This window comes from Scyliorhinus torazame, chromosome 1, assembly GCF_047496885.1.
Source record: "Scyliorhinus torazame isolate Kashiwa2021f chromosome 1, sScyTor2.1, whole genome shotgun sequence".
In the NCBI taxonomy this organism is placed as follows: Eukaryota; Metazoa; Chordata; class Chondrichthyes; order Carcharhiniformes; family Scyliorhinidae; genus Scyliorhinus; species Scyliorhinus torazame.
The window spans coordinates 86,005,054-86,148,869 of record NC_092707.1 but is presented as its reverse complement, the minus strand read 5'-3'; the positions used below and the strand labels follow the sequence as shown (position 1 = coordinate 86,148,869).

Below are 143,816 nucleotides of genomic sequence, written 5' to 3'. Positions count from 1 at the left end.
CATCGGATGAAGCATACACGGTGTAGTGTTAATGAGGTCAGTACGTAAAAAGGGTCATTTAGGAGTCTGGTAACAGAGGGGAAGAAGCGGTTTTTTGAGTCTGTTTGTGCGTGTTCTCAGACTTCCGTATCTCCTGCCCGATGGAAGAAGTTGGAAGAGTTAGTAAGCCAGGTGGGAGGGATCTTTGATTATGCTGCCGCTTTCCCCAGGCAGCGGAAGGTGTAGATGGAGTCAATAGATGGGAGGCAGGTTTGTGTGATGGACTGGGCGGTGTTCACGACTCTCTGAAGTTTTCTTGCGGTCCTGGGCCGAGCAGTTGCCATACCAGGCTGTGATGCAGCCTGATAGGATGCTTTCTATGTGCATCTGCAAAAGTTGATATGGGTTAATGTGGACATGCGGAATTTACTTAGCTTCTTGCGCTATTGTGCTTTCTTGGTGATAGCGTCGACGTGGTGGACCAGGACAGATTTTGAGACGTGCAACCCTAGGAATTTGAAACTGCTAACCATCTCCACCTCAGCCCCGTTGATGCTGACAAGGGTGTGTACAGTACTTTGCTTCTTGAAGTCAATGACCAGCTCTTTAGTTTTGCTGGCATTGAGGGAGAGATTGTTGTCGCTGCACCACTCCACTAGGTTCGCTATCTCCCTCCTGTATTCGGACTCGTCGTTATTCGAGATCCCTGCCCACTATGGTCGTATCGTCAGCAAACTTGTAGATGGAGTTGGAACCAAATTTTGCCACGCAGTCCGTGTGTGTCCAGGAAGTAGAGTAGGGGGCTAAGTACGCAGCCTTGCGGGGCCCCGGTATTGAGGACTATTGTGGAGGAGGTGTTGTTGTTCATTCTTACCGATTGTGGTCTGTTGGTCAGAAAATCGGAGGATCCAGTTGCAGAGTCAAGTCCTAGGTTTTGAAGCTTTGATATGAGCTTGGCTGGGATTATGGTTTTGAAGGCAGAGCTGTAGTCAATAAATAGGAGTCTGATGTAGGAGTCCTTGTTGTCGAGATGCTCTGAGGGATGAGTGTAGGGGCCAGGGAAATGGCATCTGCTGTGGAGGTTGCGACGGTATGAAAATTGCAGTGGATCAGGGCGTTCTGGGAGTATGGAGGTGATGCGCTTCATGATCAACATCTCGAAGCACTTCATTACGACTGACGTCAGGGCCACCGGATGGTAGTCATAGAGGCACGTTGCCTAGTTCTTCTTTGGCATCGGTATGATGGTGATCTTCTTGAAGCAGGGTGGGGACCCTCGGAGTGGAGTCGGGACAGGTTAAAGATGTCTGTGAACACCTCTGCCAGCTGGTCCGCGCAGGCTCCGAGTGCACGGCCAGGGATCCCGCCCTGGCCCGTCGCCTTCCGAGGGTTCACTCTTCAGGAATCTGACTTCGGAAGCTGTGATGGTGGGTATGGGCGAGTTATGGGCTGCTGCGGCACTCGACAGCGGATTGTTGGTTACCTGCTCGAACCGAGCATAGAATGCATTGAGTTCATCGGGGAGGGGTGCACTGTTGCCGGAGATACAGCTCGGCTTCGCTTTGTAGCCCGTTATGTTGTTTAGGGAATGATTGAGGCCATGGAGGAATTGAAAAAACAGGATGTGAACTTTAATTTGTAGGCACTGGCGGATGGAACCCAGTAAATATCAGCAAGTGATTTTTTTGCTACATGAAAATTGGTAGTTTTCTTAAAAAGGTTTTTAGATTTATGCTTGATATGGACATATTTGTGGACTGTGGGCTAAGAGGAGGGAAAAGGACTAATTTGGCAAGGTGGCAAATGGCCTCCTCCTGTGTTGTATCATTCCAAGGCGTTTGTTGAGCAGAACGTCACCTGTATCTTTTGACACAGGAACAAAATGACAAATCGAAATGCAGCACAAACACAGTAGACACTCTCAAGCTGTGGACAAACCGGAGGTCAGCTTTTATTTTTGTAATAAATTTCGTGGACCCAATTCATTTTTCCAATTATGGGGCAAATTAGCGTGGCAAATTCACCTAACCTGCACATCTTCTGGGCTCTGTGTGTGTGTGTGTGTGTGTGTGTGTGTGGTGGTGGTGGTCGGGGGGGGGGGGGGGGGGGGGGGGGGGGGAGAGAAAGAACCCATGCAAACACGGGGAGAATGTGCAAACTTTTCACAGACAATGACCCAGGGCCGGGATCGAACCTGGGACCTCAGTGCCGTGAGGCAGCAATGCTAATCATTGCGCCACCGTGCTGCCCCAGAGGTCAACTTTTATTAGAGATTGGCTCAGTAGCCATTTTACTGCCTTTATTTAGACAAATAACTTTTTTTTTTTTTCAAGATGCTATTTTCATGCCAAACGTTTAATTTCCCATCAAAATGTGACAAAACTTTGCCAAAAACCCAAATTTGTCAAATCTCAGAAGACTGCTTCAAATAGGAAAGGCCATTTTTGCAGCTGTCTTGTACTCCAGGATAGAATGCAAAGAAAATTCTCAGTCTCCTACTCCAGCCTATTCGGTTCTAAGATTTCAATTGCAGAATTCCTTACTTCACTCAGTAAACCTTTCATTCATGTTGCAACCATGCTTAACACATCTCCAAATAATTAGCTACAGATTTCTCAAGTTTTAGTCCTTTAACCCTGTCATGCACTACCAATTGGGCCTTCCAATTCCAGATTTGACAAGAAATCTCTTAGAGGCTTTAAAAGAACAGCTGAACAGACTGAAAAAAGCAGAATCCTTCAACAATTATCAGTTTAATCTTAACCTTTCGATCACTTTTCAAATACACCAGCAACAGCAGAGCTGTTGTGGAGGTCCCCATTCACTTTTCACATCACATCCAACATGGAGGAAAATATCACATTGTTTAAGTACCACCTACCTTCAGTATAGTTCAATTGTTCTGCCTTTTGCTTCCCAACTTTTAACATTTCTTTATTGATGTCACAGATGACTGCCTTTGATCCCAAATCAGAATCAGATTTATTCTGCTGTTCATAAAAGTCACTGATTTGTTGCCACGATGGGCTCTGGCAAGATTTCATCGCTTGTCGACTCTGTCTTTCGTGTTGCAATCTTAAATAATCCATAAACCTGAAGGCTATATCCCCTACAGAAATTCAGACCAATTTTAGTTCTTTCACATTATTTTAGCTGTAAAGAACAATCCCAACCATGGAAAGAACCACACTAACCAACAAAGTACTTGTTTCAAACACCAGCTTGTGCAGATGAATCATCCCATCAAGTTTGCACCTTCTAAGGACCACCCTCCTTAGGCGCAATCTCCCCCCCCCCCCCTTCCCCCCCCCCCCTCCTCAACCCCCACAAGGGACAATTTAGCATGGCCAATCCACCTAACCTGCACATCTTTGGATTGTGGGAGGAATCCGGAGCACCCGGAGGAAACCCAGACACTGGGAGAATGTGCAACCTCCACACAGACAGTCACCCAAAGAAGGAATTGAACCTTTCAAAGCAGTTGAGGATGTTGGTCAAGCAAGAATATTCACATCTGGATCAATCCTGACTGCTTTTAACCAAGTTAATCAATTCCAGCATTTTACATGGGACACGAGGTTGTCCACTGGCAGGAAGAATAGAAAAGCACAACATTATTGAAATGGAGATCCTTTTGTGAGTGAATCAAGAACGAGGGGAGGCAGTTTCAAAATAAGGGGTTTCCCATTTAAGATGGAGAGGAGAAGGAATTTCTTGTTGCAGAGGGATGTTAGTCTTCAGAATTCTCGACCCAATCATAAGGATTCTAGGGGAATTTGGCCGGTTTACGGGGTACAAGCAAAATATGGGGGAAAGTGAGATGTTTGCGGTCCAGGCGAGGGGACAGGAGAGGCGATTGGGAGAGCTGCCGTTTAGATTAGTAGGGAGAAGCTTTAGGTACCTAGGCATTCAAGTGGCGTGGGAATGGGACCGGCTGCACAAATTAAATCTGGCCCGACTAGTAGACCAAATGAAGGACGATTTTCGGAGATGGGACGTGCTCCCGTTACCATTAGCTGGGAGGGTGCAGACGGTGAAGATGACAGTGCTCCCGTGATTCCTGTTTGTATTTCAGTGTCTCCCCATCTTCATTCCGCGGTCCTTTTTTAAACGGGTCAACACAGTGATCACTGGCTTTGTTTGGGAGGGCAAGACCCCGCGAGTAAGGAAGGTAATGCTTGAGTGGAGTCGGGGAGAGGGCGGGCTGCGCTGCCAAATTTTAGTAACTATTACTGGGCAGCGAATATAGCCATGATCAGGAAGTGGGTGGTGGGGGAGGGGTCGGCATGGGAGCATATGGAGGCGGCTTCATGCAAGGGCACCAGTCTGGGGGATTTGGTAATTGCGCCTCTGTCGTTCCCGCCGGCACGGTACTCCACCAGCCCAGTGGTGGTGGTGGTCCTGAGAGTCTGGGGGCAATGGAGGAGACATGTGGGAGCAGAGTGAGCATCGGTCTGGTCCCCAATCTGTAATAATCACCGGTTTGCCCCGGGAAGTATGGATGGGGTGTTCTGGAGATGGCGGAGTGCAGCGATTGAGAGGATGGGGGATATGTTTATAGAGGGGAGCTTTCAGAGTATGAGGGAGTTGGAGGAATAGTTTGGGTTGGCGAGGGGAAACAAATTCAGGTATCTGCAGGTGCGGGACTTCCTACGTAAACAGGTGTCAACCTTGCCGCTCCTACCGCTCTGGGGGATTCAGGACAGGGTAGTTTCCAGAGGGTGGGTAGGAGAAGGGAGCGTCTCTGATATTTACAAGGAACTTATGGGGTTAGAGGAGATGCAGACTGAGGAGTTGAAGCGCAAGTGGGAGGAGGAGCTGGGAGGAGAGATGGAGGATGGTCTATGGGCGGAAGCGTTGAGCAGAGTCAACATGTGCCAGGCTCAGCCTGATACAATTCAAGGTTGTTCATTAGGCTCACATGACAGTGGCCCAGATGAGCAGATTCTTTGGGGTGGAAGATAGGTGTGCAAAATGTGCAGGAGGACCAGCGAACCATGTCCACATGTTCTGGACATGTCCGAAGCTTAGGGGATTTTGGCAGGGGTTTGCAGATGTCATGTCCACGGTGTTAAAAACAAGTGTGGCACTGAGTCCAGAGGTGGCGATTTTCAGGGTGTCGGAAGACCCGGGGATCCAGGAGGAGAGAGGCAGACGTTCTAGCCTTTGCTTCCCTGGTAGCCCGGAGACGGATACTATTAGCTTGGAGGGACTCAAAGCCCCCGAAGTCGGAGACTTGGCTATCGGACATGGCTAGCTTTCTCTGTTTGGAGAAAATCAAGGTCGCCTTGTGAGGGTCACTGTTAGGGTTCGCCCGGAGGTGGCAACCGTTCGTCGACTTCTTCGCGGAAAATTAATCGTCAGCAGAAGGGGGGGGGGGGTTTAGTTTAGCTTAGAGTAGGGGGTTAATAAAGATGGGGCCTGTAAGGAAGGGAGGCGGCTTTTGCACTATGTTTATAGTTTCATGTACCAAAAATACCTCAATAAAATGTTTTATGTAAAAAAAAAAAGAATTCTCTACCCCAGAGAGCAGTGCAGGATGGGTCATTCAACATATTCAAGGCTGAGTTTGACATGCTATTAATGTACAAGAGAATCAAGGGTTATGGGGTGTCATGTGAGAGTACCTTTCAGAAATGGGTGTTTATCAAATAGCTGTAGTGGATGTACCTTTAAGAAATGGGTGTTTATCAAATAGCTGCAGTGATGTCAGAGTGTGGGTGGAGCTGGGCTGTCTGTCTGTTTTTACTTTCGTTTGTGAGCTGGTAGCTACAGTGTGTGTTTGGTTTCGTTTTCAGAGTTGGAGCAGCATCCAGCCAAACAAGGTGTAATTTTGATCTCGCTCTGCATGAAGAGAATGTATTCAGATCACTTGCTAATTTAAAAGTGATAACTGCTCTCAGTAGAGAATTTAAATCTGCTGTCTTTGTTAAAGAGGGTATTTGTCTTATGGATGTTGCTTGGAAAGATTAAGGGTTACTTATAGAGTACTGTATTCTTTGGGGAGAGTATTTGAGTTGATAGTTGCTAAGATGTTTACTGTGTGTTTATAAAATGTTAACTGGATTCATATAATAAACATTGTTTTGTTTTTAAAGTTTAGATCTCTGTTGCATCACACCTGTAGAGTGGGCCCATGTGCTCCCCATACCCAAAATCTATTAAAAGTTGTGGGTCAGGTGAACTCCATGATACACTTTGGGCTTCTCTAAACCTTGGTCCATAATAGGAGGCAGGCAGGAAAGTGGAGTTCAGGCCACAATCAGGTCAGCTATGATCTAACTGAATGGGGAACATATTTCTTATGTTCTGTGTACAAATTTCACTTTCTTTTATTGATAAGGCTCTTCAGTGCCATGTTTGATGGCAAGGTAAAACACTCCTGGGGACAGAGAGATGATCTCAACCCGGTCAACTAGTGCAGAAAAAGTGGCCCTTTCAACCTTGTTTATAATATAAAAAAAACGCAAGAGTATTTGGAATCAGGCAAAGGGGGATGAGCGATCAGGAACATAAGGTCCACAACGTTTTCTCATATCCCGAGCAGCTGTAGAGCATAGGAATAGATCAGAGTAATTATTGTACCTGTCCCTCCAGCCACATCAAGCAGTTTTGTTCCTGGCAGTGGGTTCATCATACGAATAAGAGCATCTTTCCATAATCTGTGGATGCCAAGGCTCATCGCATCGTTCATTATATCATAGTTTTTGGCAACATTTTTAAAAACTCTGTAAACTATAATTAAAAAGTTATAAATTATTCTGCAATAAACATCATATGCATACATTCTCGAGTCCCATGAGGACTGAAAGGAAAACTTACATTCATATCAGGGAAATGTTACAAACTGCTTCAAGCTCAATCACACGCTATTATTTTGTTTTCTGTCCCACATGAAATTTTACATCCTCATGGCCAATATCCCTTTAATACCATGGGTTTTAATTTTGCAAGCAAGCTTATTACGTGGTAGTGTGTCAAATTCCTTTTGAAAGTCCACATTTACATCAACTGCACAACCTCATCAACTTTTTCAGTTATTTCAGCAACAAACTCAATCGTGTTAGTCAGACATGATCTGCCTTTAACCACACTGTGTTGGCTGTTTATTAACCCATGTTTATTCAAGTGACAATTACATTGTGTTATTGGCTCCAGAAGTTTCCCTGCCATCAATGTTAGGCTAACTTGCCTTTCGTTATCTGTTTCAACTGTCTCCCCCCTTTTGAACAGTAGTGTAACATTTGCTATCCTCCAGTCCCCTGGCGCCAGAATTGAATGATTGCACAGAAACTCCTGTCTATTTCTATCTTCAGTATCCAAAGATGCCTCCCATTCATACTGGGTGATTTATTTTCTACTTTTGGGCACTGCCAACCATTTTGTAACTGGCCTCGATCACTTCATCTTATCCAATTCATTTACCACCACCTCCTTTATTGTAACAGTGGCATCTTTTTCAGTGACGACAGATGCAAAGTACTCACACAGAATGTCAGCCATAGGGTCTCACCCCACAACCCAAAGATGTGATGTGCAGGGTAGGTGGATTGGCCATGCTAAATTGCCCCTTAATTAGAAAAAAAAATAATTGGGCACTTTAAATTGATTTTTTAAAAACCATACATGTTTTATTAAGTGGCAATTTAGCGTGGCCAATCCACCTACTCTGAACATCTTTGGGTTGTGGGTAGAGACCTACACAGACACGGGGAGAATGTGCAAACTCCACACGGACAGTGACCCAGGCTGGGATCGAACCCGGGTTCTCAGCGCCGTGAAGCAGCAGTGCTAACCACTGCACCACCCATGTCAGCCATACTCTCTGGCTCCACAAGATTTCCTTTTCTGGTGCATAATCTTCCCTGCCATTCCTTTGACTATCCTTTCACTCATGTTTATTAAATAATGTAATATTCGCAAAGTTTTTTCTCAGACATTTGCTTTGTCAATTATTTATTTTCACCATCCCTGCATTCAGATCGACAATGAATGGTAAAAGAGTAGCATGGGGCAGATTGGGGCTGATTAGGGAGACATTTTTAAATGAATACTTTGCATCTGTCTTTAATAAGGAAGAAGCCAAAATCAGTATCTAAGGGGTGGCATCCGAGACCCACAAATTGAAAAAGAGGAGGTTGATAAGTCACCAGGACTGGATCAGAAGCTCCTGAGGATATGGAGAGAAGCAAGGCTGGAAGTTGTAGAGGCACTGGCCGTAATCTTCCAAACCTTCTTCAAAAGTAAGGGTGGTGCCAGAAGACTGGAGAATTGCAAATGTTGTTCCCTTGTTCAGAAAAGGTTGCAAGAATAAGCCAGATTTTCAGCAACAGCTGATGGAAACGACAGGCGATCCCTTCTCCTCGAAGTCTGAAAACCACCACTCTGATCCCATCCACTCCTGCAGCTTTTCAATTCTTTCTGTTTAATGGCAGCTTTGACTTGGTCCATGCTTTTTTTTTAAACTGCTAAATCTCCCTGAATCCCATGCTTCATATTTTCTGCAGTAGCCTACCGTGGGGAATCTTTAACGCTTTGCTGAAATCCATATACACCACATCAACTGCTTTACCCTCATCCACCTGTTTGGTTACCTTCTCAAAGAACTCAATAAGGTTTGTGAGGCACGACCTACCCTTCACAAAACCGTGTTGACTATCTCTAATTAAATTATTCCTTTCCAGATGATTATACATCCTATCTCTTATAAACCTTTCCAAGATTTTGCCCACAACAGAAGTAAGGCTCACTGGTCTATAGTTACCGGGGTTGTCTCTACTCCCCTTCTTGAACAAGGGGACAACATTTGCTATTCTCCAGTCTCCTGGCACTATTCCTGTAGACAAAGATGACTTAAAGATCAAAGCCAAAGGCTCAGCAATCTCCTCCCTAGCTTCCCAGAGAATCCTAGGATAAATCCCATCCGGCCCAGGGGACTTATCTATTTTCACCCTTTCCAGAATTGTTAACACCTCCTCCTTATGAACCTCAAGCCCTTCTAGTCTAGTAGCCTGAATCTCAGTATTCTTGGTCCATGCTTGGTGGGAGTCCAACATCATCTGATGGGGAGTTGAGGGATTTACTCAAACACATCCTCATCTATGATTGTATCACAGTTTAGGAGTTCTCTCCATCTAAGGCTGATGGACTCTTTGTCCCTCAAGAGGGTTTGATCCTTACTCTGCACCGGTTTGAGGCCTAGGGTATTGGGTCCATATATTGCCTTGGTAGCACTGAAGACCGCCCGGGTGTCATGCTGGTCAGCGAGGAGTTGCAGCTCCTTAGTTTTCTAGTCCACCATCGGTTTTTGATTTCCCTAGCTCTCCTCTTTGTTTTGCTGGTTATGTTGTTTTGCCAGGCATGAAGAGCTTTCCTTTTTTTGTCAATGTGGTTATTCTCATTGAACCAGTCTTGGTGTGGTCGTCCTTGTCAAACCAATCCTGGTGTTTCCTGGTCTTGTAGCTAATGGTTTCTTCACAGCTTGAAATGAGAACAGCTAGGCTCTTGAGGCTACTCTACATTGATTTTTGTTCTGAGCTGTTTCTTCATCTTCTGGGAGAGTTTGATGGAAATAGAGGAGCGGAAGTGCCGGTTGTCTGTCCAGCAGTCTTCTGCACTGGTCATTTGCACTTGGCAACGAGGGCATTCTTTTGATCTTGGGATCAGATAACGATGAATCGATCATGTGCCAGTGCTTTGAACGTGAATGTCTCCAGGAAGCTGCAAATGTCTTTTTGGCAGAACAGCGTGTTACTGATGAAAGGCTGGTGTTCCAAACCTTAGGTGAGTAGGAGAATCCGGTTGGAGGTGCAATCCCCAACTCCTTCCTTTCCAATGGTTCCTCCCCAGATTTGGGAGTTATTTCCAACTCTGGCGTTGCAGTCCCCAAGGAGGATGATCTCATCTTCCTAAGGAATATATGGTGTCCAGGGTGGATTATAAGCCTTCAATGGACTCATCATTGGCATCAAGGGTTGGGGCATAGGCACTCACGACCGTTGCCTGCTGGTTCTTGATAAGCTCGTTGAGGCTGACAGGAAGGTCAAGGAGTCGGTTGAGGAGTTTGTTCTTGATGGCGAAACAAATTAAATGGGGGGGGGGGGGGGGGGCGTGCGTGTGAGTGCTGGTTTCCTCTATGTAGACGCCTGGTGCAGGACATATTTTGACATGGGTATGTTTTTGCACATCACGAGAACCTCTAGAGGGTAGATCCAGTTCCAGTGGCAAGAGAACCTCGACGACTGAGAATCTCCCGACTTCTGTAGCCTTCATCCGCCATCGCAGCTGTTGATACCATACAAGTATCTTCAGCCTGATCCATCATTGATGGACTTGTTTTAGATTGTGCTTTGTCTGATTCTTCCCCTCTGACCTTATTACAGTGGTTTGCACTGCTGCCTCCCAGTGCCAGGGACCCGGGTTCAATTCCAACCTCAGTGCCTATGTGGAATTTGCTTTCTCCCCATGTCTATGTGGGTTTCCTCCCAAAGTCCAAAGATATACAGGTTAGGTGTGTTGGACATGCTAAATTGTCCCAAGTGTCCAAATGTTGGATGGGGTTATAGGGATAGAGTAGGGCGAGTGGGCCTAGGTAGGGTGCTCTTTCAAAAGGGTCGGTGCACACCCCAGGGGCCGAATGCCCTCCCCTGCACTGTAGAGATTCTTTGACTACATTGCTCTCAGGATCAATGGAATGTTCAAGCCTCCACCACGGCATGGCAACAATCAGAGGAAAGGTGTTCAGAGGTAACTAGTGTGTAGACAAAGGCTTCTGCAAATGAGCTGAGGCCAGGGCAAAGTCAGGTGACAGTACCCTGGTGGAAATAGGCTGCCTTAGTGATGGAGCAGATGGGTGGTCAGAAACACCTCACAGGGCGAGACATGACACCAAGGTTGGAAAACGGTCAGATAGTTGCCAGGGAGACAGAAGTAGTGAGTTGTTAAGGATAGGAATTCAGAGCAGGGACAAAGGACAGTGGTTTCAGTTTTCCCACTATATAAAACTTCTCCTAATCCACTATAGGACATCAAATAAGCAGCGTGACAATTTAGCAACAGTGGAGTCATCAAGGCCTGGTGATAAGGTAGAGCGGAATGTTGTGCTTTCAGATGCCAAATTAAAATCCACCACTTCCTCCACGAGTAATCATAAAGTGCAAGGCTCCATCTGAACAGGAAAAGGAAAAACAGATCATAGGACAACAGATCATAGGACAACAGACAGCATGGTAGCACACGTGGCTAGCACTGTGGCTTCACAGCCCAGGTTTGATTCCCCACTGGGTCACGGTCTGTGCGTAGTCGGCACGTTCTCCCCGTGTCTGCGTGGGTTTCCTCTGGGTGCTCCGGTTTCCTCCCACAGTCCAAAGACGTGCAAGGTTAGGTGGATTGGCTATGCTAAATTGCCCTCGCAAGTGTCCAAAAAAAGGTTGGGAGGGGTTAGTTAGTGGGTTATGGGGATAGGGTGGAAGTGAGGGGTTAAGTGGGTTGGTGCAGACTCGATGGGCCAAATGGCCTCCTTCTGCACTGTATGTTCTATGTATAGGACTTAATGTGCTCTTCACCAACCTTCAGGCACTGAGGTCAATTGCATGAACCTGGTTACCACCAACTTTAGCAGACCCTCACCCCATATCAGCCCGTTGGAGCTTGGGACCTTCCCGGTTTCTATGGTTCAGTGTTCACAATTATTAAACCAGTCAGGTAACATCACAGACTCAGCAAGCTGCCGCCCAAACCCAAGCACCGCCCGAGCGCTCCCTGGGCCCTGACACTCGCACCTTTCTCTGCCTTCTCCGACTCGGGCACGCTCTCGAAGCCGAAATGAGTATGTTTGTCCTCGGCCCGGCCGGAATGAACTCGGACAGAAATGCAGACTGCAAATTTCCGCCTACAAGTGAAGAGCCCGCTCCAAGGACCAGCTCCAAACGACCCCAGTAACCGACAGGCAGCCATCTTTATCCTGACCCGCCAGTCTCCTGGTTTCCGCTTCCGGGGCAGCCCGCCTGTGTCACATGAGAGAGCTGGAATTGGTTGTTTTTATCTAGCGTTGCCCTTGTATACCAATAGCTTTAATATTCCAACATACCTCAGTATTAAATAACTTTAGGATTGATATCTTAAAGCACAGGCCAGATTGTAAACCCATTTACACACTTGGAGCTGTGCTTACTTTTTTTATTAGTGAGTGAAATACAGCAATATGTATAAACCAAAATTATTATAAATCTCCGTGTTTGCATTAGTCAGATGTCTCGGTTTTTGTTAGGTTCAAAAAAAAAATCTTGGAGCGGCCCCTTTTAATTTATCCCTTAATTAGTGTCAGTTCTTCTAATTAGTTGATTGGCCCTATAAAACAAAAGAAATACCAGGCAGGCGAAAAACAGAAAATGCTATAATTACTTGCCACGTCTGGCAGCAACAGTCTCCTGAGAGAAACAGAATTAACATTTCAGGTCAACAGCCTTTGAAAGGTCGTAACCTAAAATGTTTTAAAATGTTTTTTGATGTACCATCAATGAGGACAGACGAGAGTCGGAAGAGTAAACTGCGGCTTTAATCAGCTAAAAGATACCTGCTGGCAGCCGGTCCCAGAATGAGGGCAGGGCTGGAGGTTAGCCACCTTTATACTTGAGCCCGAGGGGCAGAGCCAGCAGGGACAAACCCAGACATGTAACAAACAGTACGTACAATAAGTAAGAACATTGATGCGCAATCAATTACTCTCAAGACAAGGTGATTCATAACTGAAGCATTTATTCTGCTAGAACTCTTCCCCAGCAGCTTCGATACAGAAAGTGAAGGCTGCTGGGACAGCATCGGTTCTTATACTCCACCTCTCAGGGCGGAGCTATGTACATCAGCCAATGGTAGATTCCTGGGTCTAACCAATGGTCATCCACCTCTCAGGTACCGCACTACCTGGTATTACTACTTTCACCCCCTGTTAAAAAAGAGCCCGGCGGGGTGATGGCCAGCGTTAATAGTCGCCTTTCGCATGGTATGACCAGGTATGGAGGTACCGTGATGTCGAGGGTAATAACAAAGTGTTCATAGTGCAGCAATCAGTCGATTGGGTGGCCTGGTCGTCCTTCTGGAGCATCTGGGCTTCGGCGGTGATTCTGATGGGGGTCCCGGCGGTTGCGACTCCGGGAGCGTGATGTCGTCCTCCCAGGCAGCTTCGTCACCTCTAGGCGGCGCTGTTTGGGCAAAAGGTGGACGGGGGGAAGGCACCTGTAGGGAGAGTCGGTGTGTGTTCGGGCCTAGGCAGGAGCGGCGGCAGTACTGACCCTCCAGTTAGGTGCTGTGGGGAGGGTGAGGGTGGGGGTGGGGGCAATGGTGCGGGTGCGCGTGGGGTTCCGGCGGGCGCCAGGTCCCGAAGGGAGACCGTGTCTTGGCGGCCGTCAGGGAACGCTACGTAGGCGTACTGGGGGTTGGCGTGCAGCAGGTGGACCCACTCGACCGACTTGTGCACCCTCACATGTTTCCGAAGCAGGATGGGTCCGGGTGTCGCTAGCCAGGTTGGGAGCAAGGTCCCGGAGGAGGACTTCCTGGGGAAAACAAGGAGACGTTCGTGAGGTGTCTGATTCGTGGTTGTACAGAGCAGTGACCGGATGGAGTGGAGGGCCACCGGGAGGACATCCTGCCAGCGGGAGACTGGGAGATTCCTGGACCGTAGGGCCAGCAGGACGGTCTTCCAGACCGTGCCGTTCTCCCTCTCGACCTGCCCATTTCCCCGGGGGTTGTAACTTGTCGTCCTGCTCGAGGCAATGCCCTTGCTGAGCAGGAATCGACACAGTTCGTCACTCATAAAGGAGGACCCCCTATTACTGTGAATGTATGCGGAGAAACCGAAGTGTAAAGATACCCTGGAGGGCCTTGATGACGGTGTTTGTGGTCATGTCTGGGCAGGGGATGGCGAATGGGAAACGGGAGTACTCGTCAATCACGTTAAGGAAGTACGTGTTGCGGTCAGTGGAGGGGAGGGGGCCTTTGAAATCCATGCTGAGGCGTTCAAAGGGAAGGGGAGCCTTTATCAGGTGCGCCCTCTCTGGCCGGTAGAAGTGCGGTTTGCACTCCGTGCAGATTTGGCAGTCCCTGGTGACGGTCCTGACCTCTTCGATGGAGTAGGGCAGGTTGCGGGTCTTGATAAAATGAAAAAAACGAGTGATCCCCGGGTGGCAGAGGTCCTCGTGGAGGGATCGGAGGCGGTCCACTTGTGCGGTGGCACAAGTTCCACGGGACAGGGCATCAGGAGGCTCGTTCAGCTTCCCCGGACCGTACAAGATCTCGTAATTGTAGGTGGAGAGTTCTATCCTTCACCGCACGATCTTGTCGTTCTTAATCTTGCCCCGTTGTGCATTATCGAACATGAAGGCAACCGACCGCTGGTCCGTGAGGAGAGTGAATCTCCTGCCAGCCAGGTAATGCCTCCAGTGTCGCATAGCTTCTACTATGGCCTGGGCCTCCTTTTCGACCGAGGAGTGGCGAATTTTGGAAGCATGGAGAGTACGGGAGAAGAAAGCCACAGGAATGCCCGCTTGCTTGAGGGTGGCCGCCAGAGCTACGTTGGACGCATCGCTCTCGACCTGGAAGGGGAGGGACTCGTCGATGGCGCTCATCGTGGCTTTTGCAATGTCTGCTTTGATGCGGCTGAACGCCTGGCGGGCCTCCGTCGACAGGGGGAAGGTTGTGGACTGGATCTGGGGTCGGGCCTTGTCTGCGTAATTGGGGACCCACTGTGCATAATAGCTGAAGAACCCAAGGCAGCGCTTTAGGGCCTTGGGGCAGTGAGGGAGGGGGAACTCCATGAGGAGGCGCATGCGCTCAGGGTCGGGGCCTATGACACCACTTCGCACTACATAGCCTAGAATGGCTAGACGGTCGGTGCTAAACACGCATTTATCCTTATTGTATGTTAGGTTAAGGATTTTCGCGGTCTGGAGAAATTTGCAGAGGTTGGTGTCGTGGTCCTGCTGGTCATGGCCGCAGGTGGTTACGTTATCCAGATACGGGAACGTTGCGCGTAAGCCGTACCGGTCAACCATTCGGTCCATCTCTCGCTGGAAGACCGAGACCCCGTTCGTGACACCGAAGGGAACCCTTAAAAAGTGATAGAGCCACCCGTCTGCTTCGAAGGCAGTGTACTGGCGGTCACCATTACGGAGGGGTAGCTGGTGGTAGGCAGACTTGAGATCCACCATGGAGAAAACCTTGTATTGCGCGATCCTGTTCACCAGGTCGGCTATACGGGGGAGAGGGTACGCGTCCAGCTGTGTAAACCTGTTGATGGTCTGACTGTAGTCAATGACCATCCTTTGTTTCTCCCCAGTCTTTACCACCACTACTTGAGCTCTCCGGGGACTGTTGCTCGCTTCGATGACCCCTTCGCTCAGCAGCCTCTGGACCTCCGCCCGGATAAAGGACCGGTCCTGGGCACTGTACCGTCTGCTCCTGGTGGCGACGGGTTTGCAATCCGGGGTGAGGTTCGCAAGCAGGGAAGGCGGGTCGACCTTAAGGGTCGCGAGGCAGTCGACAGTAAGGGGGGTTATAGGGCCGCCGAATTTAAAAGTCAGGCTTTGCAGATGGCACTGGAAATCCAGCCCAAGGAGGGTGGCTGCGCAGAGGTGCGGCAGGACGTACAGGCGGAAATTGTGGAATTCCCTGCCTTGGACAGTGAGGTTCGCTAGGCAGAACCCCTTTATCTCCACCGCGTGTGACCCGGAGGCCAGGGAGATCCTTTGATTTACGGGATGGGTGACGAGAACAGCGCCTTACTGTGTCAGGGTGAACAAAGCTTTCCGTGCTCCCAGAGGCAATCAGGCACGACATCTCGTGGCCATTGATGGAGATCGTCGTTGTAGCTTTCGCAAGCGTCCGGGGCCTATTCTGGTCCAGAGTCACCGAGGCCAGCTGAAGTAATGGAGAGTTCTGGTCGGTCAGCATGTAGTCGGCTGTGCTGGGGGCCCATCCAAGATGGCGTCACACATGGGTCGCACATGGTGTCCAGGGATGAAGAAGATGGCGGCGGCGAGGGACAAAATGGCGGCGCCCACTCGTCCAGCGTGGTGTCCGGGGGCAAAATGGCCGTGCCCGCGGGTCGCACGTGGCCTTAGGATAGGGGGGTGAGGGTGAGCGCTGGGCGGTCGGGGCCTGAAAGGGGGGTTGCCGATAGTCGCTGGAGACCGCGGCCACGGCGCGTGCCTGGCAGACCCCCACATATTGTCCTTCTTGCCGCTCCCTTTGCAGGTGGCGGTGCGGGCCGGGCAGCGCGGGTGGGGATGATTCGCCTGCCCGCAGAAGAAACAGCGGTGTCCGGCGGCGTTAGCGGGCCGTCTCGCCGCGCAGGCTTGCGGGGTCAGGGGAAAGGTCGGGGGGCTGCCGCTATGGGGTGCCACGCAGCCCAGGGGGCCGCCACGCGATCGGGAGCAAAGGACAGCGCGTTTTTATAGGTAACGTCCATGGACCCCGCCAGGGCCCATGCCTCTGTAAGTCCCAGAGTGTGCATTTCTAGGAGCCTTCGGCGGATATCGGGGGAGGTCATACCTGCCACGAAAGCATCCCTGATCAAAAGTTCCGTGTGCTCGTTCCCCGAAACTGGCGGGCAGCCACAGTTTCGGCCCAGCACCAGCAGCGCCCGGTAGAAGTCCTCCAACGTTTCCTCGGGGCTTTGCCTCCTAGTCGCCAGCAGGTGACGAGCGTAGACTTGGTTCACAGGGCGGATATAATGTCCTTCTAGCAGCTCGATCGCGGCAGCATAATTCGCCGCCTCCTCGATAAGAGGGGAAATCCCAGGGCTGACCCGTGAGCGTAGGAGATGCATCTTTTGTCCTTCCGTGGGGGTGTCGGCGGCCGTGTTGAGGTAGCCCTTAAAGCACGCCAGCCAATGTTTGAAAATAGCAGCAGAGTTGTCCGCGTGGGGGCTGAGCTGAAGACACTCCGGTTTGATACGGAGATCCATCCTTTCAACTGAAGTTGTAGCAGATTAAATTAATGCGCAATCAATTACTCTCAAGACAAGGTGATTCATAACTGAAGCATTTAATTTGCTAGAACTCTTCCCCAGCAGCTTTGATACAGAAAGTGAAGGCTGCTGGGACGGCATCGGTTCTTATACTCCGCCTCTCAGGGCGGAGCTATGTACGTCAGCCAATGGTAGACTCCTGGGTCTAACCAATGGTCATCCACCTCTCAGGTGCTGCAATATCTGGTATTACCACAAACAGTACGTACAATATAATACAGTGGTTCACCACATTTTTCCAATTCAGGGACAATTTTAGCTGTGAGGTAGCAGTGCGCCTCTGTGCTGCTCCATAACCTAAAATGTTAAATCTGCTTCTCCTGTGCCTCCAGACCTGCTGCATATATTTTCTATTTTTATTTCATATTTACAGCATCTGCCAAATTGTGCTCCTGGCTCTTGATAGAGATGGCCCAGGAAAATCAGGTTCTAATATGTGTTGTCCTTGTAAAAGGCTACATACACTGCATAGTGCTGACCTCTGGGTCTGCTATTGGTGCCACATTAAAGCTCTGTAACATTTCCACCAAAGACAGCTGAGATCCATCACAAAAATTTGATGGCAAGGCAAAATCGCAGACAGCATTATGCTGGGCTCAAACAATATGGGGATTGCCCTCCAGAAATGTCAACTTTGATGGGCAGACTATGTCTCCTGCATGGATCACTACAAAACCCCCAAGCAGATATTTTAAAGGTAATTGTCTCAGGGCAAATTAAATTAAGATGGTCAGTACAAACAATCATAGAATCATAGAATTTACAGTGCAGAAGGAGGCCATTCGGCCCATCAAGTCTGCACCGGCCCTTGGAAAGAGCACCCCATTTAAACCTTCCAAACTATCCCTGTAATCCACCCCACCTAACCTTTTTGGACACTAAGGGCAATTTAGCATAGCCAATCCAACTAACCTGCACATCTTTGAATTGCGGGAGGAAATCGGAGCACCTGGAGAAAAACCCATGCAGACACAGGACAACATACAGACTCCGCACAGACAGTGACCCAAGCCGGGAATCGAACCTGGAACCCTGGTGCTGTGAAGTCATTGTGCTAACCACTATGCTACCGTGCTGCAATGCTATACCATACCAATGCAAGGGCATTCTAAAAAAGAACCTTACAAACTTCTTCATTTCAGTCCACCACTCTTGAGAAATGACTTTAGCCAACTGGCCCATCCATATACATAGAAGCACTGAAATTAGTTTTGGCATGTTTCAAAGCCCATCTCCGCAAACTCATAACATCTGATGTGGGCAGAGGAAGGTTAGAGGCGGCCCACACAGATTCAGAAGTTTCTTCAAGCACCAACAATGGCAACACAAACTGCAAATTGTGTGGCTGTCCACGCCGATCTTGCAACGTACTCGTTAGTTGAGAGGACACACGGAAGGCAATTAAATCACTTACAGCTTGGACAAATTCAAACACGAGGATTCTATACAACTCCAACATGACCTTCCTGCTTTTGTAACTTATGCCTCGATTGATAAAGGCAAGTGTCCCATATGCTTTTTTCACCACCCTATTAACCTGCCCTTCTGCCTTCAGAGATCTATGGACAAACATGTCAAGGTCCCTTTGTTCCTCGGAACTTCATTTCTCTTTACCAGTGGAAATCCGGTAATATTCAGGTGACCACTAAAATGTTTAAACTTATATTGCCATTGATGATTCACTTTTTTTGGAGTCTTATGAACTACCATTGGATTCAATAGCTCTATTTCTGACCTCATCTGATGGAGAAAAGCATTGGGTGACAAAGCAAATAATGGGCAATGATGCCAGGAAGCTACTGTCGACTTCTCTCACTGAATCATAGCTATTATATTGAATGTGTTAATTAATTCTGCTTACCATTTATGATGTAAATATCAGTAATGCAGCCTCATATTATTTCAATAAGTAATTCTAAAGACTTGCTCTAATAAATGTTTTTATTGGTTCTCACGTTTTTATGTAACACATTTCAGTTCGTACGTTAAATTACAAGTGGCATACTCGCGCATAATATCAAACAAAAGCAACCAAGGCAAAATTAAAATGACAAAAGAGAGTTAGACCAAAGAGCGAGAAAAAGAAAACACACACAAATAAGGATCACTGTACATATTTACGTCTACATATTCTGCCCCCCTCTGTGATTGTGGGCCCCATTTGGCCGATCTGCCTCAGTTGTCCTGCTTGGTGTTGGCCCTAGCATGCATTTCCCTGCATATTGCTGCTCAATCTGGTTCTTCGATTGCCCTTGGGCCTGTCCCCTTCAGCTATGCCCCTTGTGTCCCGCGGTCTTTTTTATGGGCTTTTGCCCCCCTCCCCTTCCCAACTCCCTTCTCCCCCTTCCCTTTCCTTTTTGATCTGTGGCTCATCTGTGCCCCACTTTACCCCCTGCTCGCCCCCGCTCTATTGCCTGTTGGCTACAAACAGCTCCTGGAACAAGTTGGTGAATGACTTCCACATGTTGGGGAAGCCCTCTTCTGACCTATGGATGTCAAATTTGATTTTCTCCAGTTGGAGAAATTCTGACAGGTCGGACAGCCAGTCTGCAACTTTGGGTGGTGCTGCTGATCACCGGCTGAGCAGGATTGTTCAGCAGGCGATTAGGGAGGCAAAGGCTAGGGCATCGGCTCCCCTCCCCATAAAGTGTTCTGGCTGGTCTGATACAACAATGAATGCCACTTTTGGGCGTGACCCCACCCTCATCCCCACAACCTTGGACGTTGCCTTGAAGAAGGTTGTCCAAAACCCGACATGTCTGGGGCATGATCAGTGGTCAGCATTGTTGCTTCACAGCGCCAGGGACCCGGGTTTGATTCCCGGCTTGGGTCACTGTCTGTGCGGACCCTGCACATTTTTAAAAAATCTTCACTGTCACAAGCAGGCTTACATTAACACTGCAATGACGTTACTGTGAAAAGCCCCTAGTCGCCACATTCCGGTACCTGTTCAGGTACACGGAGGGAGAATTCAGAATGTCCATAGCATCCAACAACACGTCTTTCGGCACCTGTGCGAGGAAACCGGAGCACCTGGAGGAAACCCACGCAGACAAAGGGAGAATGTTCAGACTCCGCACAGACAGTGACCCAAGACGGGAATCAAACCTGAGACCCTGGTGCTGTGAAGCAACAGTGTGTTATGGGCCAGGGTTTAGATAACCCCAAAGTGTATCATGGAGTTCACCTGACCCACAACTTTTAACAGATTGTGGTATGGGGAGCACACGGCCCACTCTACAGGTGTGGTACAGCAGAAATGGAAAAGTATTTTTTAAAGCAAAACAGTGTTTATTCTATGAACTCAAGTTAACCTTTTTAAAACATACAGTGAACATCTTAGCAACCATCAATTTAAATATAACCCCCAAAGAATACAACACTAAGTAATCCTTAAGCTGTCCTTTTAACATCCATAAGAGTTTTTAAAAACCTTTAAACAGAAACACATCAGAGAGACTCATACACCTTCTGGCTGTAACTGCAGCTATCCAGCTCTGAAAACGAAACTAAAACACACCCTGCAGCAAACAGCCTAAAACAAAAGTAAAAAGCTGACAGACAGCCCAGCTCCACACACTCTCTGATATCACTGATAAACACCCATTTCTTAAAGGTACATTTCTTAAACACCCATTTCTTAAAGGTACTCTCACATGACACCTCTCCCCAAGAAAAAAACAAAAAACCATCAACTTCAAGATGGTTTCGGAGCAGGGCGGCCGCAGCAACAAGAGCTCCCGCCGGTGGCTGCGATTCGTGGCGATTTTGGGGAAATCCCCGAGTCTTCACGTACCCCCCTGACTATCGTCGGCCTTTGAGGCCGTCACGAGCAGTCAGCGGCGCCGGTTTAAAAACCGGCGAAGAACCCCGCGCGGTGGTGGGCGGCGGGGGCTGAGGCGTTGGGCCCAGCGCGGCGTCGAGGTCAGAGCAGCAGGGGCGGAGCTACGAGGAGGCCGAGGCGGCAGGCCCGAGGCCAGGGTACTATGTAGGGAGGGTGCTCCACGTCGGATGGCTCCCACCTAGGAGGAAGAAAGAAGGCTGAAGCCTGGTCCCAGGGGAGCTCAGGGTGAATGCAGAGGAGAAAGAAAGAAGGTTTAAGGAAGTTCGGTAAAAGTTTGTTTTTCTCTCCCCTTTTTTTTCCAAAAAAAGAATAAGTCTGATTGTGAAAGACAGGAGGGTGAAGGGAGGGAGAGGAGAAAAGAAAGAAGATAAAAAACAATAAGCCGCTAAAGGATGCGAAGAGCAGCGTCGAAGAAAGGAGGAAACGCGGGTTCGCCGCTGAAGGAGAAGACGAGCAAAAATGTTGACAGGATGGCGGAAGCTGAACTGCAAGGCGGGGCCGCACTACGTACGGTGGAGAAGATGACTGAGGTGATGGCGGTGGAGCTGGAAAATCAGTTTGCGAGGCACATGGAGGCCTTGAGGAAAGAGACGGCGGTCGTGTTGAGGTCATTGGTGGAGGAGGCAATCGGCCCGATGAGGGTGGTGGTGGCAAAGACATTGGCCGAGGTGAGAGAGCAGGGCGAGAAGATGAAGGAAGTGGAGGAGGCCGTGACACGACACAGCGACCAGGTCACCTCGATGGGGGACAAGTTGCGGAGGGTGGTGGAGGTTAACAGAGGACTCCGAGCAAAGCTGGAAGACTTGGAAAACCGCTCATGGTGGCACAATTTGAGAATTGTGGGCTTGCCCGAAGGGACAGAGGGCCCAAGGCCAACGCAATACTTCGCTAAGAAGCTGGCGGAGCTGATGGGGGTGAGAGCCCCACCCTGTACGAGCTAGACCGAGCTCATCGGTCATTAAGGCCGAAGCCCAAAGTGAACGAGCCGCCAAGGGCAGTAATTATCTGCTTCCATAAGTTTTGCATGAAGGAGAAGGTATTCAGCTGGGCGAAACAGAAACGTGAGGTGCTGTGGGATGGTACTGCGTTCGGATCTACCAGGACTTGGCGGTGGAGTTGGCAAAAAGACGAGCAGTGTTTGGGTGAGTGAAGGCGGCTTTGTACAAGAAGGGGGTGCGATTTGGTATGGTGTACCCTGTTGCTAACTTTTGGTTGGTTCAATTTGCTCTGTTTTATAACCTTTGCTCTAGAGTCGCCAGGTATCTTTATGATACCGCCACGAGGTTCAACTTCAAGTACTGATCAATAACTCAACACACCAATTAGTAAGATTCAAATCAAAACACATTTATTCATAGATTATCATATAATTTACAGTGCAGAAGGAGGCCATTCGGCCCATCGAGTCTGCACCGTCTCTTGGAAAGAGCACCCTTCCCAAGGTCAACACCTCCACCCTATCCCCAGTAACCCCACCCAACACTAAGGGCAATTTTGGACACTAAGGGCAATTTATCATGGCCAATCCACCTAACCTGCACATCTTTGGACTGTGGGAGGAAACCGGAGCACCCGGAGGAAACCCACGCACACACGGGGAGAACGTGCAAACTCCGCACAGACAGTGACCCAAGCCAGAATCGAACCTGGGACCCTGGAGCTGTGAAGCAATTGTGCTATCCACAATGCTACCGTGCTGCTATTATTATACACAGTAAATCACTACTCATGCATAAACTCTACTTTCTAGACTATTCTCTATCACTAAAAGGCCTATACTTAGCTTCGGAATTGGCCCACCAGGTCAGGGGAACAAATGGCCTTTTGTTCGGTTTGAGTCTGCAGGATTCAAAAGCTGGTATGGACTGGTAGCTAGGAGCGCCTATCTCGTAGCGTGTATTGACTGGAGACTTACTTGGTTGATGCGGCAGCTTGGGGAGTTCACTCTCAAGGGTTGATTCGCTGCTGAGTGACCCTGCCAAGAAGGACGATTTGAACTTGGGGACTCTATTTTATAGTCCCCAGGGGCTTCCCGCCCGTTTGGGCGCACCCCGTACCTGGTTCCAAGTGATTGGACTACGTTCCGATCACTTGGATCGATTTCTCCAATACTGGAGTTGTTCCCTGATCGCTGGCCGGTCCCGGAGTGTCCATTGGCCTTCCTTTTTCTTGGCTCCTGCTGGCGCCGAGGAGTCTGGCTTGGCCTTATTCACCTTAAATGTTTTGATTGTTCCCGGGGATCGCTCATTAGTATGCAGATGGCTGTGAGTTTCAGTGCTGTCTGGGCTTTTGCAAGTTCTAATACACAGGATTTCTGCACTTGCTAGTTTTTGCCTGTGTTGGCTGAATTTCCCTGTAGTCTTTGCGGACCTCCATTTTAAATCGGGAAGTGGCCAACCCAGGTGGCTACAACCCGGCAAAGTTGTGAGTAACATATAACGCCAAAGACTTTTATTTTGAGACAGCGGAGGTGGCTGAGACGTTCGTGAGGGCAGAAGGCTTGGGACAGACGTGAAGAGCGTAACTGGAAGAGAGACTGTGGACTGTGTTTGGGCAGCTGGAAAATGTATAAATGTTAGAACTTTCTTTTTACTGATTTGTATTGCAATTTACTTCTCTTTGCATTGTTACAGAGTTCAAGTTAATGGCGTTCTGTGTGCGACGGTTAAATGTTATGTTAGTGAATTGTAGGGGTTGGATTGTTGGGTTTGTTTTGGTGTTTCTTTCTCTGGGACTGGGTGGAAGGGGGCGAGAGGTCTTGGTGGGGGGAGCGACCCGCGCTAGCTAACTAAAGTCAGTTAGTGAACGGGGGGGTGAGGTGAGAGGAGGGCTGCGGACGTTGGAGACTGGATAGCAGGCTTCAATGGGCCTACGAGGCGAGCGAGACGGGGGGAAGGGATTGGATTGGATTGGATTTGTTTATTGTCACGTGTACTGAGGTACAGTGAAAAGTATTTTTCTGCGAGCTGCTCAACAGATCATTAAGTACATGAGAAGAAAAGGGAATAAAAGAAAATACATAATAGGGCAACACAACATATACAATGTAACTACATAAGCACTGATGGATGTTGGGGGATGTTTTTGTAGGGGGGGTTCTTGGGAGGGGGGGAAGGGGTTCGATGTTAACAATGGACAGGGGCGGGTCAGGCTTATGGGGCAGGGCCCGGTGGTATGGTGATGGTGGATAAGAAAGGTGGGGGGGGGGGGGGGGGGTGAGAGACCCCCAGTAAGGATAGTCACGTGGAACGTGAGAGGGCTAGGAGGTCCGGTCACGAGGTCAAGGGTGCTTGCGCATCTTAAACGTTTGAAAGCCGATGAGGCAATGCTGCAGGAGACTCACTTGAGGGTGAAGGATCAGGTGAGACTTAAAAAGGGCTCGGTTAGCCAAGTGTTTCACTCCGGATTTGATGGAAGGGCTCGAGGGGTAGCGGTGTTGGTCAGCAAAAGGGTACGCTTCCAGATGGAGAAGGTGGTGGCAGATCAGGGGGGTAAATATGTGATTGTGGCAGGGGCGCTGGAGGGGAGATTAGTGGCGCTGTTTTTTTTTTTTTTTAAATAATATTTTATTGAAAATTTTTGGTCAACCAACACAGTACATTGTGCATCCTTTACACAACATTATAACAATACAGATAATAATGACCTTTTTTATTTAAACAAGAACAAAAGAAAACAACAACAAATAAATAAATATTAAATAACAAAAATAAAAACTAGCCCTAATTGGCAACTGCCTTGTCTCAGGCCACACCCCCCCCCCCCCCCCCCCCACCCCCCCACACCCCAAGTTCTGGGCTGCTGCTGCTGCCTTCTTTGTTCTCCCCTATCTATCTTTCCGCAAGATATTCGACGAACGGTTGCCACCGCCTTGTAAACCCTTGAGCTGACCCCCTTAGGACGAACTTAATCCGCTCTAACTTTATGAACCCCGCCATATCATTTATCCAGGTCTCCACCCCCGGGGGCTTGGCTTCTTTCCACATTAGCAATATTCTGCGCCGGGCTACTAGGGACGCAAAGGCCAAAACATCGGCCTCTTTCGCCTCCTGCACTCCCGGCTCTTGTGCAACCCCAAATATAGCCAACCCCCAGCTTGGTTCGACCCGGACTCCTACTACTTTCGAAAGCACCTTTGTCAGCCCCATCCAAAACCCCTGTAGTGCCGAGCATGACCAAAACATATGGGTATGATTCGCTGGGCTTCTCGAGCACCTCGCACACCTATCCTCCACCCCAAAAAATTTACTGAGCCGTGTTCCAGTCATATGTGCCCTGTGTAATACCTTAAACTGAATCAGGCTTAGCCTGGCGCACGAGGACGACGAGTTTACCCTGTTTAGGGCATCTGCCCACATCCCCTCCTCAATCTCCTCCCCTAGCTCTTCTTCCCATTTCCCTTTTAGTTCGTCCATCATAGTCTCCCCTTCGTCTCTCAATTCCCTATATATATCCGACACCTTACCGTCCCCCACCCATTTCTTTGAGATGACTCTGTCCTGCACCTCTTGTGTCGGGAGCTGCGGGAATTCCCTCACCTGCTGCCTCGCAAAAGCCCTCAATTGCATGTACCTGAATGCATTCCCTTGGGGCAACCCATATTTCTCGGTCAGCGCTCCCAGACTCGCAAACTTCCCATCCACAAATAGATCTTTCAATTGCGTTATACCTGCTCTTTGCCACATTCCATATCCCCCATCCATTCCCCCCGGGGCAAACCTATGGTTGTTTCTTATCGGGGACCCCCCCAGTGCTCCGGTCTTTCCCCTATGTCGTCTCCACTGTCCCCAAATCTTCAGTGTAGCTACCACCACCGGACTCGTGGTATAGTTCCTTGGTGAGAACGGCAATGGGGCTGTCACCATAGCCTGCAGGCTGGTCCCCCTACAGGACGCCCTCTCTAATCTCTTCCACGCCGCTCCTTCCTCCTCTCCCATCCACTTACTCACCATTGAAATATTAGCGGCCCAATAATACTCACTTAGGCTCGGTAGTGCCAGCCCCCCCCTATCCCTACTACGCTGTAAGAATCCCTTCCTCACTCTCGGAGTCTTCCCGGCCCAAACAAAACCCATAATACTCTTTTCTATCCTTTTGAAAAAAGCCTTCGTGATCACCACCGGGAGACACTGAAACACAAAAAGGAATCTCGGGAGGACCACCATCTTAACTGCCTGCACCCTCCCTGCCATTGACAATGCTACCATGTCCCATCTCTTGAAATCTTCCTCCATCTGTTCCACCAACCGCGTCAAATTTAGCCTGTGCAATGTGCCCCAATTCTTAGCTATCTGGATCCCCAGGTAACGAAAGTCTCTTGTTACCTTCCTCAACGGTAGGTCTTCTATTTCTCTACTCTGCTCCCCTGGATGCACCACAAACAGCTCACTCTTTCCCATGTTCAATTTATACCCTGAAAAATCCCCAAACTCCCCAAGTATCCGCATTATTTCTGGCATCCCCTCCGCTGGATCCGCCACATATAGTAGCAGATCATCCGCATATAAAGATACCCGGTGTTCTTCTCCTCCCCTAAGTATTCCCCTCCATCCCTTGGAACCTCTCAGCGCTATCGCCAGGGGCTCAATCGCCAGTGCAAACAGTAATGGGGACAGAGGACATCCCTGCCTTGTCCCTCTGTGGAGCCGAAAATATGCCGATCCCCGTCCATTCGTGACCACACTCGCCACTGGGGCCCTATACAACAGCTGCACCCATCTAACATACCCCTCTCCGAACCCAAATCTCCTCAACACCTCCCACAGATAATCCCACTCCACTCTATCAAATGCTTTCTCGGCATCCATCGCCACTACTATCTCCGTTTCACCCTCTGGTGGGGCCATCATCATTACGCCTAACAACCTCCGTATGTTCGTGTTCAGCTGTCTCCCCTTCACAAACCCAGTTTGGTCTTCATGAACCACCCCCGGGACACATTCCTCTATTCTCATTGCCATTACCTTGGCCAAGACCTTGGCATCTACATTGAGGAGGGAGATTGGTCTGTAGGACCCGCATTGTAGCGGATCCTTTTCCTTCTTTAAAAGAAGCGATATCGTTGCTTCTGACATAGTCGGGGGCAGTTGTCCCCTTTCCTTTGCCTCGTTGAAGGTCCTCGTCAGTAGCGGGGCGAGCAAGTCCAAATATTTTCTGTAAAATTCAACTGGGAATCCGTCCGGTCCCGGGGCCTTTCCCGTCTGCATGTTCCTAATTCCTTTCACCACTTCTTCTACCGTGATCTGTGCTCCCAATCCCATCCTTTCCTGCTCTTCCACATTGGGAATTTCCAGCCGATCCAAAAACTCCATCATTCTCTCCCTCCCATCCGGGGGTTGAGCTTCATACAATTTTTTATAAAATGTCTTGAACACTTCATTCACTCTCTCCGCTCCCCGCTCCGTCTCTCCATCTTCGTCTCTCACCCCCCCTATTTCCCTCGCTGCTCCCCTTTTCCTCAATTGGTGTGCCAGCAATCTGCTCGCCTTCTCTCCATATTCATACTGTACACCCTGCGCCTTCCTCCATTGTGCCTCTGCAGTGCCTGTGGTCAGCAAGTCAAATTCCACATGCAGCCTTTGCCTTTCCCTATACAGTCCCTCCTCCGGTGCTTCCGCATACTGTCTGTCCACCCTCAAAAGTTCTTGCAACAACCGCTCCCGTTCCTTACTCTCCTGCTTCCCTTTATGTGTCCTTATTGATATCAGCTCCCCCCTAACCACCGCCTTCAACGCCTCCCAGACCACTCCCACCTGAACCTCCCCATTGTCATTGAGTTCCAAGTACTTTTCAATGCATCCCCTCACCCTTAAGCACACCCCCTCATCCGCCATTAGTCCCATATCCATTCTCCAGGGTGGACGCCCTCTTGTTTCCTCCCCTATCTCCAAGTCTACCCAGTGTGGGGCATGATCCGAAATGGCTATAGCCGTATATTCCGTTCCCCTCACCCTCGGGATCAATGCCCTACCCAACACAAAAAAGTCTATGCGTGAATAGACTTTATGGACATAGGAGAAAAACGAGAACTCCTTACTCCTAGGTCTACTGAATCTCCACGGGTCCACCCCTCCCATCTGCTCCATAAAATCCTTAAGCACCTTGGCTGCTGCCGGCCTCCTACCAGTCCTGGACTTCGACCTATCCAGCCTTGGTTCCAACACCGTGTTAAAGTCTCCCCCCATTATCAGCTTTCCGGTCTCTAGGTCTGGGATGCGTCCTAGCATTCGCCTCATAAAATTGGCATCGTCCCAATTCGGGGCATACACGTTTACCAACACCACCATCTCTCCCTGTAATTTGCCACTCACCATCACGTATCTGCCCCCGTTATCCGCCACTATAGTCTTTGCCTCGAACATTACCCGCTTCCCCACTAATATAGCCACCCCCCTGTTTTTCGCATCCAGCCCCGAATGGAACACCTGCCCTACCCATCCTTTGCGCAACCTAACCTGATCTATCAGTTTCAGGTGCGTTTCCTGTAACATGACCACATCTGCTTTAAGTTTCTTAAGGTGTGCGAGTACTCGTGCCCTCTTTATCGGCCCGTTAAGCCCCCTCACGTTCCACGTGATCAGCCGAGTTGGGGGGCTTCCCCCCCCCCCCCCCCTTGCCGGTTAGCCATCATCTTTTTCCAGCTTCTCGCCCAGTTCCCACGCGGCTGTATTTCTCCCAGACGGTGCCCCCCCGCCCATCCTTTCCCGCACCCACTCCCCCCTTTCCCCAGCAGCAGCAACCCAGTAATTCCCCCCTCCCCCCCCCCCCCGCTAGACCCCCCGCTAGCGTAATTACTCCCCCCATGTTGCTCCCAGAAGTCAGCAAACTCTGGCTGACCTCGGCTTCCCCCCGTGATCACGGCTCGCCCCGTGCGGTGCCCCCTCCTTCCTGCTTCTCTATTCCCGCCATAATTATCATAGCGCGGGAACCAAGCCCGCGCCTCTCCCTCGGCCCCGCCTCCCATGGCCAACGCCCCATCTCCTCTCCCTCCCCACCTCCCCCCATCACCACCTGTGGGAGAAAGAAAAGTTACCATACCGCAGGATTAATCATACAATACAATCCCTCTTCGCCCCCCCCCCCCCCCCCACTCGTCCCACCACTTTGTCCAAACGTTCATTTTCGTAGTCCAATCATTCCAATTTTTCTTCTACAATAAAAGTCCACGCTTCATCCGCCGTCTCAAAGTAGTGGTGCCTCCCTTGATATGTGACCCACAGTCTTGCCGGTTGCAGCATTCCAAACTTTATCTTTTTTTTGTGAAGTACCGCTTTGGCCCGATTAAAGCTCGCCCTCCTTCTCGCCACCTCCGCACTCCAATCTTGATAGACGCGGATCACCGCGTTCTCCCATTTACTACACCGAGTTTTCTTCGCCCATCTAAGGACCATTTCTCTATCCTTAAAACGGAGAAATCTCACCACTATGGCTCTGGGAGCTTCTCCTGCTCTCGGTCCTCGCACCATAACTCGGTATGCTCCCTCCACCTCCAACGGACCCGTCGGGGCCTCCACTCCCATTAACGAGTGCAGCATCGTGCTCACATATGCCCCGACGTCCGCCCCCTCCACACCTTCAGGAAGGCCAAGAATCCTCAAGTTGTTCCTCCTTGCGTTATTTTCCAGTGCCTCCAACCTCTCCACAGATCGTTTCTGGTGTGCCTCCTGTATCTCCGACTTCACCACTAGGCCCTGTATATCGTTTTCATTCTCAGCTGCTTTCGCCTTCACGACCCGAAGCTCCTGCTCCTGGGTCTTTTGTTCCTCTTTCAGCCCTTCAATCGCCTGTAATATCGGGGCCAACAACTCTTTCTTCATTTCCTTTTTTATCTCCTCCACGCAGCGTTTCAAAAACTCTTGTTGTTCAGGGCCCCATATGAAACTGCCACCTTCCGACGCCATCTTGGTTTCTGCTTGCCTTCCTTGCCGTTGTTCCAAAGGATCCGCTGCAATCCGGCCACTTTCCTCTCCTTTTTCCATCCGTGTCCAGGGGGAACACCCTTCTGGTTTACCGCACGGTGTTTTCAGCCGTTAAAATTGCCGTTGGGGCTCCTATCAAGAGCCCAAAAGTCCGTTTCACAGGGAGCTGCCGAAACGTGCGACTCAGCTGGTCATCGCCGCACCCGGAAGTCGGCATTAGTGGCGCTGTTAAGTGTATACGGTCCCAATTGGGATGATGTGGGATTCGCGAGGAAGGTGTTTGGGGCCATTCCCGACTTGGACACGCATGAGCTGATTGTGGGGGGGGGGACTGGAACTTGGTGCAGGAGCCAAGGTTGGACAGATCACGGCCGCGCTCGCTGGTCCCATCAGGGGGGGCGAAGGCGCTGGCTGGGCTAATGGTGGAAATGGGAGGGGTGGAACCTTGGAGGTTCCTGCACCCAAGGGAACGGGAGTACTCGTTTTTCTCAGCGGTCCATAAGATATACTCGCGGATCGACTTTTTTGTTGTGGGGAAGGCTTTGCTGGCTGGAGTCAAGGGGTCGGAATATTCTGCAATTGCAGTGTCAGATCACACTCCACATTGGGTGGATATGGTGCTGGAGAAGGGGGTAGCGCAGAGACCGGGGTGGAAACTGGATGTGGGGCTTTTGGGGAACCAAGTGTTCTGTGAGAAAATTGAAACGCTGATTAAGGAACATGTAGGTTTCAATTGTACGGGTGAGGTGTCGAAGGCAGTTGTCTGGGGGGCTCTAAAGGCGGTGGTGAGGGGGGAGGTCATTTTGTTTAAGGCCAGGGTGGATAAAGAGGAGAGGTTGGAGTGGCAGAGGGTAATAGATGAGATGTTGGAGGTAGATAGGAGGTATGCAGAAGATGGGGACCCAGCAAAGCTGGAAAAGAGGAAGGAACTACAGGCGAGCTTCGACCGACTGTCCACCAGGAAGGTGGTGCGCCAACTGAGACGAGCAAGGGGTGCAGTTTATGAACATGGAGATAAGGCAGGTCAGCTCTGGAGGGAGGCAGCGACAAGGGAAATTCTTCAGGTGAGGGATAGGGCAGGGAAGTTGGCGGTGGCCCCAGTGCTGATTAACAAGGTATTTGAGGAGTTTTATGAGAGGTTGTACAAGTCAGAGCCACCCGGGGGAGACCGTGAGATGCAGGAATTTCTAGATGGGTTGGAGTACCCGAGGCTAGGGGAGGGGGACAGGGCTACATTAGAAGGAGCAATAGTGGAGCAGGAGATAAAGGATGCGAGTGGGAGGATGCAGTCGGGGAAGGTGGCAGGGCCGGATGGGTTTCCGGTGGAATATTATAAAAAATTCAAGGATAGGTTGGCACCCCTGATGGTGGGGATGTTTGAGGAGGCCATAGGGAAGGGGGTGTTGCCGCAAACCTTGGGGCAGGCATCGATTTCACTGTTGCTAAAAAAAGATAAGGATCCGACGGAGTGTGGGTCGTATCGGCCCATATCACTTCTAAATGTGGACGCAAAAGTGTTGGCGAAGGTACTGGCGGGTAGGCTGGAGGAGTGCCTTCCGAAGGTAATAGGGGAGGATCAGACGGGTTCGTGAAAGGGAGGCAGCTGTTTTCGAACATTAGGAGGGTTTTGAACATCGTTATGGTATCGGCGGAAGGGAAGGAAACAGAGGTGGCTGTAGCATTGGACGCCAAGAAGACGTTTGATCGGGTGAATAGGGGTACCTGATGGCAGTGCTGGAGCGGTTTGGGATTGGACCAAGATTTGTGAACTGGGTAAAGCTACTATATAAGGAGCCGAGGGCGAGTGTCCGCACAAACAATATCAGTTCGAGATACTTTTCTCTCCACCGTGGGACGAGACAGGGATGTCCTATGTCCCCCCTGCTGTTTGCACTTGCGATTGAGCCGTTGGCCATCGCATTGAGAAGTTCGGGAGTACGGAAAGGAATAGTGCGGGGGGGGATAGAGCATAGGGTGTCCTTATGTGCCGACGACTTGCTGCTGTATGTGTCGGAACCGAATGCGTCGATAGGAGGAATATTGGAGCTACTGCGGGTATTTGGGTCTTTCTCGGGATGCAAGCTGAACCTGGACAAGAGTGAGTACTTTGTGGTGTCTCAGCCGGGGGTGGGGGCAGGGGTGGGGGGCTGCCATTCCGTAGAGCATGGACTCATTTTAGGTATCTGGGGGTGCAGGTTGCCCGGGGGTGGGGGAGGCTTCGCAGGTACAACATCACTAGTTTGGTGGGGAGTGAAAGCCGATCTGGCAAGGTGGGATGGCCTTCCTCTGTCACTGGCGGGTCGGGTGCAGGCGGTTAAAATGAATGTGTTGCCGCGATTTCTGTTTATTTTTCAATGCCTACCGATTTTCCTGCCAAAATATTTTTCAGGGAGATTGAGGGAAAGATTACCTCATTCATATGGGGAGGGAAGGGGGCCAGAGTGCTGCTACAGAGGGGAAGGCAGGCAGGGGGTTTGGATCTCCCGAACCGGTTGTACTACTACTGGGCGGCGAATGTGGAGAAGGTGCGGAGCTGGGTCAGAGGGGTTGATTCTCAGTGGGTCAGAATGGAGGAGAGTTTGTGCAGGGGGTCGGGGCTGAATGCACTAGCAAAGGCGCCGCTCCCGAGAGCTCCGGGGAAATACTCAGGGAGTCCGGTAATAATAGCTTCATTGAAAATCTGGAGGCAGTTTCGGCAGAAATTCGGGGTTGGGGGTAGGGTCAAGGGAAATGCCGATTTGGTGGAACCACAGATTTGAGCCAGGGAGGTGGGATGGAAGTTTTCGGAAATGGGAAGAGAGGGGGATTAAGACACGAAAAGATTTGTTTCTTTGGGGTCGGCTTGCAGGATTGAGGGAGCTGGAAGCGAAGAATGGGCTGGAGCAGGGAGAAGTGTTTAGGTACATGCAGGTTCGGGATTTTGCCAGTAAGGAGATACAGAGATTCCTAGAGGAACCAGCCTCCACATTGCTGGAGGAGGTGCTGACGACAAGGGGACTGGAGAAGGGGGCAGTGTCAGCGGTGTACGGAGCTATTTTGGAAGAGGATAAGGCACCACTGGAAGGGATCAAAGCAAAGTGGGAGGAAGAGCTGGGAGAGGTTATAGAGGAGGGGGTCTGGTGTGAGGTGCTCCGGAGAGTGAATGCCTCCACCTCATGTGCGAGGTTGGGGCTGATACAGCTGAAGGTGGTGTATAGAGCGCACCTCATGAGGGCGAGGATGAGACAATTTTTTGAAGGAGTAGAGGATGTGTGTGAGCGTTGCGGGGGGGAGGGGGGGGCGCTAATCACGTTCATATGTTTTGGTCCTGTCCAAAGCTAGGGGAATATTGGAAGGAGGTGTTTAGGGTAGTTTCCAAGGTCGTGCGTGTGAAACTGGACCCGGGTCCCTGGGAGGCCACATTCGGGGTGTCGGACTCGCCAGGGTTGGAAATGGGTGCAGAGGCAGATATCATAGCCTTCGCCTCGTTGTTGGCCCGAAGGCGGATCCTGCAGGGATGGAGAGCAGCCTCTCCACCCAGTGCCCTGGCGTGGCGGGGGGACCTGTTGGAATACTTGACCCTTGAGAAGGTTAAATTCGAACTGAGGGGAAGCTCGGAGGGGCTCTACAAGTCATGGGCACTATTTATTATGCACTTTCAAGAACTGGATAACATCGAACATTAGTTGGGGGGGGGGGATGGGTGGGAGGGTTGGGGGGGTAGGGGGGCTGTGTATATTAAGGGTGACTATGGGTAATCCCTGATTCCTTTTTGTCATTTGTTTATGTAAACATGTGGGCTGATGTTTGGGGGTTGGTGGGAGAATGGGATTGTTGTTATTGTTATGGGGATTGACATATTTGCTGATTATTGTTTATTGTTGATGGGTGTAAATGCAGGAGAAAATGTGAAAAAGGAGAATAAAAATATATATTTTTTTAAACTTCAAGATGGTTTCATTTTTCACTTTTCACTATCCTTTAAGAAATGCACACAGTAAATATACTTTATTGTTTCAAAAAACACACGCAAACAGGTATAATAATATAGTCCATTTTTGTTCTTCCTCCAACTGGAATCCCTCTAGATTGACAGTCTCTTTGAACAAGGAGGTCTCTGCACGATCCATCCATTTCTCTACGCCTCGGCATTTCTCTTTAAAGTCAGATACTTTAGTTCAATCTGATCACAGAGCCCCTTGTAATTCTCCAACACAGGAGCATTGGTTATCACAGCTTTCAGGCAGTCAAATGCCTGTTGAAACTCCACTGTCCACTGGAATTTTTGACGTTTCTTCAGCAAGTCCATCAGTGGAGCAATCACGCTACAAACCTTTTGCACAAATGTTCGATCAAATCCACTCATGCCAAGAAATCGCATTATTTCCCTACGTGTAGAGGGTGTTGGAAACTCCTCAAGGAAAGTGACTTGGGCTTTTCCAAATTCACTTTTGGCTAGGTTTATCACCAAACCCGCCTCCTGAAGTCGATCGAATAACTCCATCAGATGTTTTAAATGTTCTTTCCATGTCTGGCTGAAAATTACCAGATCGTCGATGTCTACCGCACAATTGGGTAATCCTGAAACGACTTAGTTAGTTAACGATTGAAATGTGGCTGAGGCGTTTTTCATGCCAAAATGGCATAACTATGAATTGGTATATACCATCTGGAGTCACAAAAGCTGAAATCTCCTTCGCCCTTTCGGATAAAGGTACCTGCCAGTAACCTTTAAGTAAATCCAGTTTGGAAATAAAAGCTGATTGGCCTACTTTCTCAATGCAATTCTCCAAATGTGGGATAGGATAAGAGTCCGTTCTTGTAACTGCATTAACCTTTCTATAGTCCACACACAACTGTTGGGGACCGTCTGGTTTAGGTAACATCACTATGGGTGAGCTCCATTGGCTGCAACCCACTTCAATTATGCCATTTTTAAGCATGCTCTCAATCTCTTTGTTAACCTGTGCCAATTTTAAAGGGTTAAGTCTGTATGGATGTTGTTTGATTGGAACAGCATTTCCCACATCTACATCATGTATAGCCATTTTAGTACTTCCCAATGTATCTCCACAAACTTGCCCATGTGATATCAATAACTCTTTCAGGTCAGTTCATTTTTCCTCTGGAAGGTATCTCAACAATTTATCCCAATTTTTAAGAACATCCTCATTTTCCAATTTAATTTGAGGTATGTCAAATTCACAGTCACCTGGATTTGGTTCGTCACTTTGAGTTAGAATCATTAAAACCTCCTCTTTTTTCTCTCCTTCCCTTGCAAAGTACCTTTTAAGCATATTCACATGACACACTTGGTGAGTCTTCCTTCTATTTGGTGTTTTTACCACATAATTCACCTCACTTAATTTCCTTTCAATCTGATAAGGTCCACAAAACCTTGCTTTTAAAGGTTCACCTACCACTGGTAACAATACTAAAACTTTATCTCCACTGGCAAAACTACAAACTTTGGATTTCTTGTCCGCTACCCGTTTCATCACATTTTGTGCAACTTTTAAACGTTGTCTAGCCAATTCACCTGCTCTATTTAATTGTTCCCTAAAATTTGACGCGTAATCCAATAATGTAATTTCCGATTTCTCACTCATCAATTTAAGTGGTCCTCTTACCTCATGACCAAACATTAGTTCAAAAGAACTGAATTTGGTTGATTCATTAGGTGCATCCCGAATTGCAAACAGTACGAATGGAATTCCTTTATCCCAATCCTCCAATCTTTTGAGCTGTAATTTTACGTACTGGAATGGCCTCTGGAAACCTAGTAGACACATCCATTATAGTCAAAAGATATTGATTCCCACTTTTTGTTTTAGGAAGCGGTCCTACACAATCAATTAGGACCCTTGTAAAAGGTTCCTCAAATGCTGGAATGGGTATTAAGGGCGCTAGTTTTATCACTGCTTGAGGTTTCCCTAACACTTGACATGTGTGATATGATTGACAATATTTAACTACATCTTTACATAGTCCAGGCCAATAAAATGTTTTTGTATTTTACCTTGAGTTTTCCTTACTCCCAAATGACCTCCCACTAGTACCTCATGTGCAACTCGCACCACCTCCTTTCTATACCCTACCGGCAATACTACTTGATGAACTTCTGCCCACTTTTCATCCGCCTGCATATGTAAAGGTCTCCATTTTCTCATCAAGACATCACTTTTACGATAATAACACTCTGGTATACACTCAGATTCCTCTTCCGTATATGCTTTCTGATACATCCGTTTTATTTCTACATCTTTCTGTTGTAACTCCGCCAATTTTCCTGAACTAAAAATATCCACCTCATCCTCCACCTGTTCTTGTTCTTTTTCAACCATCTGATTAAAAATCGTTTCTGATAATTGCACTTCCACTTCATCTTCACTCTTTGATTTCTCTTCCTGTCTTAACGTGTGACTTTGCGACCTTGTTACTACACAATCCGGAAAAATCCCAGGATATTCGTCCTTCAACACTTCAATTGTCTAATTTTCCACTGGCTTATCAACCACAGTAGGCATCACTCCCACCTGCGATCCAGTTATATCATTACCCAAGATAAACTGTATTTCTGGACAAGATGGTTTCTTTATTACTCCTACTACCACTCTTCACTGGACTTTGAAACCTTACCTTATATAATGGAACACAACTCCTCTCACCCTGAATTCCACATATTACCATCTTTTCCAGCAACATTCTTCCCAAACTACATAACTCCTCATCTCTTACCATTAAAGATTGACTAGCTCCCGTATCTCTTATAATTGTGACTTCTTTACCTGCTCCTCCTGACACACTTGAGTAAACTTTACCCACACAAGTAAATTCTTTAAAGAGATCTGGCACCTCTTGATCAGGCTGTACAATCTTTTGCCCCTCATTCGCTTCACTTGGGCTTTCCTTTACCACTTTAATAAACCCCACTGTCATATCCTGTTTCACCACATCAGTCTTCCCAGGGCTTTTCTTCAACCACCAACACTGTGACTTTACATGGCCTAGTTTATTACAGTCAAAACATTTGAAACTTTTCATTTATTTTCCGCCCTCCTGGATTTCTTTTTTAATCTGAGGTACACTCTCCTTATTATCTCCCATCAGATCACCTTTACCTTCACCACTTGAGTACTTCTCATTCCCCAGTTTCTATCCCTCACAGGCTGAAACTGATGTCGGAAACCAAGCTTTGATGTATGAACTAATTCATAATCATCTGCCATTTCTGATGCTAACCTCGCAGTTTTAACCCTCTGCTCTTCCACATGAGTTCTCCCTACATCAGGAATTGAATTTTTAAACTGCTCCAAAACTATAATTCCTCTGAGAGCTTCATACGTTTGGTTTATTTTCAAAGCCCTTATCCACCTATCAAAATTACTCTGTTTGAGCCTTTCAAACTCCATGTACGTTTTGACCAAATTCTTTCCTTAAATTTCTAAACCGTTGTCTGTAGGCTTCAGGCACTAGTTCATATGCACCTAAGATGGGTTTTTTCACCTCCTCATATGACCCAGATACCTCCTCCGGTAGTGATGCAAACACTTCACTAGCCCGACCTACCAGCTTTGTTTGAATCAGTAATACCCACATGTCCTGTGGCCATTTCATTTGTTTAGCTACCTTCTCAAATGAAATGAAAAAGGCTTCCACCTCCTTCTCATCAAACCTTGGCAATGCTTGGGCATATTTAAATAGATCCCCACCAAGCCTTCCACTTTGACTCTCTTTCTCACTATCCTCAGCACTATCATCCAACTTTACGTTTCCCTTTACGTCTGCCAATTTTAACTGGCTGTCATGTTTCATGGCCATTTTCTGAAGTTCAAACTCTCTCTCTTTATCTTTTTCCCTGATCTGTATCTCCCTTTCTCTTTCTTTTTGTTCTGCTTGGGCTATTCTTTCTTTTTCCCTTTCTTCTCTCTCTCTTTATTTTCTCTCTCTCTTGCTTTCTTTTTCTTTTTCCGCCCTCTCTCTTTCTTTTTCCTCTCTTTCGTATTCAAGCTGCTTTAGTTCTTTCTCATGTTCCATTCTTTTAATTTAAATGCTTAGCCACCGCCATAATTCCCTCATCTTTTCGCATTTTGTCAGGTAATGTTAACTGCAATGTTTTTTGCCAAATCTAACAGTCTGCTTTTAGTGTCTGTCCATAAGGTACTGCGTGTGACCATCTCCACACCCAAAAACATCAGAGCCTCTGAAAGAGCCATTGTTCACAACACACTCCCCACTTAAACTAGAATACCACACCTGAAAAGCAACCACAATATGCTCACCCCTCACTGTCTTTAAGTTCACTTAGCCAATCCAATAGATAGACTTTTATCCTGGACGAGCCCCCAATTTGTTATGGGCCAGGGTTTAGAGAACCCCAAAGTGTATCATGGAGTTCACCTGATCCACAACTTTTAATAGATTGTGCTATGGGGAGCACATGGCCCACTCTACAGGTGTGGTACAGCAGAAATGGAAAAGTATTTTTTTAAGCAAAACAATGTTTATTCTATGAACTCAAGTTCACCTTTTTGAAACATACAGTGAACATCTTAGCAACCATCAATTCAAATATAACCCCCAAAGAATACAACACTAAGTAATCCTTTAAGCTTTCCTTTTAACATCCATAAGAGTTTAAAAAAAACCTTCCAACAAAAGCACATCAGGTTAAAGTCACTACTGAGAGCAGTTATTAGTTTTAAATCACCAAAGGATCGATTTACAGGCTTTAGATTACAGAGAGAGAGACTCATACACCATCTGGCTGTGACTGCAGCTATCCAGCTCTGAAAACGAAACTAAAACACACCCTGCAGCAAACAGCCTAATACGAAAGTAAAAAGCTGACAGACAGTCCAGCTCCACCCACTCTCTGACATCACTGATAACACCCATTTTTTAAAGATACATTTCTTAAAAACCCATTTCTTAAAGGTACTCTCACATGACAAGTGCTAACCAGTGTGCTACTTTGCCGCCCTTTCCCGTGTCTGCATGGGTTTCTTCCATGTACTCCAGTTTCCTCCCACAAGCCCCGAAAGACATGGGGCGTGATTCTCTGCTCCCACGACTAAGTGCCCACGCCGTCGTGAATGCCGTTGACGTTCACAACGGCGCGAAACGGCCCCGATCTCGACCGATTCAGGGCCCGAAGATGGGCTAGGATCGGGGCCGCGAGAAACTCGGGGGGGGGGGGGGCGTGTTGCTAAAGCAGCGTCGTCAGCGCTTGCCGGGCATTGGCGCCGCATGAAAGCGGCGCCGCGTCATCCGCCGCCTAACTGGCGTCACCCACGCATGCGTGGTTGCCGTCCTCCCCGAGGCCGCCCCGCAAGAAGATGTCGGATGGATCTTGCAGGACGCGGAGGAAAGGAGGTCCTCCTTCAGAGAGGCCGGCCCGCCAATCGGTGGGCACCGATCGCGGGCCAGACCCCTTTTGAGTCCTACCTCGGTGAAAGAACCCCCCTCGCCCCCCCACAGGCCGCCCCCCCCAGCGTTCCCGCGCTGTTCCCGCCAGCAGCGACCAGGTGTGGATGGCGCTGGCGGGAAGCCGTCGTTTTGGGCAGGCTGCTCGACCCATCCGGGCCTGAGAATAGCGGGGGTGGCAGCGAATCCCCATTTTGGGTATCTCGGGCGATTCACCGTACTGTGCCGCACAGAGCTAGATAGTGCCGATCTCGCCGCTTGAGTGCATCATGGGAGGGCGTTGGACCGGTGTCGTGTGAAAAAATGGCGCCCCAGGCGATTCTCCCAAATGGCGCGGCATCGGAGAATCGCGCCCATGCTGTTAGATGATTTGGACATTCTTAATTCCCTCTCGGTGTACCCAAAAGGCGCCAGAGTGTGGCGACTTGGGGATTTTCACAGTAACTTAATTGCAGTGTTAATGTAAGTCTACTTGTGACACTTTTAAAAAAAATGTTTTTTCAAATTTAGGGGACCCAATTCTTCTTTTCCAAATTAAGGTGCAATTTAGCATGACCAATTCACCCACCCTGCACATCTTTTTTTTTAGGTTGAGTGAGTGAGACCCACACAGACACGGGAGAATCTGCAAACTCCGCACGGACAGTGACCCGGGGCTGGGATCGGACCCGAGTCCTTGGCGCCGTGATGCAACAGTACTAACCACCGTGACGCCCCATCCTACTTGTGACACTAATTTGTTTTAATTATTTTTTAAATTTAGAGTACCCAATTCATTTTTTCAAATTAAGGGGCAATTTACTGTGGCCAATCCACCTAGCCTGCACATCTTTGGGTTGTGGGGTTGAAACCCACACAAACACGGGGAGAATGTGCAAACTCCACATGGACAGAGAGCCAGAGCTGGGACTGAACCTGGGACCTTGGCGCCGTGAGGCAGCAATGCCAACCACTGTGCCACCATGCTGCCCTTACTTTAAAAAAAAAATTTATTAAAGGTTTTCATAAAATATCAATAACAAAATGAAAAAGAAACCCAACAGGGTTAAGTACAAAACACAGTCCAGAAAAACAACCCTCCATACCCCCCTTCCCCCTGTACATAAATAATAAATTAACATTAACACCCCGACTTAATACAACAAGTACATACACCCCCTCAGACCCTCCAGTGTAAATCACAAAAAAAAAAATAAAGTGAACCCCCCCCCCTCCCGAGTTGCTGCTGCCATTGACCAATGTCTACCGCTCTGCCAGGAAGTCTAAGAACGGTTGCCACCGCCTAAAGAACCCTTGTACCGACCCTCTCAAGGCGAATTTCATCCTCTCCAACTTAATGAACCCTGCCATATCGTTGATCCAGGATTCCACGCTTGGGGGCCTCGCTTCCTTCCACTGAAGAAGAATTGTTCGCTGGGATACCAGGGACGCAAAGGCCAGAAATCCGGCCTCTTTCGCCTCCTGCACTCCCGGCTCCTCTGCCACCTCAAATATTGCGAGCCCCCAGCCTGGCTTGACCCTGGATCCTACCACCCTCGACACCGTCCTCGCTACGCCCTTCCAAAATTCCTCCAGCGCTGCATGCCCAGAACATATGGGTGTGGTTTGCTGGGCTCCCTGAGCACCTAACACACCTGTCCTCACCCCCAAAAAACCGACTCATCCTTGTCTCGGTCATGTGTGCCCTGTGCAGCATCTTAAACTGTATGAGGCTGAGCCTCGCGCACGATGAGGAAGAGTTCATCCTCCCCAGTGCATCTGCCCACGTCCCTTCCTCAATTTCCTTTCCCAACTCCTCCTCCCACTTACCTTTTACATCCACCACCGAGGCCTCCTCCTCCTCCTGCATCACCTGGTAAGTTTCCGAGATCTTCCCCACTCCCACCCACCCCCCCCGAGAGCACCCTGTCCTGTACTGTGTGTGGCCATAGCCGCGGGAATTCCACCACCTGCCGTCTGGCGAACGCCCTTACCTGTAAGTACCTGAAGATGTTCCCGGGGGGGAGCCCGTACTTCTCCTCCAGCTCACCCTGGCTCGCGAACTTCCCGTCCACAAACAGGTCCCCCAGCTTTCGTATCCCTGCCCTGTGCCACCCCACAAACCCTCCACCTGTTCTTCCTGGGGCGAACCGGTGATTCCCCCGTAATGGGGTCCCCGCCGAGGCCCTAACTTCCCCCTGTGGTGCCTGCACTGCCCCCAAATTTTGAGGGCAGCCACCACCACCGGGCTCGTGGTATACCTCCTTGGAGGGAGCGGCAGCGGCACCGTTGCCAGCGCCCCCAGACTCGTACCCACACAAGACGCCGTCTCCAGCCTCTTCCATGCAGCCCCCTCCCCCTCCATCACCCACTTGCGCACCATCGTCGCATTGGTGGCCCAGAGGTATCCACCAGAGTTTGGGCAGCGCCAGCCCCCCCCTATCTCTACTCTGCTCCAGGAACACCCTTCTCACCCTCGGAGTCCCTCGCGCCCACACAAACCCCATTATACTCCTGTTAACCCACCTGAAAAAAGCCTTCGGGATAAACACGGCAGGCACTGGAACAGGAACAAAAACCTTGGGAGCACCGTCATTTTGATTGACTGCACCCTACCCGCCAAGGACAGCGGCAACGCGTCCCACCTCTTGAACTCCTCCTCCATTTGCTCCACCAGCCTTGTAAAATTAAGCCTATGCAGGGCCCCCCCCCAGCTCCTGGCCACCTGGACTCCCAGATACCTGAAGCTCCTCTCCACCTTTTTTAGTGGGAGCTCACCAATCCCCCTCTCCTGGTCCCCGGGATGAACTACGAACAGCACGCTCTTCCCCATGTTGAGCTTGTACCCTGAAAAGTCCCCGAATTCCCTAAGAATCCTCATTACCTCCGGCATTCCTCCCACCGGGTCTGCCACATACAGCAGCAGGTCGTCCACATAAAGTGACACCCTATGCTCCTCCCCACCACGCACCAACCCCCTCCAGTTCCTTGACTCCCTCAGTGCCACAGCCAGGGGTTCAATCGCCAGTGCGAAGAGCACTCGTCCCTCGGTGCAACTGAAAGTACTCGGACCTCCTCCTGTTTGTGGCCACACTCGCCATTGGGACCTCATACAACAGCCTAACCCACCTGACAAACCCCTCCCCAAACCCGAACCTCTTCAGCACCTCCCACAAGTACCCCCACTCTACCCTATCGAAGGCTTTCTCAGCGTCCATAGCCACCACTATCTCCGCCTCCCCCTCCCTCACCGGCATCATGATAACGTTCAAAAGCCTCCGCACATTCGCGTTCAACTGCCTCCCCTTCACAAGCCCCGTCTGGTCTTCATGGATGATCTGCGGCACACAATCCTCATGGCTAAGACCTTCGCCAGCACCTTGGCATCTACATTTAGCAAGGAAATCGGTCTGTAAGACCCACACTGCAGGGCATCCTTGTCCCGCTTCAGGATCAAGGAGATCAGTGCCGGGACATCGTCGCGGGCAAAGCCCCCCCCCCCCCCCCCCCCGTGCCTCATTGAAGGTCCTAACTAACAGCGGGCCCAACAGGTCCATGTATTTTTTATAGAATTCGACCGGGAAACCGTCCGGCCCCGGTGCCTTCCCCGCCTGCATGCTTCCTATCCCTTTGATCAGCTCCTCCAGCCCAATCGGGGCCCCCAGTCCTGCCACCAGTCCCTCTTCCACCTTTGGAAACCTCAATTGGTCCAGGAAGCGGCCCATCCCTCCCTCCTCCCGTGGGGGCTCGGATCGGTACAATTCCTCGTAGAAGTCACTGAAGACCCCATTGATGCCAGCTCCACTCCGCACCACACTCCCTCCCCTGTCCTTAACTCCCCCGATCTCCCTAGCTGCGCCCCGTTTCTGAAGCTGATGAGCCAGCATCCGGCTTGCCTTTTCCCAATACTCGTAAATCGCCCCCTGGGCCTTCCTCCACTGCACCTCTGCCTTCCTGGTGGTCACCAGGTCGAAGTCGGCCTGGAGGCTACGTCTCTTCCTCAACAATCCTTCCTCGGGCTCCTCCGCATACCTCCTGTCTACTCTCACCATCTCCCCCACCAGCCTCTCCCTCTCCCCCCGCTCCCTCCGCTTCTTGTGGGCCCTAATGGAGATCAGCTCTCCCCTCACCACTGCCTTCAGTGCCTCCCATACCATCCCCACTCAGACATCCCCATTGTCGTTGGTCTCCAGGTACCTCTCTATACTTCCTCGGACCCGCTCGCTCACCTCCTCGTCCGCCAACAGCCCCACCTCCAAGCGCCAGAGCGGGCACTGGTCCCTCTCCTCCCCATCTCCAAGTCCACCCAATGTGGGGCGTGGTACAAAATGGCTATTGCCGAATACTCAGTATCCTCTACTCTCGCTATCAACGCCCTACTCAAAATGAAAAAGTCGATTCGAGAATAAGCCTTATGGGCATGTGAGAAGAATGAAAATTCCCTAGCCCCCGGCCTTGCAAATCTCCAAATCTCCACCCCCCCCATCTGGTCCATAAACCCCCTCAGCACTCTAGCCGCCGCCGGCTTCCTACCCGTCCTAGACCTGGAGCGATCCAGTGCCGGATCCAGCACCGTGTTAAAGTCTCACCCCATTATCAGGCCCCCCACATCCAAGTCTGGGATCCGACCCAACATACGCCGCATAAAACCCGCATCGTCCCAGTTCGGGGCGTACATATTGACCAGTACCACCATCTCCCTGCAACTTACCACTTACCATTATGTACTTGCCGCCATTATCTGCCAAGCTCGACGCCTCAAACGACACCTTCTTTCACACCAAGATCGCCACCCCTCGATTTTTGGCATCCAGCCCCGAGTGAAACACCTGACCTACCCACCCTTTCCTCAATCTTACCTGGTCTGCCACCTTCAGGTGTGTCTCCTGGAGCATAACCACATCCGCCTTGAGCCCCTTCAGGTGCGCGGGCCCGCTTAACCGGCCCATTCTGTCCCCTTACATTCCAGGTTATCAGCCGGATCAGGGGGCTACCATACCCGCCCCCCTCCCCGCCGACTAGCCATGACCCCTCCTCGGCCAGCCACGCGCCCGCACCCCACACCTGGCCCGTTCGCCACAGCGGTATACCCCCGTCTCGAACCCCCTCCCCACTTGCTCCAGCTCCTCCTTGACCATAGCAGCAGCAACTCGATCCCCCCCCCCCGGCTAGGACCCATCCTAGCTGATTTACTCCCCCCATTGCACTTCCGCAAGTCAGCTGACTCCTGCTGACCCCGGCCATTCCCGCCTCTCCCTCGACTCCTCCCATTGTGTGGCACACCCTCCTCTCCCGTACCCATCCATAGGCTCTCCCCCTCCCCCTTCTGTTCTAAGTGTGGGAAACAACCCTCGCTTCACCGCCCCGGCCCCTCCCCCTCCAGTCTTCAGCGTGGGAAAAATCCCGCGCTTTCCACCTACCAGGCCCCGCCACCCCTGACTCGGGCCTCCCCCTCCCCCACGGGGCCCCATCTCACCTCCAAGAGCCCCCCCGACCAACCCAACCAAAACAGTGCCCAACCCGCCCCAGCCACCCTCACCGACCCAAAAGAGAAAAAAACACAAAGAAAAAGAAACCCGGAGCAATACAAAGGCCCCCCACCTCGAAACAAAAATAAACATAGCATATCAACCGCAGTCCCCAATCGCACGTCCCAACCTTCAATCTGTGTCCAACTTCTCGGCCTGAACAAAGGCCCACGCCTCCTCCGGAGACTCAAAATAATGGTGCCGATCCTTGTAGGTCACCCACAGTCGCGCCGGCTGCAACATGCCAAACTTCACCCCCTTCCTGTGCAGCACCGCCATCGCTCGATTGTACCCGGCCCGCCTCTTCGCCACCTCCGCACTCCAGTCCTGATATATCCGAACCTCCGCGTTCTCCCACCTGCTGCTCCTCTCCTTCTTGGCCCACCTGAGCACACACTCCCGATCGACGAACTGATGGAACCGCACCAGAACCGCCCACGGAGGCTCGTTAGCCTTGGGCCTCCTCGCCAACACTCTATGGGCCCCTTCCAGCTCCAGGGGCCACTGGAAGGACCCCGCTCCCATCAGCGAGTTCAACATGGTGACCACATAGGCCCCCACGTCCGGCCCCTCCAGCCCCTCCGGAAGGCCCAGAATCCGCAGATTCTTCCGCCTAGACCAATTCTCCATCTCCTCGAACCGCTCCTGCCATTTCTTGTGGAACGCCTCGTACGCCTCCACCTTTACTGCCAGGCCTAAGATCTCGTCCTCATTGACAGAGATCTTTTGTCGAGCTTCGCGGATCGCCACTCCCTGGGCCGTCTGTGTCTCCAGCAGCTTATCAATAGACGCCTTCATCGGCTCTAGCAGGTCCGTTTTAATCTCCCTGAAGCAGCGCTGGATACCCTCCTGCTGCTCTTCCGCCCACTGCATCCACGCTGCCTGGTCTCCGCCCGCCGCCATTTTGACCTTCTTCCCTCGCACCTTCTTCGGGTCCACCACGACCTTTTTTGTCGCCCCGCTCCTAGTCGAAGCCATATACTGACGGGGAGCTGTTGTAGACTCCTTCCCACACCGGGAAACGTCGAAAAAGTGCCGTTGGGGGTCCTGAAAAGAGCCCAAAAGTCCGTTTTTGCGGGAGCCGCCGAATGTGCGACTTAGCTCCGCATAGCCGCAACCGGAAGTCCCATGCTGCCCTTACTTATGACACGAATAAAGATTATTATTTGGACATGTGGGTGTGGGTGTCCGGAGCTCCCTGGCACCGTTCACATTTATCCTCACCTCAGGGAAGAACCTGCTCATTCGAGTTGTGGCTAGGTGCGCTCTGTGTACCACCTTTAGCTGCATTAGGCTTAGCCTTGCGCATGTGGAGGTGGAGTTAGCCCAGTTCAGTTTTCACTCCAGAGACCCCACCCTATTTCTAGCCCTAGTTCTTCCTCCTATTGTAGTGATCTGCACATCTATATATACACAAGGGGTTAATGTAAATACACTACAACTAAGTAATCACTAGAGCGAGCACCCGAGATGTATAAATAAGCAGATCACTACATCTATTTTGCCCTTGTTTCATCATGCGGGGAGTGTGCCTCCCTAATAGTCGCCCAAACAGGTCCCCGCAGTTCCTCTTCCCTAAGCCGCCTTTGACCAACTGCTCCTCTATCAGTGAGTGTCCTGCCTGGCCTCCGTGGGTATGATGTTGTTTCCTTACGGAGAACGTTTTTGATTTGTATGTGCCATAATTTGTTTCTTTTGGGCAGTTGAAACCTTCCCGCATATAGCGTCGCTAGTCTATTGTCCATGTAGAAGTAACTAACTGTCAATATCCCCTGGTCCTGTCTCCACCTTTTAAAGATGGCACCCATTGTGGCTGGCACAAACCTGTGATTGTTGAAAATGGGGGCCATGGTGGACATTTCGGTCAGGCTGAACTGCTGCCTTAGCTGGTTCCATGAGGCTATTACCACTGGGCTTGCTGAGTGCTTGGCTGGCAGGGATGGGAGCGCTGTTGTGACAAGAGCTCAGTGGAATGTCCCTAAGCAGGAGCTCTCCTCCATCCTTACCCATTCTGCTTCTGGCTCCCTTACCCATCCCTTCACTCTACAGAGGTTCAAGATGGCAACCCAGCACCACCTTCTGAAGGGCAACTAGGATGGGCAATAAATGCTGGCCTAACCCACAATGCCCACATCCCTTAAATAAAATTTTTAAAAATAAATAAATTTAGAGTATCCAATTCATTTTTTTTTTCCAATTTAGGGGCAATTTAGTGTGGCCAATCCACCTTACCTGCACATCTTTGGGTTATGGGGGCGAAACCCACGCAAACACGGGGAGCATGTGCAAACTCCACACGGACAGTGACCTAGAGCCGGGATCGAACCTGGGACCTCGGCGCCATGAGGCATCAGGGCTAACCCACTGCGCCACCGTGCTGCCCTCCGTAAGTAAATTTTAATAAAAGTATTTCTGCTGTGGCCGGCCAGTGGTAGTATTACAAATTTGGGAGGGCCAGGCCTCCCATGTTTCATTTTCTTTGCAGGACTTTTTTGGGGATCCTTGGATTCTCTCCCCCCCCCCCCCCCCCCCCCCCCCCCCCCCCCACCGCCATGATAATTATCTCTACTGTGTTAAAATAGGTCTTGGGGCTGTAGATTGGTATGGATCTGAACAGGACGAGAAACTTGGGCAGTATGTTCATCTTGATCGTCTTAATGTGGGTCGGTGCATACTCGATGGGCCGAATGGTATCCTTCTGCACTGTATGTTCTATGTTCTATGTCTGCACCCGCCCCACCAGCGAATGTGGTAGTTTGTCCCACATCTGCAGGTCCTTCTTTACTTCCTGCACCAGACCTGCCATGTTCCATTTGTGGATCCGTGTTTAGTTGTGGGTAATTTGTCTGACTCTATGCGCTCTATAAGTGATAATCTCGCCCCAGACCCGAGCCTTCAGCGCCTTCCAGAATGTGGAGGGTGAGACCTCCCCATTCTGGTTATTGGTAATATACCCATCTATGACCTGTGTTAGTTTCTCGTAAAAGGCCTTGTTGGCAAGGAGGGCCATGTCTAATCCCCATGGGGGGGCGTTGGATCCAGCCCGTCTCCAACCTAAAGTCCATGTAGTGTGGTTGGTGATTACGATCACGTAGTATCGCACTCTTAGTATCCCGGAAGCCCTGCTTTCCCCACCACAAAGAAGTCAATGCGTGTATATACCTTGTGTACCTTGTGGGAGAAGAAGGAAAACTCCTTCTCCCCTGGGTGTGTGAACCTTCATGGTATGTTCCATAAACACGCTTAGTTCTTTCGCCATATTTGAGGTCTTCCCTGATTTAGGGTTTGATCTGTCCATCCGTGGGTCCTGTACACAGTTAAAGACCACCTCTTACGGGCGGCACAATGTCACAGTGGTTAGCACTGCTGCCTCACAGCGCTGAGGACCCGTGTTCGGTCCCGGCCCCGGTTCACTGTCCGTGTGGAGTTTGCACATTCTCCCCATGTCTGCGTGGGTCTCACCCCCACAACCCAAAGATGTGCAGGCTAGGTGGACTGGCCATGCTAAATTGACCCTTAATTGGAAAAATTAAAAACAAAGACCACTGGTGCCCCTTCCAGTTCACCGCTGACCATGATGTACTGTCCGGTAAATGCTGCCCTCTTACTAAGCAGTATGGCTACTCCCGGTCTCTCATTCCGTAGCAAGAATGGCACGTCTGACCCACCCACCCCTTTCTTACCTGCAGTCGATCCTTCTCCCTCAGCTGTGCCTATTGGAGGAAGATTATGTCGGCCCTCATTCTTTTCAGGTGGGTGAAGACTCTGGATCTTTTCACTGGGCTGTTAAGTCCCCTGACATTTCAGGTGACTATCCTGATGGGGAGGGGGTATCTGTTTTCCCTTCCCCCTCTCCCTGCGGGATCAACCATACTTATCTTGTGGATGTGCCCCTGAACTCCGAGGTTTACCTTTATTAGGGGGCAGTCCGAAATAGCCACGGTCACCGTATTCACCATGTGGCTGAGCTCCTGCACTCTTTGTTTGGGGACCCTCCAAAGTGGCTGCGGTGCCATTTTGTTTCTTGTTGCGACATGCAACCTGTTGTAGCCATCCTGGAGCCCTTACCCCCCTTTTTCCCCCTATGGTTTTGATTCTACCCCTTCCTACTCCCCTCTTCCTGTTGTTCTCTCCCTCCTGTTCTTCCCCCCCCTCCATTTATCCCCCTAATTATCCCCCTGTTGGTGGTGTATACCACCCCCACCGTCACCAGGCGCTCTTTCCCCGGCGAGAGATGCGCCGTGGCCCCCCCATTCATACCTCCTGGCACTAGCTTTCCTGCCAGTGTGGTAGCCCCCACCTGGGGTTGGTCGAAGTCTTCCTGTCGCCCACTACTTTTCTTCCCCCTCTTCCTCACCCTCTCCTGTGCTCTGCTGCCTTCGCCCCCTCCTTTCTCCATTTTAGCTCTCAGGTTCAGAGCAAGGCAGTACATTCCCACGCAAATTGCCTTTTAGTGTTTTAGGTTCTCCGGGTGACCTTTTTACCATTGCCTCTGTTGCTGCCTTCCCAGCCCGTTCTCAGCTGAATTTGTCCACTTTCTCAGGGACCATAAAGTAATGCTCCCTTTCTTGGAAAGCGACCCATAATTTGGCTGGGTGCAGCATCCCAAACAACATCCCACTTTTGTATAGGGCTGCCTTTGCTCTGTTAAACTCCGCCCGGTGCTTGGCCAGGTCTGCCCCAATGTCTTGGTATACCTGAATCTGGTGTCCATCCCAGTTGCAAGTTTTTGACTGCCTGAGCCACCGCAGGATTCTTCCCCAGTCCTGGTGCCGGTGCATCTTGGTGATTATGGCCCTAGGCTGCACATCGGCCCTGGGTTTTGGCCGGATTGACCTGTGGGCTCTTGTTTATCTCTGGCAGGTTGGGGAAGCTGTCCCTTTTCATCAGATGTACCAGCATCGAGGGGTGGCATGGTTGTGCCGTGGTTAGCACTGCTGCCTCACGGCGCTGAGGACCTGGGTTCGATCCTGTCGCTGGGTCACTGTCCGTGTGGAGTTTTCACATTCTCCTCGTGTTCTGTGGGTCTCAGCCCCACAACCCAAAGATGTGCACAGTAGGTGGATTCGCCACGCTAAATTGTTCCTTAATTGAAAAAAAAATTGAGTATTAGAAATTTATATTAAAAAAAAAGGATTCCCAGCATCTGGGCCATGTTCTATGGTTCCTACCTTTGGTTCCCTCCGGCAGGCCCATTATTCTCAGATTTTTGCACTGCGACCGGTTTTCTGGTCCTCTATCTTCCCCTTTAGGCTCCCCATGTCATATCCAACCTCGCACTCTCTGTCTCCAAGGTGACAATTCGGTCACTCTGGTCTGTTGAGGCCTTTTCCAGCTCTTTTATGGTATTCCCCTGGGCCTCTAGTTGTCTCCCTCCTTGCCCAGGGCCACCTGCATGTTGGCCAGAGCTTCTGTGACATCCACCCTGAACGCTGCTTTAATGACAGCCATTGTGTCCTCTTTGAGCTTCCTGGTGAGGAACTTCTTCCATTCGCCCTACGGCGAGGGGAAGCTCCGTGTGTGGCTTGTTTGTCCCTCTCTTTCGCATGTAGCTGGAGATTCTTCACCTCATGTGTCCGCTGTCCCGTTCGCTTGCTTCTCCTGGCTTCAGCTGGTTTCTGACCCTTTTTGGTCTCTGGAGCTGCTATTGTTTGGCATCACTGTGTTTCGATTGGAAGGGGTGAGGAGATGCTTTTTTCCCCCAAATTTTATATTTGACTAAAATAACCCAGTTTTGAGTTCTTCAGAGGAGAGCCACCTTTCATGCTTCTGCTCAGCACATCCCCATCACTGGAAGTCATCAAGGTTTGCTGTTTTGACCATGACCATGATCGCAAAGTCAAAGAGTTGTCATCCTATTACCTTCCCTAAATCGAGATAGGAAAAATGATGCTGGGATGCTCGATGTCACATGGTTAGCACTGCTGCCTCATAACAGGGTCTTGGATCCAGTGGGGGTGAATAGGGTGTTTGGGGATTTTTATAGGAGGCTGTATGAGTCAGAGCCCCCAGCCGGGGTGGAGGGAATGAGGCAATTTTTGGAGCGGTTGGAGTTCCCGAGAGCGGAGGAAGACCTGTTGGAGGGACTGAGAGCCCCCATTGGGCTGTGGAGGGTCTTGGGGCGATGCAGGCGAGGAAGGCCCCAGGCCCGGACGGGTTTCCAGTGGAATTTTTTGAAAGGTTTTCGGGGGGTCCTGGGGCCTCTGCTGGTCAAGGCGTTTAATGAGGCGAGGGAGCAGGGGGTGCTCCCCCCGACTTTATCACAGGCCTCAATCTCTTTAATTTTAAAGAAAGACAAGCATCCAGAGCAGTGTGGGTCCTACAGGCCAATTTTGTTGTTAAATGTGGATGCCAAGCTACTGGGCAAAACTTTGTCCTCAAGGCTTGAGGACTGTGTGCCGGGGGTGACAGAGGAGGACCAGGCGGGGTTTGTTAAGGGGAGGCATCTGTCAGCCAACATCAAGAGGTTACTAAATGTTATAATGATGCCCCCGGAAGGATGAAGTGTGGAGGTGGTGGTCGCCATGGACGCGGAGAAGGCCTTCGATCGGGTGGAGTAGGATTATTTGTGGGAGGTACTAGGGTGGTTTGGGTTCGGACAGGGGTTTGTGGACTGGGTCCGGTTACTGTACCAGGCACTGGTAGCGAGTGTGCGGACAAACCGGATGAGCTTGGAATATTTCAGGTTGCACTGTTGGATGAGGCAGGAATGTCCACTCTCCCCATTGCTTTTTGCCTTGGCAATAGCTCTGAGAGTGTCAAGGGATTGGCAGGGGATAGTATGGGGGGGGAAACATAGGGTCTCGCTATATGCGGGTGACTTGCTGCTGTATACTTCAGACCCGTTGGAAGGTATTGGGGGGGATTATGAGGATTTTGGAGGAATTCATCCGGTTCTCGGGGTATAAATTGAATATGGGGAAGAGCGAGGTCTTTCCGATCCAGAAGAGGCTGGGTGAGTTGTCATTTAGATTGGTGGGGGGGGGAGTTTTTGGTACTTGGGCATTCAGGTGGCGTGGGGGTGGGAGCAGTTACACAAGCTGAATTTGGCTCGGCTGGTGGAACAGATGAAGGGGAATTTAGGAGATGGGATATGCTCCCGCTGTCATTGGCGGGACGAGTGAACATAGAACATAGAACATACAGCACAGAACAGGCCCTTCGGCCCACGATGTTGTGCCGAACCTTTGTCCTAGATTAATCATAGATTATCATTGAATTTACAGTGCAGAAGGAGGCCATTCGGCCCTTTGAGTCTGCACCGGCTCCTGGAAAGAGCACCCTACACAAACTCAACACCTCCACCCAACACCAAGGGCAATTTTGGACATTAAGGGCAATTTATCATTGGCCAATTCACCTAACCTGCACATCTTTGGACTGTGGGAGGAAACCGGAGCACCCGGAGGAAACCCACGCAGACACGGGGAGGACGTGCAGACTCCGCACAGACAGTGACCCAAGCCGGAATCGAACCTGGGACCCTGGAGCTGTGAAGCAATTGTGCTATCCACAATGCTACCGTGCTGCCCAAACAGAGTGCAATCGGTGAAGATGATGGTCCTCCCAAGGTCTTGTTGTATTCCAGAACCTCCCAATTTATAATCCTAAGGCTTTCTTTAGGAGGGTGAATGTGATAATTTCAGGGTTTGTTTGGGCGGGTAAAGCCCCGTGGGTGAAGAAGGTGCTGCTGGAGCAGGGTCGAGGTAGGGGGTTAGCTCTCCTGAACTTCATGAATTATTACTGGGTGGCGATCATAGCTATGGTTATGAAGTGGGTAGTGGGGGAGGGGTCGGTGTGGGAGTGGATGGAGACGGTCTCTTGCAGGGATACGAGTTTGGGGGCATTGTTGATGGCGCCTCTGCCGTTCTCGCCGGCCAGGTACGTGGTGTCGGCCCTTAGGGTGTGGGGACAGTGGCGGCAGCATCTGGGGCTGGAGGGGGCCTCAGTTTGGGCACCGATTTGTGGAAATCCCCGGTTTGTTCCAGGGGGGGCTGGATCGGGGGTTTGAGGGGTGGCATCGGGTGGGGATTGAGCAGTTTGGGGATCTGTTCATTGACAGCGGCTTTCCAAGCTTGGAGGAGAAATTTGAGCTGCCTGTCGGGAATGAGATCCGGTATCTACAGGTGAGGCAGGTATCATCCTTTCCTCACCTGCCGCTCTAGGGGCTACAGGACAAGATGGTGTCGAGAACAGGGGTTGGGGAGTGGAAGGTCTCGGAAATATATAAAGGAACTGATGAAGTGGGAAAGGGTTCTAATTGGGGAGGTGAAGCTGGGAGGGGAGTTGGAAGTCTGGTTATGGGAGAAAGCCCTGAGGAGAGTCAATGCATCCTCATCGTGTGCCAGGCTCAGCCTGATCCAATTCAAGGAGGTCCACAGGGCTTATATGACTGTGGCCCGGATGAGCAGGTTTTTTGAGGAGGTGGAGGACAGGGGTCAGCGCTGTGGGGGAGGTCCTGCGAATCATGTGCATATGTTCTGGGCATATCCGAGGCTGAGGGGATTTTGGCAGGGATTTTCGGATGTCATGTCAGAGGTCCTGGAAGGGAGGGTGACTCCAAGTCCAGAGGTGGCAATATTTGGAATGTCAGAAGATCCGGGAGCCCAGGCAGGGAGAGAGGCCGACGTTTTGCTCTTTGCCTCCCTGGTGGCCTGGAGATGGATTTTGTTGGGATGGAGGAACTCGGAGCCTCCAAAGTCGGGTTTTTGGGTCAGTGATGTGGCAGGGTTTCTTAGGCTAGAGAAAATTAAGTTTGCCTTAAGGGGTTCGCTCAGAGGTGGCAGCTGTTCATCGACTTCTTTAAGGAAAATTGACCATCAGCAGGAGAGGGGGGGGGGGGGGGGGGGAGGGAAAGGAAGGGGAGACATGGAAGTGACGAATAAGGGTAGTGAATCTAATGTATGGGTAGTTAGGGTTTAGGGCTGGGGGGAGTTGGTATGTTATTGTGGTTTTTTTTGTGTGTGTTGGATCTCTTTGTTGTTTATAGTTATAAATTATAAATGCTTCAATAAAATATTTTCTAAAAAAAAAGAACCGGGATAGGGGTGGGGAAGGTGTCGGAAATTTACAAGGATCTGATGGATTGGGAAGGAGCCCCGATAGGGGTAGTGAAGCGTAAGTGGGAGGAAGAGTTGAGTCGGGAGTTGGAGGCTGGGCTGTGAGAGGAGGCTCTGAGGAGGATTAATGTATCCACATCGTGTGCTAGGCTTAGTCTTATCCAGTTTAAGGTGGTCCACAGGGCACATATGAATGTGGCCAGGATGAGCAGGTCTTTTGATGGGGTGGGAGACAGGTGTGGGCGGTGTGTGGGTGGGCCCACGAATCACGCCCACATGTTTTGGGCATGTCTGAAGCTTGGGGGATTCTGGCAAGGGTGCAGACATTATGTCGGAGGTCGTGAAGGTGAAGGTGGTCCCGAGTTCACACGTGGCGATTTTCGAATGTCAGAAGACCCGGGAGCCCAGGGGGCGAGAGAGGCCGATGTCTTGGCCTTTGCCTCACTGGTAGCCTGGAGACGGATATTGTTGGGATGGAGGGACTTGGGGCCCCCAAAACCGGTGGTGTGGGTGAGTGATCTGGCAGAGTTTCTCAGGTTAGAAGAAATAAAGTTCGCCTTGAGGGTTTCTGTAGAGGGGTTTGCCCGGAGGTGGCAGCCGTTTATCGACTTCTTCGAGAAGAGTTAAGATGTCAGCAGTGTGGGGTAATTGGGGGGGGGGGGGCTGTTGGTTTGTTTTGATTTGTGATTATGTTTGTTGTGTGAAAATATAAACGCTTCAGTAAAATATTTTTCAAAAAAAAGTACTGCTGCCTCACAATGTGAGGGACCCGGGTTCAATTCTGTGTGAAGTTTTCACCTTCTCCCCGTGTCTGCGTTGGTTTCCTCTGGGAGCTCCTGTTTCCTCGCACAGTCCAAAGATGTGCAGGTTAGGTTGATTGGCTGTGCTAAATTGCTCCTTAGTGTCCAGGGATGTGCAGGTGGGGTTATGGGGATAGGGTCGGGTGGGCAGGGAGTGGACCTAGGTAGAGTGCTCTTTTGGAGGGTCGGTGCAGACTTGAGGGGCCTAATGGCCTCCTTCTGCACTGCAGGGGTTATGATATATCTTCTGGAGGAAATAGCTTTCAAATTAACTCTGTTTCTTTTGATAATGTAATAATTTCAGGATGCTGTCAATCACAATACATTGGAAAAAGCAAAGAGTGCATTTACATTGTGCCTTTCTGAGCTCAGGACCTTGCACAGCACTTAACATTCAAAAATACTTTGATATGAAGTCACAGCTGTAATGAGAACTGCAGTAGATTATTTGTGCATAGCAGTATCCCACAAATTTATAAGATAAATGACCAGATAATTTAGTTTGTTAAGGTTCATTGCGGAATAATCTTTGGCCAGGATACTAGGTAAACTCTAATGTAAAAGCAAAATACTGCGGCAATCTGAATTCTAAACAGAAAATGCTCGAAATACTTGACAGGTCAGGCAGTATCTGTGGAGAGATAAACAGAGTTAATGCTTCAGGTTAACAATCTATCATCAGGTTCTGATGTCAGATTAATGACCTGAAACGTTAGCTAGGTTACTCTAGGGGCAGCACGGTAGCACAAGTGGCTAGCACTGTGGCTTCACAGCGCCAGGGTCCCAGGTTCAAATCCCCACTGGTCACTGTCTGTGTGGAGTCTGCATGTTCTCACTGTGTCTGTGTGGGTTTCCTCCGGGTGCTCTGGTTTCCTCCCACAGTCCAAAGACGTGCAGCTTAGGTGGATTGGCCATGCTAAATTGCCCTTAGTGTCCAAAAAGGCTAGGAGGGGCTATTGGGTTACGGGGATAGGGTGGAAGTGAGGGCTTAAGTGGGTCGGTGTAGACTTGATGGGCCATATGGCCTCCTTCTGCACTGTATGTTCTATGTAATACTAACTCTCTTCATTTTAATTAAATTAATGCCATGGGTCTTTTACATCCACCGGAGGGGTCATTATGGGGGCTTGGTTTAATGTCCTATCTGACTCAGAGGTAAAGTCATAGAGTAACTAAGGCAGAATGAAAAAAAAAGTGAGCAAAACTATTGGATTACTAACTTTGACAATATACTAGTTCTTAAAGGATTTGAAAATTAATGGATTTTTTTTGGAAACTCTAAAACCTTGAAACCAATAGTTTTAGCACCAGTGGGAATTCAGAGAAGGAATTCTGAATTAATTCCTATGAATTATGCAGTCTTTTGGATAGGCGAGCTGAAAGGAATTTGGTTATGCTTGGTTTAGCTCAGTGGGCTAGACAGCTGGCTTGTAATGCAGTACAAGGCCAGCAGCGCGGGTTAAATTCCCGTACCAGCTTACCCGAACAGGCGGCAGAATGTGGCGACTAGGGGCTTTTCACAGTAACTTCATACTTGTGACAATAAAAGCTTATTATCATTAATTGTTACCTTGTGTTAACAATCCTTAAAGGGTAACTACATGTGGAGTTGTTGGTGGTACGTCACTGAGCTGAGACCATATGTTTATATGGAGATAGTGTGTATCAACATACAAAAGATGTAGCGTAGCCCGATGCACAGTGGTTAGCACTGCTGCCTCACGCCACTGAGGTCCCAGGTTTTGGGTCACTGACCATACAAAAAAAATACGAAAGATGCAAAAAATATACACTAGGTCACTCAGCATATGCAAAGAGAAAACACAAGCTAACTTTAAGGTGAACTCCCCTACTTTTCACTTCAATTTGTGAGGTTCTTCATGAAGGCCCGCCTTCTGAACCTTGCCTCTTGCCTGAGGTGTGGTGATCCTCAGGTTAAACCACCACCAGTCAGCTCACCCCTTCAAAGGGGAAAGCAGCCTATGGTCATCTGGGACTATGGCGACTTTAATATGTAATTGACTTATTTTAAGTGGAAAAAATCCCAACATAAATTATCGATAAAAGTCACTGCATACATAGAGGCAATCCCCTCTGATGTTTCTCTACTCCAGTCCTTGATCACTCCCATAACTGGCAAATAACTGCCTTGGTTCAGCAAGCAGCGTCAGAAGCGGAGCGGCTGTGACCCGGAGTCACGTGAACAGCGAAACCGACTTACCATTGGCTGTCCAGAGGGAGCCTCACTCTGGTCTCGGTGCAACAAAACTACATTTCCCGGCGTGCCTCGGCGCAGGTGCGCACGCACCGCATTCCCAGCCTCTATAAAAGCGCCTCGATCCGGGTCCCTCGGTTACTTTCTGGCGACTCGTCGCCATTGCTGTGCGGAGTGGGAAGGGGGCTGGAAGAGGCAGACTCGGCCGTACAGACCTTCGGGAGCGCGGGGTGGGGGCCAAAAGAAAGAGCTGGACCCTCTCCAACTCGATCTGAAAGGGCTTGTTTGGAGCCGGCTTCGTCCCCCACCCCCACTCTCTCTCCGCTACTCTCTCCTCGACTCCGCTCCCTCTTCGTTTTCGCCATCTTTAGATTGGTCACGATGCAGAGGTCGCCATGATGAAGATTAAAATTAGGCCCACTTACGCGATGCCCTGTGGACAATCGGTTGGCACAACCAGCCACGTCGTTCCCACTGAGCTGCTGGAAGCTGATGTTGGAAGACCCAGACATGGAAAAGAAGTCTGCACGTTCCGCTTCGGCAGGACCCACCAAGGCGCCACCCTCCGACAGTAAAACCAAGCAAGGTAGGGCTCGGCCCGCACTCACTGTTTACATTCATTTAGTGTTTACATGCCGATTCCGAACTCTCCTTTCTTTCCACCCCTCCCCCCCCCCGAGTAGGTAGAACATCGGTGCTTTGTCGTACGTTGCCAGATGAATCACATGCTAATCTTGTGTTTGTAGTTTTTAAAAATTCACCTGATTTGCTTTGTAAACTCCATTTGGTAACAATTTGCCAGTGCCATACCTTATCAAAAGCTGCCATGATGTCAAGGGCAGCCACTCTCGCCTTGCCTCTGGCATTCTTTTATAATCTTTATTGTCACAAGTAGGTAGACTTACATTAACACAGCAATTAAGTTACTGTAAAGAGCCTCTAGTCGCCACATTCCGGCACTTATTTGGGTACACGGAAAATTCAGAATGTCCAAATTGTCGAACAGCACATCTTGGGGGGAGGAAACCCACGCAGACACTGGAGAACGTGCAGACTCCACACACTGACCCAAGCTGGGAATCAAACCTGGGATCCTGGAGCTGTGAAGCAACAGTGTTACCCACTGTGCGACTGTGATGCCCCGGTTAGCTCTTTTGTCCATGTTTGAACCATGTCCTGTGGTCTGTCCTGTTCCCACTGAACTGTTGGATCACCCAAATTTCCTGGCTAAGTTTGTAAACTGTTCTCTCAAGTTGTTGTTGTCATCTTTAAACCTGCCGTTATCAATGCTTTTTCTTCCCTACCCCACAAAAAAATCACGATCCATCCATCTTTACTAGCTGGGGCAGCACGGTAGCCTTGTGGATAGCACAATTGCTTCACATCTCCAGGGTCCCAGGTTCAATTCCGGCTTGGGTCACTGTCTGTGCGGAGTCTGCACATCCTCCCCGTGGGTTTCCTCCGGGTGCTCTGGTTTCCTCCCACAGTCCAAAGATGTGTAGGTTAGGTGGGTTGGCCATGATAAATTGCCCTTAGTGTCCAAAATTGCCCATAGTGTTGGGTGCTGTTACTGGGTTATAGGGATAGGGTGGCGGTGTTGACCTTGGGTAGGGTGCTCTTTCCAAGAGCTGGTGCAGACTCGATGGGCCGAATGGCCTCCTTCTGGACTGTGAATTCTATGATCCCATCACCAACCTCCCTTTTCCCTCCCACGCCCTTGAGCGTGTTGTCGCCTGCTAAATCTGTTCCCATCTTTCTTGGATCTCGTGATTGAACCCTGCTATCAAGCTTCTGTCCCAGCTAAAGTCCAAAAGTGCTCTTATCAAACTTTCAAATGAAACTTGACCAGTTGACCAGCATCATCCTCCGACATGTCTTCATTATTGTCTAGTTGGTTAGGCTGCTCTCATGTGGTTCCATTTGTCTTGTACTAATCCTAGCCAGAGAATAATTTGCAGTAGCTCCTCCTGCACTGCTATCCCTGAGGATGTACCTTCGGCCCCCTTCTATTTCTCACCTAATTACTTCCCCTTAGTGACATCTTCTGAAATCAGTGTTAGTTTTCACATGTATGCAGATGACACCCAGCTCTCATGCACCACCACTTCTCTCTACTTCATTCTCACTAAATTATCAAGCTGCTTAGTTAAAAGCAATACTGGGTGAGCATGAATTTCCTCCGATTAAATATTGGGAAGACTGAAGCCATTGTTTTCGGACCCTGCTGCAAAGCCTGCTCCCAGCAACTGGCTGCATCCCTCTCCCTGGAGATGGTATGAAATTAAGCCAGTCTGTTCATAACCTTGTCACGTTTGGGTTTGCTTTATTGTCGTTTACTGAGGTGTAGTGAAAAGTACTGTTCTGTGTACAGTCCAGACAGATCATTCCATACATAGAACAATACAGCGCAGTACAGGCCCTTCGGCCCATGATGTTGCACCGACATGGGAAGTCAAAAAACAAAAGCCATCTAACCTACACTATGCCATTAGCATCCATATGCTTGACCATTAAACTTTTAAATGCCCTCAATGTTGGCGAGTTCACTACTGTTGCAGGTAGGGCATTCCACGGCCTCACCACTCTTTGCGTAAAGAACCTACCTCTGTCCTATATCTATTACCTCTCAGTTTAAGGCTATGTCCCCTCATGCTAGCCATTTCCATCTGCGGGAGAAGGCTCTCACTGTCCACCCTATCTAACACCCTGATCATTTTGTATGCCTCTATTAAGTCTCCTCTTAACCTTCTCTCTAACGAAAACAACCTCCAGTCCATCAGCCTTTCCTCATAAGATTTTCCCTCCATACCAGGCAACATCCTGGTAAATCTCCTCTGCACCCGCTCCAAAGCTTCCACGTCCTTCCTATAATGCGGTGACCAGAACTGTACGCAATACTCCAAATGCGGCCGTACCAGAGTTTTGTACAGCTGCAACATGACCTCCTGACTCCGGAACTCAATCCCTCTACCAATAAAGGCCAACACTCCATAGGCCTTCTTCACAACCCTATCAACCTGGGTGGTAACTTTCAGGGATCTATGTACATGGACACCTAGATCCCTCTGCTCATCCACACTTCCAATAATTTTACCATTAGCCAAATAATCCGCATTCCTGTTATTCCTTCCAAAGTGAATCACCTCACACTTCTCGACATTAAACTCCATTTGCCACCTCTCAGCCCAGCTCTGCAGCTTATCTATGTCCCTCTGTAACCTGCTACATCCTTCTGCACTGTCGACAACACCACCGACTTTAGTGTCGTCTGCAAATTTACTCACCCACCCTTCTGCGCCCTGATGAATAAAAAAAAAATAGGACATGCACAAATAGTGTACATACATAGACACAGGCATTGGATGAAGTATGTGGAGTACAACTCGGTAGAGAAGATATGTGAAGAGACTAGATCAGTCCATAAGAGGGTCATTCAGGAGTCTGGCAACAGTTGGTGTCTGTTCTCAGACGTTTGTATCTCCTGCCCGATGGGATAACTTGGAAGAGTGAATAACCTGGGTGGGAGGGGGTAAGCAGGAGGTGTAGACCGAGTCGATGGCTGGGAGGCGGGTTCATGTGATGGACTGGACTATGTGATTAGTTTCTTGTCGTCTTGGGCAGAGCAGTTGCCATACCAGGCTTTGCTGCAGCCTGATAAGATGTTTTCTATGGCGCATCTGTAAAAATTGATGAGTCGGTGTGGACATGCCGAATTCCCTTAGTTTCCTGAGGACATAATAGGCGCTGTTGTCGGACGTGGATGGACCAGGGTAGATTCTTGATGTGCACACCTAGGAATCTGAAGCGGTCAACTATCTCCATTGTGGCAATTAATCCTGTGGTGAACTTGCACCTCTTATTTGTGCCATCGCTACGATTGTCTTATTTATACATTGGCAGCAATGTCTGACTTTATTTGCGTCTCAGTTTATATGCTGTGGAAGCCCTCATCCATGCCTCCCTTTCGGTTAGACATATTCCAATGCTCTCCCACATTCTACTCTCCATACGCTTGTGGTCAGCAATCCTCTGCTAGTGTTTTGACTTGCAGCAAGCTATTCCACACTTGCCCCTGTGCTTGCTTAACCCGCATTGTCCTGGGTGAAGCACTATTTTGCTTCAGCATGGAAGCATAGTGGTTAGCACAGTTGCTTCACAGCTCCAGGGTCCTAGGTTTGAATCCTGGCTTGGGTCACTGTCTGTGCGGAGTCTGCATGTTCTCCCCGTGTCGTGGGTTTCCTCAGTGTGCTCCGATTTCCTCCCACAGTCCAAAGATGTGTGGGTTAGGTGGATTGGCCATGCTAAATTGCCCGTGTCCAAAAAGGTTAAGTGGGGGTTACTGTGGGCTTGAGTAGGGTGCTCTTTGTAAGGACTGGTGCAGGCTCAATGGGCTGAATGGCCTCCTTCTGCACTGTAGATTCTATGATTTCGATTTTCCATCTTATTTTTGAATCCCTCATTAACACTGTCCTCCTCTCGGTAATCATTGTCAAACCCCACAACACTCAGACATCTGCACTCTTCTTATTGTGGCCTTTTGTGCTTCTGCAATTATAATTGCCCTACTATTGGTGGCCTTCAGTTGCCTTGGCTTCAAACTCTTGAAGTTCTCTATCTACACACCTCTGTCTCAATTTCTGCCTTCAACGGGCAGCACGGTAGCCTTGTGGATAGCACAATTGCTTCACAGCTCCAGGGTCCCAGGTTCGATTCCGTCTTGGGTCACTGTCTGTGCGGAGTCTGCACATCCTCCCCGTGTGTAGGTGGGTTTCCTCCGGGTGCTCCGGTTTCCTCCCACAGTCCAAAGATGTGCGGGTTAGGTGGATTGGCTGTGATAAATTGCCCTTAGTGTCCAAAATTGCCCTTAGTGTTGGGTGGGGTTACTGGGTTATGGGGATAGGGCAGAGGTGTTGACCTTGGGTAGGGTGCTCTTTCCAAGAGCCGGTGCAGACTCGATGGGCCAAATGGCCTCCTTCTGCACTGTAAATTCTATGAAAAAAACCTCTGTTTCTGCCAACTCTCTCTTTGACCAAGCTTTTGGTATTTTGACCTGACGTGGCTTAGTGTCAGTTTGTATTATAATGCTCCCATGTAGCTTTTGGGACATTGGATTACATTTAATGCACTCTGTAAAGAAAGCTGTTTTGTTTTAACTTGCTGTGTTCTGCAGATTGTCCTGTTTAATCCATATTTCGGCAGTGTTCCAACATGTTGAAATGCTTTGAGACATGTTTTGGAGTGATAAGAATTGGTTACTTAAATGAGCAGTTATGACCGATTAAGCAGGTGAATATTGATAATACATATCAGGTTGCTAAATATGTGGGTGGTTAATGGTTAAAAAAAATTTTCCTTGAATGTTCTGCTCTATTGATTAAATTTCATGCTTATTTTGGATTTATTTGTCAATACAAGACTGCTGTAGTTTAGTTTCATGATAAGTGCGGAGAAAGCTGGTGGAAGTTTCTTTGCCCAATCCTGAAAATTCAATACTATATAAGAACTAGGAGCAGGAGTAGGCCATCTGGCCCCTCGAGCCTGCTCCGCCATTCAATGAGATCATGGCTGATCTTTTGTGGACTCAGCTCCACTTTCCGGCCCGAACACCACAACCCTTAATCCCTTTATTCTTCAAAAAACTATCTATCTTTATCTTAAAAACATTTAATGAAGGAGCCTCTACTGCTTCACTGGGCAAGGAATTCCATAGATTCACAACCCTTTGGGTGAAGAAGTTCCTCCTAAACTCAGTCCTAAATCTACTTCCCCTTATTTTGAGGCTATGCCCCCTAGTTCTGCTTTCACCCGCCAGTGGAAACAACCTGCCCGCATCTATCCTATCTATTCCCTTCATAATCTTATATGTTTCTATAAGATCCCCCCTCATCCTTCTAAATTCCAACGAGTACAGTCTCAGTCTACTCAACCTCTCCTCGTAATCCAACCCCTTCAGCTCTGGGATTAACCTAGTGAATCTCCTCTGCACACCCTCCAGTGCCAGTACGTCCTTTCTCAAGTAAGGAGACCAAAACTGAACACAATACTCCAGGTGTGGCCTCACTAACACCTTATACAATTGCAGCAGAACCTCCCTAGTCTTAAACTCCATCCCTCTAGCAATGAAGGACAAAATTCCATTTGCCTTCTTAATCACATGTTGCACCTGAAAACCAACTTTCTGCGACTCATGCACTAGCACACCCAGATCTCTGCACAGCAGCATGTTTTAATTTTTTATCATTTAAATAATAATCCCTTTTGCCGTTATTCTTACCAAAATGGATAACCTCACATTTGTCAACATGTCAATGTTTTGTATGGCCCTGTCTACCCTTTTCTGTTGGTGTTAAAATGAGCAACTTTTTGTTCAAACTAACACATTTAAATTACATGGTGCAAATTTATTTTTTTATTCCTCACCTGGTTACAATTCATCGACATTCATGCAGATACGCTTGGGTTTGGGTGTGACCCACTTCGATGTTAATAAGTGCTGTTGACCTGATAGCTGGAGATGCAGGCGAATGGCTGTTTGATTAATCTGCTTGGTGTTTTCCAAACATTTAAACAGTTGATGTGAGCTCCATTGTGAAGTAATTTGTTTTCAAATTTGACCAGTTTTCCCTTGAGGTGAATGTTTTAAGCTGTGCACTCAAAATACCAAGGAATTTTCAACCTGCGTCGCTGTGAGATCTCAGTCTAATGCGGCTTCTCGATGCAGTACACTACATAGAGGCATTAAGCTTGTGAATCTTGAATCTCAAGTCATTGACATGTGACCTATCAATATTAACTTTTGGAACAGTATTAATGAGGATGACAGTAAATGGAGTTTGAGAAGCTTATTTCTGTTGATCTAATCCTGGTTCACCTTGCATTATTGGTGAAAATTATATGTTCTGATAAACTGTTCTTGTACAAGTTTAATTTTTTACCATTGAAATTTATTCTATATTGCAAATATAGGAGAGACAGGAGTAGGCCATTTAAGCCACTTGAACTTTTTCTGCTATTCAATGAGATGGCTGATTTGCAATCCAACTCTACATACGTGCATTTGCTTGATATACCTTGATACCTTAGTCTACTGAAAAGCTGTCGATCTCCGTGTTAAGATTAACAACTGAACTAGCATCTGCCACTTGTCAGAGTTCTGAAAGCTTGTTCCTCACTCTTTAAAAGTCTGTCTCTAAATCTATGAATATCCTCTAATCCTGCATTCTCTTACTAGCTGGAGTAGGGTGGTTTGGGAGAGAATATCTGTTCTGCTAAATATCTCACATTACAATAAAATCGCTGTTTATGCATTTAGCTTCCAGCAAAAAAACAATCATTCCTTGCAGCTTGAACACGAGTCCAGGTATAATTCTATTAAATCTATGCTGCACCCGTTCCAAAGCCCTTCTAAGTTCAATGCTTCGAAGTGTAGCGTGCAACTACTTTCCCATCTAATAAAGAACCTAAATTCATCATTAAAACCATTGAATAGAATGATCCAATTCTCTACTGCTCTTTCTGTAATTGTTTTAATGGCTGCTTATTTCTAGTAGAGGAGAATAAAGAGAACAGTGGCCTTTATTTAGAATTTGCCAAAGTGATGCATTACTGCTCCTTGTACTTTAATACACTGCCTGCAAGCTCTAATTAAAAAAGCATTTGTCGGAGCAGCATGGTGACGCAGTGGTTTGCATTGCTGCCTCACGGCGCCGGCATCCCAGGTTTGTTCCCAGCTCTGTCACTGTCCGTGTGGAGTTTGCACATTCTCCCTGGGTTTGTGGGGGTTTCACCCCCACAACCCAAAGATGTGCAGGGTAGGTGGATTGGCCATGCTAAAGTGCCCCTTAATTGGAAAAAATGATTTGGGTGCTTGAAATTTATTTTTAAAAAAGCATTTGACTACTAGGTCACTGAAGGAATCCCTGCTTTACATTTTGATTTACACAATGATTGGATTTGTATCCTGGGTCAAATTTATTTTGATTATGGCAGGGAACGTTTTGTATCTAAATTCGGGGCGTGATTGAAAGGAAGGCTTATTTACAGGTGTGAATTTGCCTACATTCTCATATGTATTTGAGATTCAAGCATCCAACATTGGGTTGTCATAATTCCCAGGGAGCAGCTTATGTAGTATTATCCTTGGATTTCCTATTCAAGTTGAAAGTTCTACTTGTGTGGACTAAAAATGAATGTTTTAAAAAATATTTCTGCAGATGGTAAAGGTGGAACTGGATCAAGACGTTACAACAGGAAACGAGACCCAGCTTTTCCCAAAAGCGAAAATGTATCTAGCCAGACCCGCCGCACCAATCCACAGAAAAGCAAAGCTTTTGACAAGAGACCCCCTGCACGTGGCGGCAACAAATCCTTTAGCACTTTTGGTAATGGTGGTAGACGGGAAGAGGTGAGATTGAGCATTTTTACAGTGGTGATTTAATAGACGTCTGGTGCAATTCGACGACCTTTTGATTTTTGGGGTCATTGGAAGGGGGAAAAGATTAAAATGTTAAGTTTGGAGCATGTTCAAAGCTGCAAGTCTGTTCCTTCCCAACAGATGTCTGGCCATCAGCTGTTGTTCAGGCTGCAAGGTTCTGGGTTCAACCCCTGTGTGCAGAGTTAGCCATTTTTAATCAAGGTGTAATTCTTAATGCTGGAACTTGGGGATCAGAAGAATTTGATGCGTTGGTTTTCTAGGGCGGTGTTAACGTCAGTTGTGTGAAAGGATGAAATTGTTCAGACTCTGCTGTGATAGCCCAGTGTCAAATATCCTGTTATACTGTGCACAAGTAGCTACTTTGTATGCCACCGAGCCTACCCTAGAGTCTGTTCCACCATTCAATAAGGCCATGGCACATCTGAGGCTCAAACTATGTACATAACATATCCCTCTGGTTAACAAAAATCTGTCAATCTCAGTTTAACATTTATAGTTGATTTAGCATCAATTGCTGTTTATGTAAGCGTTCTGAACTTCTGTTATTTTGGTGTGTAGAAAGTATCTCCCAGTGCTTACCTCCCTAGCCAGTGGTAATAGTTTCTTTGTCTACCCTATCTGTTCCCATTAAGTCTTGAAAATCACCTCATTAACCTTCAATTCCAGCAAATATAACCCTAGTTTGAGTGATTCAGGGTTAACTGTCCTTCTGGTAAGTCTTTGCTGCGTTCCCTCTACGGTCAATTTATACGACGGCTGTGCTCAGAACTGCTCATAGTACTCCTGGTGTTTCTAGCCAAGACTTTTGCTCCTTGTATTCTGGTTGCCTAAAGTCCAGCATTCCATTAGCCTTTTTGATCATCTTCAGTTCCTGTATGTGACATTCATTTGCCACAGCTTTGTTCATTCATCAATGTTTCTTTGATTCCATCTGCGTGCTTACAGTTCCATATATTGTTGTCATTGGCAAATTTGAATATGCAGATTTCCATCCCATCATCCAAGTTAATGAATACGGTGAATATGTAAGATTCTAACACCAATTCTTGTAGGATGCCACTAGTCGCGTCCTGCCAGTAGAGTACATGTTCATTATTCATCATCTACTGCCCAATCAATTTTCTGACCAATTTGTTTTCAATCCATGACCTTCAATTTTAGCTAACATATGAGATACTTTATCCACTGTCTGAAAGTGCATTTAAATCGCAGAATTGTTATGGCGCAGAAAAAGCCATTTAGTCCATGTCTGCACTGGTTTCCAAATGAGCATTATGATTTCGTGACTGCATTTTCCACATACCCCTGAATTTTTGTTTCTATTAAAATAAATCTGATGTCCTCTTGAACCTCAATTGAACCTGCCTCCCAGATTTCTAGGCAGCACATTCCAGATCCAAACCACTCGTTTGAAAAATTTTCCTCCTCACATTTGCTTCTTTTGCTATTCACTTTGAGTGGGAACAGTTTCTTTCTTTCTGCTCTATTCAGCCCTCATGATTTTGAGCATCAAAATTTCTCTTGGCCTTCTTCTCTCCAAGGAGAACAGTCCCAATCTCTCCAATCTATCCTTATAACTGAAATTCTCATCCTTGGTACCTTTCTTGTAAACCTCCTCTGCACCCCTCAATGTATTCACATCCTTCCTATAGGGTGTTGTGCAGAACTGTACACTATACTCCAGCTGAGGTCCAACTCGTGTCTTGTATAAGTTCAGCATATCTTCCTTGCTCTAGTATTCTATGCCCCTGTTAAAGCCCAGGATACTACATGCTTTTTAAAAATATATATGTTTATTCAAAGGTTTTCCAACAAAAATTTTCCACCAATTAAACCCCCCCCCCCCCGTAACAGAGAAAAGAACAGAACAAAGCATAAACATATCAATCAAATATACTATAGAGCTTATACAATGGGTTTCTCCTGCACATAATAACCGCCCCATATGCTTTTTACAAGTACCCCTAGGAGAAAAAAAAACCCTCCCCTGTCTGCCCAACTACCCCCCCCCTCCCATCTTCCATTCTCCCCCCCCCCCCCCCCCCCTCTCCCTGGGTTGCTGCTACTGCTGACCGACCTCATTCTAACGCTCCGCGAGATAGTCTAGGAACGGTTGCCACTGCCTGAAGAACCCCTGCGCAGACCCTCTCAAGGCAAACTTTATCCTCTCCAGCTTAATGAACCCTGCCATGTCATTTTTCCAGGCTTCCACACTTCACGTCCTTCCACATGAACAAGATCCTCCGCCGGGCTACCAGGGATGCAAAGGCCAGAATACCAGCCTCTTTCGCCTCCTGCACTGCCGGCTCGTCCGCCATCTAAATAATGCCAGTGCCCAACTTGGCTTGACCTGGACTTTCACCACCTTGGACATAGTCTTTGCGAAACCCCTCCAGAACCCATCCAGTGCCGGGCACGACCAGAACATGTGGGCGTGATTCGCCGGGCTTCCCGAGCACCTCGCGCATCTGTCCTCCATCCCAAAGAACCTACTCAGCCTCTCCCCTGTCATATGCGTTCTGTGAATAACCTTGAACTGTATCAGGCTGAGCCGGGCGCATGAGGAAGAGGAATTAACCCTACTCAGGGCATCAGCCCAGAGACCCTCTTCGATCTCCTCCCCCAACTCATCCTCCCACTTGCCCTTCAGCTCCTCTACCGAAGCCTCCTCCTCTTCCTTCATCTCCTGATATATCGCCGAAACCTTGCCTTCTCCGACCCATACACCCGAACTCACCCTGTCCTGAATCTCCTGTGTCGGGAGCAATGGGAATCCCCTCACCTGCCGCCTCACAAACGCCCTCACTTGCATATACCTGAACGCATTTCCCGGGGTAAAGCCAAACTTCTCCCCCAGCGCCCCTAAGCTCGCAAATGTCCCGTCTATAAACCGGTAGCCCATCCTTCTGATGCCAGCTCCGAAACCCCCCGTCCATCCTTCCTGGGACGAACCGATGGTTCTCCCGGATCGGGGACCACACCGAGGCTCCCATCTCACCCCATGTCGTCTCCACTGCCCCCAGATCTTTAGCGTTGCCGCCACCACCGGATTTGTGGTGTACCTTGTCGGCGAGAGCGGCAGCGGTGCCGTCACCATCGCCCTCAGGACGCCTCCTCCAACCTCTTCCATGCCGCCCCATCTCCCTCTTTTACCCACTTACAGATCATCGCCACGTTGGCTGCCCAATAATAGTCGCCCAGATTCGGCAACCTACTACGCTCCAGAAACCCCCTCCTTACCCTCGGGGGCTTGTTTGCCCACACAAAACCCATGATGCTCCGACCTACCCGCTTAAAAAGGCCTTGGTAATCATAATAGGAAGGCACTGGACCACAAAAAGAAACCTCTGGAGGACCATCATTTTAATCGGCTGTACCCTGCCCGCTAGTGAGAGTGGCAACACATCCCATCTTTTGAAGTCCTCCTCCATCTGCTCCACCAGCCGCGTCAAATTAAGTTTGTGCAGGGCCCCCCAGCTCCTAGCTACCTGGATCCCCAAGTACCGAAAGCTCCTTTCCGCCCTCCTCGACGGTAGGTCGTCTATCCCTCTTCCCTGGTCCCCTGGATGCACCACAAAGAGCTCACTTTTTCCTACATTGAGCTTATAGGCCGAGAAGTTCCCAAACTCCCTTCGGATCCGCATGACCTCCACCATCCCCTCCACTGGATCTGCCACGTGCGGCAACAGGTCGTCCGCATACAGCGACACCCGATGCTCCTCTCCCCCTCGGACCACCCCCCTCCATTTCCTGGACTGCCTTAATGCCATGGCCAAAGGATCAATTGCTAATGCAAACAACAAGGGGGACAGGGGGCACCCCTGCCTTGTCCCTCGATACAGCCGAAAATACTCCGATCTCCGCCGATTCGTAGCCACACTCGCCACCGGGGCTCTATATAGGAGCTTAACCCATCTGATAAACCCCTCCCCAAACCCAAACCTCCGCAACACTTCCCAGAGATACTCCCACTCCACCCGGTCAAATGCCTTCTCTGCGTCCATAGCTGCCACTATCTCCGCTGGATTCGGGGGCTCCCCCCCCCCCCCCTCCATAACACTCCCGTAAGTCAGCTGACCCCGGCCTCCCCTGCCATCCCATTGACCCCCACCGTGTGGGAATCTCCCATCTCAGCAATCCGTGTGCGCTCCTCCTTAGTGCGGCGCCCACATTCTCTCAGTCTCCCCATCAGATCTCTTCCCTCACCCAACTCGTGGAACATTCCCTATGCATAGTTAAAACCCTGTATACAACCGACATCTCTCGCCCCACCCCCCTCCCCTCCCTGGCATTTCGAAGTAGTGGTGTCGATCCTGAAACGTGGCCCACAATCGCGCTGGCTGCAGCATTCCAAACCTCACCCCCTTCCGATGGAGCACCGCCTTGGCCCGATTAAAACCAGCTCTCTTTGCCACCTCTGCACTCCAGTCCTGATAGATTCGGATCTCTGTATTCTCCCACCTGCTGCTCCGCTCTTTCTTGGCCCATCTCAAGACACATTCTCTATCCACGAAACGGTGAAACCTCACCACTACTGGCCTTGACGGCTCGTTGGCCTTGGATCTCCTCGCCAGGACCCGATGAGCCCCTTCTGGCTCCAGGGGACTCGGAAAGGCCCCCGCACCCATCAGCGAGTTGAGCATCGTGCTCTCGTGTGCCCCAGCATAGTCCCCTTCCACTCCTTCAGGGAGACCCAGAATCCGAAGATTCTTCCTCGACCTGTTCTCCAGGTCTTCGAATCTTTCCGCCCACCTCGTGTGCAGCGCCTTGTGTGGCTCCATCTTCACCGCCAGGCCCAAGATCTCATCCTCGTTCTCCGTGGTATTTTCCCGCACCTCCCGGATCGCCGCCCCTTGGGCCTTCTGGGTCTCCACTAACCCCTCGATCGCCGTCAGCATTGGCGCCAGCACCTTTCTTCAGCTCCTCAAAGCAGCGCTTGAGAAACTCCTGCTGCTCCTGCACCCATGCCGCTTGATCTCCGCCCGCCGCCATCTTGAGTTTCTCCCTCGCACTTTTCGATGCTCCAAAAACTCTTTTTTGACCGCTCTGCTCCTGGTCCAATCCATATACTATGGGGGGTGGACCTTGCTGTCACCTTCCCACACTGGAAGTCGTCGAAAAATTTCCGTTGGGGCTCCTCTGGAGAGCCCACTAGTCCGTTTTAGCGGGAGCCACCGAATGTGCGGCTTAGCTCCGCATAGCCGCAACCGGACACTATATGCTTTATTAATTGCTCTCTCCACCTCCCCTGACATCTGTGCATAAATATATCTGGGTGCATTTATGTCCACACCATGGACATTCCCCTTTCTGCTACTTTAGTCACCGCTTAAAAAAAAAATGGTACCAGGTTTGTCAAGCATGGCTTACCCTTAACAACAGGATAGTCTGGTCCATTGAACCATTTCTATCCTTGAGTTCTAGACTCACCTGACAATAGGTGGCAGCTATAACATAACTGGTCTCTAATTCACTGATAACAATGACGTAGAATTTTCCAAATTAAGCTGGTAATAGAATTTAGAAAAACTTCACAGTATAGTTGAGATGCCTGCAATGTTTATACCTACTGACTTTAAAACCCTGAGATGAAAGTTATCTGTACCTGGGGTTTTGTTGCTCTTTGGTGTCATTGTTTTTCTGTTACTTTGCTTAGATTATTCTGTGAGCTTCCCTTGTTCACTATTTGTTTTCTTGAGATTTCTGGCATGCTAAGCTCTTCCTCCACTGTAAATATTGATGCCAAGTAATTATTCAACATGTGTACCATTTCCCTAGTTGCACTGATGAGATTGCTGTTATGTCACCATTTCTTCTCACCAACCTCTTTCCTAATAGTTGTGGAGCTTTTTGACATACTCTACAGATCTTTTCTTTTGCACTTTGTGGCATTTACTATGTTTTGTAACTTTGAGATAGGAATTTAGCATGATCCTGACCTTGTGTGGTGGAGTACGGGGAAAAATATAGTGAGGACATCATAGTGGACATGCTATTGAAATGTGAACTGCTACACAAAATACGACCGTTTCCTCTATCTACAGGTAGCAGAGGTGCGGAGGGCAGAATTCAGTCCTGCCCAGTTTACCGGTCCCAAGAAGATAAGCCTAAACCACTTGTTAAACTTTACATTTGAACCTCGTGGACAGTCGGGCTTTCATTATGATGGCAATTGCCACGGCGGCTGGGGAAGAAGGAACAAATGGGGACATAAACACAAGCCATTCAACAAGGAGCAGTTTTTGCAGGCCAAGTAAGTGAAAGACACAACATGAATCCAGTGATCTGGACTTTTGTTTATCTTATTTGGCAAGGAAGAATCGTGATTATGCCCTGACACCAACTCGGCTCCTTTCCAGCATATTTGGCATGTGATGTGAGAATTGTTCCTCCTATATAGTTCAGAAGTTTAAATGCTGCTTGGGCCAGCAATTGAAAACTTCTCTTGCTTGATGCTAAAGTGTCTGAATCATTATAGGTCAAATTTAGCATGACGTGATCTACAGTAAAACTACGTTAGACTCTGCCAAAGGTCAATGACACCAATATGATTTACTTGCTGCACAAAATGCTTTTCGAGCAAAGTGCTGTTGAAAGGACGGCACAATGGTGCAGTGGTTGGCACTGCTCCCTCACGGCCCCGAGGTCCTGGGTTTGAGCCCGGCCCCGAGGTCCTGGGTTTGAGCCCGGCCCCGAGGTCCTGGGTTTGAGCCCGGCCCCCAGGTCCTGGGTTTGAGCCCGGCCCCCAGGTCCTGGGTTTGAGCCCGGCCCCCAGGTCCTGGGTTTGAGCCCGGCCCCCAGGTCCTGGGTTTGAGCCCGGCCCCCAGGTCCTGGGTTTGAGCCCGGCCCCCAGGTCCTGGGTTTGAGCCCGGCCCCCAGGTCCTGGGTTTGAGCCCGGCCCCCAGGTCCTGGGTTTGATCCCGGCCCCGGATCATTGTCCGTGTAGAGTTTGCACATTCTACCCGTGTCTGTGCGAGTCTCACCCCCACAACCCCAAAGATGTGTAGGGTAGGTGGTTTGGCCATGCTAAATTGCCCCTTGGAGAAAAAAATTAATTGGGTACCCTAAATTTGTATTTTTTAAAAAAAGTGTGCTGTTGAGTATTGTTCATCAGAAAGATGTGGGGGAGAAGGAGGAGGGTGAAGTTCATATTTTCTGGATATGGTTTTCGCTAGAATGCCACTTCGAGGGAGAATTTATTATTTTCCCCTTTTTGTGAAATTTGTTCCCAAAGGTTCAACTGTTGGTTGCTCTCTATAGACTGCCGCTGTAAAATGCATATGATCATTTCACTGTCTTCTCAAGACAGTACTGCTGAAATTCTGGTCACTGTTCATGCACCTAATTGTTTTGTAGCCCATAAAAGAGATAGGACCAAAGGAAAGATAGTAGCATCACAAAACTGTAAATAGCTTTCTGTGAAGGCTAATTTAAGCATCCGTTTTAAGTGACTAATTTTCCATTTTCTTTTCAAGCTGTCAGTTTGTGGTCTCCGAGGAACAGGACTACACTGTTCACTTTGTTGACCCCGATATGTTGGTGAACTGGAACTTTGTCCAACAGGTGGTGAGTATCATACATGTGTAGTTAGGATGTAGTTTGATTTCACTAGCAATATTAGTGAATTGGGGATGTTGCCTTTTCTGTGGATCTGCTGTAAATATAGCAGTCAGTGAGGTTGCCCTCCTTCCTTTGAATATCTATATTCTAATGCTCAGTCACCAGGCATCAAATGATACCACCACAAGGTTCAACCGGCTATTGATCATAGAGTCAAACACCAGTTAGTAAGGTCAAGGGTACTTTATTTACACACACAATTAGTCATGCAACATAAACACTACTAGCTAAACTACACCTATCGAATAAGACAACCCGTACTTAACTTCAGGCACCTGGCTTAGGTCAGAGGAACAGTGGCCGTTGTTCGATTCTGGATCTATCAAGTCTGTATAAGTAACTGCTGCTCAGCTAGGCTCATCCGTCTGGTAGTGGACGTTGAACTTGGACTTGCTTCTGGTGGTGCTGCGATTGTAGATGATCGTTGCCGGGGCACCAGGTCCAAAAGAGGGCGAACACATGGTGGACTCTCTTCTTATGCTTGGGGTTTTTCGCGCTCTTTTGGGCGGTCCTTCAGTTTGGACCCCACTAATTGGGTGATCCCTGATCACTATGTTCGATTCGAACCAATAAATGGCCGTGTGCCTGGATGGTTGAGCGTGTCCCAAGCGGTCACTGACCCTGTTGTTTACGCTTCCCTAGTACAGGGATTGGCGCCGAAATGTCTGGGACTGTACCGGTCGCTCAAGTACCAGTCCTTTGTCTTGGTGGAGATGGGCCATGAAATGCTAATCGGCCCATCAAATGCTAATTGGTCGGTGATTCGATACCGTCTGGATTCCTCACTCGCAAATGTACATTTCAGGCTCTGAGCCTGCCTGAATCTCGCATTGTCCATTTTACCCGCTATGCTTTGCGAGCTTCTTTGTTCCTGGTTGTAAGTGGCCATCCCAGATGGCTACAGAGAGCAGAAAACACAACAGGCGTTTAAAATTGAAATTCTTATTGAACCCTTTATAACCATTTAAGAATATACTTTGAGGAAGCAATTCTCTGTTTCAGTAAACCTGCTTTCTGCATTGCCCATGATCCATAAAGATCTTCCATTGCCCATGATTCAGAAATTTCTGTGTCGAGTTAAATCATATTTGCCTGCATTCCTCTGGATTTGGATGTTAATTAGAGGTTCTAAATTACTATTGTGTTAGTGATTTAATCCTAATCCATCTGATACTTCACTGCATATCTGTTGCTCTCCCCCATTACATTTTCTTGTACTCCCACCATATGTGTCAGTTGCAAGTGCAAGGGGCTGGTTTAGCACAGTGGGCTAAACAGTTGGCTTTTAATGCAGCAGCGCGTGTTCAATTCTCATTCTGACCTCCCCGAACAGGTGCCGGAATGTGGCGACTAGGGGCTTTTCACAGTAACTTGATTGAAGTCTACTTGTGACAATAAGTGATTATTATTCTAAGTTCAGATAAAAGCTAAGCAATTGATTGAATTTACTTGAAGAGGGCAGATTAGGTTTATCAAAGCTTCTCGCTTTGGAGACGGTCTTGAATTAGCTGGATCTAGAACCTAATGTACAACGCAGAATTTGAGCAGCTTTGTGATAGAGAAAATAGCAGCAATATTGGCACCTCAGAAAACAAACTAAATGGAGTAAAGCAGCAAAGGAATTCTAGGGATACAGGTGAGCAAATAATTAAAAACTGCAAAAGTGAAATAATTAAAAATTATAACCTCACTGATTATTTCTATGGATTCGATGTAGTGAAATTAACATCTTATAGGAACCTGCTCAGATCACACTGAGTATTGTGCATAGTTCTAAGCTTCATACTACAAAAAGACTTTGGCACTGGAGAGTGTAAACAGGATTTAAAACAACTGAGCAAGTACAGCTATTTGGCAAGCTTAAACAAATTGGGGCTTTTCAGTTTATAGACTGAAAGGGTTGGATAGGAGTGAATGCAAAGAGAATGTTTCCACTTGTAGTTAATAAATAGGCAAGTGGAACTTGCTACACAGGAAGTGATTGGATGCTTTGAAAAGTGAAATGAGCTAGTACACGAGAGAAAAGAGAATACAAGATATACTGAAGAATATAAGATGTCCATTACCCTTTGTTGAAGTGTTTTCTGACATTACCAGGCTTTGTTTCTTTGTAGGGTCAAAATTGATCTGTTCTTGATCTGTTCTCTGATTAAGATTACTGAAGTGTTTTTATTTTCTAGCGCATTTGTAGTCATGAAGTTCCTTCGTGTCCAATCTGCTTGTATCCTCCCTCTGCTGCAAAGATAACTCGCTGTGGGCACATCTACTGTTGGGCTTGTATTCTCCACTATCTCTCCCTCAGTGAGAAAACGTGGGGGAAATGCCCCATCTGTTATGAGGCTGTACATAAAATAGACCTCAAGAGGTGAGAATTAGAAATGCTTTCAAGCAATATAGTTTTGGTTCTCTTCTATTTGCAAACAAATCTTGTATTAGGAAAATGTGCCTTGTCAAAATATTTGTTAGAATTGTTTGTGTAATATGGCAGCACGGTGGCACAGTGGTTAGCACTATTGCCTCACGGCGCCAAGAAACTGGTTCGATCCCAACCCCGGGTCACTGTCCATGTGGAGTTTACACATTCTCCCCGTGTTTGCGTGGGTTTTGCCCCCACAACCCAAAGATGTGCAGGGTAGGTGAATTGGTCGTGCTAAATTGCCCCTTAATTGGAAAAAATTAATTGGGTACTCTAAATTTTTAATAAAAGAATTGTTTGTGTAATGTTTGCAAAGTAGTTTTAAGTCTAAGAATTTGTCTTTTCAGAATAACCAGTAGTGCAATATAATGCTAAATGAACTGTTAAACCCTACTTAGATGTGATGATTTTCTTCCCTCCAGCATTATGAAAAAAGATATGGTTTCACAGGTCGGCGCAACATCGAGGGCCGTAGGGCCTGTACTGCGCTGTAATGTTCTATGCTAATTGAAAATTGTTCTAAAGATCAAATGGGAATTTACTTGGTTAGAGCTACTTAAATCTGAAATTCTAACTTTTGACCAGTAAAATTGGTAGATAGTTTCAATATGATGCAGTTTAAAACAACTCACTAATTGCTTGCTTAGTTCACACAAGTCATAGATCATTACAATGTGATTTGAGTAAACATCTTGATGCAAGAGCGGGTTTTTTCAATCTCTGGAAATTAATATTGTTGTGTGGGGAAGAGTGAATGGGGACCATGCATGAAGCAATTCGTGTAGCAGACTTCATTGAAACAGCGGTTGTAATCTCTGTTCATCTTGTGCTATTATGAATAACAATAGTGAGCTAGTGAAATATGCTGTTAGTAAGCACTCTTTGCTAATCTATGGTTCATTTATAATGTCAGAACCATAGCATTGGATTGTAATCTCTTGAGGCTGATTGGATTTGTTTATTGTCACATGTACCAAGGTACAGTGAAAAGTATTTCTGTGTGCAGCAGATCATTTAGTCATGAACAGAAAGTACGTAATAGGGTAACACCAGGTACACAATGTAAATACATAGACACATGAATTGCGTGAAGCATACAGGAGTGTGGTATTAATCAGATCAACCCATAAGAGGGTCATTTAGGAGTCTGGTAACAGCGGGGAAGAAGCTGTTTTTGAACCTGCTCGAGCATGTTCTCAGAATCTTGTATCTCCTGCCCAATGGAAGAAGTTGGAAGAGTGAGTAAGCTGGGTGGGAGGGGTCTTTGATTGTGTTGCCCGCTTTCCCAAGGCAGCGGGAGGTGTAGATGGAGTCAATGGATGGGTGGTGGGTTCATGTGATGGACTGGGTGGTGTTTACGACTCTGAAGCTCCTTACGGTCTTGGGCCGAGCAGTTGCCATACTAGGCTGAGATGCAGCCAGATAGGATGCTTTCTATGGTTCACCTGTAGTAAGAGTCAATGTGGACATGCAGAATTTCCTTAGTTTCCGAGGAAGTATGGGCGCTGTTGTGCTTTCTTGGTCGTAGCTATTGATGCAGATGGGTGTGCACAATACTTTGCTTCTTGAAGTCAATGACCAGCTCTTTAGTTTTACTGGCATTAAGGGAGAGATTGTTGTCGTTACACCACTCCACTATGTTCTCTATCTTCCTCCTGTATCCTGACTCGACGTTCTTCGAGATCCAACCCACTACGGTTGTGTCGTCAGCAAACCTATAAATGGAAATGGAGCCAAATTTTGACACGCAGTCGTGTGTGTATAGGGAACATAGTAGGGGGCTAAGTACTCAGCCTTGTGTTGAGAACTATCGTGGAGGAGGTGTTTATTCTTACCGATTGTGGCCTATGGGTCAGAAAGTCAAGGATCCAGTTGCAGAGTGAGGAGCCAAGTCCTAGGTTTTAGAGCTTTGATGTGAATTTGATTTGAAATGTTTCTGTGCATTTTCCACACTGCACTTTTCAAGTTGTGATATTTGAGTTATATTTTTATTATTGCCATATCTGTCCCAAGGACTCTACGTACAGCATTAACGGTTGAAAGTACACGAGTGGTTAGAGACGGCCTCATGCAAAGGCACCAGCTTAGGGGCACTTGTAACGGCACCTCTGCCATTCTCGCCGGCGTGCTACTCCTCAAGTGCGGTGGTGGCGGCGGCATTAAGGATCTGGGGTCAGTAGAGAAGACACGGGAGTGGAGGGAGCCTCAGTTTGGACCCAGATACGCAACAATCACAGATTTGTCCCGGGCAAGATAGACGGAGGGTTTCAAAGCTGCAACAATCACTGATTTGTCCCGGGCAAGATAGACGGAGGGTTTCAAAGCTGGAGGGTTTCAAAGCTGGCATAGGGCAGGTATTAAAAGGATGGGGGACCTGTTCCACCATCGGGAACATCCTTCTTGCATCTCCCCTGTCTACTGCTATTAGAATTTTCTGAGCGGGTACAAAGCATCCTAAGATGAGGGAAATCAGACAGGTCATTGTGCACATTGGCACAAATAATTTAGGTAGAAAGAGTAGTGAGGTCTTGCAGTGACAATTTAGGGAGTTGGTAGAAGAACAAAAAGCAGGATCTACAGGGTGGTAATTTCAGGATTACACTCCTTGCCACATGCTAGTGAGGCTAGGAACATGGATAGTACAGCTGAATATGTGGCTAAAGAACTGGGATGTCTTCCAGGGAAGATGTGGGGCCTGTATTATTATAATCTTTATTATTGTCACAAGTAGGCTTGCATTAACACTGCAGTGAAGTTACTGTGAAAAGGATGAGTTACATCTGTACTGGAGGGGCACCAATATTCTTGCTGGGAGGTTTGCTAGTATGGTTCGGGTGGGTTTAAACAAATGTGGCTGTGGGGTGGGGGTGTGGTAGGTACCCGGGTCAGGCTGGCTAGGAGGAGGGGCAGGCACGGGGAGGTCTAACTCGGTGGACAGCTAAATATCCCGGAATAAAGGTGTTTTAGACGAGATGGAGGGGAAGGTAAGAGGTGGGAGAGTGGAAATGCTGGTTAGAGAACATATTACAGCTGTAAGGAAGGAGGACACCTTGGAAGAATCAAGTAACGAGACACTGGATAGAACAGAAACAGGAAGGGGGTGGTCACTATGATGGGAGTGTACTACAGGTCTCCCGGCAGCCCATGGGACAGTTGAAGAGATATGTAAGCAGATTCTGGATAGATGTAGAAATAATATGATTGTTATAGGTGGAGACTTTAATTTTCCTTATATTGACTGGAAATCCTTTAGGGCTACGTGTCCGGATGGTGAGGAATTTAAGTGCGCCTAGGAAGGTTTTTTGGAACAACATGTGGGTAGACCGACTAGAGAGGGGGCTATACTAGTACTAGGGAACGGGCCCGGCCAGGTCATCAAAGTTGCAGTGGTGAAACATGTGTTGGACAGTAATCACAATTCCGTAAGCTTTCAGATATTCATGGAAAAGGATGAGTGTTGCCCTAGGGTTAACGTGCTAAAATTGGGGGAAGGCTAACTACGACCAGATTAGGCCGGATCTAGACATTGTTGTTTGGGAGAGACAGTTTGCGGGTAAATCCACATTTGGCACGTGGGAGTCTCAAGTAGTTGACGGGAGTGCAGGATGGGCGTGTGCCGATGAAAAGGAAAGGCAGGATTCTGGAACCGTGGATGTCCAGGGAAATTGAGAATCTAGTCAAAAAGAAAAGGGATGCATACATGAGGTCTAGACAACTAAAAACCAGATGAAGCACTTGAAGAATACAGGGAAAGTAGAAAAGAGCTCACTCAAACGGGGAGTTAGGAGGGCAAAAAGGAGTCATGAAATGTCCTTGGCAGACAGGATTAAGGAGAATCCCAAGGCATTTTATATGTATATTAGCAACAAGAGGGTAGCTGGAGAAAGAGTTGGTCCACTTAAGGGCGAAGGAGGGCAATTATGCGTAGAACCAAAGGAAGTAGGTGAGATCCTTAATAAGTACTTTGCATCGGTATTCATAAAGGGGGACACAGGCGGTGGTCTGGATAGGACATGTGATCGGTGCAGGCCTGGAGGGCCGAGGGGCCTGTTCCTGTGCTGTACTGTTCTTTTATTTCTATGAGATCTCTTAATTCTTCTGAACACCAGCAAATATAATCCTAACTGACTATTCTCCTTGTATGTCAGTCCCACCACCCCAGGAATCAGTCTGGTAAACCTTTGATGGGCTCCCTCTATAGCAAGGACATCCTTCCACTAATAAGGAGACCAAAAATGCACAATTCCTGCAGTACCCCACTAGTCACTGCCTGTTCCTGTCTGCCAACCAGTTTTCGCTCCATCTCAATACATTACCCCCAATCCCATGTGCTTTAATTTGACATGGTAGTCTCATGTGTGGGACCTTGTAGAAAACCTGCTGAAAGTCCAAATAAATCACATTCGCTGGCACCCTCTCACCAACTCTACTAGTTACATCCTCTAAGAATTCCAGTAGATTTGTCAAGCATGATTTCCCTTTGTAATTCCATGCTGACTGATTCAGCCACTGTTTTCCAAGTGCTCTGCCATTAAATCTTTTGTAATGGGCGGTAGAATTTCCCCCATCACTGATGTCAGGCTGACAGGCCTATAGTTCCCCGTTTCTCTCTCTGCCTCCTTACATGGAGGTGAAATGAAAATCGCTTATTGTCACAAGTAGGCTTCAAATGAAGTTACTATGAAAAGCCCCTAGTCGCCACATTCCGGCGCCTGTTCGGGGAGGCTGTTACGGGAATTGAACCGTGCTGCTGGCCTGCCTGGGTCTGCTTTCAAAGCCAGCGATTTAGCCCTGTGCTAAACAGCCCCTAACATAGTGTATTATATTAGCTACCCTCCAATCTGTTCCAGAGTTTTTCTGGAAGGTGACCACCAATGCATCCACTATTTCCAGGGCCACTTTCTGAAGTACTCTGGGATGGACATTATCAGACCCTGGGGATTTATTGGCTTTCAATCCCACCAATTTCCCCAACACAATTTCCCTACTAATACATTTGTTGCAGTCACCCGTTGAATGTTTGCCATTGCCTATCCACTGTCATCCCTTTAATATTTCTCAATTCAGCATAGCCAACTCGTGCCTCATACCATTGTAGTTTCCTTTATTAAGATTCAGGATCCCAGTTTCCATCAACGACATCACTCTCCATCTTGACACCCATCCCCAAGGGGCCTTGCACAGCTAGATCCCCAATTATCTTTTTCTCATTACACAGTACCCAGTCTAGGATGGCCTGGTCTCTGGTTGGTTCCTCAATGTATTGGCCCAGAAAACCATCATGTGTACACTCCAGAAATTCCTCCTCTAGCATTGTTGCTAATTTGATTCCCCAATCTATATGCAGATTAAAGTCACCCATAATTACAAATGTACCTTTATTGTATGCATTTCCTGTTTAATGCCAATCTCAACATCACTAGGTTTGGGAGTATATATAACCCCCGCTCATGTTTTTTGCCCCATGGTGTTCCTCAGCTCTACCCATACAGATTTCCCATCGCCTGAACTAACATCCTTGCTCACTATTGTGTTAACTTCCTCTTTAACCAACAATGCTTCCCCACTGCCTTTTCCTTTTTGCTTGTCCTTCCTAAATACTGAATACCCCAGGATCTACAGTTCCCATCCCTGGTCACCCTGCAGCATATCATACTTGTTTACATCTATTTGCATGATTAATTAATCCACGTTATTCACAGTAAGGGACAAAGCTGTGAAGCTTGTCTTTATAATGTGACTTGTCCCTTTCCCATTATTTTTCACGAGGCCCTGTTTGATTCTGGCCCTTCTCTGCCTATCACTTTTCTTATTCCCCTTCTGTCTTTTGTTCTAATCAGTTTCCTCCCCTCTGACTTCTTGCATAGGTTCCCACTCCCCTGCCATTTTCATTTGCCCACCCACTCTAGCAATACCTTCCCCCAAGGACACCAGTGCTGGTTCTGCCCAGATATAAACTGTCCGGTCTGTTGTAGTCCCACCTCTCCCAGAACCCGTCCCCATGCCCCAGGAATCTGAAACCCTCCCTGTCACACACACTTCCGCCATGTATTCATCTGATAGATCCTGCTATTTCTGCCCTGACTAGCACATGGCACTGGTAGTAATCCAGAGATCACAACCTTGAGGTCCTACTTTTCAACTTTTTTTACTTGTGTCGTTTGTACCAGTGTGTACCATAACCACTGGCCATTCACCTGGCCCCTTCAGAATGTCCTGCAGCCACTCTTGAGATATCACTGGCCCTAGCATCAGGGTGGCAACATACTATTGTTTGTGGCTGCAGAAGCTCCTGTCCTCCTTAAAATTGCATCCCTTGTAACTATTGTGTGCCCACTTTTACTCCTCCCCTGTGCAGGAGAGCCAACTATGGTGCAGTGAATTTGGCTGTTGCTGCTTTCACCAAAACATTGGTGTCTGAGAAAAGGAAGTGTGTTCTATTTATTTATAAGTTGTTGGCCAGTACTAGGATAAAACATTTTTTTTAGTATCTTTTCCTTTTCAGTATTTCTGTTATGGCTTCTTCAGTTCTTGGTATTGTCATCAGTTGATTTAAGGCCATGCTTGCAGATGTTTGGCTACCCAGTCAACCATAAGGTGGCCTGGGCAGTTGTATTATTGAGGCTCTGCAAGAGCTGACCTCAATATGTTATAATGCTAAAATTGTGGATGCGAGTCTCGTCTCCTGCCACTCATCTTAAATCCTTGCCGTTCCAAATTAGTTCAATTTTACACCCCAGAAAGATCCCTGTAAATGTGATGTTTGGAAGACTTCATTGATCGTGGAGAGTTTAATCAAAGTATTTTTTTTCAGCGTTGTTGCCATGGAGACTCATCAGTACAGTGTGGAGGATATTATCACCATGCAGCTGATGCGTAGGGAGAAGGGTGTCCTGATGGCTTTACCCAAATCCATGTGGACGAAAGTTGAACCAATTTACTTGGGAGGTGAGTGGAAATATTGATTCTCTTGGCTCATTGTTTGTTAATTCAGCACCCTCTTTGGAAAAGTGTATTGCACAGTAGGGCAGGTCATCCAAATTGTTTACAGAATTGATGGTTGGGAAGGAGCAGAAAGGTTTTTCTGTGCATCCTCCACCTCCAATGTGTGCCAGACATGTAGGTCTGTACAAACTATCATTTGACTAAATGTTGAAAATCCTTCATTCTAAAGTATTGCAGTGCCTACATAAAGATTACTGTATTTCAAAGTAATTCGTATGAAGTGTTTGAATGGCAGATGTAATGTAGGTTTTAATCGCCATTGCCAGAACTATTTTGTAGTTCAAAAGTGGAATTCAAAGCAAAAGGTTCTGACGAACTTTGAGTTGGCCTATTTTTGGACTAGAAAATTATCTTTTAATCAGCATTTTACCATAGGTTTGTTACTGTGCTGAAATTTCTGTAACTTTAGATGTGCTTGTGTCCTACGGTGGAACCTCATTTGTCTTAACATTTAGTGATAATTTGGTGATGTGGGAGACAATTGAGAGTTGTGCCTGCTTTTGCATGTTACTTCTATTCATGTGATTTGAGCTGGTTGCTGCACTGTCTGCATTGATATTGTCCAACATTCCTGTAGAATTGCAAAATCATCTTCTATTCTTGTACTCAATCGAATTTTACAACACAGCATGAGGCCCAGTGTCTGCACCTATCTATACTGATCCCATTTTCCAGTACGAACATAAGAACTAGGAACAGGAGTAGGCCATCTGGCCCCTCGAGCCTGCTCCGCCATTTAATGAGATCATGGCTGATCTTTGTGGACTCAGCTCCACTCTCCGGCCCGTACACCATATCCCCGAATCCCTTTATTCTTTAGAAAGGCATCTATCTTTTTCTTAAAAACGTTTAAAGAAGGAGCCTCAGCTGCTTCACTGGGCAAGGAATTCCAGAGATTCACAACCCTTTGGGTGAAGAAGTTCCTCCTACACTCCGTCCTAAATCTACCTCCCCTTATTTTGAGGCTATGCCCCCTAGTTCTGCTTTCCCCGACCAGTGGAAACAACCTGCCCGCATCTATCCTATCTATTCCCTTCATAATTTTATATGTCTCAATAAGATCCCCCCGCATCCTTCTAAACTCCAATTAAAGTACAGTCCCAGTCTACTCAACCTCTCGTCATAATCTAATCCCCTCAACTCTGGGATCAACCTAGTGAATCTCCTCTGCACTCCCTCCAGTGCCAATATGTCCTTTCTCGGGTAAGGAGACCAAAACTGAACACAATACTCCAGATGTGGCCTCACCAACACCCTATACAATTGCAGCATAACCTCACTAGTCTTGAACTCTAGCAATGAAAGACAAAAACTCGATTAGCCTTCTTAATCACCTGTTGCACCTGCACACCAACTTTTTGCAACTCGTGCACCAGCACAGCCAGGTCCCTCTGCACAGCAGCATGTTTTAACATCTTGCCATTTAAATAATAATCCATTCTGCTGTTATTCCTCCCAAAATGGATAGCCTCACACTTGGCAACATTGAATTCCATCTGCCAGACTCTAGCCCATTCACCTAACCTATCCAAATCCTTCTGCAGACTTCCGGTATCCTCTGCACTTTTTGCTTTACCACTCATCTTAGTGTCGTCTGCAAACTTTGACACATTGCACTTGGTCCCTAACTCCAAATCATCTATGTAAATTGTGAACAACTGCGGGCCCAACACTGATCCTTGAGGGACCCCACTAGTTACAGGTTGCCAACCAGAGAAACACCCATTTATCCCCACTCTCTGCTTTCTGTTAGTTAACCAATCCTCTACCCATGCTACCACTTTACCCTCAATGCCATGCATCTTTAGTTTATGCAGCAACCTTTTGTGTGGCACCTTGTCAAAAGCTTTCTGGAAATCCAGATATACCACATCCATTGGCTCCCCGCTTTCTACTGCACTGGTAACGTCCTCAAAAAATTCTACCAAATTAGTCAGACACGACCTACCCTTTGTGAACCCATGCTGCGTCTGCCCAATGGGACAATTTCCCTCCAGGTGCCCCGCTATTTCCTCCTGAATGATAGATTCCAGCATTTTCCCTACAACCGAAGTTAAGCTTACCGGCCTATAATTACCTGTTTTCTGCCGACCTTTTTTAAACAGTCGTGTCACGTTTGCTACTTTCCAATCCTCTGGGACCACCCCAGAGTCTAGTGAATTTTGATAAATTATCACTCGTGCGTTTACAATTTCCCTAGCCATCTCTTTTAAAACTCTGCAATGCATCCCATCAGGGCCAGGAGACTTGTCTACCTTTAGCCCCATTAGCTTGCCCAATACTGCCTCCTTAGTGATTACAATCATCTCAAGGTCCTCGCCTATCATATCCTTATTTCCATCAGTCACTGGCATGTTATTTGTGTCTTCCACTGTGAAGACTGACCCAAAAAACCTGTTCAGCTCCTCAGCCATTTTCCCGTCTCCTATTATTAAATTTCCCTTCTCATCTTCCAAAGGACCAATATTTACCTTAGCCACTCTTTTGTCTTATATATTTGTAGAAGCTTTTACTATCTGCTTTTATGTTCTGAGCCAGTTTACTTTCATAGTCTACCTTACTCTTCTTTATGGCTTTTTTAGTAGCTTTCTGTTGTCTCCTAAAGACTTCCTAGTCCTCTAGTCTCCCACTAATTTTTGCCACTTTGTATGTTTTTTCCTTCAATTTGATACACTCCCTCACCTCCTTAGATACCCACGGTTGATTTTTCCCCTTTCTACCGTCTTTCTTTCTTTGTCGGTATGAACCTTTTCTGAACACTGAAAGATCGCTCGGAAGGTTCTCCACTGTTCCTCAACTGCTTCACCATGAAGTCTATCTTAGCTAGTTCTTCTCTCATCCCATTGTAATCGCCTTTGTTTAAGCACAAAACACTAGTGTTTGATTTTACCTTGTCATCCTCCAACTGTATTTTAAATTCCACCATATTGTGGTCGCTCCTTCCAAGAGGATCCCGAACTATGAGATCATTAATCAATCCTGCCTCATTACACAGGCCAGATCTAGGACCGCTTGTTCCCTTGTAGGTTCCATTACATACTGTTCCAGGAAATTATCCTGGGCACATTCTATAAACTCCTCCTCAAGGCTGCCTTTACCAACCTGGTTAAACCAATCGATATGCAGATTAAAATCTCCCATGATAACCGCTGTACCATTTCTACATGCATCCGTTATTTCTTTGCTTATTGCCTGCCCTACCATCCTGTTACTATTTGGTGGCCTATAGACTACTCCTATCAGTGTCCTTTTTGCCTTACTATTCATGATTTCAACCCAAATTGATTGAACCTTGTCCTCCATAGCACCAATGTCATCCCTTACTATTGCCCGGATGCCACCCTTAAACAACAAAGCTACACCACCGCCCTTACCGTCCATTCTATCCTTTTGTATAGTCTGATACCCTTGGATATTTAACTCCCAGTCGTGACCATCTTTTAACCATGTTTCAGTCATGGCCACTAAATCATAGTCATTCACGATGATTTGCGCCATCAACTCATTTACCTTATTTCGTATACTACGAGCATTCAGGTAAAGTACACTTATGCTGTTTTTTATGTCTTTGTTATGAATCCTAACACCTTGATCAGTAACTTTTCGCAATTTATTTTTCCCTTACCCTTTCTCCTAATTTTCCTTGTCTTTGAACCCATATCTCTACATAATAACCTGTCACGTAACCTGCTGCCTTGATCTCCGTTAACCATTATACTGTCCACTAAGGGCAATTTAACATGGCCAATACCCCGAACCCGCAAATATTTGGACTGGGAGGAAACTGAAGCACCTGGAGGAAACCCACGCAGGCACTGAGAATGTGCAGACTCCGCACAGACAGTGACCCAGCCGGGAATGGAACCTGGGACCCTGGAGCTGTGAAGCAACTGTGCTAACCACTGCTACTGTGTGGCCCACTAATGGAGAATGTTCTTTGCAGTTGAAAACAGTGAAAACAATTGCTGACACTGGTAGCCAGCATACTATGTTGACTTTACCATTGATCAAACCAGTGAACAGGCAGCTCCTGTGCACAGCAGGAACTCGGCAAGAGTCTTTAGACATCATTTTCCAAACCCATGGCAGCTATAATTTAGAAGGACAAGGGAAGCAGCTGCATGGGAACACCAACTAGGTTCCCCTTAAGCCACTCACTATCCTGACTTGGAAATTTATTGCTATTCCTTCACTGTCAATCCTGGAACTCTCTCCCCAACAGCTCTGGGTGTATCTATAACCAAGTAGGCTGTTGCGATTCAAGAAGGCAGCTCACTACCACCTTAGGGCAATTCGGAATGGGCAATAAATGCTGGTCTCTGCAGCGATGTCCACATCCCATGAATTAATTTTTTTTACCTGTTTAGGGGCTGGTTTAGCACAGTGGGCTAAGACAGCTGGCTTGTAATGCAGAACAAAAGCAGCAGCGTGGGTTCAATTCCTGTTCCAGCCTCCTCGAACAGGTGCCGGAATGTGGCAACTAGGGCTTTCATAGTAACTTCATTGAAGCCTACTTGTGACAGTAAGTGATTATTATTAGGGGTTGGTTTAGCACATGGCTAAATATCTCGCTTTTGCAGCAGGCCAAGCAGTGCGGGTTCAATTCCCGTACCAGCCTCCCTGAACAGGCGCTGGAATGTGGCGACTAGGGGCTTTTCACAGTAACTTCATTTGAAGCCTACTTGTGATGATAAGCGATTTTCATTTCATTTCATTTTCAAGCTAGCTTATGGGGCACAATTCTACTCACTACATTATTGTAAGGGTGTGGTTGCCACAGGAGGGAATACAGAGCAGTTCTAAGAGAATGTTTCCAGGAGTGCATTTTAGCTGAGTGGTAAGATTTGGTAGGCTAGTGTGGCTTCCTCTGGAACAGGAGGATGAGGGGAAATTTAAATAAGGTGTACAAGATTGGCAGGGTGCGATAGAGTGAATAGGGCAGGGTTCAATAGAGTGAATAGGGCAGGGTGTGATAGAGCTCTTTCTGTTAGTGGAGGTCAATATCAGAATGGATGAGGGGAGTGGAGTAAGTTTTCATTCAGCTGTTGGCAGGGGGAGTCTGGAACTCAGTTTGAAAGGGTGGTAGAAGGTCTTCCGGTGGTGACCATGTTGTGAAAGGTCGCACATTTAGCAGCTCCTGGTGTTTTTTTAAAACCGCTTTTAAGCTGGATTTTGGTGGAAATTCTTTCTAACAAGTGGATAAAAGTGAGAGGAGGAGAAGGCGAACTCTAAACTACGCTCCATAAAAGTAATCGCAAAAGAAGGAATCAAAAGCTGGTTGGAAGTGAGGATCTGAGCTTGGTGACTGCAATGGTCGAGAAGCTAGGTCCGGCCCCACCGGCTCAATGGTCAATGGATCGGTTGGTTACGTACCTGGAGGGGTATGTGGAGTACCTGACCAAGGTGGTAGCCTTGATTTATGGAGGATGTCGACCGGATGGAGGTGACAGTGACGGCCCAAGGACGGTTGATCCAAAAGCTACAGGAGCAAGCGACGGAACAAGAGGAGCAGTCCATTGGGATGACACTGCAAATTGGCATTTTACGGGATCGGCAAAAGCAGTTGCTGGAAAAGGTGGAAGATCTGGAGAATCGTTCCTGCAGGCAGAACATTCGGATTGTCTGTCTGCCAGAGGGAAAGGAAGGATCGGATGCCGGTGCGTGTGTTGTGAAGATGCTTGAGAAAATGATGAGTGCAGAGGCGTTTGACAGACTGTTGGGGGTGGACCGGGCTCACAGGTCCAAGATCCCCCCTGACCAGATGGTTATGTGGAATGTTCGTGGCCTGAATGGGCCGTTCGAGAGGGCCTGTGTGTTCGCACACATGAGACAGTTAAAGGCGGACGTGGCCATGTTACAGGAGACTCAATTGAAGCTGGGGATCAATTTAGACTGAAAAAGGGATGGGTCGTGTTGCTCTGTTTATCTGGTTATAAGTATGGCGGGCAATATGGTCGCCTTCCTTAATCCTAATTATGTTTACTTTCAGAGTCACCGGGTATCTTTCTATACCGCCGCAAGGTTCAATCCGAATACCGATCAAAGAGCCAATAAACCAGTTAGTTAGTTCAAAGTCAATATTATTTATTTACACACAGTAAGATCTACTCATGCACAACAGTGCTACAAACTAAACTATCTCTAATGCTCACGCCTATACTTAACTTCGGGTGCCCACTTAGTCAGAGGAACAATGGCCGTTGTTCGGATCGGAGGTTGTTGAGTTTGAAGAGGTACATGAGAACAGCTAAGGTCGTCCGTCTGGTAGTGAGCGTTGACCTTGGACTTGCTTCTGGTGCAGTTGGTGGACGAGTCTCTCCGCTTTGAGAGCCAAGTCCAAGAGAGCGATTCTCTCTTGGGGGTTTCTTCTTATACCTGGAGGGGCTTCGCGCGCTTTTGGGCGGGCCTTGAACTTGGCCCCAATTAATTGGGCTGCATCTTGATCACTGGTATTGATCTTGACCAATAAAGGGGTGGGTGCCCTGATGGCTGGGTGTGTCTTAGGTGGCCGGTGGCCGTTGGCCTTGCTTTGTTTGCGCTTTTGGTTTGGGGAACTGGCGCTAGGATGTCTGTAGCTGTATTGGTTGCTTGAGTGTCTTTCCTTTGTTCCTGGAGATGGGCCATCAATATGTTAATTGGCCTACAGTTTCAGTCCCGTCTGGGAGCTGCCTTCCCAATACGCATACAGGCTCTGTGCCTGCTTGCTTTTCTAACATAGAATTTACAGTGCAGAAGGAGGCCATTCAGCCCATCGAGCCTGCACCGGCTCTTGGAAAGAGCACCCTACCCAAGGTCAACAACCACCACCCTATCCCCATAACCCAGTAACCCCACCCAACACTAAGGGCAATTTTGGACACTAAGGGCAATTTATCACAGCCAATCCACCTAACCTGCACATCTTTGGACTGTGGGAGGAAACCGGAGCACCCGGAGGAAACCCACGCACACACGGGGAGGACGTGCAGACTCCGCACAGACAGTGACCCAAGCCGGAATCGACCCTGGGACCCTGGAGCTGTGAAGCAATTGTGCTATCCACAATGCTACCGTGCTGCCCTTAGTCCATTGTCCATAGTTCCCTACATTCATTGCGAGCATTCATTTTTTATTCTGGAAGTGGCCATCCCAGATGGCTACAGTCGGACAAGTGTTCTATTCAGGATTGGACTTTAGAACCAGGGCGGTGGCCATCCTGATTACCAACGGGTGGCGTTGGAGTGGGGAAAATGGAGACAGACCCGGGAGGCAGATTTATTATGGTTAGCGGGAAACTGGAGGGAATGGCAGTGGGGTTGGTGAATATATATGCCCCAAACTGGGATGACGTCGCGTTTGTTAGGCAGATGCTGGGAAAAATTCCCGGACCTCGACTCGCATCAGTTGGTTATGGGAGGGTGATTTAACACTGTCTTGGATCCGAGGTTGAACCGGTTGAGTTCTAGGTTGGGGATCAACTTTTTTATACTGGACAAAACATTGTTAGCGGGGGTGGTGCACAAGAGTATTCGGCAATCGTAGTATCGGACCATGCGCCACGTTGGCTAGACCTACAAGTGAACACGGGAAATTCTGAGTGCCCACAGTGGAGGCTAGATGCACAAGATATGTGAACGAGTTAGGGAGGCCATTCGGGGGTATATAAAAACCAACGACACGGGAGAGGTGGTGTGGGGGGTATTTAAAGCGGTCATCAGAGGGGAATATATTGCGATTCGGGCCCATAGGGAAAGGGCTGAACGGGTGGAGCTGGAAATCTTGCATGTGGACAGGAGTCTCCGAATGAGGAGCTCCTGAAGGAGCGTCAGACTGCAAATGGATTTTGGGCTCCTTTCCACAGGCAAGGCAGAGGGACAGCTGAGGAGGGTAAAAGGGGCAATATATGAATATGGGGAGAGTTTGCAGGATGTTGGCACATCAGCTGAGGAAGCAGGAGGCGGTGAGAGAAATAGGGAAAATTAAGGATGAGGGTGGAAAGTAGTGAGGGACCCGGGGTCGGTTAATGACTTGTTTCGTGAATTCAATGGTCGTTTGAGTCGGAACCCCCTGCGGGGGGAGGAGGGAATGAACCAATTCCTGGAGAGGCTTGAGTTCCCAAAAGTAGATGAGGAGCTGGTGGAGGAAGTCTTGGGGCCCAATTGGGCTCGGTGAAGTGATAGACGGATTGGGGGCAATGCAATCGGGTAAGGCCCCGGGACTTGACGGATTCCCAGTGGAATTTTATAAAACGTTTTCGGGGTTAGTGGGGCCGCTGTTAGTTAAGGCTTTCAATGAATCCAAGGAGTTGGGAGTGTTTCCCCCAATGCTATCACAGGCATCAATCCCTCTCATCCTGAAGCAAGACAAGGGCCTGGAGAGCTGTGGATCGTATAGACCAATTTCCCTTTTAAATGTAGATGCCAAATTACTGGCAAAGATCTTGGCCACCAGAATAGAGGACTGTGTCCCGGAGGTAATAGGTCAGGATCAGATGGGATTTGTGAAGGGCAGGCACCTGACGTCTAATATTAGATGGCTTCTTAATGTTATAATGATGCCAGCTGAGGGGGGTGTGAGGCTGAGGTGGTCATAGCCATGGATGTGGAGAAGGCTTTCGACTGGGTGGAGTGAACATACTTATGGGATATTTTAGGCAGGTTTGGGCTCGGGCAGGGATTTGTGGACTGGGTTCGGCTGCTATATCAGGCCCTGGTGGCAAATGTGAGAACCAACCGAACCCGGTCAGAATATTTTAATCTCGGGAGAGGGACAAGGTAGGGATACCTGCTCTCTCCCTTACTGTTTGCCCTGGCCATCAGAGCCTTTAGCAATGGCCCTTAGAGCATCAGGTGTGTGGGTGGGGCTGGAGCACAGGGTTTCTCTCTACGCGGATGACTTGCTGCTTTGTTATAGACCTTGGGATGACTGAAATCATGAAGGTACTCTGAGAATTTGGCCGATTTTCAGGCTACAAGTTGAATATGGGAAAGAGCGAGGTGTTTATGATCCAGGCACGGGGGCAGGAAAGGAGACTGAGGGAGTTACCTTTTAAAGTGGTAGCGGGGAGTTTTAGATATTTAGGGATTCAAGTGGCCAAGGATTGGTGGCAGCTTCACAAGTTAAATCTGAGCAAAGCAGTCAACCAAATGAAAAAGGATTTCCACAGATGGGACATGCTCCCGCTGATGCTAGCGGGAAGGGTCCAGACGGTGAAGATGACAGTCCTCCCAAGACGGCTTTTCTTTTTTCCAATGCCATCCGATTTTTGTCCCAAAGGCTTTTTTAGGAAAATAAACGTGGCGATTACAGGTTGTGTGGCTGGGGAAACCCCAGAGTAATTAGGGCACTCCTGGAGCGGGGTTGTGGAGAGGGGGGCCTGGTCCTCCTGAGCTTTATTAATTATTACTGGGTGGCCAACATATCGATGGTCAGGAAGTGGGTTGTGGGGGAGGGGTTGGCCTGAGAGAGTGGAAGTGGCATCCTGCAAGGCTATTAATGGAGCCCCTGCCATTCTCGTCGGCTTGGTACTCTACAAGCCTTGTGGTGGTGGCAGCCCTAAGGGTGTGGGGGCAATGGAGGCAGCACATGGGATTGGAAGGGGCGTCAGTGTGGTCTCCAATTTGTAACAATCACCGTTTTGTCCCGGGGAGACTGGATGGGGTCTTCAGGAGGTGGCAGCCCGCAGAGATCGAGAGATTTGGGGATTTATTTATCCAGGAGAGCTTTCTGACCTTGAAGGCACTAGAGGAGGAGTTTGAGCTGCCGGGCGGGAATGGGTTTTGACACCTTCAGGTCCGGGACTTTGTACGAAGGCAGGTTCCCAGCTTTCCTCTAATCCCCCCCCCCGATAAGGATAATGTCAAAAACTGGGGTTGGAGAGGGGAGGATTTAGGAGATATACAAGGAGTTGATGGAGTGGGCCCCGATCAGGGAGGTGAAGTGGGAGGATGAGCTGGAAATGGAAAAGTGGGGGAAAAGCCTAGAGTATCAATTCATCCTCGTCCTGTGCCAGACTTCGCCTGATCCAGTTCAAAGTGGTCCACAGGGCCCACATGACGGTAGCCCGGGTGAGCAGGTTCTTTGACGAGGTGGAGGACAGATGTGGGCGGTAGGGGTAGCCCAGCTAATCATGTACATATGTTCTGGGCATGTCAGAAGTTGTGGGGATTTTGTCAGGCATTTGCAAACGTTATGTCAGAAGTCCTGGAAGGGAGGGTAACTCTGAGTCCAGAACTGGCAATATTTGGGGTATCGGATGATCTGGGGGCCAAGAGGGGCAGGGAGGCCGATGTCCTGGCCTTCTCCTCCCTGGTGGCCCGGAGACGGATTTTGCTGGGATGGAGGGACTCTGAGCCACCGAAGTCGGGTGTGTGGGTCAGCAATATGGCAGGATTTCTCAGCCTGGAAAAAAATCAAGTTTGCCTTGAGAGGATCAACTCAGGGGTTTGTCCTTAGATTGGGGGGGGGGGGTGTAAGAAAATAGGCATGGCAGTGTTGGAGAAGGACAGGTAATTAGGGAATAGGGCAGTAGGGGACATTGTTTTTTTTTGTTTTCTGCATGTGTTGGCCCACAAGGTTGTTTAAGAAATGTTAAATGTGTTAAACTGTGAAAATTACAAATGCTTCAATAAAATATTTTCTAAAAAAAAGTGGTAGAAGCAGAAACTCTGTTTAAAAACAATTAAAAAAAATTAAAAAAAAAAAAAAAATTGGATATGCACTTTTGTTGGAACCTGCAAATTTATGGAACAAAAGTTGAAAGTTGGGATTAGACTGGAAGGATCTTTTGCCTGGTGCACACAATGTGTGCGGCTGCCTCCTGTGCTGTATATCTTTTTTCTATGCTTGAAACCAAGGGGAGGTGATGCACATAAATCTGTATCCGATAACCCAATCATTAGGTGTGCAGGGACTTGTACGTTGCCTGTCCAAATGATCAAACTGGGGACTCTAACTTGGGTTAATTTATTTTTCGCTGACCTGGATGTAGCTTTGAACTGTATCTGTAAATAAGATATTTTGTTTTTCATTGAATTGACATTTTTTAATGACTTCCTCCCTACACGAGCCATGATATTTAATTTGAATCCTTCCATCAGATGAAGAATACAGCCGATATTCAAAGCTGCTTCTGGCGACAACAGAACAGGTTTTGCAACATGTAATAGAGAGAGAGCGAGCAGCTTTGTTGCGACAGTATGAAGAGGAAAAAGGTACACCTGAATCCTGCTTCATTGAAGCTGCAATGCAGGAGCTAAAGGTACAAAAAACTAGTCTTAATAGGCTGTACCATTGTGTGTTTGCATGCATTTGTAGAATGTCCCTGGAGGTTATCTTTATGCAACAGGATTGAAAATTAAGAATTGTTTCTGTAAATGAAAGGTCAACTATTTATTTTTAAATATATTTTTATTGCTTTTTTAGTTTTTACAGTCAATACAACAAACTGGTACAATAGTGTCAATGTCAGGAGGAATCCAACAGTTCAGTAAACCCTACAAAAAGTAAAGAGGACGAGTAACATGGCGGGGGGAGAAGAGAAAGGATAAAGCCATGAAAACATGGCATACTGGCACACACCCTTGCATCTGGTATATGTGGGTGGGATTACCTTGTAGGAGTAAGGCAGATAGGGAGCCTGAGATATTTGAGATAAGGGCCCCTTACCTTTTGGAATGCATCTGATTTGGATGCAATCTGTAATAATTTTATGCCAATGCTGAACAGAAGGAGGCATTTTGCTAATCTAGGAACAAAGTATATTCTTCTGTACTGCAAATGTTAAGGTATTGTCCAGCCACTTCTCATTGGTGTCAATTATCTTTTTGTCTGGAAGCCTGCAACCAAGTACAAAGGATTTTTCCAAAGATTGTAAACTGGCCTCGACTGAGGAAGTCGCATTTTCGACAGATCTAATTCTCTCCTCCTTTTTGTTAAGCCTTTTACCTGTATTCTGCAGCTCTGTAGTATGAACATTGATATTTTGTGCTAACAGACAGTTTCTTGTTGATGATTTTGACAGTCAGCGGTTGTAATGCCTTTGAGAGTGCCGGATCAAGAGCCTGTTTACTCACTAAGTCACCATATTGAGGAGTCCGCTCCACCCCAGTGACTTCTGGCTGTTCTTTTTTTTTTTGTCGACTATTTAAAAAATATTTTGCTGCATTTTGTCACCAACGTTTAGCCAGAGCTCGTCCAGGGATATAATATGGAATTCTCACTCTGAGATAGTTAAACACAAGCTGTGTGTGCAATAAATTAAAGGATTTTAGGTTAAGTAGTGCCAGAGCTATGGAAGCACAGCTATTAATGTGTCCTCTTTCCCACCACCCCATCAATTTAAATGGTTGTGAGATTATAAATTAGTGTTGGTAAATGTATGGTTTTAAAATATTTTACATTTTCAGAACAGTCGCTTTATCAATGTTGCCTGGATTTTTTTACACTTTAATAATTTTTTTCTGAATCTCTAAGGCAGGAATCATACTTGGGTCTTTAGCAACACAAGTAATTCTCTGGTACTTTGTATTTGGCCATTTATGTGCTCTAAACTGGGCTGTTTATGGTCAAAACAACCTGTAACCTAGATGCTATCAATGTTAAACTCTCTGCTGTTTCTGATTTTTGCAACAGGGTCACTGGAATTAATCATCTATTTGCTTCAGCATCTTTAAGTTAGGAGTGAGGGAAGTTAGTTGTACCCCTCAGCTAGAGGTTTAATTACTAAAACACAGTGCAAGGATTATATTTTGGATGTACCGAGTTTAACACCGCATGATGGTTATTTACATTGAATGATGGGGTTGGATGTTGCCTCTAAAGTAAAGAGCAAAGCAGAGGTAAAAGTTTATTCTATTTTGGTAAACTAAAATTGTTAGAAAGAAGCTTGTCTTTTTGCTAGATTTCTGAAGGCAGTAGATGAGTGATGCTACAGTTGTATAGAATCTTGGTAAGGCTGCACTTGGAATATTGAGCACAAGTCTGGTCGCCACACTACCAGAATAATGTAGAGGCTTTGGAGAGGGTGCAGAGGAGGTTTACCAGGCTATTGCCTGATCTGGAGGATGTTAGCTATGCGGAGAGGATGAATAGACTTGGACTGTTTTTATTGGAATGACTGAGGTTGAGGGGTGACCCGATAGGGGTCTACAAGATTGAGTGGATGAGCAGGCATTCTTTCCCAGGGTGGAGAGGCACGAGGGGGCATAGGTTGAAGGTCTGTGGGGCAAAGTTTAGAGGAGATGAGAGGCAGGTTTAAAAAAAAAAAAAAAAAAAAAAAAAAAATTTTTTTTTTTACAGATGGTGGAGTGCCTGAAACGCATTGCCTGGGGAGGTTGTGAAAGCAGATACATTAATGGCATTCAAAAGGCATCGCGAGAAATACATGGATTGGATGGGTATAGAGGGATACAGCACTAGGATGTACTGGGGGTTTTGTCCGAGCGTGGTATCATGACTGGTACAGGCTTGGAGGGTCGAAGGGCTTGTTCCTGTGCTTTATTGTTCTTTGTTCTATATTTGCTTTTTTAAATTGCAGGATCGGGAGCAAGAGTTGTTGGGCTGTCCTCCAGACAAGGAAGTTCTTGGTGCAATGTTTAAACTTGAGGAACTGACCATTGCTGATTCAACCATGGTCGCAGAGAATGAAAAAAATACCACCATATGCTGCAAAAACCAAGTTCGTACCAATATTGTCGGCTAAATGCCCTTTTTCTCAGTTCTCTCAAACGGGTGGTTCCTGTGTCTGAGGAAGGGGAAGGCCATGGAAGAATTTGAAATAAAGATAATTGAAGTCTTGCTTTACAGAGAGTCACTGGGTAGAACATAGAACAGAGCAGCACAGAACAGGCCCTTCGGCCCTCTGTTGTGCCGAGCATTGTCCGAAACCAAGATCAAGCTATCCCACTCCGTCATTCTGGTGTGCTCCATGTGCCTATCCAATAACCGCTTGAAAGTTCCTAAAGTGTCCAACTCAACTATCACAGCACGCAGTCCATTCCACACCCTAACCACTCTCTGAGTAAAGAACCTACCTCGGACATCCCTCCTATATCTTCCACCCTGAATCTTATAGCTATGCCCCCTTGTAACAGCTACATCCACCCGAGGAAATAGTCTCTGAAAGTCCACTCTATCCCCCTTATTATCTTATAAACCTCTATTAAGTCGCCTCTCATCCTCCTCTGCTCCAAAGAGAAAAGTCCTAGCTTCCCTCAACCTTTCCTCATGAGATCTATCCTGCAAACCAGGCAGCATCCTGGTAAATCTCCTTTGCACCCTTGCCAATGCTTCCACATCCTTCCTATAATGAGGTGACCAGAACTGCACACAATACTCCAAATGTTGTCTCACCAGGGTCGTGTATAGTTGCAGCATAACCCCACAGCTCTTAAACTCAAGCACCCTGTTAATAAACGCTATCACACTAAGCCTTCTTCATGCCTCTATCCACTTGAGTGGCAACCTTCAGAGATCTGTGGACATGAACCCCAAGATCTCTCTGTTCCTCCACATTCCTCAGAACCCTGCCGTTGACCCTGTAATTCTCTATTAAAATCCATTGATGTCTGTCGCTTAAGACGTTGTGGAGCAGTTGACGTTTGGTCATGCAGTATTTGAGGGATTATGAACATGATTTTATGTAAGTTAGGGGTAAAATTCTGGGTGACAAATTTGCAAGGGTGGAAAATGGCAGGAGTTTCTTAGAACATTCAAGATCATGGATGACTTTTTTCTTTGCAGATGAACTGAGGCTGGGTCTTAGAATAGAATCCCTATGGAGCAGAAGGAGGCCACTTGGCATATCGAGTCTGCACTGACCCTCTGAAAGAGCACCCTACCTAGGTCCATTCCTCCACCTTATCCCTGTAGCCCCACTTAAACTTTTGGACACTAAGGAGCAATTTAGCATGGCCTATCCACCTAACCTGCACATCTTTGGACTGGGAGGAAACTTGGAGCACCCGGAGAAATCCCACGCAGAGACTGGGTGTACACTCCAGTCACTGAAGGTCAGAATTGAACCCAGGTCCCTGGTGCTGAGGCAGCAGTGCTAACCACTGCTACCGTGCAGCCCCAAACATTACAGTTACCCCCCACCTTCAGAGTTGCAGATGGCAGAGTAGGCAGGTGTTGGATAAACTTCTGACTTTTGACATTCATGAAGTCAACCTCTTGCTTTTACATTTAAATAAGACTTGGGGTACGAACTGCAGCATGCAGAGATCAATTCCCTGTCTATTTTCTTACTGAAGCACTGGTAACTTGATTAGATCACACCCTAATCTCCTGTATTGAAGGAGTGTTTAGCATATCTTCATACACTGTTCTCCATTGGAGCTTAGTTGAAGGACTTTGCAAGCTGATGAGCAGCCTGCTTTTGAGGCATTATTTTCTGTGACTAGTAAGTCCTGGAGCGTACTCGGGGCTTTCCAGCTTACAAGCAGGCATGCTACCAATTGAACCATTCTGTGTCCACAGTCAGGTGATGTTACAGAAGTGGAAATAGATGGTTTTAGCAATGGCAAGGTTATGTGCTGGGAAGCTTATCTCTGGGTTAGCTATGACACTGGTTAGGCAGTCTTGTTCAGCCTTGTGGTTGGCAAGGAGTCGGTGGTCACAATCCTACATTTGTGACAGAGACTGAAGGTGATGGTAGTATGGTTTTTCCAATTCGAGAACTTGTTCACTCATCACTGGGTGTTGGGCAAGCAGTGACTCATGTTTTTGTGCTTTTAAACTGTAGTGCTAAAAAAGGTTGGGAGGATGTTTCAACCTCTAATCTGACTTTATCTGAATATTTCTGGATAGCATGTATTGGCCTATTCATCTGCATTTGATGAAATTATCGATGAATCTCAAGAGGAGGCCATTGCTGCACAATGCACTGATTTGGATGAGTCTGTCACTGCTGCTGAATCTGTCAGCAGTTGCACAATAGTAGAAGGAGCTTGTGGTGGAACTGCTTGCGGAGAAGTTGAAAGTGGACCTTCAACTGAGGCTACTAGACCAAGCTCAGAAACAAATTATTACTACTACTACCAAGGTGAGCCTTCCATATGGACAGTATCAAATGTATCTTTTTTTTAAAAATAAAGAGTACCTAATTCTTTTTTCCAATTAATTGGCAATTTAGTGTGGCCAATCCACCTACTGTGCACATCTTTTTGGGTTGTGGGGTGAGACTCACGCAGACACTGGGAGAAAGCATCAAATAAATCTTGATGATTATCCTTGGATTAATTATATTAACACAACTGAATCATTTAACAAATCTGAGATCTGACTGTTTCTATAATGTTATCTTTCAAATGACGAGGGGTGAAACTGGTACTGAAGTATAGCGCAAGTTTCTGTAAAACCTGTCATGGAAAGGTTGCTATCTGCTAATTATTGGAAAGGCTTTGATATCAGTGAAGGATCCTTTCACTTGAATTTGTGCCATTTATAAGTGGTGAAAGCTTTCTCAATGATGCTTCTTACCATGTGTTGAATAAACAAAATAGATATTCAGATATAAATAAAATATTATGGCTTTGTTATTGTTTCTGCAAGACTTAATTTCTGTTTTTCAGCGGAGGATGGACAATATATGTTTCTGAGCCCAGTTAATGTGCGATGTTTGGTGAGGGAGTATGGCAGTCTGGAGAACTGTCCTGAGAAGATCACAGCGGCAGTGATAGAGATTGTTGGGCATTCAATGACTGAGGTAGAGTAACTTAAATTTTAACACACTATATACTCATGGTGAACTTCACTGAAGCATTCAGTCATTTTGGAATCCAGTGTTGGCTTTTAGGTAAGTTGAATACGGGCAGTCAGAGGACAGTCTCAGTCTCACTGCATAGCTTAATTCCAAACTTTGATCATATTGAGTGTGCAACTAAACATTTCAGCACTGCACACACCCAACGGTCCCATAATTCCTCGATTTGGCAAGTATTGTTGAAATTGTAGATTTTTTGGTGTGTGAAAAGTTGCTGGAGATTGCTAGAACTCAATGTGGACACTGGTTTAAGACTACAAGTCAAGCAACTAAAACCAAAGATACCTACTTCAGTGCTGAAAAGAACTGAATTTCAGGGTTCAAGTGAAAGTTGGCTTCCCTTGACGTCAAGGTAGCGTATGACAGAGCCGTGGTAACATTGGTCGGCAGGAATTTGGGAAGAGTAGGTGGGGAAGCTTTCCAGTAGCTGAAATCTTTCTGGTGCAAAATATGATTGACCATCTCAATCCCCAGTGCATCACTGCAGTTCCTCAGGGTAGTGTCAAAAGTATCATCTGAAAGGCAGAAGTCCGTGTGATAGAATACTTTTCTATTTATAAAAAAAAAAAAAATGCTTTCATGTATGTGGCCATTGTTGGCTGGGCCAGCGTTTATTGCCTATCCCGAATTGCCCTTGAACTGGTTTGGTAGGTCAATTCAGAGGACATTTAAGAGTCAATCACATTGCCGTGGGTCTGGTGTCACATATTGGCCAGACCAGGTAAGGATGGCAGATTTCCTTCCCTAAAGGAACCTTGATCCAGTTTGCAACAATTATCAATGGTTTCATGGTCATCGTTAGACTTTAAATTCTAGATATTTACTGAATTTAAATTTCAATACCTGCCATGGTGGAATTTGATCTTGGGTCCCCTGAGTCTCAGTACCATTGCGCTACCACTTAAATGCAGCTCCAAGAACAACAACCTAAGATAAGTAACCTCCTTGATTGACATCCTATCCCCAACACCCTTAATATTAAGGCTCCTAACAGTCTGATCAAGGATTCAACAGTGCCTTCAAACATGTGACTCCCTGAAGTACAAGGGCAACAGGCATATGAGAATGCCATCACCTGCATGTTCCATTCCCAAGCCTGTACACCGACATGATTTGAAAATATATTGCCTTGTCACTGGGTCAAAATTCCTGAAATTCCTTCCTAACAACACTGCAGGAGTACCTTCACCACATGGACTGCAGCAGTTCAAGAAGGCGGCTTATTATCATGAAGTCATATAGGGATGGGCAATAAATTTTTACCATACCAGTGACATCCAACTTCCTGTGAGTGAAGTTTCAAAAACATCTTCGAGATTTGGTAGATGATGAAACGTTAACTAAACCATAGAAATTGGTTTTATAATGCCTGTTGAGATACGTGGCTAGTGAAAAGTGTGTAGATCGGAAGTTTGCTTTCTGTTCCTTTGGATCACTTTGCTATTAGCAGTATGATCTAAGTATGTTATAAAACTCCAGCCTTTCACCACAAAGTTTTGATTTCTTTCTCTTTGGATATTAGATGATGTTGAACAATGTTGTAATTAAGGTTCTGGTTGAAATGCACTTCACAAACTCCGTTGTTCTTTCATTCTGGATAAATGCATGGTGTGGCACTGAACCATTCCGATTTGTTAACTGACGGGAAGCACGGTGGCGCAGTGGATTAGCCCTGTTGCCTCACGGCACCGAGGTCCCAGGTTCGATCCCGTCTCGGGGTCACTGTCCGTGTGGAGTTTGCACATTCTCCCCGTGTTTGTGTTGGTTTCGCCCCCACAACCCAAAAGATGTGCAGGGTAGGTGGATTGGCCATGCTAAATTGCCCCTTAATTGGAAAGAATGAATTGGCTACTCTAAATTTAAAGATTTGATAACTGACGTCATCCAGGCCCAAGTAGAAGGGGTAGTTGCTGTCGCCTTTAGTGGAGCAGTAATGATGAGGTGACTTTTCTCTCCTTCATCCGTCAGAAGTTAATGTATAAAAATTGGGAGTTGGAGCCCTCTCTACAGCCAATAAATATTGAAGTGAATTGTGGCACCCCTACTGGCTGAGTAGTTAACCTTCTAACACAAAATGGCATTGCTTAGTATTTTCCACCACACACCATTCCGTCAGAAACAAAATGTCTTGCTCTAACATGTACCCGTTGCAGCCCTAGTCCCTTCAAAAAGTCCAGGAATATCTTGCTGCAGTAGGGATTGACTGATTGAGTTCAAATCAGGGATTGAGCTTGTTTGTGGTTTATTTGCTGGTCAGATCAGTATAAGGGGGCATCGTATAGGGTTTGTTTGCTGTATATCAATATTTAGGTCTTTATTTTGTGGAAGACTGCTGTATTTAAGTTCATTTTAGTGATGTTTAAATCTTCTCCCACAGGATGTACGACGCAGACACCGCTATGTGTGTCATCTACCTCTTACCTGTGAGTTTGGTATTTGTGAGCTGGCTCTGAAGCCACCTGTGATATCAAAGGAAACGTTGGATGCATTTTCAGGTTTGTTCCTGCTACTTGAATCATATAACGTTGTATTAAGTGACCTGTGATTGGTGCTGGAAAATTTTGAGATCGTATGTTTTCCCGCCAGATGATCTGAATAGAAGGCGATGTCTTCGCTTAAAAAAGGCTCGGGATGAACGTCGAAGAGAGCGTCGGATTGAAATGGAAGAAAATAAAAAACAAGGCAAATGTGAGACTTTGATTTACACTCCAGTTAAAAAATTCCAATGTACCTTGTGTGGAGTGGCACTTTAACATAGTTTCATTACTTTAATTTAGATCCAGAAGTTCACATTGCCCTGGAAAACTTCCAACAGTTCCCAGCATGTGGCTCTTCTCCAGAAGCTGCACCATTTATTGTTTCCCTGAACAGTTTTGATGCTGACCCTCTTCCTTCAAGTTGTCTTGCAGTCAACACTACCCTTAGCAGCAGCCCCAATTCTTTGGAAGGTAGAAATTTATACTTTCTTACTCCGGAGAAAATATTTGTTTTTTAAAGCTTGCATTTGTATAGTGCCTCATTCCTTCCTTAAACTGTTCTACATTCCTTAAACTGTTTTACATTATCTCCAGTGTCATGCAGGGAAACATGATAACCAGTTTTGTTTGCCACAAGGTTTCTCAGCAAGTAGAAGAATGAACAGTGTTTTTGGTAATGGAGTGTGCAATGTTGGCCAAGGCACACAACCTAAACCCCACCCCTCCCAACCCTATTGTGTTATGAGACTCGCCTGAATAGTCTGACATGGTGATCGTTATTCTATTTCTTGTTGTGCTTCACATTCCCCATACTGGAGTAGAGTGTCAGCTTAGATTGTGCTTTAATTCTGCTCTTGTGTAAACTTTTCTCGGGCAACATTTAAAAAAAAAAAACGATTGCAAGTGACTTTTCAAGGTTCATGCTGTGTGTGTGTGTGACTTTAACTGATTATTTGGATGAGCTGGAAATACTCTGGTCCGATAGCTTTTTTAAAAAAAAACTTGTTAAAATAAACATTTTATTGAAATACTTTTTGGTATTGTAATAACAACACAATAAACAATGTACATGAAACTATAAATATAATGCAAAAGCCGTCTCCCTCCCTTACAGGTCCCACCTTTATTAACCCCCTACTCTCAGCTAAACTAACCCCCACTTCTGCTGACGATTAATTTTCTGCGAAGAAGTCGACAAACGGTTGCCACCTCCGGGTGAACCCTAACTGTGACCCTCTCAAAGCGAACTTGATTTTTTCCAAGCAGAGAAAGTTAGCCATGTCAGTTAGCCAGGTCTCTGACTTCGGGGGCTTTGGGTCCCTCCAAGCTAATAGTATCCGTCTCCGGGCTACCAGGGAAGCAAAGGCTAGAACGTCTGCCTCTTTCTCCTCCTGGATTCCCGGGTCTTCCGACACCCTGAAAATCGCCACCTCTGGACTCGATGCCACCCTTGTTTTTAACACTGTGGACATGACATCTGCAAATCCCTGCCAAAATCCCCTAAGCTTCGGACATGCCGAGAACATGTGGACATGGTTTGCTGGTCCTCCCACACATTTTGCACACCTGTCTTCCACCCCAAAGAATCTGCTCATCTGGGCCACTGTCATGTGAGCCCGGTGAACGACCTAAAATTGGTTCAAGCTGAGCCTGGCACATGTTGTGGACGCGTTGACTCTACTCAACGCTTCCGCCCATAGACCATCCTCCATCTCTCCTCCCAGCTCCTCCTCCCACTTGCGCTTCAGCTCCTCGGTCTGCGTCTCCTCTGACCCCATAAGTTCCTTGTAAATGTCTGAGACGGTCCCTTCTCCTACCCACCCTCTGGAAACTACCCTGTCCTGAATCCCCCTTAGTGGTAGGAGCGGGAAGGTTGACACCAGTTTACGTAGGAAGTCCCACACCTGCAGATACCTGAATTTGTTTCCCCTCGCCAACCCAAACTTCTCCTCCATCGCCCTCATACTCTGAAAGCTCCCCTCTATAAACATATCCCCCATTCTCTCAATCCCTGCTCTCCGCCATATCTGGAACCCCCCCCCATCCATACTTCCCGGGGCAAACCGGTGATTATTACAGATTGGGGACCAGACTGATGCTCCCTCTGCTCCCACATGTCTCTTCCATTGCCCCCAGACTCTCAGGGCTGCCACCACAACGGGGCTGGTGGAGTACTGTGCCGGCAGGAACGGCAGAGGCGCAGTTGCCAACGCCCCCAGACTGGTGCCCTTGTGTGAAGCCGCCTCCATATGCTCTCATGCCGACCCCTCCCCCACCACCCACTTCCTGATCAAGGCTATATTCGCCGCCCAGTAATAGTTACTAAAATTTGGCAGCGCCAGCCTGCCCTCTCCCCGACTCTGCTCAAGCATTATCATCTTTACCCGTGGGGTCTTGCCCGCCCAAACAAAGTCAAAGATCACTGTTGAGCTGTTTAAAAAAGGACCGTGGAATAAAGATGGGGAGACATTGAAACACGAACAGGAATCTCTGGAGGACCGTCATCTTCACCGTCTGCACCCTCCCAGCTAATGAAAACGGGAGCGCATCCCATCTCCGAAAATCATCCTTCATTTGGTCTACTAGCCAGGCCAGATTTAATTTATGCAGCCAGTCCCATTCCTGTGCCACTTGAATGCCTAGGTACCTAAAGCTTCCCTCTTCTAATCTAAAAAGCAGCTCCTCCAATCGCCTCTCCTGTCCCCTCGCCTGGACTGTAAAAATCTCACTTTTGCCCATATTTAGCTTCTACCCCCGAAAGCCAGCCAAACTCACCTAGAATCCTGCTGATTTCTTCCATCCCCTCTAATGGGTCCGATAGATACAGAAACAGGTCATCTGCATAGAGCGAGACTCTGTGCCCCACCAGCCCCTTCCGGCCACTTGAGGCTCTGAGCAATTGCCAACGGCTCTATAGCTAGCGCGAACAACAGTGGGGAGAGGGGGCATCCCTGTCTCGTCAAGTCCGATAGCTTTTGTGAGGAGCGATAAAGTTAATGCTTCAGGTCAAAAATTTAATAGTATGTTTTAAGCAAGTAGAGGCATGAAAAGGGGAGTAAGGTTTGAATGCTGCAAATCGTCAGCCAATCGGGCAATACCTGTGGGGGAGGAACCAAATACAGTTTTATCAAAACTAGGAAAAGGTGAATGAAAGGGGGGAGGATGGCAGAAGGGAGGGTCTGTGATTGGGTAGAACGCAGGAGAGATGAAATGGCAAAATTGAGATGGTGCAAAAGCAGATGGTAATGCAACAAGTGAAGAAACAAAAGATAGGCCTAGAGGAAGTGTAAATACGAGTAACAGGATCAAATACCAACAGCTGTGTCCAGAAAAATGGGGAAGTGGTCATGATCTGAATTGATCTCCATTCCGTGACATGGAAGCCTTCAAAGTACCCAATCAAAAGATGAGTTGCTGTTCATTCAGCTTATGTTAGGCTACATTGGAACAGTCAGTTTTTCACGGGACAGAAGCTGGCTCTCAAGCCCAAACCAGTCAGTTCCATTCTCCCAGGTTAGAAGCTGAGGATTGAGATGTGAGTTGGGAATGGCAGGGAAAATTAAAATGACAGTTGACCAGAAGCTCAGGATCACGTGGATTGAAGGGAGACATTCAGCAAAGTGATCATCCAATCTGCATTTAGTTTCCCTGTTATAGAGGAAACTGCATTGTGAGCAATGAAATACACTGAACAGCAGTCCTTCCCACCATCTAGGATGCCCAAAACTCCCAAGTGTAACATTCATTTACTTGTACTACTTTCAGTTTAATACAACCGTATTTGCTGCTCACTGTGCTCCTTTTTAAAAAAAATTATGGCATTTGTAATTTTTTAACTATTTCAAAAGAAAACTTAACAGTAACACTCCCACCCCCCCCCCACCCCAACCAACAGCCACACTCAGCCAACATGGCTTACACACCCAGTTCCCCAGTCCCTCTCCTCCACTCACTGATCCCACCTCCACAATCTCCCTCTATACACCCCCCCCCCCCCCCCCCCCCCCCCACAATCCCATCATATCTGCTGACAGCTTAATTTTCCTTGAAGTCTATAAACGGCTGCCACCTCTGGGCGAACCCTAACGTTGATCCTCTCTGGGCGAACTTCATCTTCTCAAGCCTGAGAAACTCGGCCGTGTCACCAACCCATACCCCTGATTTTGGGGGCTCCGAGTCCCTCCACGCCAATAAGATCAGTCTCCCGGCTACCAAGGAGGCAAAGGCCAAAACGTCAGCCTCTTTCGCCCCCTGCACTCCCGGGTCTGCTGAAATTAGCCGTGCCACCCTTGTCATTAATACCATGGACCTGACATCGGCAAACTTGCCAGAATCCCCTGAACTTCGGACATGCCCAGAACATGTGGACATGATTTGTGGGCCCTCCCGCACACTGGCCACACCTATCCTCCACCCCTTCAAAGAAGCTGCTCATACGGGCCACAGTCATTTGCATCAGGCTGAGCCTGGCACACGACGAGGACGTGTTTGACTCTACTTGGGGCATCTTCCCACAGACCTGCCTCTAGTTCCTTGTCCAACTCATCCTCCCATTTACATTTTACATCTCCTATCTGGGTTCCCTCCCACTCCATGAGCTCTTTATAAATTTCTGAGACCTTCTCGTCCTCCACTCCTGTTTTCGGAACTACCTTGCCCTGTATCCCCTGGGGCGGTAGCAGCGGAAAGGTTGAAACCTGCCTCTGTGCAAAGTCCCTCACCTGCAGTTAACGGAACCCATTCCCCCACCTGGCAGCTCAAACACTTCTTCCACTGTGCTCTCCTGTTGATAAACCAAATCAAACTTGGTGATTCCTTTGTGGCACACCTTTGTTCAGCCCACAAGTCTGACTCTCAACTTCCCTGCCCCACTCCCACTTTGATCTTGGCCTCCTACGCTGTCCAATAAAGCTCAACTCAAAATTGAAGAATAGCCCATCTATCAGTTAGACAAATTACAGCCTTGACATTGAACTTAATTCCAGATGATACCTGCTGCCTTATTTTTTTTCTGCTGTTGGTCATGATTCTGCATTACGCATTTCATAGTATCCCAACAGTGCAGAAGGGGCTACTCAGCCAATCAAATTTGCATTAACCCTTGGAAAGCACACTACCTAGGCTCACACCCCCAGCCTATCCTCATAACCCAGTACCACACCTAACCTTTTGGATACAAAGGGACGATTTATCAATCCACCTAACCTGCATATCTTTGGACTGTGGGAGTACCCAGAGGATACCCATGCAGACACTGGAGAAAGTGCAAACTCCACATAGTCACCCAAGGCCGGAATCCGGGTCCTTGGCGCTGTGAGGCAGCAGTGTTCACCACCATGCTGCCCCTCTCATTTTCCCAAGCCCCATCCTTTGTATCAAATGGTCAGCTGGGGTTACACGGAGAGGGTGGGAGAGTGGGCTTAATTGGGGTGCTCTTTGGGAGGGTGTTTACTCATGAGGTTTGAGGAATGATCGTGCCCATAAGCTTCTCTCTTTTCGCCCCCCATTTCGCCGTCAACACGGTCCTGCTCCTCCCTGGCCAGCTCGAGGGCTCTCTCACTGGTTGTGCTCTATTTTGTCCTGCAGGGATACAGACTGGGACTGGAGTGTAGGCAAGAGTCCTGCCAGTTCAGATGGTTGAGTAATGGATTGGAGTTTGAGCAGGGATGAGGAGCAGAGTTGATACTGGGGCCAAGAAGGTGGTGGTGGAATGGTGAGGGGGGTGGAAAGAGGGTGGGTGAGACTGCAAGTGGCAGACTTCACCTGGCTGCGTGAAGGTGCATTTTTATACGGCAATGCTGCCTAGTACTCTGAAGGGAGCTGGTACTTGACTAAAGATGCAATACCCTTCCAGGTGGGGGTGGTCACCTTGCTGGTGGGATGCTTCCTGGACTGCGGGTACAGGACGTGCTGCCTCTGCTGGACTCCAACCAGAATTCTGGTCTGGGCTCTCTCAGGAAAATCTTGGAGCGCAGGCTTCCTGACTGCCATCTCACCTGCAATGGATCGGGAGCGAGTGGTGGGTAGGTGGTCAGATGGAACTCCCCAGTGATTGCTGTGATTATTTCCCTGGGTGAGCGAGAATGCAATATGTTTCAAATAGTGAAAAAAAACTTGTTTAAGGTCTTTGCACTGTTTTTCTCATGGGAACTGACACTTTGTCAATTTCTGGTAAAATATCACCCTACATTTTCCTTGTGATTAATCTATCACTTAAAATTCTTCTGCACGTACTACCACACTGGTGGTAAAAAGAACCGTGTTTCGATGTGCCAACTCCACTCTTAACATTTCAGTGGTGTCATCCCACTGTACTCACTTTCCCAGTAGGCAAGGCTTCCCTGGCCTCTATTTTTATATATAAAAAAACTTTTCAAAATAAATTTAGACTACCCAATTCATTCTTTCCAATTAAGGGGCAATTTAGCACTTTTGGGTTGTGGAGGCGAAACCCACACAAACGTGGGAGAATGTGCAAACTCCACACGGACAATGACCCAGAGCTGGGATCGAACCTGGGATCTTGGTGCTGTGAGGCCGCAGTGCTAACCCACTTTGCCACCGTGCTGCCCATAAAAAAACTTTTGACTGAGTTATGCAAATCTTTCTCCGGTCACTAGCCAACAAGATATGTAATTGGTTGTTTTCCCAACATTGAAATGAATATGAAGATTTTGCATGCAGTGTCCTGCTATTGGCGATTGTGTCTTTAGTTTGGTGAGGCAGCTGATCAAAAGTTGGAATTTTAAACCTTCAGCCTCAAACTAGTTTTCTCAGCATTTTGTTGAGAATCCAAAACACTAATCTCCTTTAATTAAAAAGGTATATGTGGGGACTTGAAAAATCGTGTCATGAGGTGCTGCTTTAACAGCCTACATAATTGAATTGCAAATCCTCTGCTGAATTGCATAGGTTAATCCGTGTAAATTTCCATGTCTTCAGTTGGGGCTGGTTCAGCACAGTGGGCTAAACAGTTGGCTTTCATTGCAGAACAAGGCCAGCAGCGCGGGTTCAATTCCCGTACCGGCCTCCCCGAACAGGTGCCCGAATGTGGCTTTTCACAGTAACTTCATTGAAGCCTACTTGTGGCAATAAGCTATTATTGTGTGTGAACAGGAGCAGTCAGGGAACAGAATGGACATTGATTGCTTTCCATTCCTAGGCTCAGTTAATGTTGGGACTGATAGCAGTTGTAAATCTTTTTTAAAAATATTTTTTTATTCTCCTTTTTCACATTTTCTCCCAAATTTACACCCAACCATAAACAATAATCAAAAATGAATGTAATGCCAATCCCCATATCAATTACAACGATCCTATCCTCTCATCAAACCCCCAAACATTAGCCTGCATGTTAATGTAAACAAATGACAACAAGGAATCTCAGTCACCATTAACACATACAGTCAGTGTCCCCCCCCCCCCCCCCCCAAATGTTCGATGTGATCCAATTCTCGAAAGTGCATAATGAATAACGCCTATGAATTGTAGAACCCCTCCATCCTTCCCCTCAGTTCAAATTTGACCTTTTCAAGCATTAAGAATTCCAGCAAGTCTCTCTTCTCTTCCCCCTCCCCCCCCCCCCCCCCCAACCTATCATGCCAGAGCACAGGGTGGAGAGGTTGATCTCCACCTTAACAGGATCCACCTTTGGGCGATCAACGAGGTGAAGGCGATAACATCTGCCTCTGCGCCTGTTTCCAACCCCGGCTGGTCCGACACCCCGAATATGGCCTCTTGAGGGCCTGGGTCCAGTTTCACGTGCACCACTTTAGAGATTACCCTAAACACCTCCTTCCAGTAATCCTCCAGTTTTGGACAGGACCTAAACACATGAATGTGGTTTGCGGCCCCCCCCCCAACGTTCACATAAATCTTCTACATCCTCTCCCTTGTACGGTGCGCTCTGTACCACCTTCAGTTGTATCAGCCCCAACCTCACACACGAGGTGGAGGCGTTCACCCTCCGGAGCACCTCACACCAGAACCCCTCCTCCCAACTCTTGAGCCAAGAACTGAAATATGGTGTCTCAAATCTTTGGGAACCCCTTTTAATCTATCCTAGTATGTATCATGTAGGCACTGGGAAGAGGCATCTGTGCCGTGTCCTGTTATTTATTTTTTGTAATTGTTTGACCTAGCTGGAATAGTTGGAACAGCACACAGTGAATACGTAATTTTTTTCTGTAGAATCAACATTGAATCAATCCGCCCTTGCTTTTAGTCCAGCGAGTCCATCCCAGTGTGTTGGCAGCTTGGAAGATGATGCACACTTTCCTTCGTTTGCTCAGGTAATTTCAATTCTGAAGTATAAATATATATTACACTCCACAGCATAACTATGTACTACTTCTAATGCGTATAGGTCATGTGTGTGCACAAGTTTATTTTCTGCAGTGGGGAGATTAATAGAATTTGCTATGTTGTTTGGTGTACCTTTCTGGCTGTTCCACAAACACCCAAGGATTGTAAACCATCTAACTACCTGACAATTTGAGAGCAGCTTGTTTACTTCAGGAGAAATAGTATATTATGCAATATTACACCAGGATCAGTTTAGCTCAGTTGACTGGACAGCTGGTTCGTGATGCAGAGCAAAACCAACAACGTGGGTTCAATTCTAATAGTAGTTGAGATTATTCATGAAGGCCCCTGCCTACTCGACCTGGTCCCTTGCCTGAGGTGTGGTGACCTTCAGGTTAATTCACAGCCAGTCAATCCTTCTTCCAAACACCCATTTTGACACCTCCCCTTGCAAATGCTGCTCACTCTCCAATCTCTTTTTTCCTCCAATGTTTGGGATGTCCTCCCTCCTTGATTTGTGCCTATCTTTAACTCTCCTTTTCCCACCTCCACACATTTGATCTCATCTAGGAGTTATAGTAAATGCTCATCTACATGCTGTCCCTTGGAGATGTCACCTACACGCATGGCGTCAGCTTCACTACACTGGCATTTACACTGTCCCCTTTTCTACACCTCTTTTCACACATGCCTGTTGTCAGACTACTTGTCCATCCGTCTGCCTTGGGTGAGTTTTCTTTCCTCCAGGTAAACACTGATTGTATTCCACATTCTGCCTTCTGTCTTTGGCTGACCCAGCCTGTTTGTAATTTCTCCTGATTAAATTTGAGTTTCTGCTTCCCATATCTTAATACTTCCACCAGCTCCTACAACTTTCTGTTGTTGAGGTCCTCTTCCATGCCATTGTCACTGCCAGACCCAGCTGTCCTGGGTGGTCATCCCTGCCCCAATCCCTACAGCTCACCTACATTTATCACCTGATGCCAGACTACCTCCTATTGAGTTTCTGTTGTATTTAAATATCTCTTGGCCTGATTCTTTCCTCCAGCCCTACAACTGTCCCTAATATCAATGTTCTTGCCTGTTGTGCATGTTCCTCCTGAATCTGTCTCCATCTGTCATTAAGAACCTCTTTAAAATTGTCGGATCAAGCTTTTTTTGTCTAATCTCTCCTTTGGCTTGGTGGTGTATTTTTCTACATTAAGGTTTTAAACATCTTTCTTTTCAGATGCTGAAGGATGGAAAGGCTAAAGCAGAAGTATGGCCCAAAGTAACTCCAAGAAAAGGTGACTTTTGTTTTAAACCCAGAAACCTACAAGACCATCCAGTAATCGTGATAATGTGCTTCATTAATGCAGTGGTTGGAATACTGACTGAAAAATTGTTTTGATAGCAGAAACCAGTTTGATGCCCCCACCTGCAGCGGACAGTGATGGAGAGAGTGATATCTCAGACCGTGTGCCTGTACCCAGCTTTCAAAATTCCTTTAGTCAGGCTATGGAGGCAGCATTCCTCAAGCTTGATAAAGCTTCAGTCCCAGAGCTCTGTGCAGGTAATAGTAGAGTGCATTGCTGCCCTTTTGGGGAGAGGACAGGAAGGTGGTTGTTGATTTTTTAAAAAAAAACTGTTGCTATTGCAGTAAACTGTTATTCTCACACTACCAACCAAAATTTCAGATGGTGGCAAATATAAATTGTCACTTTACCAACTAGAAGCAATTATTTAGTTATCCGGAACCTGAACACTGTATTTTATACTTGTGTTTTAGTGTACTGTTGGAAGATTTAGAAGTAAAAACATTTCTTTGCTTCCTGATTTACTTGCATATATTATTAGTTCATGCTTGCAAATATTACGCTGTATTCTGATGGAAATGGAACTCTCCATTAATTGGCATTTTTGAATTTCCCATGCTGTTAAATGAGTGGACTGAACATTTGTTTAAAAGTAGGGATGTGTATATAATTATTTCTCTAATTTTTGGTCCATTATTCTTGCAGAAGAGAAGAATGGGAAAAAGAAGAAGAAAAAGCAGAAGCTTCTCTTCAGTACTTCAGTAGTTCACACAAAGTAACACAGGCAGTCCCTGCCTGTCTTAACCATTTCAGCACCATAGGCAACCACTGCCTATATTTGCATTCACTGCTGTCTGTGCAAAAAAAATTATTTAAAAAAAAATTTTTTTTTGCTGCTGTAGTTTTAAGAATTTTTGGTTGCATTTCAAATCCGTAACATTACAGCGAAGGCAATTGTTGAGTGGTTTGTAAATGAAAGTTGGCCTCCTGTTTATGATGTATACAAATTTATTACAGCTTTGTGGTTGAACACCATAACCAATTCATACAGCTTGTGACTTAGGAATTTTTTTTAAATGAGGGAAATTCCAGTAAAAACCTACGCTTAACTCCTGCCATTGTATGTAGAAGTTCACTGGGGAATAATTTTTTTTGTACAGTACTGTGGAAGCAGCTATTTTGTAAATAATTGGCACGTAAATTTCTTTTAGCTAAGTCACTAAGTTAGTCAAATGGTGTTTAGTCCTTTTCTCCCTTTGCCCAACATGACTGAAGTTTTGCAAAATATTCTTCCCCACACCACAGAAAAGCACATGGGTTCATTAGTGTGGAACCTATTGAATTGGCCTGTAATCATCTCATCTTTCTCTGTACCCCAACCATGTTGTCGGGTGTTATGCAGTTCATGGCAAAATATATAAATTAACTGGCTGGAGTTTCCCTTTTTTGAAGATTTTAATTTGAACCGTATCTTTTTAAGAAAGTGAATGTAAAGAATCTAATGAAGTGTTGAGTTCAGCCTTGTTACTTCTACCCTTCACTTTTCTTTAATGCAACAGCAGAGAAATAGATGCAATAAAAAAAATATTGTGCGGAGTGTTGGTTTTTTCTCTCCTGTAAACCATTCAGGGAAGGTATTGGTCAACAATTACATTATTCTGCTGCTCTAGAAAACCACAATCCTCAAAGAAACCACTTGGAATGACTAGGTTTCTGTCCAGTGCTGAGTGCTTTAGGTCTCATTTTGAGGGAAAATATTAATTATTTTAAAATCCATGTGGCCAGGAAAACCACTATTCTGCCTGATGAAATTTTAATTTGCACAATGGGAAACACTTCCTTTTTCCCTGGGCCCAACACCCACAATCTCCTGAAATTAATAAACATTAATAATTTTATTGAAAAATATGTTTGCTTAAGCGCAAATATTTCTCAGGCCCATAACCACCAACATGCAGCAGTTTTAATTCTCTTTATGCTGCAAAACAAATTGCGGTGAGACCTGGCTTTGTTTATATGTTGACATCTAACATATTCTCAAATGGAAGTTCTTAAAACAAGAAGCTGAGCAATGTTTTTATGTTTCTGTGCATATTATTTCATGTTCCCATGTCCTGCGGCCTGGAGAAACGGGGGGAGGTCATTAGGCCTTTGGTGCGTGCTCATCCATTCATTATAATCGTGGCTGATCATCAAGTTCAATACCCTGAACCTGCCTCTCTGTCTCTCCTCCTCTCTTCTCTTTCTCCCCCCCCCCCCAAAAAATATTCCTTGATCCCTTTTGCTCCAAGAGCTATATCTAATTCTTCCTTGAAAATCCACTGTTTTGGCCTCAACTACTTTCTGTGGTAGTGAATTCCAGATTTACTACTCTGAAGAAATTTCTCCTTATCTTCAAACTATGACTCCTAGTTCTGGACTGTCCCACCATCGGGAACATTCTTTCTGAATCAACCCTGTCTGATCCTGCTGTAAGTCTGAGACCCCCTCTCTCTTCTAAACTCTAATGAATATAATCCTAACTGACTTACACATTCATATGACAGTCCTGCCACCTCGGGAATCAGCCTGGTAAACATTTGCTGCACTCCCTCCATAGCAAGAATACCCTTCCTCCACTAAGGACACCAAAACTGCACACCATACTCCAGGTGTGGCCTCACAAATGCCCTATGCAATTGCAGTAAAACACCTCTATTCCTATACTCATCCTCTCGCTATGAAGGCCAACATACCATTTGCCTCCTTTACTGCCTGCTGTACCTTCATGCTTTCAGTGACTGATGCATGAGGACACCCAAGGTCTTGCTGAGTATCCACCCCTCAATTTACACCCATTCAAATAATCTGCCTTCCTATGTTTGCTACCATGGATAACCTCACTCAGTCTTTGCAAATGCTGTTGACAGATCTCTGCATCCTTGGTTTTGGACTCTAGCAACTTCCCTACTACTGACATTAGGCCCACTGGTCTATAGTTCCGTTTTCCCTCTACCGCTCTTTTTTTTAAAATAGGGGGAGGTTATATTAGCCACACTCATCTGTAGGAACCATTAGATGACCACCAATGGATCTACAATTGCTAGGGCCACTAAGTAACCCTGATGAAGATTATCAGACCCTGGAGATATCATAGAATTTACAATGCAGAAGGAGGCCATTCGGCCTATTGAGTCTGCACCTGCTCTTGGAAAGAGCACCCTACTTAAGCCTCCACCCTATCCCTGTAACCCAATAACCCCACCTCGCCTTTTAAGGGCAATTTATCATGGCCAATCCACCTAACCTGCACATCTTTGGACTGTGGGAGGAAACCAGACACTGGGAGAACGTGCAGACTCTGCACAAGACAGTGACCCAAGCCAGGAATCAAACCTGGGACCCTGGAGCTCTAAAGGAACTTAGCTAACCATTTGTCTGCCTTCAATTCCATTAATGTTCCCAAAACCATTTCTCTTAACTAATTTATTTCAGCTCCTCACTAAAACTTCCGGTACATATATTCATGTCTTCCTTTGTAAAGACCAAAACAAAATATAAATTTAGTTCCTGAGACATTTCTTTGTTCCGTGTTATGCATCTCTTTTCCCCTCCATATTTCTGACTGTGTGGCTTTAGTTTTTATCAATTTTTTTCTTTACATACCTATAGAACCTTTTGGTCCGTTTGTTCCCTGCTAGCTTGCTTTCAAACTGTATTTTTCCCTTAATCAATCCCTTGGTCTTCCTTTGCTAAATTTTAAACTGTTCCCAATCCTCAGGTCTATTGCTTTTAATTTTATGCACTATCTCCAATTTCCTTTTTAAGCCACAGTCTCTTTTCTACTCTTGCACCAAATAAGAATAAACCACTTTTTGGAGTTCACCTATTCATTCTTTGAATGCCTGCCATTGCCGGTCTGCCAAATGTTTCCCAGTCCATCATAGTCAGCTCATACCAACATAGTTACCTTTGAGGTTCAGGACCCTGGTCTCAAATCAACTAACTCAGCAAAAGAATTCTAGCATGATCACTCATCCCCAAGGATTCTCTCTCAACTAAATTGCCATCTAATCTTTCTCATTGCACAACACCCAAGTCCAAGACGGCCTGTTCCCTTGTTGGTTCCTCAACATATTGGTCCAGAAAACCATCCTGTAGGTGAGATATCCACACTTGAGTTTCTAAAATGCAAGTATGAGCATTGTGGTTTTATGCACAACATTCATAATTGAAGGAAATGTTTTCCTTCCTGTTGCCTTTAAGGCAGTATTTAAATTAATTTGCCCTGAAATCCTCAGCAGTAATGTCAACCTAAATTGTTTGACAGTGGGGTTTTACAGCAACAAAGTTTGCAAGCTTGGTTATTCTACCATAAGCTACATACAGCTGCAAGCAATAAAACTTTAAAAGTTAATTCATGGGATGTGCACATCATTGGTAAGGGCAGCAGTGATCACCTATCTCCAATTGCTTTACAGTGGCTTACTGGGCTGTTTTTATGAGTCAACCATTTTGGCTGTGTGAAGCCACATGGGGACCAGGCTGTGCAAGGATGACCAATTTCCTTCATGGAAGGACATTAATGAACTACATGGAGTTTTTAATTGACAATTGTTTCATTATTACTGATAGCTTTTGTCCAGATTTTTCCCAATTTAGATTTGCGAATTTAAACTCTTCCAAGGTCATTTGTCTGGTAAAATAACTATTTTGGTACCTCTAGGATGTGCATTCATATAGGTATACTAGACAATGAATAGATACCGAACCCTGAGGAGCCCAAATGATTAATAGAAGTGTTTAGGGAGAAAGTTGCTCACATGACATTCATTCAAAGGAGCGATGCATTGGAGGGTTATAGTGCTGAGCTCCTGTTGTAGAGAAAATGAAGAATGCTGCCATAAAGGTTTCAACTCCATGGTTGAGAATTGCACAGTTGGAGGATTGGGTTGCCATCTGGCCCACAAGCCAATGAAAGTCAGCAAGAACAGCATGTGGCTCAGTAAGATTTTTTTTAAGGTGGTCAATCTTCAATTAATTGAGAGGGAGCCCGGACAGCCTTTGAATCGTGAAGTTCAGGCATGACAAAAGGCATCATTGCCAAATGGGCCAAGTTAAGAGCAGAGCTGGACATTATTGGTCTTGGGCATGAGGGGATGCAGGTCAATTGATCAGCTTGAAATCAAAGAAAGTAGATAATGCTGTTCCGTGAGAATTGACACCAACTGAGTGCCAGCTGGAAGTTAATGTTTCCCTTTTTTGGATCATGTCGTTTGTAAACAAAAACATTGAACTTGCATTTGAAATTCAATACCTAACCCAAGTGTACTAAAATCCTAACTGAATTCAAGATATTTTGTAGAGGATGGACAGAGGTTAATCTAGAGCCCAGTCAAATACCACCACAGCAGGTGGTGGAGTTATGGAAGTCTTGGTAATGGCAGGCAAGAAACTATTGATTGGCAGAAACAGTCTAGTTGACTAGTGTCCTTTGGGGAAATAAATCTGCCATCCTTACCTGATCTAGCCTATTGCAATGACCCTCAATGGCTTACCAAGCTCCTACAGAATGGATTGCAGTGGTTCAACAACCACCTACCATGAAAGAAATGTTTTTAACACTTGCCCTGGTACATGGAAGGATAAGGGGAGGAAATGCCAGAAAAAGCAAAAAAGTGTGCAGATTCTCTATTTTGAATCAGTCCTTTAACACACAGATTTGTCACATTAACATTGGGAATTTGAATCTAGGTGGGAATTCGAGGGGGGGGGGGGGGGGGGTGGAGGGAGGAGGTGCTTTTAATCTCTGGTAAGTAGTTTTTCTGTTTTCATTTGTATATTTATTTTTTCTTCGTTCTTTGTTTATTGAAATTGTAGTTGTTGAAGTTAACCGAAGGTTTAAGACATGGCAGGAGATCTCAGACCCGTGTCATGCTCCTCGTGTGCGATGTGTGAGCTCGGACACGTCCACTGTCCCTGGCTCATTCACGTGCAAGAAGTGTGTCCACTTGCAGCTCCTGTTAGACCGCTTGACGGCTCTGGAGCTGCGGATGGACTCACTTTGGAGCGTCCGCAATGCTGTGGATGTCGTGGATAGCACGTTTAGCGAGTTGGTCACAACCCGGGTGAAAGGTACTGAGAGAGATAGAAAATGGGTGACCAAAAGGCAGTGCAGGTGTCCCCTGCGGTCATCTCCCTGCAAAACATATACCGTTTTGGATACTGTTGAGGGAGATGGCTCACCAGGGGAAGGCAGCAGCAGCCAGGTTCATGGCATTGTGGCTGGCTCTGCTGCGCAGCTGGGCAGGAAGAAGAATGGCAGGGCTATAGTGATAGGGGACTCAATCGTAAGGGGAATAGACAGGCGGTTCTGCGGATGCAATTGCGCCTCCAGGATGGTATGTTGCCTCCCTGGTGCAAGGGTCAAGGATATCTCAGAGCGGCTGCAGGACATTCTGTTGGGGGGGGAGGGGGGGGGGTGGTGAACAGCCAGCTGCCGTGGTGCACATAGGCACCAACGATATAGGTTAAAAAAAAAACGGGACAAGGTCCTACAAGCTGAATTTAGGGAGTTAGAAGTTAAACTAAAAGGTAGGACCTCAAATGTAGTAATCTCAGGATTGCTACCAGTGCCTCGAGCTAGTCAGAGTAGGAATGTCAGGATAGATAGGATGAATGCGTGGCTCGAGAGATGGTGCAAGAGGGAGGGATTCAAATTCCTGGGGCATTGGAACCGGTTCTGGGGGAGGTGGGACCAGTACAAACGGACGGTCTGCACCTGGGCAGGACTGGAACCGATGTCCTTTGGGGGGGGCGTTTGCTGGAGCTGTTCGGAGAGTTTAAACTAATGTGGCAGGGGGATGGGAACCGATGCAGGAAGTTTGAAGGTAGTAAAACAGGGACAGAAACAAAAGGCAGTAAGGGGGAAAGTGTAAGGCAGAGAAGCCATCGTCAAAAATCAAAAAGGGCGACAGTACAAGGTACAGTGACTGAGGGGAGCTCAGTGAATATGATCAGTAATAACGGGAAGTAAAAACATTAATGTTAAGCGATGCGGCAGGTTGTTACATGAAGACATGGGTTCTACGACGAGGAAAATTAGGAGGAAATTAAGAGGAAATATAACTTAGGAGAGGTTACTGATCGAGGTGTTAAGATTCAGAACAGGTAGGTAAAAAAGCCAACATAAGTGTACTTTACATGAATGCTCGTAGTATTTGGAATAAGGTAAATGAGTTGATGGCGCAAATCATCGTGAATGACTCTGATTTTGTGGCCGATTACTGAAACATGGTTAAAGGATGGTCACGACTGGGAGTTAAATATCCAAGGGTATCAAACTATTCAGAAGGACAGAGTGGATGGTAAGGGAGGTGGTGTAGCTCTGTTTTTTAAGGATGACATCCGGGCTATGGAGGATAAGGTTGAATCCATTTGGGTGGAAATCAGGAATAGCAAGGCGAAAAAGTCACTGATAGGAGCAGTCTATAGGCCACCAAATAGTAACATTATGGTGGGGCAGGCAATAAACAAAGAAATAATGGATGCATGTAGAAATGGTACAGCAGTTATGGGGGATTTTTATCTTCATGTCGATTGGTTTAACCAGGTCGGTCAAGGCAGCCTTGGAGGAGTTTATAGAATGTATCTGAAATAGTTTCCTAGAACAGTATGTAATGGAACCTACGAGGGAACAAGCGGTCCTAGATCTGGTCCTGTGTAATGAGACAGGATTGATTCATGATCTCATAGGGATCCTCTCGGAAGGAGCGATCACAATATGGTGGAATTTAAAATACAGATGGAGGGTGAGAAGGTAAAATCAAACACTAGTGTCTTGTGCTTAAACAAAGGAGATTACAATGGGATGAGAGAACTAGCTAAGGTAGACTGGGAGCAAAGACTTTATGGTAACAGTTGAGGGACAGTGGAGAACCTTCCAAGTGATTTTTCACTGCTCAGCAAAGGTTTATACCAACAAAAAGGAAGGACGATAGAAAGCGGGAAAATAGACTGGATATCTAAGGAAATAAGGGGGAGTATCAAATTGAAGGAAAAACCATACAAAGTAGCAAAGATTAGTGGCAGACTAGAGGACTGGGAAATCTTTAGGAGGCAACAGAAAGCTATTAAAAAAAGCTATAAAGAGTAAGATAGATTGAGAGTAAACTTGCTCAGAATATAAAAAGATAGTAAAAGTTTCTACAAATATATAAAACAAAGAGTGGCTAAGATAAATATTGGTCCTTTAGAGGATGAGAAGTGAGATTTAATAATGGGAGATGAGGAACTGAACAGGTTTTTTGGGTCAGTCTTCACAGTGGAAGACACAAATAACATGCCAGTGACTGATGGAAATGAGGCTATGACAGGTGAGGACCTTGAGAGGATTGTTGTCACTAAGGAGGTAGTGATGGGCAAGCTAATGGGGCTAAAGGTAGACAAGTCTCCTGGCCCTGATGGAATGCATCCCAGAGTGCTAAAAGAGATGGCTAGGGAAATTGCAAATGCACTAGTAATAATTTACCAAAATTCACTAGACTCTGGGGTGGTCCTGGCGGATTGGAAATGAGCAAACGTGACACCACTTTTAAAAAAAAAAAAAAAAAGGAGGTAGGCAGAAAGTGGGTAATTATAGGCCAGTGAGCTTAACTTCGGTAGTAGGGAAGATGCTGGAATCTATCCTCAAGGAAGAAATAGCGAGGCATCGGGATGGAAATTGTCCCATTGGGCAGATGCAGCATGGGTTCATAAAGGGCAGGTTGTGCCTAACTAGTGGAATTTTTTGAGGACATTACCAGTGCGTTAGATAATGGGGAGCCAATGGATGTGGTATATCTGGATTTCCAGAAAGCCTTTGACAAGGTGCCACAAAAAAAGTTGATGCATAAGATAAAGATGCATGGCATTAAGGGGAAAGTAGTAGCATAGATAGAGGATTGGTTAATTAATAGAAAGCAAAGAGTGGTGATTAATGGGCGTTTCTCTGGTTGGCAATCAGTAGCTAGTGGTGTCCCTCCGGGATCAGTGTTGGGCCCACAATTGTTCACAATTTACATAGATGATTTGGAGTTGAGGACCAAGGACAATGTGTCCAAGTTTGCAGACGACACAGATGAGTGGTAAAGCAAAAAGTGCAGAGGATACTGGAAGTCTGCAGAGGGATTTGGATAGGCAAAGTGAATGGTCTAGGGTCTGGCAAATGGAATACAATGTTGACAAATGTGAGGTTATCCATTTTGGTAGGAATAACAGTAAAAGGGATTATTTAAATGATAAAATATTAAAACAGGCTGCTGTGCAGAGAGACCTGGGTGCGCTAGTGCATGAGTCGCAAAAAGTTGGTTTACAGGTGATTAAGGCGGCAAATGGAATTTTGTCCTTCATTGCTGGAAGGATGGAGTTTAAGACTAGGGAGGTTATGCTGCAATTGTATAAGGTATTAGTGAGGCCACACCTGGAGTATTGTGTTCAGTTTTGGTCGTCTTACTTGAGAAAGGACTTACTGGCACTGGAGGGTGTGCAGAGGAGATTCACTAGGTTAATCCCAGAGCTGAAGGGGTTGGATTAAGAGGAGAGGTTGAGTAGACTGGGACTGTACTTGTTGGAATTTAGAAGGATGAGGGTGTGATCTTCTAGAAACATAAAATTATGAAGGGAATAGGTAGGATAGATGCGGGCAGGTTGTTTCCACTGGCAGGTGAAAGCAGAACTAGGAGGCAAAGCCTCAAAATAAGGGGAAGTAGATTTAGGACTAAGTTTAGGAGGAACTTCCTCACCCAAAGGGTTGTAAATCTATGGAATTCCTTGCCCAGTGAAGCAGTAGAGGCTCCTTCATTAAATGCTTTTAAGATGAAGATAGTTTTTTGAAGAATAAAGGGATTAAAAGTTATGGTGTTCGGGCTGGAAAGTGGAGCTGAGTCCACAAAAGATCAGCCATGATCTCATTGAAAACCGGAGCAGGCTCAAGGGGCCAGATGGCCTACTCCTAGTTCTTATTTACCACAATGTCACAATTCATAAATTTACAGGCTTAATGGTCAAATTAAATTATCACTTATTTTGTAGCTGTTTAAATCCAATAATTTGTACACTAGGCAGCAGCAAATTCATGAAACTGCAATATGCTGTAGGTAACTATACTTACAATCCATTGCATTTATATTTTATGAATCAGTGATTATGACCCCCCCCCCCCCCCCCCCCAATAAAAAAATAAATTTTCCTGCCATGACCCTGTCAGCTCCAACAAAGTTTTGTAACAGCCATTAAAAAAAATATCATTTATGGGAAGCTAAAGCACTTGTAGTTGTTCCAGCCTGCAGACCGCTGCTTGAATTCCACATTCCTGGATGGGATTCTGCTCCTTGGGATCAGCATCCAATACCAACAATGGTGTGCTGCACTCACTTTTATTGATGTCCCTTATTGGCAAGGACTGTTGGACTGGAATGGCCACATTCCAAGACAGTCTTGTAATGAAAAATGGGAATTGTGCAATAGTTGGGGATGCTGCCCTTTGCACCTGTTTATATGTGTGAGCTCAATAAATCAGAGCTGAAGATTACACCGTTAAATTGTACAGGGGAGGTAGGTGGAAACATTTCCAGTGCAGTTCTTCAATGTTACCCGGCGATTTATTTTCAGAAGACATTTAATCAGCCTGATCCCTCCAGTTCTTCATCTGTACTATGAGCGATCGCCCTCCAATTCCTTTAGTGAACAACTCAAGACAGATCTTTCAACAGATTCCCTTTCCCCTGAAAGGAATTAACAAAGGTTAAGGACACAACACCTGTTTGGATGGGTCAAAAATATACATTTCATTACAGTCATCCACCTTGGAGCTCTTTCTCCTGTCTACAATTTTATCCTTCACTCCTCGAGCTGTTTTTGATTTTTGTACAGTTTCTCTGCAGCAAGCAGAAGTGACAATTTTAAAAAAATGTGTTCATGGGATGTAGGTGTTGCTGGCTGGGCCAGCATTTATTGCCACCCCTCATTGCCCTTGAGGGGGGGGCAGTTAAGAGTCACCCACATTGCTGTGGGTCTGGAGTCTGGGTAGCACAGTGGTTAGCACTGTTGCTATACACCTCATTTCATAGAATTTACAGTGCAGAAGGAGGCCATTCGGCCCATCGTGTCTGCACCGGCTCTTAGAAAGAGCACCCCACCCAAGGTCCACACCTCCAGCCTATCTCCATAACCCAGTAACCCCACCCAATATTAAGGACAATTTTGGACACTATGGGCAATTTAGCATAGCCAATCCACCTAACTTGCACATCTTTGGACTGTGGGAGGAAACTGGAGCTCCCGGAGGAAACCCACGCACACACGGGGAGAATGTGCAGACTCCGCACAGACAGTGACCCAAGCCGGGAATCAAACCTGGGACCCTGGAGCTGTGAAGCAATTGTGCTATCCACAGTGCTACCGTGCTGCCCCAATTTAATTTAAAGTGCCCAGTTTTTTTTCCAATTAAGGGGCAATTTAGCAGGGTCAATCCACCTACCTGCACATCTTTGGGTTGTGGGGGTGAGATCATTGCAGACATGGGGAGAATGCAAACCACACGGACAGTGATCTGGGACCAAACCCAAGTCCTCGGTACTGAGGGGCAGCAGTGCTAACCACTCCGCCACCGTGCTCATTTAATTCTGAAGGAACTCTGGCTGATTTATTAACACTGCTGCTCACAAACAGCCAAATTATTGGGTGGGGTTAGCAGAGATTATTTAGCTTACTTTAGTTCTGTGCTGATTCAATAGCATATGCACCAGAAGGTATCCTGTAAACAGTTCCCAGACATATCACAGCACTTAAAAGAAAACCAAGCTTTTTTTGAAAGTGGTGGAGCCTCTGAAAATACCAACTCAAGAAAGTATTCAATGAATGGCCTGAGACAGGGAAGTTCTGAGGAATAAAGGGACCGTGGAGTGTTTGTCCACCGATTTCTGAAGGCAGGTTAATAGAGTGGTGAAAAGGGCATATGGGACACTTGCCGTTATCAATTGAGGCATAGATTACAAAATCAGGGAGGTCATGTTGGAGTTGTATAGAATCTTGGCGAGGCCACAGCTGGAGCTCTGTGTGCAATTCTGGACTCCACATTATAGGAAGGATGTAATTGCAGTGGAGGGGCTGCAGAGGCGACTCACCAGAATGTTGCCTGGGATGGAACATTTAAGTTATGAAGAGAGGTTGGATAGGCTTGGGTTGTTTTCGCTGGAGCAGAGAAGACAGAGGGGTGACCTGATTGTGGTGTACAAGATTATGAGGATAGCAAGAAGTCTTACAACACCAGGTTAAAGTCCAACAGGCTTGTTTCAATGGTTTCATTGAAACAAACCCGTTGGAATTTAACCTGGTGTTGTAAGACTTCTTACTGTGCTCACCTCAATCCAACGCTGGCATCTCCACATCAAGATTATGAGGGGCATGGAGAGGGAGCAGCTGTTCCCCTTGAAGTGTCAGGGCACAAGTTCAAGGTGAGGGGCAGGAGGTTTAAGCGGTATTTGAGGAAAACCTTTTTACCCAGAGGGGGTGATGGTCTAGAATCACTGCCTGGGAGGGTGATAGAGGCGAGTTACCTCATCCTTTAGAAAGACCTGGATGAGCACTTGGCACGTCATAACATTCCAAGACTATGAACCAAGTGCTGGCAAATGGGATTAGATAGACAGGTCAGGTGTCTTTCATGGGTCGATGCATACTCAATGGGCCAAAGGCATTCTTCTGCACTGTATTCTATGATTCTGTGAAAAAGTTAAATTTCCTCACCTTTGGTTTTGCAGTCTTTCAGGAGGAGCAGCAACTGCTTGCGGTTATACTGGATGAGGAACTTCTGGCAGGTTCGGATAGTACCTCAAAAAGGACCAAAATTCATCATAATTAACATTGTTCTTTTCAAAGTAAATAAACATCAATAATATAGGGATTTAAAAAGACAGAAAAGGTGGGGAAAAAGCAGATCAACACAAGATAAAACTTGTGGACGAGCTTGTACCTGGGACATGTGCAATGGTTCAATGGCCAATCCTGGATCAAAAAAGTTCTAGCATTCTTACCTCCCACATGCAATGTGTTAAAGAAACATGGGTATTTCTGGTTCTTGTTCTCCAGGAAGGTGATAAATGGCAGGGCTGACCACAGCACTCGGTAGAAGTCTTTTCGACACCGCAACAAGATGATTCCTGTGTAGGCATTTAGGTACTTGACTGAGAGAGGGGGAGAAAGAAAACAGGGTTGTAAATCAACACACCGTTACTTATGGAAATGATATTGTCCTTTGTGTATTTTTGTACTGGTCCTTTTAGGGTTCAAGGCAGTCGGAATAAAATAAATAGTTCCAAGCAGTATCTATGCTTGCCTTAATCTTAATCTTGCCTCTCAACCCAAGAACAAAAACTGGCTGAAATACAAGTTGACTTTTGTACATATTAAAAGAAAAAGAAGCCCATCTATATAATCAAATAAGAATGTTAAATTCTAGAGCAGGCATTGTCAAACTCGGGGTCGCGACCCGTGGGTGGGTCGCGGAGCTGTCCGTCGCGGTGCTCCCGATCACGCAAATACGCACGCAACAGCCGGCTTTTAATAATGCCAGCTGCCTTCAGAATGGTCAGAAACAGATTTTTAAAATTTGGCCGCACTGCCTGCGTGCCCGATGATTGGTGAACTATGCGCATGCGCACCGATGATCAGGCATGCATGCGCAGTGCGGTCGCATATTTTTTTATATGGTCGCAGCGTTTTGTTTTTAAAGTTGGGGGGCCAAAGGGACCCAAAACTATTTCCTCCATTTTTGTCAACAACAAACAAGGTAAGAGAAAATGGTGAATTGCGCAGGTCAGCCAGCGTGGGCAGCGAAGGTCGGCCGGTGTGGGCTGCGAAGGTCGGCCGGGTTGGGTCCCGAAGGTTGGCCAGTTTGTAAAAATAGGTCCCCGGAAAAAAAGTTTGAAAAACACTTCTAAAGCATTTGCATTGTTACACAGTATAATAATAATCTTTGTCACAAGTAGGCTTACATTAACACTGCAATGAAGTTAATGTGAAAAAACCCGAGTCGCCACACTCCCGACGCCTGTTCGGGTACACTTGAGGGAGAGGGAGAATTCAGAATGTCCAAATTACCTAACAGCACATCTTTCGGGACTTGTGGGAGGAAACCCACGCAGACATGGAGAGAACGTGCAGACTCCGCACAGACACTGACCCAAGCCAGGAATCGAACCTGGGACCCTGGTGCTATGAAGCAACAGTGCTAACCACTGTTACTGTGCCGCCCATATAGAATTATAGAGCACAGAGGCCATTCAGTCCATTGTGCTCTAATTAGTTCCACACTACTGATCTTTCACTATAAGCCCTGAAAGTGTATCTAACAATCTTTTTAATGTTACAATTTAATCTGCTTCCACCAGCCTTTTGGACAGTATTCCAGAAAACAGCAATCTTCTGTACTGAAAAATAAATTACCCTCATCTTCCCTCTGGAGTGTGGTAATACATCTTAAATTAGTTCCCTTTGGTTACCCTCAGGTGGAAACAATTGCCCCTTATTTATTCTTATCAAAACCCCCCAGAATTTAGAACACCTCTTAAACCTCCCTTCCAGTTTCTCTCGTCTCATGAAACTAAAATTCCATACGCCTGGTATTTAAGGAACAGGATTCACATTGTGCACCCATTTGTGTGCTATATTCAGAATAATAGCTTTTTAGAAAAATACAAAAATAGACATAACGTTGAATGACAAGATGAAGCTGACTTGACCAATCAGTGGTAGAGTTATTCTCAAAATCATAAATGATACTGAGAGTTGTTGGATGTGTTCTGCCAATGAACCATTCTGGCAAAAGAAGTATACAGGGCGCGATTCCCCGAGCCCTGCCACAACTGCGCCACGACATCCCGATGCTGGCGCACGATTCTCCGAGGTGTGGCGAATCGCCGCCATTTGCGCCGGTGCGTTTGATGCAGTGCAGGCCGAAGAGTCCCGCCAGCGCCGTTCACCCCTGGTCGTTGCCGGCGGGAACTCTGCGCGAAGCGTCGGGGGTACCGGGGAGGGGGCCTCCGATGGGGTCTGGCACGCGATCAGCGCCCACCAATCGGCGGGCTGGCCTCTTTCCGCCCCCCCCCCCGGGCCTACTTTGTTGCGCGGCCGGCCCCTGAACCCCCACGCCATGTTGCGTCAGGGCCGGTGCGCTGAAGAAGTCCCCCACGCATGCGCAGGTTGGCTTGGCGCCAGGAAGGGAACCGCTCCAGCGCCGTGCTGACCCCCTGTGGGGGACAGAATCAGTCGTCCCTGTGCCCGTTTCGCACCAACGGCGCGAACACTTAGTCTCCATTTTGGAGAATCGCCCCCTAAATGTTTAATAATTTCACTCCTTGCTTTTTAGTGTAGGGTAGGTCACAGTCTGACAGGATGTTTAACCTTTTGAGTTTGGGAAGCGGCAGAATATGAGAAGGCTTGTGACATAGCCAGGAAAGGTTTCCTCTTCAAATCCCTAAACTCAACTACATTACTGCAGATAAATAAAACAGAAAATGCTGAATAAACTCAGCAGGTCTGGTAGCATCTGTATAGCGAAATAGAGTTAATGTCTAGTCCATGTGACTTCTACAGAACTGAAGAGAGTTAGAAATGTAAGGAACTACATAGTTGGAAAGGAGGGTGGAGGAGGTGGGGCAGAATAGAAGGTTAGGGATAGGTTGGAGCTAAGGAGAGATAGACGTGTCATGGACACAAGTCAAAGGAGGGTGTCATTGAGGACAGATCTGCATTACTGCAGATACTGAATGCATAATTTTAAAAAAAAAATCACATTACAGGATTTATACGAATGGAACATGAAAAATATAACACTAATGTTTCATACAGTATGAATATGGATGTGGATGAGGATAGTTCTCTATTGGTGATCAGAAAACATGTCTATATATATATTTTTAATTTATTAAACTTAAAGGCCATGTAAGGACATGTTTCCTTCCCTAAAGTGCATTAGTGAACCAGATGGAGTTTTACAACAATCGACAGGACAGCACGGTAGCATAGTGGGTAGCACAGCTGCTTCACAGCTCCAGGGTCCCAGGTTCGATTCCCGGCTTGGATCATTGTCTGTGCGGAGTCTGCACGTTCTCCCCATGTCTGCGTGGGTTTCCTCCGGTGCTCCGGTTTCCTCCCACAGATGTGCGGGTTAGGTGGATTGGCCATGCTAAATTGCTCTTAGTGTCCAAAAAGGATAAGTGGGGGTTACTGGGATAGGGTAGGTACGTAGGCTTGAGTAGGGTGCTCTTTGTAAGGGCTGGTGCAGACTCAATGGGCTGAATGGCCTCCTTCTGCACTAAATTCTATGACTTCTATGACAATGGTTTCATTAATTCCAGATTTTTTACCGAATTCATATTTCACCATCTGCCACGATGATGGGATTTGAACCCAGGTCTCCAGAGCAGGTCTCTGGATTACTAATACAGCGACAATACCACTACGCCACTGCCTCCCTGGAGTGTTGACTGTGGCTCCCAGCCAATAATTTAAACATTGGTGGCACCTCACATTTGCCGGGTGAGGTGAATAATTAGAGGGAGTTTCAATAAACTACTGTTAAACAGTCACTAAAGGTTAATGGATTCAATCTTCGAGGCGCTCCTCTAATCCTCAGGCAACACTGGGGTTACAAATTCTGGTTAGCCACATTCCTGGAGGCTTCATCATATGATTGGGCTGGAGTCAAACAGCCTTCCATCTCCTCAATTTTTGAAACTAAGAAATGGGAAGTGGTCATAGAAAATGAAAAGAAAAACACTGGGCAGGGTTCTCTAATCCCAGAGAATGCAGGGGACGGCGATTAAGGAGGTGCAGCAGAAGGCCTCTGATAACGAGGACGAGATCCTGGGCCTGGCGGTGAAAATGGAGGCGCAGCATAAAAAATGGCAGGAGAAATTAGAGGATCTGGAGAACAGGTCGAGGAGGAAGAATCTGCGGATTCTGGGTCTCCCTGAAGGTGTGGAGAGGTCGGATGCTGGGGTGTATGTGGCTACGATGCTGATGGGCGCAGGAGCCTTCCCGAGGCCCCTGGAGCTGGATGGGGCGCACAGAGTCCTGGCGAGGAGGCAGAGGGCGAATGAGCTGCCGAGGGCTGTGGTGGTGAGGTTTCACCGACAGGGAGTGTGTCTTGAGGTGGGCGAAGAAGGAGCGGATCAGCAGGTGGGAGAATGCTGAAATCCACATTTACCAGGACTGGAGTGCAGAGCTGGCCAAGAAGAGGGCAGGATTCAACCGGCCCAAGGCGGTTCTCCACGGAAAGGGGGTGAAGTTCGGGCTGTTGCAGCCAGCGCGGCTGTGGGTCACGTATCAGGACCGACACCACTACTTTGATACGCCGGACGAGGCGTGGACCTTTATCAAAAATGAGAAGCTGGACTCAAATTAGTGGTTTGTAGCATGCTATGGGGGATGTTGGGGAGTGGGAGGGGGCAGTATTTGTGTTTTCTCTGTATATGTGTGCTAGTTTGGGAGGGGTTGTTCCCCGCGTTCGATGGGTGGGGGGTGGCGGGAGTGTGGGCCAGAGGCCCTGGGCCTTTGGGGAATGGGGCGAGGTTGCAGGAGAAAGGAGCTGCGCTACAGGGGGTGGGGCCTGACGTGAGGGGCGATACTGGATTGGAGTACACATTGGTTTGCAGGGGGAGTGGAGGGGGGGGGATTTCGACCACCCCACTATGGTGGGGGGGGGGGGACGACTTTGAGGGGGAATCCAACAGGATGATCGGGGCAGAGGCCGGAGGGGGGGGGAAAGAGAACTGGGTTGCTGCTGTACCGACTGAGGGGGGAGTTGGAGGTAAGAGGGAGTCGGGGCGGGGAGCCTCAGCCTGGGGGGCTGGAGAGTGCGGGAGGCGTGGGCACGTGGTTGGCCTAAAAGAGATGGCTAGTCGGCAAGGGGGGGGTAGTCCCCCGATCCGGCTGATCACGTGGAACGTGAGAGGCTTGAATGGGCCGGTCAAGAGGGCCCGGGTGTTTGCGCACTTAAAGGGACTAAAGGCAGACGTAGCCATGTTACAGGAGACGCACCTGAAGGCTATGGGTCAGACCAGGCTGAGGAAGGGATGGGTGGGGCAGGTCTTTCATTCTGGGCTGGACGCGAAGAACAGGGGGGGGGGGTCGCAATCTTGGTGAGCAAGCGGGCGACATTTGAGGCGACGGGTATTGTGGCGGATAAGGGGGGCCGATATGTGATGGTGAGTGGTAGGCTGCAGGGGGCCCGGGTGGTGTTGGTGAATGTATATGCCCCAAATTGGGTCGATGCAGTGTTCATGAAGCGGATGTTAAGCCGGATCCCGGATCTGGAGGCAGGAAATCTGATAATGGGGGGGGGGGGGGGGCCTTTAACACGGTACTGGACCCGGCACTGGATCGGTCTAGGTCGAGGTCGGGTAAGAGGCCGGCTGCGGCCAATGTTCTGAGGGGGTTTATGGATCAGATGGGGGGGGTGGATCCGTGGAGGTTTGCTAGGCCAGTGGCGAGGGAGTTCACCTTCTTCTCCCACGTGCACAAGGCCTACTCACGGACAGACTTTTTCGTGGTGAGCAGGGTGCTGATCCAGAGTGGAGGGGGCGGAGTATTCGGCCATTGCGATTTTGGATCATGCCCCGCACTGGGTGGAGCTGGAGTTGGGGGAAAGAGAGGGGCCAGTGCCCGCTGTGGCGCATGGATGTGGGACTGCTGGCAGATGAGGAGATCGGTGGGCGGGTTCAGGGGTGCATTCAAAGGTATATGGAGGCCAATGACAACGGGGAGGTGCCGGTGAGTGTAGTCTGGGAGGCGTTGAAAGCGGTGGTCAGAGGAGAGCTAATTTCAATCAGGGTTCAGAGAGAAAAGAAGGGGAGGACGGAGAGGGAGAGATTGGTGGGGGAGATACTGAGGGTGGATAGGAAATACGCGGAATCCCCCGAAGAGGGGCTGCTGAGGGAGCGCCGGAGCCTCCAAACGGAGTTTGACTTGCTGACCACGGGGAAAGCTGAGGCCCAGTGGAGGAGGGTACAGGGTGCAGCATACGAGTATGGGGAGAAGGCGAGTTGGATGCTGGCGCACCAGCTGTGAAGGAAGGAGGCGGCTAGGGAAATTGGGGGAATCAGGGGGGGGGGGGCGGGGGGAAACACGGCGCGGAGTCCAGCCAAAATAAATGAGGTCTTTAGGGACTTCTGTGGGAACTTGTACAAATCAGAACCCCCGGAGGGGCCGGGGAAAGAGAATGCGGCAGTTCCTGGACCAATTGAGGTTTCAGAGGGTGGAGGAGGGGCAGGTAGAAGGTTTGGGGGACCCAGTCGGGATGGAGGAGCTGGTTAAGGGGTTGGGGAGCATGCAGGCGGGCAATGCCCCGGGACCGGATGGGTTCCCGGTTGAGTTCTGCAGGAAGTTCTCGGAATTGTTGGGTCCGTTGCTGTTGAGAACCTTTAACGAGGCGAAAGAGAAAGGAATTCTTCCCCCGACGATGTCGCAGGCTCTGATCTCCTCAAGCGGGACAGGTACCTGCTGCAGTGTGGCTCGTATAGGCCGATTTTGCTCCTCAGTGTGAATGCCAAGTTGTTGGCGAAGGTCCTGGCCACTAGGATTGAGGATTGTGTCCCGGGAGTAATACATGAGGGTCTCATGGGGTTTGTGAAGGGCAGGCAGCTGAATGCAAATGTGTGGAGGCTCCCGAATGTGGTTATGATGCCCTCGGAGGGGTGGGGGGGGGTGGTGAGGCAGAAGTGGTGGCAGGTTTGGGTTGTGGGAGGGGTTCATAGGGTGGGTTAAATTGTTGTACCAGGCTCCGGTGGCGAGTGTATCGACGAACCGGCTGAGGTCAGAGTACTTTAGGCTACCGTGGAACAAGGCAGGGGTGCCCCCTGTTCCCCCTGCTGTTTGCCCTGGCGAATGAGCCGTTGGCCATGGCGCTGTGGGAGTTGGTCGGGGGGGGGGGGGGGGGGAGAAGAGGAGCACCGGGTCTCACTGTACGCGGATGACCTGCTGCTGAACATTGCGGATCCGGTGGAGGGGATTGGGGGAGGTCATGCAGACCCTTAGGGAGTTTGGAGACTTCTCGGGATACAAGCTCAACGTTGGGAAGAGCGAGCTCTTGGTGGTGCATGCGAGAGACCAGGAAAAGAGGGTGGAGGAGCTGCCGCTTAAGATGGTGGAGAGGGGTTTTCGGTATTTGGGTATCCAGGTGGCCAAGAGTTGGGGGGTCTTGCATAAGCTCAATCTGGCACGGTTGGTGGACCAGATGGAGGAGGACTTCAGGAGGTGGGACATGCTGCAACTCTCCCTGGCGGGCAGGGTGTAGATGACAGTCCTCCCTAGGTTCTTCTTCGTGTTTCAGTGCCAGCCTATTCTTATCCCTAAGGCGCTGCCGAACCTGTGCAGCTACTACTGGGCAGCAAACGTGTCGATGATTCGGAAACGGGTAATGGAGGGAGAAGGGGCGGCGTGGAAAAGACTAGAGGCGGTGTCCTGTGTAGGTACTAGCCTGTGGCCCTGGTGACGGTAATGTTGCCGCTTCCGCCGACGCGGTATACCACGAGCCCGGTGGCGGCGGCAACATTGAGGATTTGGGGGCAATGGAGACGGCACAGGGGGGAGGTAGGGGCCTCAGTCTGGTCCCAGATACGGAACAACCATAGGTTCGTTCCAGGTAGTACAGATGGTGGGTTCCTAAGCTGGCACTGGGCGTGAATTAAAAGGATGGGGATTTATACATCGACGGGGCTTTTGCCAGTTTGAGGGCGCTGGAGGAGAAATTTGGGTTACCCCCGGGAAATGCAGGTTCGGGTGTTCGTGAGGAGGCAGGTAGGGGAATTCCCCCTGCTGCCTGCCCGGAGGATACAGGACAGGGTGATTTTGGGCGTGTGGGTCGGAGAGGGTAAGGTCTCGGAGATATACCAGCAGCTGCAGGAGGCGGAGGAGGCCTCGGTGGAGGAGCTGAAGGAAAAGTGGGAGGAGGAGCTGGGTGAGGGCCTGTGGGCTGACACCCTGGGCAGATACAATTCCTCCTCATCTTGCGCCAGGCTTAGCCTGATTCAGTTTAAGGTGGTGCACCGGGCGCATATGACAGGGGCGAGAATGAGTAAGTTTTTTGGGGTGGAGGACAGGCGTGAGAGATGTTCGGGGAGCCCAGCAAACCACGCCCATATGTTCTGGGCGTGCCCGGCGCTTGCGGGGCTTTGGAGGGGCTTTGCAAAGGCTATGTCCAAGGTCTTGGATACTCGGGTAAAACCGAGCTGGGGGATAGCGATATTTGGGGAAATCGGACGATCTGGGAGTGCAGGAGTCGAAAGAGGCCGGAGTTCTGGCCTTTGCCTCCTTGGTAGCCCGGAGAAGGCTCTTGTTAATGTGGAGGGACGCGAAGCCCCCAAGCGTAGAGGCTTGGGTCAACGACATGGCGGGGTTTCTCAGGCTGGAGAAGATAAAGTCTGCCTTGCGAGGGTCCTTGCAGGGGTTCTCCAAGCGGTGGCAACCTTGGCACTCAGCTGAGGTGTGGTGACCCTCAGGTTAAATCACTGCAAGTCAGCCCTCTCTCAAAGGGGAAAGCAGCCTATGGTCCGCTGAGACTGTGGCAAAAGTTCTTCCTCTCAATTTTCTCCAGGAAGAAAACTGTATCTGAGTCAAGGTTCATTTTGTTCCATGGTGTTTACATCATGCAGTTTCTAGCAGCCTTCAGTGATCAGGAAAGAGAACTCTGATTGAATCTCTCATTCCCACCCATGAGCTCTGGAAAATTGGAACACTGGTTGCAGCCCTGCTGGAGAACAAATAAGACTGTACAAACTGGGGATTGCAACACAAGCCAAACACAAGATACAGAAAAAAAGTCCAACTAACCCCTGGTCTAGGATAACTGAACAAGGATGCAACCTCTTCAGTTAATTTTACAATGACACACCAGCTCAATTCAGTGCTCCCAACTAAGACATTCAATTTATAGCACAGTGGTTAGCACTGTTGCTTCACAGCTCCAGAGTCCCAGGTTCGATTCCCGGCTTGGGTCACTGTCAGGGCGGAGTCTGCACGTTTTCCCGGTGTCTGTGTGGGTTTCCTCGGATGCTCCAGTTTCTTCCCACAAGTCCCGAAAGACATGCTGTTAGGTGAATTGGACATTCTGATTTCTCCTTCCGTGTACCCAAACAGGCGCCAGAATGTGGCGATTAGGAGCTTTTCACAGTACTTTCATTACAGTGTTAATGTAAGCCTACTTGTGACAATACTAAAGATTATTATAATTTAATTATTGTGGACCTTCCATTACAAACCTGCCAGAGACAAGGAGCAACAGCCAAACCCAAAGTCACCATGCGCGCGAACGATTGCATCTTTAACTGTTTTATAGATGTTCTTCTCCTCAATACACTGCCGGGACAGTGGGTTCTCGAACACAATCTCGCATAGGAGGTACCTGCATGTGGAGAAATGCCACAAATTTACTTGGGACACTTCAGACACTCTGTACTGTCTCACACAAACTTCATACAGCAGCTGTTTTTGCTATGGGCGGTGGTGGCTTGGTGGAATGTCACTGGTCTGTAATTCAGAGGCCCAAGATAATGCTTCTGCAACCTGGTTCAAATCCCAGTTTGAAGTCAATTAAAATCGGACGTCTAGTGACATTGATCTGGGTTCACTATGTGTCCCGGATTCCCCAACCGTGAAAATAGTCTCTATCTATCCTATTTGTTCCCATAATCATCCTGACAACTTCAACCAAATCCCCCCCATAACCTTCTAAATGCCAGAGAGTACGGCCGCGTTGCACTCGAGTGAGAGCACAACGCAGTCGGTAGATCCTGGGAGAGGCCTCTCACGGGCTTCCCGGCAGCCTTCGCTCCTCATGGGATCTACCAAAGTCCTGCGAGGTGTCAGAATCGGAATCATGCCCAAAATGGGAGTGACCAAACGGCGCACACCTGAGTAGATTTTAAACCTACTGAGGCGCACTTACCCGGGATCTACCAGCCTCCCCAGCGAGGCTGCAGCCGTGCGCTGTTCAGCACTGGTCCACACAAATGTGGACCAGGTGGAATGGCACCGGGGTGGGGGTGTCTCCTGGTTCAGAGATAGTACAGGATGGCTCCTTGGCCCTCCTCCTGGAACGTGGGCACCATGGCACTGCCACCCTAGCTCTGCCAAGGTGCCCAGGTGGTACTGCCAAGCTACAGGGGCACTGGCAGTGTAAGGGTGCCCAGGTGCCAGGGTAGCACCACCAAGGGGTGGGGCCCAAGGGGGGCCTTGCTCATGAAAGGAGGGGTTTGAAGGGTGGGGGGTGCATGGTAGGTAAGTAGGGGCCTCTGGTACATTGGGGGAGGGTGATGGGGGGCTTGGAAGGGGGTGTGGGGGTCCTGAATAGGGGGAAGGGCCCAGGGACCTCATAGCTCGGTGTCCTCACTTTTGGAGGGGGGGGGGGTTTGAGGTAATGCCCATGGGTGGGCATTGCCACAAGCTCACTTAGAGATCGGAGCACCCTTTCAAAATGGTGGCCAAATCTTGGAGTTCTGTTCCCTAGTGCTGAAAACAAAGTGGGCTGAACCGGTGAGAAACTTCCCAGGGCCCCAAAAAGTGACTCAAGTGTCATTGAATAGCGGAGGGGAACTTACCGCAGAGCCAGCGGGAAACTCCCTGAAAAACCTGCCACAAAATGAACTTAGAACTTTTCCCATTAAATTCCACCCTCCATCCCTAGTGAATACAATTTCCCCATATAATTTCACCCCCAAGAATCCAGTTACCATTCTGGTCAATCTATGATGTGCTCCATCCTAAGCCAACATATTCAATGATGTTGGGCCCAGAACTGCTCCGGGAAGATTGCAGTTGCAATCTGCATTGTTCTCACCTTCTTCCTTTAAAATCAGCCCTTATTTGGATTTGTACAATGCACGAAGACACATTGGCAATAATAGAAAACAAAATAATCATATATTCATTAAGCTGTTTTTTTATTTTTCGTGGGATGTGGGCATCATTAGCAAGGCCCTAATTGCCTTTGAATAGAGCTAGGCGATTTCAGAGGGCAGTTCAGAAACAATCACATTTCTGTGGTCTTGGAGTCACACGTAGGTCAGACTAGGTAAGGCCAGACCAGGCAAGGATGGTAGATTTACAACAACCAATGGTAGTTTAATGGTCACTAACTCTGGAACTAGTTTAATAGTCCAGCTTTTACTAACTGAATTCAAATTCCACCATCAGCCAAGGCAGGATATGAACCCATGTCCCTAGACTAGAACATTAGCCTGGGACTCTAGATTACTAGTTCCGTGACCTCACCACTGTGGACAGTTTTGGTCCCCTTCTCGAAGGAAAGTGTACTGACATTGGAGCCAGTCCAGAATAGGTTCACTAGGTTGATCCCAGGTACGGAGGGATTTTCTTATGAGGAGAGGTTGAATGGATTGGGCCTATACTCAGTGGAGTTTAGAAGAATGAGATGCAACCTTAAAATGAGACATGTAGGATTCTCATGGATGTTGTGGGAGAGTCTAGGACCAGGGGGCATAATCTCAGAGTAAGAGGCCACCCCACTCAAAACAGAGATGAGAAGGAATTTCTTCTCCGAGGGTAGTAAATCTGTGGAATTCATTACCGCAGAGAGCTGTAGAGGCTGGGTCGTTAAGTATCTTCAAGGCGGAGATTGACAGATTTTTGTAAAAATAAGTAAGGGAAACAAGGGTTATGGGGAGAAGACAGGAATGGGGAGTTGAGGATTATATCAGATCAGTCATGATCTCATTGAATGGTGGAAAGACTCGATGGGCCGAATGGCCTACTTCTGCTCCCACATTTTATGGCCTGGACCATCACCTCCCCAACTCCAACAAATACATTCTAAAATATCATTGAGGTTTTAAATTGTTTGTCCTTAGGCTTTTGAGACAAGGAGGTGAGAGGTTAAAACAACCCTGACCATAAGACGTAGGAGCAGAAATAGGCCACTCGGCCCATCGGGTCTGCTCCACCATTCAATCATGGCTGATATTTTCTCATCCCCATTCTCCTGCCTTCTCCCCAGAACTCCTGATCCCCTTATTAAATCAAGAACCTATCTATCTCTGTCTTAAAGACACTCAGTGAATTGGCCTCCACAGCCTTTTGGGGCATAGAGTTCCACAGATTCACCACCCTCTGGCTGAAGAAATTCCTCCTCATCTCTTGATCGTCCCTTTAGTCTGAGAAGGTGTCCTCTGGTTCTAGTTTTTCCGACAAGTGGAAACATCCTCTCCACGTCCACTCTATCAAGGCCTCGCAGTATCCTGTAAATTTCAATTAGATCCCCCCTCATTCTTTAGAACTCCAACGAGTACAGACCCAGAGTCCTCAACCGTTCCTCATACGACAAGTTCTTCATTCCAGGGATCATTCTTGTGAACCTCCTCTGGACCCTTTCCAAGGCCAGCACATCCTTCCTTAGATACAGGGCCCAAAACTGCTCACAATATTCCAATTGGGTCTGACCAGAGCCTCGTACAGCCTCAGAAGTATATCCCTGGTCTTGTATTCTAGCCCTCTTGACACTAATGCTAACATTGCATTTGCCTTCTTAACTGCTGACTGACCCTGCACATTAACCTTCAGAGAATCGTGAACAAGGATTCCCAAGTCCCTTTGTGCTTCTCATTTTCTAAGCATGTCCCCATTTAGAAAGTAATCTATGCCTAAATTCCTCCTTCCAAAGTGCATAACCTCACACTTTTCACATTGTATTTCATTTGCCGTATTTCATTTGGCACTTCTTTGCCCACTCTCCTAGCTTGTCCAAATCCTTCGGCAGCCCCTTTGCCTCATCAATACTACCCGTCCCTCTACAGATCTTTGTATCATCTGCAAACTTAGCAACAGTGCCTTCAGTTCCTTCTTCCAGATCATTAATGTATATTGTGAAAAGTTGTGGTCTCAGCACAGACCCCCGAGGCACAACACTAGTCATCGGCTGCCATCCTGAAAATGACCCCTTTATCCCCACTCTCTGCCTTCTGCCAGTCAGCCAATCCTCTATCCATGCCAGGATCTTACCCTTAACACCATGGGCTTTTAGCTTATTTAACAGTCGCCTACGCGGCACCTTATCAAAGGCCTTCTGGAAATCTAAATAAATCACGTCCACTGGTTCTCCTTTGTCTAACTTCCTTGTTACCTCCTCAAAGAACTCGAACAGATTTGTCAGACATGACCTCTCTTTGACAAAACCGTGCTGACTCAGTCCTATTTTACCACGTGCTTCCAAGTGCTTCGCGGTCTCATCTTTAATAACAGACTCTAAAATCTTACCAATGACCGAAGTCAGGCTAACCGGTCTATAATTTCCCATCTTCTGTCTCCCTTCCTTCTTACAGCGGTGTTACAGTAGCCACTTTCCAGTCCTCTGGGACCCTTCCTGTCTCCAGTGATTCCTGAAAGATCATCACCAATGCCTCCACAATTTCCTCAGCTATCTCTTTTAGGACCCTGGGGTGTAGTTCATCCGGGCCAGGTGATTTATCCACCTTCAGACTTTTCAGTTTCCCCAGAACCTTCTCCTTAGTAATGGTCACTGCACTCACCTCTGCCCCCTGATTCTCCTGGAGCTCTGGCATCCCACTGGTGTCTTCCACCGTGAAGACTGATGCAAAGTAACGATTCAGTTCCTCTGCCATTTCTTTGTTTCCTATTATTACTTCTCCAGCCACATTTTCCAGTGGTCCAATGTCTACTTTTGCCTCTCTCTTACCTTTTATATATTGAAAAAAACTCTTCCTATCTTTCTTTATATTACTAGCTAGTTTGCACTCATACTTCCACCTTCTCTCCCCTTATTGCTTTTTTAGTTGTCCTCTGCTCGCTTTTAAAGGCTTCCCAATCCTCTAGCTTCCCACTAATTCTCGCCACTTTGTATGTCTTTTCTTTAGCTTTTATGCTGCCCTTGACATCCCTCATCAGCCATGGATGCCTTGTCCTCCCCTTAGCACGTTTCCTCCTCCTTGGGATGAATTTCTGTTGTGCCTCCCTAATAACCCTCAAAAACACCTGCCATTGCTGTTCCACTGTCTTCCCTGCTGGGCTCCTTTTCCAATGAACTCTGGGCAGCTCCTCCCTCATGTCTTTGTCATTACCCTTATTTAATTGTAACACCGTTACATCTGACTGCAGCTTCTCCCGCTCAAACTGCAGGGTAAATTCTATCATATTGTGGTCACTGCTGCCCTAGGGTTCCTTCACCTCAAGTTCCCCAATCAAGTCTGCCTCATTCCACATCACCAAATCCAGAATTGCCTGTTCCCTAGTAGGCTCTGTCACAAGCTGCTCAAAAAAACCATCTCTTAAACATTCCACAAATTCCATTCCTTGGGATCCACTACCAACCTGATTTTCCCAGTCCACCTGCATATTGAAGTCCCCCATGATTATTGTAATATTGCCTTTTTCACATGCCTTTTCTATCTCCCGAGTTATTTTCTGCCCCACATCCTGACTACTGCTAGGGGGCATGTACACAACTCCCATCAGGGTCTTTTTACCTTTGCGATTCCTCAACTCTACCCACAGAGATTCTATGTCTTCTGATCCTATATCGCTCCTTGCTATCGATTTGACTTCATTCCTTACTAACAATGCAACTTCGCCCCCTTTGCCCATCTGCCTGTCCTTTCGATAGGACATATATCCTTGGATATTTAGATCCCAGCCCTGATCCCCTTGCAGCCACGTCTCTGATGCCCACAACATCGTACCGGCCAATTTCAATGTGCGCAACAAGCTCATTTACCTTGTTCCTTATACTGCACGCATTTAAGTACAACACCCTCAATCCTGCATTGGCCACCTCCCTTTTCACACTTTCCTCAGTCACTGTACCCTGTGCTGTGGCCCTTTTTGATTTTTCACTATGGCTTCTCTGTCTTTCACTTTCCCCCTCACTGCTTTTGGTTTCTGGCCCGGTTTTACTTCCCTCCCGACTTCCTGCATTGGTTCCCACCCGCCTGCCGCATTAGTTTAAACCCTCCCTAACAGCACTGGCAAACAACGGGTAGGACATCGGGTCCACTCCTGCCCAGGTTCAGACCGTCCGGTTTGTACTGGTGTCACCTCCCACAAAACCGGTTCCAATGCCCCAGGAATTTGAATCCATCCCTCTTGTACCATCTCTCGAGCCACGAATTCATCCCATCTATCCTGACATTTCTACTTTGACTAGCTCGTGGCACTGGTAGCAATCCTGAGATTACTACCTTTGAGGTCCTACCTTTTAGTTTAACTTCTAACTCCCTAAATTCAGCTTGTAGGACCTCACCCCGTTTTTAAAATTTATATCATTGGTGCCTATGTGCACCAGGCCAGCTGGCTGTTCAGCTCCCCCCCCCCCCCCCCACCCCACAGAATGTCCTGCAGCCGTTCCGAGACATCCTTGACCCTTACACCAGAGAGTCAACATACCATCCTGGAGTCTCGATTGCGTCCACAGAACCGCCTGTCTATTCCCCTTACGATTGAGTCCCCTATCACTATAGCCCTGCCATTCTTCTTCCTGCCCAGCTGCGCAGCAGAGCCAGCCACGGTGCCATGAACCTGGCTGCTGCTCCCTTCCCCTGGTGAGCCAACTCCCTCAACAGTATCCAAAATGGTATACCTGTTTTGCAGGGAGATGACCGCAGGGGACACCGGCACTGCCTTCCTACTCTTGCTCTGTCGTTCCAGTTCCGATGAAAGGCCACTGATCTGCATGTGAACCCTTCCCAGATGTCACCTGACCTGTTGAACATATTCTGTTCTTATTCCCAACATATTTTGTTTCCCCATTCAGAGGCTTCAACATTTCCATGCATTTTAATTGTACATGAGCTGACACTTAAAGCTCTAGCTCATCAAGAACCCGACACAGATTGGGTACAAATGGAGGAGGCATCCTGTAAAGGAACGACCCTCCAGGCCCTGGCCACAGCAGCATTCCCATCCTCCCCAACAAGATACATAACGAGCCCAGTGGTAGCGGCCTCGCTGAAAACGTCGACCCAGTTGAGACAGCACTTTGGGATAACCAAAATGTCCCTTATGGCCCCCATCTGCAGGAATCACAGATTCCCTCCAGCCATGCTGGATACCACCTTCAAAAGATGGAGGCGGGACGGGGGCACATTGACAGTCGGGGACTTCTACGTAGGGCACAGACTGGCGACACTAGATGAACTGACAAGGAAGTGGAGGCTAGCAAAAGGACAGGAAATGAGATGCCTCCAAATAAAACACTTCCTCCGCAAAGAGACAGTGGGGTACCCCGGGGCCCCAGAAACCACACAACTAGAGGACCTGATAGGCACAAGCAACGAGAAGGGGGGGCTATGTGGGAAAATATATGGACAGCTACTGGACAAAGCCCGGACTCCATTGGACGAGCCCAGACAAAAATGGGAGGACGAACTGTGGAGAGAGGTAGGATGGGGACTCTGGAGCGAAGTAGTGAACTCCACCTCAGCAGGGTGAACTCCACCTCCTCCTGCGTAAGGCTAAGCCTAATGCAGCTCAAAGTGGTGCACAGAGCGCACCTGACCAGAACCCGAATGAGCAGGTTCTTCCCGGAGGTGGAGGACAAATGTGAGCGGTGCCAGAGGGGCCCGGCAAACCACACCCACATGTTTTGGGCTTGCCCCAAGCTTGCTGGGTTCTGGACAGCCTTCTCCGAGGCAATGTCCAAGGTTGTGGGGGTGAGGATGAAGCCATGCCCAATAGTGGCAAACCTCGGGGTATCAGAGCAGCCAGAGCTACACATGGGGAAGGGGGTCAACGCACTTGCTTTCGCTTCCCTAATCGCACGCCGGAGAATCCTGCTTGGCTGGCGATCGGCAGCACCACCAACAGCTGCAGACTGGCTAGCTGACCTTTCGGAATTTCTCCACCTGGAGAGGATTAATCCTCCACCCGAGGGTAAGAGGAAGGCTTCCGGGATACTTGGAGGCAGTTTGTCGGTCTGTTCCAAAACCTGTTTGAGGCCAGCAACAAGGAGTAACCTAATAAGATTATTTTTTTTTAAAAACACCAAGTTGATGAGGTACCAAAAGATGCACAGCCCGCAGGGGGGGGGGGGGGGTTGGCAGGGAGGCGGGGATGGGGGAGAAACCATAGACCGATCCAGAGGGCAACGAAATGCACGTAGGGCAGTTAAACGAAGGACAAACTAAACCTCTCTGTATAATAAAGGAAATTAGCGCGGGCGAGAAAAATGTAATGTGTATATATACACACACAACTGTTTATAAATATGGGAAATGCCAATAAAAAATCTTTTAAAAACGCTCTAGCTCATCAAGATGTGCTCTTTCACCCAGAGTACAGGGTTGAAACTCCCGAAATTTGGATTCATAGAATCAATTTCCACTTGCCAATTAAAATTATTACTTTAATTGAATGTTCCCTGTGCAAATAAAATGAAATGTCTGACTTTGTAACAGTTTCCCCTTAAATATCCTGACTCCTATCTGTTTGAGGGAAGTTACACATTTGCCAGTTAAAGCATGCCTGAGTAACTAATCTCATGTTTGGTGTTAGGAATCTGCTCAACTCTCTATCTTCCAGCAGGATCACTACCTACCTATTTATCTCCCCAACCCAAAAAAAAAATTAGAATTCACAATTACCTGGATTTGAAGCGCACCATGGCTTTCAGCAAGTAAGCTCCAGCAGCCTCACGCAGCTCCACTCTGCCACACAGGAAATGTAGCAACCTCACTGATTGACAAGGCAAATGACCACTCACAACAGCAGTGGCGATCGCCCGTAGGATCCCTGCGCCAATGGGCGCAGAGTAGAGGCGGGGCTCCTGATTTGCTTCCGGGTGTGGGCGGGGCTAGTGCCCGCTCATCTAATATTTGAGAGAGTGGAGTGCAATGAACACTGAGGATGTTATTGTTTCAGAGTGTGCAATGTAGCTCATTCGTTATTTGCTACTTCTATTCCACATTTCACACCGAACAGTTTATTTAGGTGTTTGGCCCATACAAATCCTCAGGTTGAAGAGCTTTCCCAGTACCAAGGCCAACATTGCTCCAACAGTTTCACCAGAGAGCTGTTGGGAACATTGTGAAAAACTTGCTTGACTACAAAGTACTGAGTGTACTCCAAAAGGTAACCTGATGCGTCAGGTCTTTGAAGCGCCAGAAAGAAGGGGCACGTACAAATGAAATTATTTTATGATGTGGAGATGCCAGCGTTGGATGCGCGACAACGCAGAATCTCTGAACAGAAATTTATCGCCAAGTTCCGCACACATGAGTGCGGCCTCAACTGTCGCATTACATTCACCCCCCCACCATCTAGCCTTGGCTTGCGAAATCCTACCAACTGTCCTGGTTTGAGACAATTCTCACCTCTTTAACCTGGGATTATCCTTCTCTCTGGATCTGTAAAGCAATGATGTGGAGATGCTGGCGTTGGACTGGGGTGAGCAACACCAGGTTAAAGTCCAACAGGTTTGTTTCAAACACTAGCTTTCGGAGCACTGCCCCTTCCTCAGGTGAATGAAGAGGTACGTTCCAGAAACATATATATAGCAAATTCAAAGATGCAAGACAATGCTTTGAATGTGAGCATTTGCAGTTAATTAATTGTTTACAGATCCAGAGATGGGGTAACCCCAGGTTAAAGAGGTGTGAATTGTGTCAAGCCAGGACAGTTGGTAGGATTTCACAGGCCAGATGGTGGGGGATGAATCTAATGCGACATGAATCCCAGGTCCCGGTTGAGGCCGCACTCATGTGTGCGGAACTTGGCTACAAGTTTCTGCTCGGCAATTTTGCGTTGTCGCGCGTCCTGAAGGCCGCCTTGGAGAACGCTTACCCTGAGATCAGAGGCTGAATGCCCTTGAATGCTGAAGTGTTCCCCGACTGGAAGGGAACATTCCTGCCTGGTGATTGTCGCACGATGTCCGTTCATTCATTGTCGCAGCGTCTGCATGGTCTCGCCAATGTACCACGCTTCGGGACATCCTTTCCTGCAGCGTATGAGATAGACAACGTTGGCCGAGTCGCCCGAGTATGTACCGCGTACCTGGTGGGTGGTGTTCTCACGTGCAAGGGTGTTACCCATGTCGATGATCTGGCACGTCTTGCAGAGATTGCCATGGCAGGGTTGTGTGGTGTCGTGGTCACTGTTCTGAAGGCTGAGTAGTCGCAGTGCAAAGTAGCGATCAGGGAGGACCTCCTGCCAGCGGGAGACCGGGAGATTTTTAGAACGTAGGGCCAGCAGGACGGCCTTCCAGACCGTCCCATTCTCCCTCTCCACAAGCCTGTTTCCCTGGGGGCTGCAGCTGGTTGTCCTGCTCGAGGCAGTGCCCTTGCTGAGCAGGAACTGACGCAGCTCATCACTCATAAAGGAGGATCCCCGGTCGCTGTGGACATAAGCGGGGAAACCGAACAGGGTGAAGATGCTATTGAGGGCTTTGATGACTGTGGCAGACGTCATATCGGGGCATGGGATGGCGAAGGGGAATCTGGAGTATTCATCGACCATGTTCAGGAAGTATGTGTTTCGGTTGGAGGAGCGGAGGGGCCGTTTGAAGTCCATGCTGAGGCGTTCAAAGGGACGGGAGGCCTTCATCAGGTGCGCTCGGTCTAGTCGGTAGAAGCGTGTTTGCACTCCGCGCAGACCTGGCAGTCTTTGGTGACCGCCCTGACTTCCGCAATGGAGTAGGATAGGTTGCGGGCCTTTATGAAGTGAAGGAACTGCGTGACCCCTGGGTGACAGAGACCATCGTGTAAGGCCTGGAGTCGGTCCACTTGTGCGCTGGC

The 143,816-nt window shown here is 47.7% G+C and overlaps 3 protein-coding genes across 4 annotated transcripts in view; 1 reads left to right on the top strand and 2 right to left on the bottom strand.

Annotated features, from left to right (window-relative positions):
* Window positions 1-11,954, bottom strand: part of coq5 (coenzyme Q5, methyltransferase) — a 40,326-nt gene extending 28,372 nt beyond the window's left edge. Inside the window, 3 exon segments of the mRNA XM_072497504.1 lie at window positions 2,861-3,088; window positions 6,565-6,714; window positions 11,760-11,954. Coding sequence (XP_072353605.1) covers window positions 2,861-3,088; window positions 6,565-6,714; window positions 11,760-11,934 — 553 coding nt within the window. The 5' untranslated portion in view covers window positions 11,935-11,954.
* Window positions 11,955-56,885: 44,931 nt separating this feature from the next.
* On the top strand, window positions 56,886-112,641 carry rnf10 (ring finger protein 10). 2 transcript variants are annotated; one of them, XM_072497477.1, is made up of 17 exons: window positions 56,886-57,336; window positions 64,964-65,154; window positions 71,229-71,437; window positions 72,660-72,750; window positions 74,985-75,169; window positions 82,035-82,168; window positions 93,304-93,464; window positions 95,742-95,882; window positions 98,015-98,249; window positions 98,779-98,912; window positions 101,347-101,464; window positions 101,556-101,657; window positions 101,747-101,917; window positions 109,637-109,737; window positions 110,979-111,036; window positions 111,147-111,302; window positions 111,751-112,641. In XM_072497477.1, the coding sequence occupies exons 1-17, from the start codon at window positions 57,243-57,245 to the stop codon at window positions 111,822-111,824; spliced, it is 2,355 nt and encodes a 784-aa protein (XP_072353578.1). In that variant the 5' UTR covers window positions 56,886-57,242; the 3' UTR covers window positions 111,825-112,641. The 2 variants fall into 2 exon arrangements, with proteins under 2 accessions (XP_072353578.1, XP_072353571.1); XM_072497470.1 differs by having other exon boundaries at window positions 56,887-57,336; window positions 111,144-111,302.
* Window positions 112,642-121,642: 9,001 nt separating this feature from the next.
* Window positions 121,643-141,776, bottom strand: pop5 (POP5 homolog, ribonuclease P/MRP subunit). The gene is made up of 5 exons (XM_072497490.1): window positions 141,669-141,776; window positions 133,323-133,465; window positions 124,098-124,247; window positions 123,811-123,894; window positions 121,643-121,787 (listed from the first exon to the last, which is right to left on the bottom strand). Exons 1-5 carry the CDS (start codon window positions 141,686-141,688, stop codon window positions 121,717-121,719), a joined length of 468 nt encoding a protein of 155 aa, XP_072353591.1. The 5' UTR covers window positions 141,689-141,776; the 3' UTR covers window positions 121,643-121,716.
* Between the last annotated feature and the right edge of the window lie 2,040 nt (window positions 141,777-143,816).

Coding starts and splice junctions, on each gene's coding strand:
- pop5 (XM_072497490.1), bottom strand. CDS start 141,688: ATGGTGCGCTTCAAATCCAG. Junction 124,248..133,322: donor TTGCTCCTTGTCTCTGGCAG/GTTTGTAATGGA, acceptor CCCCTCTCTCAG/TCAAGTACCTAAATGCCTAC. Junction 121,788..123,810: donor GAAAGACTGCAAAACCAAAG/GTGAGGAAATTT, acceptor AATTCCTTTCAG/GGGAAAGGGAATCTGTTGAA.
- rnf10 (XM_072497470.1), top strand. CDS start 57,243: ATGTTGGAAGACCCAGACATGGAAAAGAAGTCTGCACGTTCCGCTTCG. Junction 65,155..71,228: donor ATGGTGGTAGACGGGAAGAG/GTGAGATTGAGC, acceptor CTCTATCTACAG/GTAGCAGAGGTGCGGAGGGC. Junction 98,250..98,778: donor TTATTACTACTACTACCAAG/GTGAGCCTTCCA, acceptor TCTGTTTTTCAG/CGGAGGATGGACAATATATG.